Raw genomic sequence first — 121,896 nt, 5'->3', positions numbered from 1 at the left:
AGGGTGACTTCTATGTGAGAAGGTGGGGACAGGAGCTTCAGCTAAGGCAGCTGCAGTCCTCTCCAGCAAGCTGAACCCTGTCCTAAAATCTTCCGGTGCCATCTCTCACCAGCCTCTGCCACCAGGTCCCAGGTGCCACCTGCCAAAACCATGAAGGGAAAGGGTGTAGAGGTAGCCTGAACCATTTGGTCCACTGAAAAGGACAAGAACACCAGGCCTGCTAGAGAGGTCTTCTGAGGGAAAGAAGAATACAGATAAATTTATTAGTTAAATACTGATTTTACAGCCATTTCACCTTAAGACAATGTTAACAGGTTGTGGAGGAGGGACAGGCATGGGAAGGCGGCCTTGGGGGAGAAACAGCATAAATGATTACAACAGAATCTTGGTTCAAAGCTATTCTCTGCTACGGCCAGTAAGGTTTAGGGGTGGGGCTGGGAATTTGGGGTAAAATAAGGTAATGCCACAGTTGGCTACAGCTCTGTGGGTGATGAGGACAAGGAAGAATCTTTGGGAGCCCCAGTAATGGTGGGGGGTGGGGAGAAGGCCAATCCTAGGATGGCTGCAAGCATGGCTATCCCATCAGCCCTGGGGACTTCTCCCACCCATCACCTTTGTCCTTTCACAAATTTCCTTTAGTTGTTTCTGCTTTGACTTTATTTTGCAAACAGTCTGTATTTTCTAGACCAAGGATCTGTGCTGGAGAAAGTCCCAGAGCCAGGTAACTATCTGACTTACGAAGGCTGGCAGGCTCAGCAGGCAAGCTAGAGTCCTGGGAACAGGATTGTGCTGCAGTCACAACCTCCAGAGGGACCCAAGGTACAGATGAACGCAGTCACCAAGGCTGCTTTGGTAGCAGGTTTTGTTCCTCCTTGGAACCCCTGTGTGTGAAGGGGTGAAAAGGATGCTGGGAAACAGCACCTAGTGGTATTAGCCTGCTGCACAACTGGGCTCTAGTTTTTCAGAGGGTAGGAGATGTTCAGGCTGGAGAGCAGGGGGTTTGAAGTTCCTGGGACAGGAAGGGAAGGCACCACTGCTGGGCTGCAATTTGATGAAGCTATTTTGCGCAATGGGTCACGTGCCTTCTCCTACCTGATCTCCCCGGGAAGCACTCAGTAACACCCGCGTTGCACCCAGCACTTTGGAGTCAGATCTGGTATGGGACATGCAGAGATGTGCCATGCCTCAAGGGGAGTGTTGGACAAGGGCAGGGCTGCTATGTCTAGTCCACGACAAGTAGACACCCTGCTCAGGCTGTAGACAGTGTCTTGAAGCCTCGGGCCTACAGCCACTCTAGGATCACAAAGAAAAACCTACCACCACCACCATCACTACCACCACCACAGCTGCTGGGGTGGGGAGCTGGGGTGAAGGAGATTATGTGTCTGTCCTGGACAGGCAGGTGGAGAATGAGGAAGAAGTCTCCTGCTACACTGAAGAGCCTCACTGTGCTGGGCTTGCAGCCAAGGGGGGGCTTGTCTGTAAGAAGGCAGGCTTTTTCCAGTGCTCCACCTGGAAGGGTGTTTGAAGCAACTCAGCACCCATTTCCCTAAGTGATTGTCAACAACTTCAAGTTCTACCCAGTTGTTCTTCAGGAGTTGTTTCCAGACAAAGGGGCTGGCCAAGGATGCCCCAGCCTTTAACTTTGCTGGCCCCCAGGTCCCAAGTCCGAGCAGGAATTTGAAGAAGGATAGGGGGAGCGCTGATTACGCGGTGATTATGTCCCCGTGACTGTCAGTCAGGACCAGGCTGTTCCAAGAGTCCTGCTTGGAGCTGGCCTGCGATGTCTGAGTGACAGGAGATGCATAGCCTTGTGGGGAGAGCTTCAGAGCCGACAGCACTGGATGGATGGAGGGCCCGTGGCTGGACACGGTACTGAATGTCTGGAAGGCAGAAGAGTACAGTAGTTAGTAGGATACTCCTGGGAGCCCAAGGACCAGGGTTGGGGAGGGAATACGGAGTAAGACTAGTTGCTTCCCTAGGCCCTAGGGTCCAGCTGCATTGGGGAAGCTTCCCCTCTGGCTTCTGAGCACTGTAATCAAAACCACAGCCCAGGAGTTTTGTGCTGCTGTGCTTTCTCAGAAAGCTCTGGCAGCTACGGGAGATACTCTTATCACCACTTCCTGGTCAGAGGTCTTCTGGGTCAGACTGAGGTCATCCTCTCCATCCTGAAACGGTCCTTGCACTCTTGCTTCTGTGGAACCAGGGTCTCTCTAGTTTACTCTGATGGTAGAACACTCTACTATTGTCTCACCACTAAGGGTAGTGGGGCTAGGGAAGGGAACTTGTAACTTCCTCATCCCTCAAAAAAGCAGAGGAACACGGGTGCCATCAGACCTGCAAGAGGGCACGGTCCCTTGGCGGGCCATCCTGAGGCTCTCAGGAAGCTAGAGCTCATGAAAACAGCTTCCTGCCCCCTGTGGTTCCCAAGCCCATGGCATGCTCACAGGATCTTCCTGCCCCCTCCTCTGAAAATCCTTCAAGGCTGAGCTCAAAGCTCTGCCAGCTCTAGAGTCCAAATCTGCTTCTAGCTCCAACGCTCAAGACTGACTCAGGGAGCATTTGTGCTGTCTGCCACATGCACCCCGGGTGCAGTCCCTGGGTCCCTCACCTTGTTCCCAAAGGCCACAGCACAGGAAGGTGCTAAACCTGTGATATTCTTTGTATACAAGAGGTACCAGGGGCTCAGAGACTGGTGAGCTCAGGGCCAGGCTACAGCTCTCCTTCCCAAGGCAGGTCTGGCTACTAGGGTCTAGAATGGACTGGCCTATCATCTCTGTCACCCCACCCACCTGGGACATGGAGCTGCTGTGCCCATAGTGAGATGACAGCCCTGGCTCTGTCTTGATGGGGCGCATCTCTTCACTGCTGCTGTTGCTGCTAGTGGCATTGCTGGAGTTGCTGGAGGCACCGCTGGAGGGAGGGAGGCTCTCGCCAGAAGGACCTGCAAGGAGGCAGAGTCAGGAAACCCAGTCCAGCCACAGGGACAGAGGCCTTATTTACACTTGCTGGATTGGAGCTGGAGCAGTTCTCAAAACAGGACAGAATCATCATCAAATTTCCAAGGAGACCAATTTACCTTCTTTTAAAACTGCTGCAGCCCAGGCTGGTCGCAGACTCACTATGTAGGTACGGATAGGTAAGGATGCCGTTGAACTGATACTCCTGCCCCCACCTCCTGAGGGCTGGGTTTACAAGCCTGTGCTGCCATGCCTGCTTTATGGAATGCTGGGGACTGAAAGCAGGGCATTGTGTGCAGTAAGTAAGCACACTACCCACTGAGCTACACGTCCAGCCTCAAGGGAACCTTTTCAAAAGTCTCAGTGATTCCTTCGTGACCCTAAATCCATGAGAGACCATCCTGGAGACCACATGGTGTTTTGGGATTCTACACTCTTTTTGGAGACAGGGTTTCTCTGTGTAACCCTGGCTGTCCTGGAACTCACTCTGTAGACCAGGCTGGCCTTGAACTCAGAAATCTGCCTGCCTCTGCCTCCCAGAGTGCTGGGATTACAAGCATGTGCCACCACCACCCGGCTGGGATTCTACACTCTTATATTGCAGAATACTGCCAGAGGGTTCTGGGACACTAACTTATAATTAACTGTATTTATTCCTCTGTAGCAAAGTGTGGATAGCAACACTGCTTGGGTTAAGTAGAGATTACAAATGCCCTGTGCGCTCCAGTACAGATTGTGCTATGGAATTTACTTTTCTGGATTTTGACTTATGGGTTGAGGGCTACTCCACTGAACCTGCTCTTCCTGTGCCTGGCACACAGGATGGGGGAGGCTCCTGAGGGGTTCTGCTGCAGTCTAGGAGGCAGAAAGAGGCAGGACCCTGGGGAGTAGCAGGAGGCTCAGGTATGCAATGCTTCTCTAATAGCAGCCCCAGCCGAATTTAGGAAAACAAAATGCTAGTCGTGCCTTTGGTGGTGAAAATGGGCAACTGGGTAAATCTGTGGTGAGAAGTGAACTGTCCATCACATTAGCCAGTTCATTTCCTTTGCAGCTGAAGCTGGGCAAACCATAAATTAGCAATGTACAGCCGTAAGGCTGTGGGAAGGGTACATTAGTGACTTACTTAATCTAGAAATTAAGAAGGCACTGCCAGGTGTGGTGGCTCATGCCTATAAACCTAGTACTTTAGGAGGCTGAGGCCGAAGGGTCATGAGTTCAAGGCTATCCTGAGCTACACAGAGTCTGTGAAGACTGAACAGTATATGAATAGACTATCAATTCCAGAGTGAACATTCCAGATGCCAGTCAATAGCAATGTGATTTTAAGCCATGATACTCAGTTTGCTTGTCAGGAAGATGGGGTGGCACTGCTTCTGCGGGATGTTGAGAGGATCTCTGAAGGTACTTGTACAAGTTCCTTGACACAAATGTACCCCCCAATTATAGATCAGCCTGTCAGAATCACGGCTAATAGGAACTTGTCTGCTTTGATCAAAGCATCATAAACGGGGGCCACCAAGCCAAATTCCTGTCTCCGGCCCCACACTGATCCTGCCAGCCTATTGCAAGAGCAGTCATCACACAGCTGCCTGGTGCTGACTTCTTTACTGGGCTATCGGTCTGCTCTGAGAGGACTGAGGAGGACATGAGCATCAAACCTTGGCTGCCGAGGCTGGCCACCTACCAGAGCAGACATGGTTCTCAGATGCTCTGGGAGTTTCTGACCTGTTCTATACTTACACCGAGATCTGTTCCTCACCTGCTGGTGTCTTAGATTTATTCAGGTTCTTGGGCTTCCGTTTCCTGGTTTGAATCCCCTCCTTCCGCATTGCAAGAGGCCTGGGAACCTGAAGGGTTGGAGTTAAACATGGATTCCCAGTTGTAGAGTCTGTTACAGTGCTGACACAGACACACACACAAATGAAGGAACAAGTGGATTCTATTCTGGAGGGAAGACCAGTGAGGCCTGCAGGAAGGGAGTGGAGGAAGCTTCTCTCAGGCAGAGCCCTCTGAGAGCATGAGAGGGGTGGGGCGTAGACATAGCAGGGCAGGGCATCGCATCCACTCACCCCATGGAGTTTCATGTAGAGGCCACAGGCATTGCACACGGGCTCGCCCTCAGCGTTACGACGCCACAGCGTGGTGGTGGTAGTCTGGCAGTTGGCACACGAGAGGCCTACCCGGCGGGAAGCAGACTACAACATAAGAAAGGAAGTATGTCGTGTTTAGCAGGGCTAGGCCAGAATAGTCCCGCAGTAACCCCTGGGCTAGCCTTAGCACCCTCTCTGGGTATCTAGACCAGTCATAGAAACAGATGGGAGCCACTGTCAACAGAAAAATTCTTCCTCAAGGTAGAAATCATGAATTCTAGTGGCCGATGTTTGGCGTGTTTAGGGTGAGGAAGCTTCAGACTATATCTTTCTATTTCCCTTCCCTGCCATACACCAAGGTTGGTATTAGTCAGTCAGATGGCATTTAAAAAAGAGAGCATAAATCCAAATGGAAAATACTTGGTCCCACTTCCAGCCTTCCCAGCCAGGACCCACACCTACTGCTTTGCCTTCTTGGACTTTGGGTGGTACTAGGGGTTCAACTGAAAATAAGACAGATCCTGGTTTACGTTGGCTTTCAAGACAAAGCGCCTGGGGACCAGGAGACCTGGATCTGGCTCCTCATGGCCACTGGCTGTTGCCGGTCACCTTTCTGAGCTTCCCTGTCCACTATTACATTGTGGTAGGGATGGATTGGCTGAGCCAGAATCTTTGGAGTGAATGCAAGCTCACCCTAAAGGTGTGGGAAGCTCCCTCTTTACTCCCGCCTACCTGACCCCTCAGCTTGTATCCTTTAATTCCAAAGTTTAAACTGGGAAGAGCCTCAAAGCCAAGTGCAGAGAGGAGGGAGAAGCTGACTGGTCCAGGCTGGTAGGCCTAAGCCATGGAGCTGCACTTACCAGTCGGCGCTGAGGCTTAATGAGGGGCCGGTTGATGCCATTCATCTTGTGGTAGAGGCCACAGGCATTGCACAGGTAGTGTCCTGTCCCATCTCGCCTCCAGAGTGGGGTGGACATGGCCCCGCAATTGACGCACTCTCTGCCTTCTGAGAAGTCATCAAACATATCTACTGGGGAGGACACAGGAGAGAAGACACAAATGATTACTTCTTTGTCTTGCTCAGAGACCTTTCACCTAGAAAGCAGGGCAGGATGTCTCCCCAGGAGACTGATTCTTCCTCACTTAGGACTGAATGGCCAATGGGTTCCATTCTCTGTCATCCAGATACAGCAGGGCTGCCTGAGATAGAGTCCTCAGCTGCCCAGGTTCTAGGGGACCCTTTGAGTCCATATCTTGCCTCCAGAGACTTTATAGCCACCACCTAACCTACTCAGACCCTTTTCTTCATTTTCCTTTTCAAAATTATGACCATGTGATGATTTGAACGTGAAATGTCCTCACAGACGTATGTTTTGAACACCTGGTACCCAGATGGTGGTTCTACTTTGGGACGCTGTGAAACCCAGATCGCTCAAGGCTATGCTGGGACCCTTGTTCCTCCCCTGCTCTCCCTGTGGTCTGTGGTATTCTGAAACCTCTGCAGCAGCAGGCTGACAGCCCGAGCCACTCTTCCATGCTTCCTTTGCCACAGGGGGGTCAAATCCCTATGAAATCATAAGCTAAAATAACTCTGTTATTTGTTAGGTAATTTTTTTTCTAGCTCTTGTGGTCCTAATAATTGCAAAAGCAACTCACGCTGGTTATCGTTCCTTTGGAGTACATGTGATGGAATGTAGAGGTATTTACACTGCAGGAGAGTTAGTTCTGAAACATGTAAAGAAAGTGCGGGTCACTGGGAAGAGTTGTGGGCGTGCCATTTTATTCTGTCCTTTGTAGGACTTCAGTGTTGACACTTGCTTTGCCTAGTTGAGGTCAAGCTGATATGGCCAGGCCTATCTTGCTCTGCTGTGTTTGCTTAATGCCCTAATGTGTTACCACACTGGAAATGTATTATAAACTCCTCCCATCATGCTGTAATAGTCCATCATTGAAATGTTCCCCCACCTTTCGCTTCTGCTCTTCAATTGCTGCTTAATCCCTGCCTAGTTTCTGATATTAGCTTTGTAAATACGGGTCTCTTTGTATGTAAATCTGTGAGTTTCTGCTTATTACTCTGAGCACTGTCCTAGAAGGAGAGTGTCTAGGTCACGGAGACTAGAGTTTTGTTTACATTCTTAAATGAATAGTTCTTAGTTTCCCCACACATGACAGTCAGCTTTAACTGTCCACTTGACACTGAACTATTGCCAACTGAATTAGCTCAGAAGAGAGTCTCAATGAGGGATGGTCTCCATGGGGTTGGCTGTGAGTGTGTGTATGGAAGATTGTCTTCATTAAGTTAATTGATGTGGAGAGACCCAGCCCAGTGTGGGCGGCACCATTCCCTAGGCAAGGAGTCCTGAACTGTGCAAGTGTGGAGAAAAGGAGCACACGCACGCATGGACCCACACAGTCATTTTTCTCTGCCCTTGACTGTGGATGTGATGTGAGCTGTTAACTCAAGCTCCTGCTACTGTGACTCCCTACAGTGATGGACTGACTTGGAACTGTAAAGTAAACCCCTTTCTCTCCTGTTTCTTTTTGTCAGGGTTTTTGTTGTTGTTGTTGTTGTTGTTGTTGTTGTTGTTGTTGTTTTTGTTTTAATATCACAGCAACAGAAATGAAACTAGGATACTATTTTTAACCATATGCATGATCTGATATTATTGCTTTCCCTTTTCTTGGCATATGGAGCATATAATAAGGACACTGACCATAATCCTTAGTGCCTTAGAGTCAGTCGAATGTGTCAGCCCTCCACCAGAAGGCTGTCATCCTCTGCCACCCTTTAGTTCACTAACGTTCCCCTTTCTCTTCCATGTCTGCAGAATTCTACAACTGGTGAATCCCACATGTCCCTTCTCACTGCTCAAGTGAGAGAGGTAGGGTTGGTTTTCTCCTTCCCTTTGACCTATATTAAGCCTAGTTGAAGACTTCCAGAAGTTTCTCTGACTTATGCCATCTAAGTTTTCTGTCCCTAAGCACAACCACCTTTGTCTGCAGATTGCCCCTTTCCTGATACCAAAGGCAATGTTGAGTTCTTCTCTGGGGAAGACAGTGGTACCCTTTAGAAGGCAGGGTTAAAGGTCCATCCCTCCTTTAGGCCCTAGGCCTGGGGTTTGTGAGCTCCAGTGTTCAGTAATCAGCAGCAACAGAGTGTTGGCTGGAAAAGGATAGAGCACCTCCCCATGACTCTGGGTACGTAAACAGTCATTTACACCTGCAAACAGGTAGCCAGTGTGTCCTCACCAAGCAAACAATATACAGGTGTGAGGGGCTGTTTGCTCGGGTCAGGGAGTTAAGTAAAGCCAGCACAGAGGCTATTTTTACACCTGTGTCACACTGAAGGCCCTTCATCAAGGTCACCTGCCATGGCCTGCTCTCTACTGGGCAATCCACCAGCAACTTGCCTGTGGCCTGTCAGTCTTGCTCTTTCCTCTCAAGCCCTCTCCTGAGAACAGTAAAAAGGCCAGGAGTTCCCAGAGCCAGTAACCAGCAGAGCCGAGAAGGTAGCAATGGCAGTCTTTTGCTGCCAGAACACTAGATGGCACTACAGTCTCAAAATGTAACGAAGGCCAGAGATGGCGCTTGCTTAACCTGCACCTTGGCATAGAAGACTATGTTCACTCTTCTGGGCCAAACCTATGCAACTCTTTGATTCTGTTTTTCTTTATCTTGGAAAAAGACTTGTATCCCAAAGATGGTGGAGCATAAAATAAACTTCTATGCAGCCACCATCCAACGATCTGTGGACAGTCCCATCTCACCTGTCCCTCTACCTGTTTAACCCATCCTGCACTACAGAGGAAAACCCAAGGCCCTGTCATTTAACCTCACCAATGTTTCTCCAATAGGTTCAGCTCCAGACTCTCCCTTTAAAGATGCTCACACTGCTTTCTTTCCCTCTCTGGTTCATTTAAACTCTCGGGTAAAAACCCCTTGGGATCCGCGGCTGTTTGTGAGAGGGGAGATCTTGCTTTCCTGGCCCCCCCCCCCCCCCGCACACTTTGTACATTGTGTATCATTTGTACTGTGTGTATCATTAAAGGGAAGTAGCAGAGTCCATGCATGTGGCCTCTCTGATGCCCACACACCCATCCTTTCTCTGAGAACTCAACACAGAAGGCTAACTTGGGGAAGCCCTGCCAGCTCACCTCAGAGAACAGGTGATACCATTCTAACAATGCTTCTCCTACCCAGGTGAAGTCACTGGACATTGGCAAATATGTGTTTGTCACCCACAAATATTTAGCAAACATCTGTGATTTAAACAAGCTGACAGATGCCACAGGACCTAAGAGGTGCCTTGGTCTCGGTTAACAGACTGGCCCTAGAATCAATAGTGAGTGACAAGATGATTCCATCGTCAGAACTCTCAACTGGGTGTGGGCTTCGTGGCAGACACCATTGGCCTAGGATAGGAAATGTGGAAGTCCAACCCAGATAGACCTGTTAGTGTCACTCAGCAGCCAAAGGAGGAGCAGGGCAGGAAGCAAAGACCATGTTTCCTCAAGACATCCTGCCAGACATGCCTGTGTATGGACTCCACCACAGAATCTCACTACCCAACCACTTCAATGAAAAGTTACGTGGCAATTTTATTTAAAAAAAAAATATTTGTTTTGTGTGTCTAAGCATTTTTTTTGTTTTTGTTTTTGGTTTTTTGGTTTTTCGAGACAGGGTTTCTCTGTGTGGTCCTGGCTGTCCTGGAACTCACTTTGTAGACCAGGCTGGCCTCGAACTCAGAAATCCATCTGCCTCTGCCTCCCAAGTGCTGGGATTACAGGCATGCGCCACCATGCCTGGTGTGTATAAGCATTTTACCTACATGAATGGATATGTACCATGTCGTGCCTGGTACCTGCGAAGATGAAAAGGCGTCAAACCCCCTGGAACTAGAGTTTCTGATGGTAGTGAGCTACCATGTGGGTTCTGGGCACCGAACCCTGTTACTCTGCAAGAGCGACAAAATGCTCTTACTCACTGTGAAAATCTCTCCAGCCCTACAGGGAAACGTCACATGATTAATACAAAGGTGATGTAATGGAGGCACAAGATACTGACTCTGGCTTGCAAACTGAAACAAACAAACAAACAGAACATGCAGGGTGTCCTACAGTGTAGTGGTAACAAGGCTGCCGGGAAACAGCTCTGCCTGGACTAATTGTGGGGGCTTCTGTTTTCAGGAAAGCACTGCTCTATGATGTCATAACTACTCCGTTTTAAAATTCTAATTTTGAAAAAGAAGAAATGATTCCCAAGTAACTTTCAGCTCCACCTGGGGGGGCACTTTATGCTCTTAAATATGACACAGAAATGAACTCCCCTTCCCCCTGGCTGAGGAATGAAAAGGATGCAGCCCATCTCTGGGGGGAGAATGGCTGCCCAGCTATGATCCCCAAGTCAGCACTTCTTATTCTCACCTGAAGAATGCAGGGTGTACCTTCCCAGAGGGTAAGTTGGGGGCCCAGCCAGGGCTCCAGCCTATGACAGCCTGCCTCCCACGTCTCTCCACTACAGGTCCTGGTCCTCGCACTGGGGAACAGTGGGACTTGACCCTGGAGAGTGGGTCAGCATCTCCCCACTCTGAGAGGACACAGTCTTGTAATAATAGCTGCAAAGCACTTTGCAAATAAGAGAGAAAATGTCCAACAATGGCTGTGGAGTGCTCTGTAAACACCCAGTGGGATACTGATGATGGATTATCCTGAGGGTGGGAAGAGGGGCAGAGGGAGGGGAAGGCCAGGGACAAAGGAACTAGTGAGAAGTTGAGGACACACATGAAAGAGAAGACTTAGAAAGCTGATGCTTTCTCTAGGTATAGATGAGGAGGCCACACTTGAATCCATAGGGTTGTCAACTCCTTTGAAGCTGCAAGCTATGAACATTGAAAGCAAAAGTTAACAGTATATATGTAGGAGTTCTCAAAATTGCTGTTTGTAGGAAATGGGCAACTCTTTCCTAATCCCAAAGATGGGCACCTAACTCCTCCCTACCACCCTATGCCCTACTTTAAACATTTTTCTTTCAAATGGCAATGCATTGCTGTTGGATGGATATTCCTAGAAACTACGGCGAGCTACAGCCACCCCAGTGCCTGGAAGGAAAATGGGGCCATGACTTTTTGAGGTTAATACAATCAAAGGGAGGGACTCAACCTACTCCTACCTGTCCATTTGTCCTGTAGAACTCACCCATAAGGCTCTACAAATCGCCGGAAGCAAATGTGGACTAGGAGAAGGGCAGGAGGAAAAAAGGAGAGAAAAAGAAAAGAAAACCAGGTGGTGCCAGCAGCATCCTTCTGGGCATTGCTGAGAACAGGGTTTGACCCTTGACCTTTGAGAAACAAACAAATTAGCTGATGTCGCTTTGCCAGTTTGCACTTTGAGGGTCACACAGGCCCTAACCTGCTGTGGATGGGTCCTTCCGTCTTTCATCTGCTGGAGAGCAGAGTCTGAGCCCAAGCCCATGCGGGAGGAGCATTGCTCCACGCTTAGGGGTCTACTTGATGTGTTCTCTTCTGGGTGTCTGCAGCTCAAACTCTCACCTCTGTCTATTATATACTGACCCCGGGGCAAGTGCTGAACACACAGGCTTGGCAGAAAAGGTGGAGCAAAATTTCCCTTTTTTAAAAAAAGATTTATTTTATTATTATAAATAATTACACCGTAGCTGGCTTCAGACACACCAGGAAAGGGTGTCAGATCTCATTACTGATGGTTGTGAGCCACCATGTGGTTGCTGGGATTTGAACTCAGGACCTTTGGAAGAATAGTCAGTGCTATTAATGGCTGAGCCATCTCTCCAGCCTCCCCCCGCCCCTAATCTCTTTTAAAAAGGTTCATTGGCCCAGCTGAGAACACATAGCTCAAAACAAAGAATTCTATTAAATATGGCAGACTGCAGTGAATCTGGCCTTCAGTACCTTCTCTCCACTTCCGCTGACCTAGATCACTGTGTCTTGTATTCAGAGGTGTGGCATGCTACATAGAGATCATATCCATGCCCAGGGTAGCTAGCTATCAGGGTTAGGGAAAGAACCAGAAGGGGAAAAAAAAAAGAGAGAGACCAATCAAGAGAATCTTCAGGGGCTGGGGGTGGGGGCAGATGTAGCCTGCACTGAATGCAAGGGCCCTTTCTCTGGGCTGGGGGGTGGGGGGCTTCAGGAGTGAATCCTCAGCCCCACCCAAACATCCCATGCTGCATGCTGAACTCCAGCCTCACATACAAAGTTCAGTACATTGGGCCTGGATTTCCTGACAGGCCTCGTCTATCCCTGAGGCTGGCGCCTGGGTCTGGGGAACAAGAAACAAACAAACCCTGGGGTTTTTCTGGCAGCAGCTGAGCAAGCTTTGGCCCTCTGGGCTTCATCAGGCTGCAGCAGAAGCCTGTGACAGGAGGCTGGCCGGCCGGCCGGAGGGCCACTGTGCCTATGGTGCTCAAATAGGATTAAAGCACCTATTTTAGAAACTCAGAGTGTGGAACATAAGTAGTTACACAGCGAGGCCTTGGGCGTATACCCTGTGAAGGCGTCCTTAACCTCTACTTCTGTGCTGGGAGGCTAAACGTCAGTGTCCATGTGGGACAAGCCTCAGGACTATGGGGACTCTAAAATGTGACTCAGGTCCCAAAACATCATATATGGTCAAGGACATTCTAGACTGAAGGGAGGGAAGGAGGGATAAAACATCACCAAACTGAAAAGGACATGTGGTGGTTTGAGTAAGCTTGGCCCAGGGAGTGGTGCTCATAGGAGGTGTGGCCTTGTTGGAGGAAGTGTGTCACTGTGGGGGGTGGGCTTAGGGAACTTCTTCCTAGTTGCCTAAGGATGCCAGTCTCCTCCTAGTGGCCTTTATCTAAGGATGTAGAACTTAGGCTGGAGAGATGGCTCAGTGGGTAAGAGCACTGAGTGCTCTTCTGAAGGTCATGAGTTGAAATCCCAGCACCCACATGGTGGCTCACAACCATCCGTAATGAGATCTGATGCCCTCTTCTGGTGTCTGAAGGGAGTCTACAGTGTACTTACATATAACAAATAATAAATCTTAAGAGAAAAAAAGAAAATTCCTTTTGAAAAAAAAAGATATAGCACTCTCTGCTTTTCCTCCAGCATTGTGTCGGCCTGGACGCTGCCATGCTAGATAACGGACTGACACTCTGAAGGTGTAAGCCTTGGTCATGGTGTCTCTTCACAGCGATGGAAATCCTGACTAAGACAGGAAGGAAAGAAAAGAGGGGAGGGGAGAGGGAGAATTAGACAGGATAGCTGAAGAACAAATGACTAAAGAGAATATCTTCAGCTTTTTGCTAAGAGCTAATACCCGGAGGCCTCACATGTTACTGGTCCTGCCACTCCAGCAATGAAGGCGGGAGCAAGCACCAGTCTTTCCACTGAGGACCAGAAACTCTTCTCTCAGAAAGTCCCACAATCTCAACTACCTGGCCTGTCACTGTTGGATCAGGGTTCGAGGTCAGCCCAGAGCAGAGAGCAACTGAGGAATGGTTTATAGCTGTGGCTTGAAAAATAGACATCATCTGCTAACTACTGACCCAACACTTTCTGCCCAGGGTCTATAGTTGGCTGTTTGAAACTTATTCTCAACAGGATGTGTTAGCAGCAGAGCCAAGGAAAGTCCAAACATGTTGTCTTCCCAACATGTCTGGTCTCCAAAGCTTTAGAGACAGCTTCGTGTCATTGCCCTGAAGTGTAGCCGCTAGAAGAATGCTTCCCGGCCCCCATCACTGCTGTGAGCAGACCTTCCAGAATCTGAGGAGAACAGGCTTCCCTGCAGGGTGCAGGCTCCCCCACGAAGCTCCTGAAGAATAGTCAGCACGCCTCAGCAGCGATTCTGTCCTAGACACCTGTGCTCTGCAGTGCTGGGCCCATGCAGGACCATGGTATCAAACCCCACAACTTCCTTGTCCCAGCCATACCCCTCCCAGATAAGCTGTTCAAAGGATGCTCAAAATAGGGTTCACTAAATTCTGCCATCACTGCGTCTCCCGTGAGTGGTGACACCCCAGAGCCCTCTGGGCTTCAGGCTAGAAGCCATCAGCCCGGCTGCACCCAGAGCCCTGATGAATGAACAAGCAAGAGACTTTCTGGGTTCTGCCCAACGGTGTCCTCTCTTCCCTCCACCTGGCCGTCTGACAGCTGGGCAGCTCCCCACTCCTTCCCACGTGTAGGCTCATGGGTGGTGGGACTCCTGGGGAGTACTACAGCGAAGGTCGAAGGTCAGCCTAAAAGCAGGCAGTGAAAGGCAAGCATCTTCATGAATCTTCAGAGGACATCAAGGTCCAGAGAAGACACATGACCTGAGGGTGAGCACCACTCCCCAAGAGGTCAGTGGCCTAACTCTGCCCTCCCACACAGCACACTGCTGCCCTCTGGGTCACTCCACCTGCAGCACACCGAACACATGAACTCAATCTGCACTGACCCATGAGTCCACAAAGATCTGAACCTTCTCCATGTATCTCATGGGGCAGAAGAGTCCCCAGGAGGGTGATACAGATTTGAGCGACCTCTGTCCTTGGCCACATTGATACTTGTCTAGGAGAGTTCTCTCTGCAGCATGAGAGGTTTCCCAGCACACACCTGTACACATGTGTACAAAAATGTGCTTGTACATGTAAGTGTATGGTGGATGTATTTCTGTGGGAAAGAGCACCACATCATATAACCACTACTCCAATAATTCACTGGAAAATTCTCCCAAGGGAGAAATGTTTATTTTAAATATCTTCATGGCAAACATACTGAAAATGACCTAACTGCTCAGTGATCAGAGCAAGGAAGAAAAACAAGTTTCAGTCAAAAAATTAAAAAAAAAATGGGGTAGTGTTAAAAAATAAGTTATATTAGAAATATTAAGATTTCCTTCCTCAAACATGATTTAAAGTAATTAAATGGGCAAGCAAGTAAAAAAGTCTTCGTAGTATGGAAGATGTCTACTCCTCCCCCACCCACATTTCATTCCTTGGATAGTCACATCCCAAAATAGATGGAAAGAGCCAGTTGCGATGCTACACACCTGTAATCCTAGCACTTGGGAGGTGGAAATAGGTGGACTAGGTGTCCAAAGCCTCCCAAAGCTATATCTCAATCGAAACATCCTAGCATACGTGAGACTCTGTCTCAAAAGACAAGCAATGGGGGCGAGGGATGTGGCTCAGCTGGTAAAGTCACTTTCTGACAAGCCTGACGACCTGAATTTGATTCTTGGACCCCACATGATAGGAGAGACCCAGATCCTGAAAGCTGTCCTCTGACTACCTCAGGAGTGCCATGGCGCACTCACGAAAGGACAAGAGACCAAAACAAATAAACAAATAAAAGGGTAAGTAAACGTCTCCCACAAAGTCCCTTCTCCTCAGGACCAGGATTCTCCCGTCGTGAGCAGTCACCTCACCTGGCTCAAGTATCCCTCTCTCTCCAGGGCACAGTCCCAGCAAGCCTGAGAATGACAAATAGCGTCCAAGGACGCTGCCAACCACACTGTGGACAAAGTCCAGGCCTGGTGGTGCCTCCTCCAATCACTGGTTTGTGTGCCAGTGCTCCTTCCCAGCATCCTCCCAGCCTACCTCCATCTTTTCAGGGTGCCCTGGGGAGAGGATGAGAAAAGCACCCAGGGCACAATGAAGCATGTGACAGGAAATGTGGCGCAGCCCAGGGGGATGGTGGCTTGGTAATACCACATCCAGGTATAAATGTGTGTTGCAATTCGATCCAACTATGCCACTTCTAGACATGTGTGCTGTGAGTGTGTAGACCCTTGTGTAAGTGACTTCTGAGGATAAGATTTGTCTTCTGCAATAGAAGAGACTAGGAAGACAAATATCCTTCCCTAGGGAACTGGTTGCTTCAGTGAGAACACATAATACAGCCAGAGAGCCTGAAGAACTCTGTATTGATTTGAAAGTCTTACTAGTTCGTATGGTAAAACATCAGAAGCAAAGTACAGGGCAACACACACAATTCGTCTCACCAAAGGGAGAGAGAGGCAGGAAAGAGCCTAGAGATGGATCTGTTTGTAGTCACAGTACAGATTCTGGGAGGATGGGGCAGGAATGGTAATACCAGTCACTTCCAGAGAGGCATCTTAGTGGCTCAGGGAGACCTCTCACTTAATACAACCTTTTTTTTTTTTTTTTTTTTTTTGAGAGAGAGAGAGAAAGAGAGAGTGTGCTCACAACCATTTGTAATGGTATCAGATGCCCTCTTGTATGTCTGAAGACAGCTACAGTGTACATACATATATATACATATATACATACATATTTATCTATTTGATGTATGTACCTTCCTCTGCCCCCTCATTCCACACCAGAGTCCCATGCTAGCTCCACAGGCAGACACGGGTCCCAGTGTGTCACGTTTCCCTCGCCTGTGTGGGCGCAGTTAGGTGAGTGCACGCGGGCCCCAGTGTGGCTGGCTCTGCTTGGCATCCCAAGCTAAGCTACACGTTTGCTCCTTGACTTTCCTAGGAAGCCTGAGGCAGAACTTTCCCAGGAGAGGCTTGGGCCAGGCCACTTCACTATTCGCCTCTGAGCCCATCCAGAGTATTGCAGGCTGGCAGTCTAGACGGAAACGCTGAACAAATTACCAGGGTCGCTCCCTTGGGGGTGAGACAATGGGTCTTTGGGGAAAGCCTTTTCCTTCCAGGCTTGCAGCCACTGTCAGAAGGAAAACAACTTCCTTTCTCCGACAGAATGGCAGCAGCCAGCCAGCCAGAGGGGAGATTTATGGAGATATAATGTGACCTCTTTATTGCCCTGAACACTAGGGAGGTGTTTCAGGGGAGATTTACGCCTTTTCGAAGGGGAGGGGAGCCAGAGTGCTGAAATTTATCCACCAAGTCTGTTTTCCCCTCTCAGGGTTTCTCAGGGATTACTTAATCAAACCAAGGTTAAGCCCCAATCGCCTGCACTTAACATCTTCTCCTGCTAATCCACCCAGTTACCCTGAACTGCTGCAAGCTCTCTGTATGGAATACCAAGTCTGATGGGAGTGGGAGCGGGCAAGGTTCTGTCCAGCTCTGCCTTGGTAAACAGAAAACAAATCAAAAAATAAATAGAGACAGTTCAACTACATTCTTCTGTAGGGTCAGGAGAGTAGATCCTCTCTGGCAATTGCCCCCGGGCGGGTGACAGTTTGCTTGCCTAGGCACGGACTCTGTTTTTATAAGAGGGTGTTATGTGGAGGACTGAGTTTGGGGCTGGGGAGATGGTCCAGCTGCTAAGAGCACCAGATGGATTCCCAACTCCACAAGATGCAGTGCCTGTAACTACAGTTCTAAGACTCTTCTGGCCTCCAAGGGTACCCTTCACAGACACACATGCAAGCAAAGCATTCATAATATAAAATAAATAATGCATAGCTAAGGTTCTTCCTCTGTAATTAAAAAATTATTCAGGCTAATAGATCAAGTGCTGTTTACACATTATTCTTTTGGGAGTAATTGTTTTCCCTTCTTTCTTTATTGACATTTGTTTTCAAGCTGTAGTGAGCCTTTCTTTAAAGAAAATTAAAATTAGCCGGGTGGTGGTGGCACACGCCTTTAATCCCAGCACTTGGGAGACAGAGGCAGGCAGATTTCTGAGTTCAAGGCCAGCCTGGTCTACAGAGTGAGTTCCAGGACAGCCAGGGCTACACAGAGAAACCCTGTCTCGAAAAACCAAAACAAATACAATAAAATAAATCAAAATAAATTAAAATTACCCAGACTGTGGTAGTGTACACCTTTAATCCCAGTGCTTGGTAGGCAGAGACAGGTGGATCTCTGAATTTAAGGCCAGCCTGATCTACAGAGCGAGGTCCAGGACAGTCAGGACTAGACAGAGAAAGTCTGTCTCAAAACAAAACAAAACAAACAAACAAACAAAAACAAAAACGAAGGAAGAGAAGAGAAGAAAATCTAAATTAAAAATTAAAATATCTCCAAAAGCCAGAGTCACACAGCAGGTTGGTAAAAGTGTTGTCGTCTCTTACTGGACACTTTCTAACATCCACATGACATGGCCCTGAGGATGCCCTCCCCCCTTGGACGGTGTGTGAGCAGGTGAGTGTCAGTGCTCTTTCCTACTAAGATGAGATTAATGCTACCCAGTTTCAAAATCAGAAACATCACTTGCCAGACTTAACAGTGAGGACCGTGGGAACCAGGTGCAGAAGCAACCAGAGATGGGAACGCTTGCCACAGACATTTCATTTCTCTGTATCTGGTCTCCACAACTTGAAAATAAAGTCTATAGTAAAGACGGTTTCTAACTTTCTGCTTGCCAAACTACCCGACCTGAGACTCCATTATAATGTTCCTCATTAATATATTTTTAGGTTTTCTTCTCCAGATTTGTACCTAAAAGTTTGTACTACATAAATCAAAATTGCTATAAAAATCCAAACCATACTTTACGAGAGTGTCACATTTTTAAAGGTCTCTACTGTCACTACTATCTATTCCTAGGAATGGTGGCTGACAAGTTCCTATTTTTCAATATGTGTATTTTCTTAATTACAATTTTTATTTTTAGGAAAATTTTTAAATAATAGGAAGCTACAAAAAATTTGGTTTTATTCTTTACCAATCTTTTGAACTCAGCACATAAATTCTCTGACTTACTTTTATACTTTCACATACATGTAAAGAGATCTCTGAACAATGTAAACATTACTTTGTGCTTTCTAAAAATGTTAAAGGAGTGCTTCATGCTATACAGTGAATTTTTATTTACCTTTAAAAAGCATGAACTATTTCAATCGCTAAATAAATGGGAATGTGACAAATGATGTGACCCCCCCTGCCTGGCCTTGTCAAATCTTAATTATTTTGCCATATTTGTGTTTCCCTCAGTTTTTTATTTTCCAGCCTTGAGGATTGAACTCAGGCCTCCTGCATGCCGAACACGTGCTGACCTACCTGATTTTAAACAAACAACGCAGTGTGGATGTATCTCCTTTCCTTTCATAAGCCATAATTCCTATCTTAGATCCATTTTCACAGTACGGACCTGTTGTATGTACTGTCCCCATGTTTTCATTACATCAAGCCACCACGGTTTCCTTATCCATTGTTTAACTATGACAGTTTGTGTACCTTTAGCCTGAACATGATAACGTGGGGATCTTGAGAGATGATTGTGTCATGAGATTAGATTAAAGCACTCATGTATGGAATTAATGCCATTTTAGAAAACAAAATATACCTCTCCTTTACCTCATTTGAGGGTGCAGAGCATCACAGTTCACAAGCCATGGAGAGTGCCCTCACTAAATATACCAACCAGAACTCTGATCTTGGACATTTCTGATTCCAGAAAAAATGTATCCTCTTCAGCTACCCAATCTCCGGTATTCTTCTACAGCAGCCTCATTAAGACACGTTGGCTATGTTTTGGTTGTTTCCAAGTTATGTTTTAGTAGCAATGCCTCAAGCAAGCATCTTTGAACATAGCTTTTTATAGGAGAAAATCTTTTAAATCATATAATGGATCTGTTACAGCCATGCTCAGAAATATTTGAATAAATGACTTATGCTTAGTTTTGGTGCTGTTCAGAAATGCACCAATCAGCTATTATTAGCTTATGCGGTACCAAGCATTCCCCAAATATCAATAGAACTTACAATAAGCTTATAATATTAAAGGCTTTTTTTTCTGTTCACATTACATATCACCTGCAAGCTAGTCACAGTTATATGACTGTGCTTCCTTCCTTCTGGAATTTTAATTTTTAATTATATCCTTATTTATTGTGAGCCATGCATGTGCTGTGAGGCATGTTTGGAAATCAGAGAACAATTTTCTTTTTCTTTCTTTCTTTCTTTTTTTTTTTCCTTTTTTTGGTTTTTTTTTTTTTTTTTTGTTTTTTTTGTTTTTTTTGTTTTTTTTTTTGAGATGGGGTTTCTCTGTATAGCCCTGGCTGTCCTGGAACTCACTCTGTAGAAAAGGCTGGCCTAAAACTCAGAAATCTGCCTGCCTCTGCCCCCCAGAGTGCTGGGATTACAGGCGTGTGCCACCATTACCCGGCCTTCTTTCTTTCTTTTTTTTTTTTTTAAGATTTATTTTATTTTATGTATATGACTACATTGTAGCTATCTTCAGACACACCAGAAGAGGGCATCAGACCTCATTACAAATGGTTGTGAGCCACCATGTGGTTGCTGGGAATTGAACTCAGGACCTCTGGAAGAACAGTCAGTGCTCTTAACCACTGAACCATCTCACCAGCCCTCTAGAGAACAATTTTCAAGAGTTGGTTCTCTCTCCCACCAGGTGGGATTTGGGGATCCAACTCAGTGTCAGGCTTGGTGGCACGTGCCTCTACCTACTGAGCTGGCTATCTTGCTGACACACCTGCTGGCATTAGAATGAAGTTGAATCATACCTTCCAATGCAAAGCAACATAAAAGCCTTCTCCTAGATGGCTGTGTGGTGACACAGGTAAGTCCCCTTCCCAAGCCCATATCTCCAGGGTGCAGAAGAGAGAAATGCATACTAATCTTAGGAGAATGCATACATACACATTCTTCTGTAGCTAAGTTTCTTCGTGAAAGCATGTGACATTTCCCACAACTGCAGAGAGAAGCTTTACTCTTTTAAAGATATTATTTTAGATTTCTTTTATGTGTATGAATGCATGTGGGTCTATAGAGCACGTGCATGCAATGCCTGTGAAGGTCAGAAGAGGGCATCATATCCCCAGGAACGAGAGTTACTGCTGGGTGTGAGCCACCATGTAGGTGCTGGGAACAGAACCCTGCTTCTCTGGCAAAGCAGCCAGTGTCCTTAACCACTGAGCCGGCTCTCTAGCTTCCCCCAACTTCACTTTTTTTTTTTAAGAGGTATTATTAGTTTTACGCTCTAAAGATTCATAACATTTACACTTGGTTTCTCAGTCCCTACAGCTGGTCAGCTGTCCCCAGGCTCAAAAGGAAGCCGTGCTAACACCAGTCAGTCCCTACAGCTGCTCAGCTGTCCCTGATGCACGAAAGGAAGGCGTGCTAACACCAGCCTTTCTGTGCTTACCTCCCTGGACCTAACACCTTGGCCGGCTTCCAACAAGTAATTTTTCACTTCTGCTCACAACAGGACTGTAATGAACATCACTGCGTGCGTTTCTGTGCCAGGACCTCTTTAGTTTGTTTTGATTTCTGATAAGGAAAGTTCCCCTTTCTGAAAAGTCTTTGTTTTAAAAATTATCTTGGCTATTCTCATACAATAACTCTTCCCCAGAAATCCTATAATCAACTTGACAAGTTGCATTTAAGAAATCCTATTGGTCTGTTTCCTGGGACTGCATTAAATTTATAGACTTGATTGAGGGAGGTGGAATAGACGATATTTTGTGCTTCTTTCTTCAAGATGTCTTTCCTACTCCCATGTCGTCTTTTAATGCCTTCTCACAAGTTTTATGGGCATTCTCCAGGCAGACCCTGCTTGTTTACCAAGTTAACACTCCTTCAACTAAGAAACTAAAGCTTCCACATTTCATTTCCAAACGTAATTGTTTCATTAACAGGGAAACTGACTCACAGTAGGAGGTCTGAGACAGGCTCCCAGCTTTCCCCTCAGTGAGGCATAGGGGGCATGAGTTGCCCTCTAACTTCATTGGTGAGGAGACTTTTATACTGTTTTGTTTTGTTTTACTTGGAGGAGTGGTCTTGAGAGAGGAAGGGAAGAAGGCACACCTTTACCCTGTCTTCTTCTGGGAAGTCTGTGTGTGCCTCACATTTTGAATACCACTCACTCCAATTCTGTCACCTGTTCTTCCTCTACAGGCCACTACAGGTCCCCATGGGCTCAAATGGCAGCTGATCAAGTTTATCTTAAATCACCTGTTGTATCCTCACATTAGAATATCATTTAAATCCCCATCATTGGGATAAAATGTCCCAAATAAACAAGGAGAAAACATTTATTTTGGCTTGCTGTTTGAGAAGATAGTGTCCATCGCAGGTCGGGGCATGGAGGTTGGGGCTCCATCTGTGGTGGTAGGAGTTTGTGGCAGCTGTTTCTTACGTGGTGCAGTACACAAAGATAGATGTCACGCTCACCTTGCCTTTGCCTGTTTTCCTGTATTTGTTCCAAGACCCTGGATCATGGGATGGCACTGTCCACACTATTAATTCAATCTTTTCTAAAGAAACATTCACATGGGCTGGAGAGATGGCTCAGTGGTTAAGAGCACTGGCTGCTCTTCCAGAGGTCCTGAGTTTAATTGCCAGCAACCACATGGTGGCTCACAACCATCTGTAATAGGATCTGATGCCCTCTTCTGGTGTGTCTGAAGACAGTGACAGTGTGCTCACATATATTAAATAAATAAATAAATAAATAAATAAATAAATAAATCTTTTTAAAAAAGAGTCTGAGAAAGAAACATTCACAAACATATTCACAGGTATGTCTCTAATGCCCTGTGGTTTTCTTTTTTTTAAATAATGTTACTTTAATTTTCAAACATTGTTTAATTATGTCTCTGTCTTGTCTTTATCTCTGACTCTCTCTGTTTCTCTCTCTCTCTCTCTCTGTCTCTCTCTCTCTCTCTCTCTCTGTGTGTGTGTGTGTGTCCATGTGCATGTGAGTACAGGTGCCCTTGGAAGTCAGAAGCATCAGATGTCCTGGAGCTGGAGTCACAGGTGGTTGAGAGCCAGCTTATATGAATAACAAGAATTAAACTTTGGTTCTCTGGAAAAGCAGTATATACTCTGAGCCATCTCTCTCTGGCCTCCTCTGGGCATATATCTTAATCCAATCCAATTGGCAATCAAAATTAACAGTTGCTCTCTTCTCCCAAACTATATTTTGGTGCTGAACTAAAGCTATTAAATATACTTCATATTTTCATTGGATTTATTTACTGTTTTCTCCTTTACTTGTCTTTAGGCTCAGAACCCTTCAGCCCGGCAAACATCTAAAATCAAATACAAGCTAGATGTTGAAGCCTCTCCACAATGCTATGGGAGAGCACACAGAACCTGTCCAGCTCTGCTCTCTGCAGTTTCTGAGGTGAGGCACCTGAATGTCCTACCCGGGGAGCTTGGTGATAAAAGACCCCTGAGCTCAGTCCATCTTTTATATCCTAGGAAAACTGTGGAACAGTTACAGCTACAGAAGAGCAATCGCAATCTTTCAGGGCTAGCATGCGGCTCCGTTGACAGAGGGCTTCCCTAGTGCACTTAGGTTCAACCCCCAGTATTGTATTTGTATTTAAAAAAGGGAGGGGGCATGGTATCTTACTGATATAATACCAACACTTGAAAGGTAGAGAGTCAAGAGGATCAGAAAGTCATGGTCATCCCTGGAATATCCAAGACCTTGCCTCCAGAAAAAATAACCATGTAGACAAATTCAGATCTGGACTAGAGTTCTACTACATCTTCATTCTCCACCTTTAGGGAAGGAAAGAGAACTAGATGGTGACAACCTAACTTCCATTGGCCCATTGGTAGACACTAGGTTGCTACCACCTAGGGCAATTGTGTTTCTAGGTATTTAGTCAATAGTGTATTCTTTTTATTTTATCTATTTCATGTATATGAGTGCTCTCTCTGCACACCTGCATGCCAGAAGAGGGCATCAGATCCCATTGCAGATGGTTGTAAGCCACCATGAGGTTGCCACGGGGAGGTAAGGAACACTGAGTACTGGGGGGAGAGGGGGTAATGCCACTACTGGCCCCAGCCTCCCCAGACTGCTCAGACTGCCCCAGGCCTGGGGAAGTGAGCAGTACTTATCTCTGTTGATCTTGCTGCAAGCTCACTTCACTGCACCCCCCACACACACACAGATGGCTGGACAAAGACTCCTGAGAGGAAACCCGCACACAGCTGTCATCCACCTCTCCTCATTTTCTATGTTCTACATTTTTTCCTTTGTTAAGATAGGATCTCTATCCCAGGCTATTCCCAGACTCCCTATGGTAGCTGAGAGTGACCTTGAACTTCTGACCCTCCGGCCTCCATATCTCGAGTTGGATTATGGGTATGTGTTCCCATGCTCAGTTTATGTGGTGATGGTGTTCAAACCCAGGGCTTTTATACATGCTAGAGCTCTAGAACCTCTGTAGTCATGGTAACATCCTAAGACTACCCTCAAAACTTTGTGACTCCAGGCCAAGAAAGACCCACATACCTAGCAGGCACCATCCAGTTCGTTTCCACCAAGAGCCAGCAGCAGAGGTCGCCTATCTACTCCTGTAGTTGGGATGGAGCCCAGGGCCTCATGCATGCTACGCAGGTGCTTTTCAACTGAGTCACACCCCTAGTCCTCAAGTCCATGTTATAGATAGGAAAAGTAGAGGACATTACATAGAGTAAAACCAGGGCCTTAAATCAGGTGTCATTCTCCATACCAGCTCCCTACTCCCGAGACGCTGCCTCTCATCTTTCAGCTGCCAGGTAATAGAAAAGCTGGAAGTCCCGGTGAGGAATATGAGCAGAAGTTCTGCAGACCAAGACAGAAAGTTTGACAACAGGGCCCCTTGCCCCCTTCACGCACACAGCGAGTTACACTGTCCATGTGGCCAGCTCTCCTTCTTCCTCCCCTCACCACTATTTGTCTGTCCTGTCCAGGGAAAAGGTCTCCATTATTAGTGCCATTTCTGGAGGTGTGTTTACATAGGGCAGGAAACTTAATATCAACATTCTCCGAAAGGAAAGTGTCTTGTCACTTCTGTGAAGCACTTGAAGGCAGGCAGAGCTCTCCTCCAGAATCAACAGGCACTTACACGATTTAAACAGAGTCTGACTGGGGGAGTTTGTGTCTACTGAGGATCTCAGAGCTCCTTGGCTCTTTGTTAAGATGAGGCTGAGAGGCAGGCACTGTTAGACACAGCTCCCTCCCCTCTGTGGAACCTGGATTCACTCAGTGTGAGGAGGATGAGAGAGAGAGGACGCGGGCCTCAGCAATGGAAAATGACAAACTGTGCATCCAAACCCCATGCCTTGATACACACAGTCCAGGAAAGATGGCAGCCTGTTGGAGCCCTGGAGCATCATGGGACCAAGGTTTGCACCCAGGTATGTTTTTCAAGGCATAATTTGGAGAGCACTTGAGTTTGGGGCTTTGTCTTGCACCTTCTACCCCAGCCACCCTGTCCAAGGGATGGCTCCTCTTTCCTCTTCATTCCTACTTGCTGCCCTGGGAGTCCCCTTTGGTCAAGAAGGTCTCAAATGGAGTCGAGTGTAGCAATGGCCAGTGCATGACCGACTGTCTCCTGGACACCACCTGGATGCCCTAGTGCCCTGGCCTCAAATTCACCTCTTCCAAAATTTTGCTCACAGCTCCAGTGCCCATTTCACCTTGAGATGTGTCACGGCAGTCCTGTGACCTCTCCAACCTCTTAGGCACACGTTAGCTGCTTTCATAAGACCTCAACCCTCTCCCTCTCTTTCTTTCTTCCTGGAAAACTGGTCGTGAATAGGAACAGGCTTATCTATCTCACGACCTCTGTAAAGGGCCCTTTGACAAGGATGGCCCTCGATTTGAGCAGCCTCAGAAAGACTGTTCATGTGGCATAAATGTGGAACGGAGGGAGTTTGCTGACTTCAGGCTGAATTTTCTACTTTGTTTCATGAATGAAAGTCAGAGATAAAATGCAGTGTTAATTCTTGCCTCGAGATACTTTTGGTCCAATGAAACACCAAATAAAATAGCAGCAGCAAGATGGAGATGTGGCTTAGGTGTCAGTGTTTGCTTAGGAAGCACAAACACCTAGCTTCAACTGCCCCCCCCCCACACACACAGCAGTAACTGGGCGTGCCTCCCCCCACCCCCCAGCAGTAACTGGGCGTGGTAGTACTCTCCCATAATCCCAAGAGGAAGCAGGAGGATCAGAAATTCAAGGCCAAGGCCATCCTTCATTACATAGCATGTTTGTTCAAGGCTATCCGGCTACATGAGACCCTGTCTCTAGGACGAGGATGACGACAACAACAACAACAACAAACAAACAAACTAATAATAATAACCAAATAAACCAAGAAGCCAAATTCAATAGCATGAGGTACAGAGTAGCCGAGCACAGGCCACGTACTAATTCTTGAAGATTCTGTCTGAACACCTCTCCCCCCGCCCCCACTCGTACCCATTTTCCAGTTTGCCGCTTTTGTCACACCTGCCCTGTAGTCACTCTGTCTGATTTTTAAGGCCCTCTTTATCCAGAGCCACCATGGCTACCCTGGTACTTACAGAGGAGAGAGAGAGGATACCCAAGGTATGTGTGATGCCATCCATAATGCCCAGGTAGGGTGAGAGGTGGGTGTGGCTACATGTGAGCAGCTAGGTTACGAAAGACCTCAAAGCCAAGAGCTAGAAACACTGGGGACAAACCCAAAGTGGGAAGCAACCCACATATGGAGCTCTCGCCTGGCACACACGGGCCCTGGACCCTGTCTCTTGCACAGCAAAAGAAAACTAAAAAAGTGAAAGCAAGGGGCTGGAGAGATGGCTCAGTGGTTAAGAGCATTGACTGCTCTTCCAAAGGTTCTGAGTTCAAATCCCAGCCACCACATGGTGGCTCACAACCATCAGTAATGAGATCTGACCCCTCTTCTGGTGTATCTGAAGACAGCGACAGTGCATGTACATATAATAATTTTTTTTGGAAGTGAAAGCAAAGGCAAGAATTAGCTGAGATAGGCATACAGCAGTGGGCTACCCCAGTGGGAGTGTTGGTAACATTATTATGAGCTATGTGGGTGTTAATGAACACTTAAGGTCTCACTTGTCAAGAATGGGATTTTGGAACCCTTAAAAGGTACTTCCTTAATGATCTGAGCTCAGTTTCCAGAACTTACATGGTTAAAGGAAAGACCCAACTCCTGCAGTTGTCCTAATGTCCACAGGCACTCCTCCACACACAAGAAATAAGTACAAAAGGACTTTAAAATGAGACTCTGTCTAAATAGGAGAATTCATGAAAGATGCGACATGGTGCTGATGCACTGGGAAATGGGTTGGTCCTCAGAGCCACATGGAAGTGCCACAGGAGTCAGCAATACAATTTCTGCTGTGTGTGCCAAAGAAAGAGCAGAAGCAGGGTCTCTAATAGACTACATATCTGTATAGGAGGAGCATTGTTTATGATATCCAGAAGGCAGAAGCATTTCAAGAGCCCTTCAAGGGATGGCTAGAGATCCAAAATTCAGACTCAACATTCAAAGGCGTAGTATGAAGCTGTGAGAAGGAGGAAATGCTGACTTGTGCTGCAGTCAAGGACAGAGAACTATGCTGGTGACACATGTGGCCCGAGATACCCGGAGCCATTCATTCAGACAGAAAGCAGACTAGGGGTTCACATAGGACAATTTACTTTTGAGTTGGGACTTTGGGGGAAGATAAAAATGCAGGATGGGGGTGATAGAAAGATGGCTCGTGGTTGAAAGCACTGGCTGCTCTCACAGAGGACCCAGGTTCAATTCTCAGCCCCCACTGGCAAAAATGCTACAATCTGAGCAACAATCAGGACACATAACCAAAACACACATCCATGTTTAAGACCTTGCTTAGGCTGTGTAATACATTCAAGGCCAGCCTGGGTAATTTAATGAGAATTGAAATCAAAATTATAAAATTATAGTGATGTGCAGGGTAGTGTTGGCCTACACCTTTAATTCCAATAGTCAGGAATCAGGAGGATCTCTGTGAGTTTGAAGCCAGCCTGGTCTACAGAGCAAGTTTCAGGACAGCCAGGGAAACACAGAGAAAGCCTATCTCAAGCAAACAAACAAAAATTACAGTGATGTGTTTTAAAAAGACCTTCAGAATAAGTCAGGAAGGCAGGCTAACCAGAGTCCTTCAGCTTCACCTCTAAGTCGTCTTCTAGATGCAGGGATGTTAGTAAATGCACCCCAGGGTTCACTGATAACTTGTATAAATACATGTCAAGGCTTTTGGTACAGATCTGCTATATCCCAGCTGAGGCAGGAGGACTATAATTCCCAGGCCTGTCTGAGCTACCAAAGAACTTCAAGGCCAGCCTGGACAACTTGTTGGGACTCTACATCAAAATTAATAAAATAAAATAATAAAATGGGGGTGTTGGAGGTGTGGTCTAGTGTTTGCGTGCTTCCCTAGCTTATGCAAACCCTGAGCTCTATGTTTGCACTGCAAACCAAACCAGTATTTTCCCCATGCAAATATTGCTATTCCTGTTTAAAGCCGCTCCTGCTGTCTACCACATTATAGAAAACACAGGCGGGTGGTGGTACACAAAGTGCAAGGAGGTAGGGCTAGGACAGACTGGGGCCTAGGGTCAAATACCCCAGAGTTGGGTGGAGGATTGGAGATGAAACCGACCTGGGGTTTGGTTCCCTCTTGCACCTCCCCTCTTAGCCCTAACATGAGGCCACTGTGAGTACACCCCAGTGTTTAAACCACACAGCCGCCTTTGCTCGATAGCTTAAGAATACCTATGTGCCAAGTATGGCGGCAGACATCTTTAATCCCAGCATTCAAGAGGCAGAGGCAGGCAGACCTCTGTGAATTTGAGACCAGCTTCATAAACAGGGTGAGTTCCAGAACAGTTAGGGTTACACAGAGAAACCCTGCCTCAGGGGATAAAAAAAAAACAAAAACAAAAACAAAAAACCTACTACTACTAATAATAATAAAGACTACTTATGAGACTTCCCAATATGTATGACCGTGAGGCTCCATTGAATCAGAGGCTTTTTAGAATTCTCTCATGGGTGCAGAATGGAGAGAAGCAGCTATTGTTCTGCAGGACTGAGGTACACACAAAAGCAAGACTCACTATTCTAACCCTTTCCTCATCAAAACCAAAGTGCTAAGACCCAAGAGTTAGTTACTCAAACCCTGCTCTAGTTCCAAGTCTACTAACTCCCCCAGGCCCTCCGTGTCTTGACTCTTTCAGTGCCTCTCTGCTTGTGATCTAGCCCTAGCTTGTAACTGGAGAGCCCAGCTGCAGCCTCAGCCAGTATGGGTCTTCCCCACACCAATACCCACTTGGCCTGTCGGAGTCCACAGACCCCCTTTTCCAGGAAGCCTGTCTCTACTTCCTGCACCAACACAGCTAGAGGCATCACTCGAGGGTTCCCTTCTATGGCTCTTAGACTGCACACTTGCTGTTTAGTGACCACACACACTGTGCGTTACTGGCACACCAACCAGAGTGCACTAACTTAGGGACTGTCTTGCTTATGTTTTTATCTCCAGAGCCCAGCTGTGAGGCTCACAGAGTCTGCAGAGATGCTTCTTGGCTTGGTGATCTAGGAAAAAAGGATGTGTCTGGTACCCATTCTACCTTCTATGAATCTCTGGAGCTTCCTAGGACCTCTACCAGTGAATGGGTTTTTGTTTGTTTGTTTGTTTGTTTTTGTTTTTTAAAGAGTTATTTATTTATTATGAGTACACTATAGGTGCCAGACACACCAGGAGAGGACATCAGAACCCATTACAGATGGTTGTGAGCCGCCATGTAGTTGCTGGTAATTGAACTCAGGACCTCTGTAAGAGCAATCAGTGCTCTTAACCTCTGAGCCATCTCTCCAGCCCGTGGATGGGTATATTAATAAATCAAAACCAACAATGAACCTACACTGACTTTGCCACCCATGTCTCCCCCAAGCTGATTTTATATATTTTAATGGGTTGTGTGGCTTATTATGTAGGAAAAAAACCTCCTAAATCATGGTATGTAATGTGTCACTTCAAATATACTGTTATTTAATGGACAGGAAGCCATGGAAACCTTCTTGTCTCTGCCAGTATAATGCACATCTGCTGCTAGGGAAGTCAATGTTCTGGTACCTATGGTCTACACGACATGGGTCCATCTGAGTTACCCGCAGGAGGCATGTTGATTTTTTCAAAAGTCCCCCTTGGAGCTGGAGAGACGGCTCAGTGGTTAAGAGCTCTTAACTGCTCTCACAGAGGACCCATATCAGAGGGCTCACAAACTCCTGGAACTTCACCTCCAGGTGATCAACATGCTTTCCTGGACACTGCAAGCACCATACAGACATGCACACCCTCACATATGTATATATAATTTAAAAGTGAATTAAATATTTAAAAAGTCCTCCAAGGGCTTTAAGGCAGCTCCTGGAACCATTGCACCGTTCCTTTGCCTGGTTTCCTCATCTACAATGCAGGAAGACACAAGCAGACAGAAGCCTTGTAAGCTGTTCCAAGTCACCTGGCAGGAAAACAATCTGCAGACTCACAGATCTGGGATACCAGACCCACGAACTGTCTCCTCCCTGTAGCTGCTGGGCTCCTGGAATCCTTTTTAGCTGCAAGCTGACAGCTCTAGCTCACATTTTCCAGCCTCATAAATCAACACAGCTTGCAAGAAGGACTTCATTTCAAAGGGTGCAATTAAGAACTTATAAATAAGCCGAGAAGATAGCTGTGTTAGAATATGTGCTTAGCAGGTTCAAGGCACCACGTCCAGTCACAGCACAAAAATAAGTAATAAAATATGAAGTAAATCTGCATTCGCTTTGCATTGGCTAGTTCCTGCATCTGATGGCTCTCAATGCCTGTTCTTGGGACTAATCTCCTAACTTTGCTTTATCGAGGGGCCAGTGTTAGGGAGCTAGTCTGGTTCACTAATTGTAAAGAAACTGTCTCCAGGAATGAGTGACTTTAAACAGTAACTTTTATGATAATTTTAAAATCTAGGTATATACATGCATATATGTGTGTGTGTGTGTGTGTGTATGTAATGTATGTATGTGTATATGTATATATATAAAATCTAAAAAGCTTGGGATTGCTGCTTGGCACGGGCTAGTTTGGTGTGCTAAGACTTCTGACAAGTTGCATCCTGGGAGTTTTCATTTTGACATGTTCTTACACATTAAGTTTTACAGAAGAAAAATAAAGTTTTCCTGAGACGGAAAAATAAATATGTGTCTTTCTGAAGTTATCTTTACCTGGAAAACATCCTTTTCTTTTTCTTGTTCTTTCCCATCAGCAGTTTATTTCTGCTAACTGTGCAATCATGGGAACCACATTCTTCACGCAGGGTCAAGTTAAGTTCTTACAAGCTAGAGAAAGGTCATATTTGTTGTTCGCTTTTCTGCCTACTCAATTTTGAGGGACAACTTGTATTATTACCTCTCTTCACCCGGTTTGATTTATGAGCTCGGATGTCAGGTCATTCTTTCCTAGGTCGAAGAAAGAAAGAGGGGAGGGTGGGTCGTCTCCTTGAGCTAATACCTGATAAAATATCTGAATAGGTCCCCGTAGACCTTGACGGAGACACATAACTATTTTAACCTAATCTGATAAAACAACCAGAAAACTTTATCAGAGGAGAATGTAGCCAGCCTTGTCGCAGCTCAATGGATGAGCCTTTTTATCTGAAATGACAGACTTCATTCAACAGGGAAAGCTGCAGATAAGAAACAATTGAATTGTCCCAAATCAGATCCGATTGTCTGCCCCTGCTCCACACTGCCACACCTGCTCCGATGGGTCAAGGAGCACCTCTTGGCATGGTCCCCGAGGGGTCTGAAAACATTGCAATGTGCTGAACTTTGAGACTTCTGCGTTTATTCTGCGATTATAATTAACCTGCTCACCAGTTGCTATCGATCAGTTCTGAGCGAAGGTGATAAACTTTGACTGGATTTCTGGAAGTAGAACTGGACATTTAAATGGGAAGGAAGAAGGAAGCTAAGTTCATCCACAGTTGGGGGACCCCACAGAGCAGAGCTTATAACCTATAAACATCCCCACCCTTCCTAGATGTGTGAGCTCTTCATTTCTCATAAAAAAAAAAGTGTGTCTGCGGCTGTTCAGCACAGGGTAAAAGACAGCAACAGACACCACTCACAGAGGCACTTTTATGATTGTAAATATAGACTGTTACCTGCCTAGATTAGACTTGTTAGTAAGGATATTTTAACTACAGGAAGTCGTGTATCGAGTCCAGAGAATGACTTACTGTAAAAATGCCAAAAGCCAGAAAACCAAATTCTCTTCACTGAGATAAGAAGTTTGAATATCCTGGCCCAATTCTGATTAGAGAGCAGCAATAGATAAAACCACAGGCCACCTGCCAACCCTGGGAAAGTCATCACTGGGAACTGGGTTCCACGCAGAACAACCTTTCACAGCCTGGGGATTCCTTCCTGGTCTGCATACATATCCTGTGCTTGTCTTTATCACAAACATAGCTGGTCTGTTGTTCTCCTCTCCTTCTCTACCTACCATAGTTACATCTAAGAGAGTCATTAAAGATGGCAAAGAGGGAACAGATCCCTCTAGAAGTTTTTAAGAGAATCATGAGGTTTTGGTTTTCCTAAACAGCCAACAGTCCATCTAAATTTAGGGGAACACCTAGCTCTGAATTTGGCAGATTTCTGTCATTTTCTGTAGATCAACTTCAGGAGAGTGAGAAGGGTGTACAAGGCTGAGGTTCCTATTGATGTGATCACCCCTTGCCAGCTCCATAAATGGGAAGGGATGGGTAGGATGAGGACTGCAGAGACATTAACTAGCCCACAAGAAGCAAGGAGGCCTAGGGTAAAGCTACCTTGCACAAGGGAGCCTTTCGGCTGCATTGAGCCGAGTAGTTCTGCAAGGCTCAGTGTAGCGGGGTAGATGGAAGGAGGAAGCTGGCAACCTAAAGGTTTCTCTTTGTGCTAAGTGGAGCTCCCGCTTGCTGGTGGAGCTGGACAGGGAGCACGAGACTTTCTGAGCATTAGTTTCTTTCCAGCAAACAGAGACCAGCCCCTCCCCACCCCCACCCCAGAGACGATTTAGCAGTCCCAGTCAGCGGCAGCCTTCCAACTTCCTTCTCACAGTGGGCTGTTGTGTAGTGTAAGGCTGCCATCTCTAAAAGGTTACTCGTATATGCATGTCCACAGACCAAGACTATAAATTTACTTTACACAGATTAAAATGGATTCAAGGTTAATTCCTGTTATCCCTGCTTATACTGTTTCCCTGGTTTCTTTTTTCAGAAGGCGACAAGAGAGCAGCTGTATAGAGAGTCAATAAAATGTGTGTAATCCATTCAGAGAATGCTGCACATGGCCTCATCATGAGCTACCAAAGGTCAACCAGTTCCCTGGAACGTCTTTTGGGCAGCAGGCCATCATAAAAGAATCCGGCTTCTAGCAAACCAAGAAGACCCCCCCCTATAGTCCCCCTCCCTTCTCCCCCTTCTCCCCACCACCCCCCCAACTCAGCAGAAGCAACAGCTTTTGCAATGGCTTCTGTTCTAAATTCAGCACAATTATTTAACTGTGGAGTGCGTTCATGTGCATGTATGAGACAGACAGACAGACAGACAGACAGACAGACAGACAGACAGAGACAGAAAGGCCAGAGGGTGACTTCAAGTGTCTTCTTCAGTCACTCTTCACCTGTTCTTGCCCCCTCCACCAAGATTCTGTGTCTCCCTGGCTGTTCTGGAACTCACTCTGTAGACCAGGCTAGCCTCAAACTCAGAGATCCACCTTCCTCCTTCTCCTGAGTGATAGGATTAAAGGCCTGTGCCGCCACCGCCTGGCCACCTAATTTTTAAACATTTTATATTTATTTTGGGGAGGGGATGCACATGCCATGACGCATGTGTGCAAGCCAAAGGACAACATAGGGGAGTAGGCTCACTCCTCCACCATGCGGGGTCTGGGGATTTAGCTCAGGTTGTCAGGCTTAGTGTCAAATGCTGGCCCTCATCTTTGAGATGGGGTCTCCTGCTAACCCTGGAGCTCACTGGCTTGACTAGACTGGCCAGTAGATTACAGGGATCGACTTATCTTTGCCCCTCCTCCTACTCCAGCACTAGAGTTACAACTTGCAATGCCATCTTATAGGGATGTTGGAGATTTGAACTCAGGTCCTCATGCTAGCACAGCAGACACCTTACCATCTGAGCTCTCTCTCCAGCCCCAACTCCATTATTTTTAAAGGCAGTTTAGGTGACCAGTTTAAAACGTTAGTGATTTTCCAGCATGTTCTGATCTTAACATTACCTGAAGAACTGTCCACCAAAAGTGGTCACTATCAGCTCTAAGTGTTTGTGCCCAGGAGGGGACTTGGGGATAGGGGTGCCCCACAGCTGCAGAGTGACTTGCCACACCTTGAGATCTGCCCTCAGTAAAGGAGCAAAGTCAAAAGACGGACTTGGGGTACAGGTAAGGGTGGATAAGATGCTTGCCAGGATCTTGAAACAGGGCATGGGGGAAATTCCAGGAGTTCGTAAAGGAATAAATCAAATAAAAAATCAAATTTTAATGGGCTTTTACTGCCTGTCTATAAACACCATTAAAATTTTTCGTGAATGATGTGTCAGTTTTCAAAAACCTCATTAGCTTTTCTTCTCATCATTATTATCAAGTGGGGTCCATGTGTGGAAGTCAGGGGACAACCTTGGAGTCAGTTCTCTGTGTTCAACTTCACACATGTTCTGGGGATCAAACTCAGGTTTGTCAGGATTGCACCAAGCAGCGGCGAAGACATTTATAGTGGATAAATGGACATTTATAGTGGATGGCCCCAGTGTGGCCATCTTGGCCAACCAGTTTAATAGTATTTAAACATGGATAACCATCGTTCTGTTTTAAAATTCAAAAGGTTCCATTGCACATTCACAGCAGCAGAACCCACAGTGGCAGGTAGAAGCCAGCTTGGTGTCCACCCGCCTAGGAAGGGGCAAAGGAAATGTAGTCACACAGTGGTCTACTCATCAGCTTAAAGAAGGAAACTGCTCCATGGTACAGCTTGGGTATCCTTGGAGACAATATACTGAATGAAATACACCCGGCACCACAGGCAAAAGCATTGCGTAATTTTGCTCATCGGATGTAAGGGGAGCAATCAATGTCACAGCCATGGAAAGCAGAGTAAGTGGTTGGAGAGAGCGGGGACTGAGGAACTGTTGCTGTTCTGCAGGATGAAAAACATTCTCAAGATCCATCATCCAGCGATGCTGAGACCAAACACTGAACTGCATCATCTTCCTATGATGATGAAGAACATATTATCAGGGCAGAAAGATGGCTCAGTGGGTAAAAGTTACATTTTATGTGTTTCTTTTGTGTGTGTGTGTGTGTGTGTGTGTGTGTGTGTGTGTGCATTCGTGGGCCACAGTGCATATGTGGAGGTCAGGAACAACCTTCAGGAGTTAGCTTTCTCCTTTTACCGTGCCAGTCCAGGGGGATCAAACTCAAGTTGACAGCGTTGGCAGCAAGCTCCTTTACCCACTGAGCCATCTTGCCAGACACGAGTGTGTTTATTATCTGGTAGAATTATGAAGCACAACAATGACTACAAAGAGGACTAAGCCAACCAAAGCATGTTTTCAGTTTTACAATCTGCATGGCTGCAGCAAGCTTCTTCTCCAACTCCATCTCCTTTCTACCCCCTGTGCTCCCTATAAATAATCAATGTTACAAATTCTTTACCTAGGGCCCAAGGAAGGCTTTCAGAGATAATTGCGTATTTTTAAATAAATACAATGTATTTCCCCATGTCTGACACCAAGAATATAATGCCCCTGTACCTTCAGCACTTCCAAGTCCCTCAGAAAGCCATCACATCTGCCTAGGTGTGTGTGCAGCACATGAATGTACACCCTGGTGGTATACATTTGTATTACTTCTGGGTTTTGTTATTGTGGGTGACAAAGTGGTGAGTGTGTACCTCGGACTTCATTATTTGGAGTCAAAAGTTCAGTGTCAAGAGCTATCTACTCTGTAATTTGACTGGTTTACCAATGCCTATCCACAAGGCTTGTACCAACGAACATTCCCACCCACAGGTATCAGAGTTCCTGTCCCCCACACCTCACAGTATGTTTGTCTTCTTAGTGCATTTAAAGAGGGGGGAAAACAAATAACAGGGAAGGGAACAGAAGAAGCTGTTATCTACAACTGTCCCCTGAGCATATTCCACCAGCAAATGTGGCCTGACCTTTTCATGGGACACAAACGAGCAAGTGACAGGTGTCACTAGAGGCAGAGACACACCCCAGGCTACCCCAACACACCTTCCTTATTTAATTGGTTCTCCGAGTAGCACCACAAACTAGTCCCCACTTTGATTGGCCTGTTCAGGGCGGTAACCGGAAAATTAAACAACTTTGATTTTCTTAAGACTAACAAATTGTTCTTGAGCCTAACAGGCTACCTTGGGGATCGCTGAGTTGCCTGTCTAAGGGAACTAGCTCTGAAAGCAACTGGCCCTAATTGATAAAGCAGTCGCCAAAGGGCCCAACAAACACTACAGCATTTTCCGCTGACCTCAGTCTTTGGCTCTCTGAACACCTTGAGAGCCCCACCCGACCTGAGATGAAGCAACACTTTTTGCTTTTTTGGGTTGTTTCCATAGCGCTGAGCAATGCACACATTTGTTTCCTTCTGTTATTCTCACTGAGCCCTCAAACAACCCCCAAATCCTCTAAGAATAGTAGGGCTACTTATTTCTTTAAGACACAAAAGGATTACTCTTCTTTACTAAGCCACATTTCTTAGGCATCCCAGTAACAGCTACAAGCAACGCCACATTTCAAGGTCTATTATTTATATCTAATCTCTTTCAGTCTCCTCTTTCTTTCTTTTGTTTTCTTTTTTGGCTTTAGGTCTATACAAGCCTTAATGGGCACAAAATTGACTAGACTGTGATGTGTCTTACACACAGTAAAAGTCTACTTTAAGAATATATCTCAGGATAGAGAGATGGCTCCTCAGTTTAGAGCACATGTTGCCCTTGCAGAGAGTTGAGTCCCAACCCCCACATGACGGTTCACAACCACACTTAACATTCCAGACCATCTCCTTCCCTCTTCTAGATTCTGTCCCGCACTTCTGTCACCAGGCGCTTATGGTACACATATGCAGGAAGAATGCTCAAACATATGAAATAAATAATTCTAAAAGCAATTTTTAAAGAGTACATCTCTATGGATTTAGCCAAATAACAGGGTCCTCATGATATTTTGATTTTTAAAAAGAGATGGCCATTTTCCTCTGCGCAGGAATGTTACAGCTCACACATGCGCCCTGAAAAATGCCAGGACTGCTTGGCCAGCTGTCTGGGCAGGGCTGCATACAGCCTGTGTGGAAGCTGGACCGCTAGAGCCCATTCAAACATGATGACAAACCATGATCTGTGCTGTACTTTGAGACAGCCACAGCCACACACTCCAGTATTTTTTTTTTTTTTTTTTTTTTTTGAGACAGGGTTTCTCTGTGTAGACCTGGCTGTCCTGGAACTCACTCTGTAGACCAGGCTGGCCTCGAACTCAGAAATTCGCCTGCCTCTGCCTCCCAAGTGCTGGGATGAAAGGCGTGTGCCACCATCGCCCGGCTTCACTCTAGTATTCTTAACCCTAGCATCTGTTCGCCGAGAGCTGCACAGAGTCAGAGCCCAGCCTTCTACACTGGTCTCAGGTTTCCAGAGCCCTCGCCATTTCTGCTCACCCTTCTCTGAGACTCTCTGATTCTATCTTTGCTTTTTATTTTATTTTATTTTTAAGCAGGGGACTGCTACGGAGCTCAGGCTAGCTTTGAGTGCTCCATTCTCCTGCCTCAGCATCCAGAGTGCCCAGTTGCAGGTGTATGCCACCACACCCAGCTCTAATTTGCTTCTTAAAGGACACAGGCAGTCATTCTGTGTGGTTTGACCAGGGCAGGGCAGAGTCCTGGGGCAATTACCTCCCAGATCTCTACTCAAATATTTGCTACTTGCCCAGCATGTGCCAGGCACCTATGTGTGAGTAAGACTCTGTACCTGCCTCAGTAAGGTCACAGAATTCCATTATTGTGCCCAATTAATGCATCTAACAATTGCTTCAGGGTCCTAGGTTTGTTGAACTTGGAATGAACTAAACTTCACATATATTACAGTCAGGGAAGAATAATTTATTTCTTGCCAAGTTCAGGTAATTTTCACATGACCCTGTTGGTCTTTATCACTTTTATTTTTATTTATTTTGCCTTATTCCAATAACGAGTCCAAGAACTTGCTAGATGTTAGCTATTAATACCAAAACAGTCCAACCTCATAAAAAGGAATAATGACATTTGCTTATTTCTCCTCAACACAAACTAGAAACATTTCAGACTTAGGAATCAGTCTCTGAGATTCACCTTTGGAGATGACTCTGTTATTAAGGCAAAGCACAAGCTATATTGTACCATTCCACAGTTCTACACATGAGATGGGAAAGTGAGCCTGTGTTTCTCTCTTTCTTGTTGTAACAGTGGGTCCAGGTTCTTTCCTGTGGTACCTTATGTGGAGACTTCCGGGCTTTCAGAGGGAAGTTCCTCTCCTGCTTTCTCAGCTTGGCTCTCAGCTCATCTCCCCTTACCTTACCACAGGTCATTCATAAATTTTCATATCTAATTAGGGTAACTATTTATACATTTTCATATCTAACTAGGGAAACCAACTATCTCTGCTCAATAGGCAGTCCCAGGTTTAATACTAAACTTTCCAAGTCCTAGGAAGCCCTTGAGTCCCAGAAAAAGTAGAAAAATTAATAAAACAGCTATCATTTATGAAAGAGCAATTACTAGACATTGGATAGATTACCAAAGTCAGGATACTCTAAGAGAAGTTGAGTGGAACTGAAACTCCCTTACAGAATTTGACATGAGACAGACAGAGGTAGGCAGCTTGCCCAAGGTCAGTTGAGGTTTGATGGCTCCAAAATGCTTGTGGTCACATCAGTGTGCTATGTGCTGTTTTAGAGCTCAGTGGTCCTAAGCATCTATCCAAAGGGGAGCTCTCAATAAGCCCCAGGGAATCTGTTCTTTATCCTTCAGTCACTTGGCACCATCAGCGAGTAAGATGGCCGATTCTCACTAAAGCTACCAAGCAGTACTAAGTCCAAGGAGAGGCAGGCGGCACAGAAAGCATGTAGGAGGGGAGCAGCCGGGACTGCCTCTCACTGGTGGAGCCTTTATCCAGCCTATGTCAGAGACAGATCTTCTGTCCTAGGGTAGGGCTGGAGAAGAAATCACCTTCACAGAGAGCACACTTTTAACTGGGGCAATGGCACCAGATCGCCAGATCCTCATGAGGGCTACGTGATTAAAAACGAAACAAACAAAAACTCCCAAGTGTATGTCACACACACATGGAAGTGTGACAACAGATTCTCAACATGCCTGGTGCTCCCTCATGACAGGCCCAGATCACGTCTTTAAACACATGGCGGGCGGCTTCATGGGCTGACTCTTAGGACAGACCTGAAAGCCCACATGCAGGCTCTCAAGGAGAGAGGAGACACGTACCCTATTGTTTTTTGTGCTGTGTGTGGATCCTAGAATTTGGGGAACCTCTTCAGCTCCCACGCTCCTATGTACAGTCATACAGTGTCGCTTTGTTTTGCTTTTATACTGAACACAGGAATGTCTTCCTCGGGTTTGGATGGGGAGTTCACTCTTTGCTGTATCCAAACACTGAATTCTGACTCTAGGACTTTTTTTTTTTTTTTTTTTTTTTAATTAGACTGGGTCTTCTATGTACCTCAGGCTCTTCCTCCCCATCTCTGGAATTACAGTCATACATCACATCTACTTATTCCTTCTTATTTTGAGCTAGGAGTTGGGTTGAGTTGGACAGAACTCAGCTACTGAGGATGCAGGCCAACGCCCTGCAGGCTCACGTCCAGCCTCCACCACATGGAAATGAAAACCCTGCTCTTCACTTCTTCCTCTGGGTGCGTGTCGACTTGGCCCTGCAGGGGAGGAGGACATTGGCAGCCACAGACCCAGCCCTGGCGCCACTTCCACTGTTAATCAGTTTACCTGGGATGTATGTTTGACTAGACCCTTCTCTTGAGGGACCTTCCATGGCCACCCAGGGAGTGGCAAGGGATAGACTTTACTCTTCAAAGTGACAGCAAATGCACAAGGATTTAGCACTTAGTAGGTAGTCAATAAACATTAACTTCGTTTCTGAAGTCTGAGCTTCCTCACCTCCCCTAGAGACAGCTCCATCCAAACCGCACCTTCAATCCATTCCAGAAATTCTACACAAATACGGTCTTCAGCATTTTGTACGAGTGGACAGCCACTTTCCTTTCTTTCCCCTGGCCCACGTGGCTAGGAGCCCTCTAAAAGTTAGTTCAGCCTGTAGATCCCGTAAGTGGGCAATTTGCAGTCCCTCGAGTCTGACACTGGATGAGAATACTGACCACTGTTAAGGTTAATCTGGCCTTCCTGAGAAGAGGCAGCCCTATAAAATCTCCATTTAATCCAGACATTATAAGAAAGCCCCTCTGCACTGTCCTCAAACACGGACCTGGAGTATCTGATCAGGGAGTGGCACCATGAGACCACACAATGTGCCTGAGACCTCGCAGGGCGAGGCTCCAGTTTAACCCTCCCTGGTGCTCTCCTCAGCTGCCCTCCTCATTATTTCCGGCGTGAAAACCCCCTACCGGAAAGTCATCTACACCCAGAGAGATCCTCTAACCCGGCTGCCAAATGGCGCAGGTCTCAAGTTTGTTGAGGTCTCAAAGGAAGGGATGGAGGAAGTAGGGGCTGAATCCCAGATATTAAATCCCAGACTGCTCCAGCTGACCCTAGAGAACCCAACATCCCCCACTGTCACCAGTGGGCTGCGGGGGCCGGGCCACTCATTTACAGAAGGGCGTTGCTGAATCCTGGAAGCCAGGCCACACATCACCCTGACCCACCACCTGGAGTCTCCGACTTCCAGGCTGCCTTCCTGGAAGGCTCCTTGCATCAAGGATGTTCCCCAACCCCAACAGAGTTGGGAAAATTGAATGCCTCAGAGTGGGCTCAAGGCCCTTCGGTACTCACCGAGATTGGGGTGTCTTGCAGGGTTGGCCCGTCCGGGCAGGCTGTGCAGGACTGGACTGTCGAAGGGGCCAGCTGCAGCGGCGGCGGCCCAGGATGCGCCCACGTCGGCCATGTAGGCTGGGTAGGGGCTGGAGTAGGAGCCGGCGAAGCCCGGACGCCCGTACTGCTCTCGGCCGGCCAGGCCAGCGCCCGCCGCCCCGCCGCCACTGCTGTAAGCTGCAGCTTCCCGGGCTGCGGCAGCAGCGGCGGCGGCCGCCAGGGACCCAGTAGTCCCCGGGAAGGAGAAACGCGGGGACACGGGCGGCGGGGTGTAGGCGGCTCCCTCGGCTCCAGCCTGGCTCCAGCCAGGGCTGCCCTGCTGGGTCCCCGGCCCAGCCCCCGACGGGCCGGCCCCGGAGCTGCCACCCGAGGTGGCTCCAGATGCAGCAGCACTGCCTCCGCCCTGCAAGTAGGACAGGCCCAGCACAGAGGATGGCACCCGCGGAGTGGGCACGTAGACAGGCGAGGACGCGGCGCCCGCGCTGTGCATGAAGGCGCCGGGTCCACCCGCTTCGTAGGCGCCGGGCGGGGGGCCGTGGTTGGCGGCCATGGCCAGGCTTTGATACATCGCCCCGAGCTCTGAGCTTCGGTGTGCTCCCTTTACTTGCAAGTCAAGGAGCCCACGAGGGCGCCGCAGACCAAAGCGACAAGAATTAGAATGCAGGTGTGCGGAACTGTCACAAAAAAACGGAGATCAAAAAATAACGAGGAGAGCCCCAACTCGCTCAAAATATATACAAATTAAATCCAGCATCAGAGCAGCAATCTCTAAGCTCTGGTTTGCTCAGGAAAAAAAAAAGCCCAAATTGGATTTGTGGTTGCTCCAGAAACTGTGCGGGAGGGCTGACTCTACTCCAGGGGCCAGAGGCTGGAGGTGCCTAGGCGCAGTTGAGGCTGGGCTCGAACACCCTAAGCAGGCCTTCGGATCACCCACTGGCTAGAGGCGCCTAGTCCTTGCTTTCTGCCTGCTGCACACCCAGGCGCAGCTGCTGCCTCCAGTGCGGCTCCAGTGAAGAGGGACAAAGAGGGCCCGGTCCCTTCGGTCCCTTCGAAGCGGCAGTCCTGAAAGAAAAAAGGCAACAAGTAAGTGAGAGAGACGTTAACCACACAACGTGGGTTTTCAGAACCTCAGAACCCTGTTCAGGTTTTCTAAGGCTTCTCCCGCACAGCAGGTGAAACCACTCCTCTCTTGCCTGAGTTAGGCACAGTTCAACCGAAAGTGGCGGCCTTTGTTTGGTCCGGGTCAGGCTGCCGGTGGCAAGTATCTGGGAGGGAGACCGAAGTCTCTCGGGCATGAAGTTCCTGGTCGAGATCTGGGCCAATTATTTTGATAGTGCTTGTCAGAAAGGACTTTAATTTTATTTTTTAATTCTTTACCAAGCACCTTTCCCCCTTTCTCTCTCTCTCTCTCTCTCTCTCTCTCTCTCTCTCTCTCTCTCTCTCTCTCTCTCTCTCTCTCTCTCTCTCTCTCTCTCTCTGCCAGAGTATTCTGTAAATACAAGGTTTGAGCTCTGAAGAATTTTAGGGGCTCAAAAGATCTCTATGTTTTTTTTTTTTAAAGTTTTAATTGTTTCCCCACTTCTCCTCAAACATTTTCTTGACCAAACAAGAACTGTAGTTTGGGCGGGGGCGATGACAAACTTTATAAAAACCAGCAACCTGCGAAAGTTTTGTTTGTAATCTTTGAAAAAACGAATACCTAGAGGTAGAATCTAAATGTTTATAAATGAGCAAGTGTCGGCGGCGAAACCATAAAAAGGATTGTGAAACTCCTTAATCGTACTGTGCACCATGTGGGTGTCAAATCGGACAAGCCACACGTTTCTGCAAATAGTTACATTTCAAACACTTTGTGGAGTGTATATGGGGACCATAGAAGCAGGCGGGTTGAGCAAGGTCACTTTACAGAACTCGGGAAGCACTCCAGCTCCTCAGCTTTTTTCCTGCAGAATTGAAGACCCACCCAAACCAGAATTGATTCTTAGAGCCTGACGGCATCCTTCCTAGCCTAATTCCTTTCGGCATTACCAGAGACTATGGTGTGTGTGTGTGGGGGGGGGTCCCTCTATTTCCCTAACGCACCTGTTATGTTTCAAATCCTACAGCTCTATTAAGTAAAGGTGTCTACATTTGTTACTTTGCTGAAGACAGACCTGCAGTATAGGTGAAACTTGTTCAAGATCAAAGAAGACTTGAAGTGGGGCACCGGAGGGCCTTGAGTATTTGAAATTCCCCTTAAAGAAGAGGCAACTACTTTTAATTGGTTTCTATTTTAGTGAATGATGCGTCCACAATAATATTAAACGAACTAGACATAAACCCAGAGTCCGTCCACTTCTTGAATAAATAACTTTAGACACTTCAGTCCCTCATCTGTAAAGTGCAAATATTATAGGTGTCGTACAGTCATTGGGGGATTATGGCTGTATTATAATGTAATACACACAAAACATTCATAACTAGATCTTAGAAGCCTCGTACAACAGGTACACAGAAGATTCAGCAGAACAGCTATTACTGCAGATCTCCAGTTTATATCCCAAGAAGTACCTGGGATGTAATTTATACTTACAATAAATCATCTTTATTACTGTAAAATTCTGGAATTGGGCATTTAATATATACACTAATGTTTTTCATTATCTTCGCATCATCTCTAGCAACAATGGACTCATGACAAAGTGTGCAGTCACATGGTGACTGATAAATTGTTTTATATTCACTTTTTCAAAATATGCAATAAGCTATTGGCTTGGCGGTTAAACATTTCCTTCTAGCAAATTTGGGTGGAAGATGGATACAAGAAACTTGACCTGAGATCACATACTCTTCCCTTTAAAAAGAAAAGCACAAAGCATAAAACTTCCTGGAAACATCTGGACTCTGATAAGGAATTATGCAGATTTACACTGATTAAAAAAATCCATCATTCAATTTTTAAATCAAGTAGTTGGCCTAATTAATTGTACTTTCTGTAATGTCAACTCAGGAAATTATTTTTTAAGTAAGATACGTTTTCTTTTCTCGACTAGCAGCAGTTAAAGAAGAGATTTAGAATTCTGTAATCTAACTTAAGTGTGGTGTTAATGTGCAAGCTTGAAAAAAGATGCGAGCAGTACATCAGTTTGGGATCTCAGGCTTGTGAGCAGAAGCTCTCTGAAGTTTCAGATGGGTGATGCTTTAACCTGATGTTGGATTTCTAGAACAATGGAAGGTGGAGAAGATATCCCTCTTTTCTGGGAAGGCCAGAAACCATTCTCTTGCTGGATTCTTGCCTATCTGTGATCTGGGGCCCAATAACCTCCATATTTTCACATAAGTCTAGTACACGGCTTGGCCTAGACTTTCTCTCTCTTTCAAATCACTCTACCACATTCACCCCAAGTTCCCAAACAGAGAGAAAATTTTCTTTTCATGATTTAGTCCACGGCTCTTTGGGAACCTGCTTTTGATAGTCGGAAAAAGCATCGCGCTGGAATGTGTCTTTTTACAGGTCTTTCCTCTAAGCTCGCTCCCGTGGGTCTCTCTGGTCCCATCACACGGAGAATGGTCAGTAAGCAGCGTATACAGGAGCCCCCCTGGCCAGTCTCCCCAGGCAACTTTTCTTTCTTCGAATGGGAATGGCCCAAGCGTCCTTCCTGGCTGCCTTCCTTTTCCAAAGGTACAGGAAACAAATTCCCGAGGTGCTTCCCAGCCGCGCGGCCTTGTTTCCCTAGATCCTCTACTGCCTCGATCCCGCACTATCCTCTTCCTTTCAAGCCAAAAGCCCCTCTTTCTTTCCACCTGGTAAAAATTCACCACATAGACATCTCTCTCTGAAGAGTAACAACTGCCTACTTTCTCCTAGGCCACATCCAAGGGATAGAATAGTGAGTGGATCAGGGAACCTAGAGGCAACTACCGGGGTAGTCCGCGGGGTTTCGGCGCTAGGTCGCTTTCTCCCTGAAAGCAGTGTTTGTGGGGAGTATCTCCCCCGAAAACAGCTTCATGGGTAGTATTCAGCAGCACGTAGCACACACAATTCCTGAGCCCTAGAGGAGTTTGAAGAAGTTGACTAGAAAGCAGAAGAGATCCGCAAGCCTCCAAGCCTATCTCCGAGCGCCTCCAGGCCTCCCTCGAGGTTCCAGGGCTGCCTGCCACCGCCACTCTGCATTCCCTGCGTCTCAGGCTGGAGACACTATCCTGTCTGCACCCCGAAGTGTGGGCTATGCGGCCCGTCCCGGGTCAGTCGCTTAGAGAGATTACACGGGCCCTGGCCAGTGAGCCGCAAGACAGAACTAGAGAATCTGCATCAGGGCGGATTAAAAGGATTCAAGTTCCCTCCCAAACAATCCAAAAGCACCTCTCCAGCACCCATCGGCTTTTGCTCCTAATCAGTCTCACTCGATTTAAAGTTCTCGCTAGGCCAAAATCAAAAGCGGAGCAGTTTTTAGCCAATCTGGGGCACTAGAGTAACCAGCGTCTTTCCCAGCTACCTACCTCCTTATTCAGGCAAACTAGGTCGGCGGACCTGTGAGTTTCTCCTGCCCGGGGAAAGAGCAGGGAGTAGGGGAACCCTACCTGGCCAGCCCCAGTTTCCCAGAGAGCCGGCGCGATCTCCGTGAGCCCGCGGAGCTGCAGTGGCGGCGGAGCCTCGGGCGGCCACTCTGCGGGCCTCCGACTTGTCCCTTGCTCCCGGCTGGGTTCCCCCGGGCCCGTGCGTTGTGATCGCCTGCGCTGACTGGCCTAAGGGAGTCACGTGCAAGGGCGGGGGCGGGGGAGCGCGGACTCGGCAGCACCTCTGCCCGGTGCCCGCCCGCGGGACTCTTCCCAAAGCTCCCCCAGCAGGCAAAGTCCATGCGCGCAGGATCTCTCGGGGAACGAAAGCGCTCAGTGCCCGTGCTCCACTCCGCCCTCGGTGCAGCCCGATGTCCTTGCGGTTTGCTGCTCTGGCAAGGATCGTGTTTATTCTCGAATTTCTCTCTTTCTTCCCCACTCTCAGTGGTCCACGTCCAGCCGCCGTGTTCAAGGGGCGGGGCTGGTGGAGGAGAAGGTGACCTCGCACGTTGGGCTCATGGTCGCCGGTGGGGCACTGGGTCACCCGGGGTGCCTTGCTAGCCTCAGATCTACAGGGCCCTTGAAATGAGCTCCGGAGAGGGTCAAGAGGTACTAAAACCTGAAATGGCCCTTAAGGTCGGTGCCTAGAAGCGCAAGCTCCTTTCTCTGCTTCCCACGAGACTGCAAGGCGCCAAGAACCGGCCACCAGCCCAGGAGTTTATGTATTTATACAAACGCGCACCCCTTGCCAACGTAGCTTCCAACTCCTGCGGCCTCCGGTCCCGGCTCATTTGTCCCTGTTCTCCCAGTAGCCCTCACTGACTGGGGTCCAATCAAAAGGACGAAGTGGGGGTTGGGAGCCTGGTCTCCAACCTTAGAGCCCCTCCAAGGGCCGTAGTTCCTTCCCTGGAGTGGGGGTAGGGAGGGTGTCAGACCTTAGTTTGGAGTCGGCGTCAGTGCCTGTAGGCCCTGGCGCAGTGGGGTTGTGAGGGGAGAGTCCCTCAGACAGGTCTAAAGGTTAATAGAGCAATCACAGGGCCCTATTACCGCGTAAAAATAACCCATCGATTACCACAGCCTTCAGCTGCAGATAACAGCTCTCTGGCGGCTCTCGCGCTTTAGGCTAAACTTTTTTTTTTCTTTTAAGGCCGCATTTCTCCCCCCAGCATCGGTTTCCCATACAAGATTAGAGGGGTCAGGAGGTGGCTGGAATACCACCCGGTAAGAACTCTGCGCTGCCTCAGAAGGCTCAGGATGGCACCCGCTCCCGCAGTTCGAGGATTGACAGCAGATTGCCAGTGCCCCGCCGGTGCAAAAGCAACCCAGGCCCTAGGAACAGGCTGGGACGCGGAGCGGATTGAAAGGGAAAACCCGTGGGACTTTGGCCAACCTGTGGGGATCTCAGGAAAATCCCAGAGGAAGGACTGAGCGCGGCTGCGCGGGAGTGGGGGTGGGTGAGGGAATTCTCTTTTCCAAACCAAAGGTCCAGAGCGACTCTAGAGGAGGAGAAAAAACTGAGGCCGTCAGGGGTGCTGAGCTGCGCAAGGCCCGCACTTTGGTTTGGTTTACCGACGTAGCCCCGGGTGCCACCAGTTTGAGTCCGTTGGCGCCCCGGAAGCTGGGGAGCTGAGGCCCCATGACTAGGGTCCCTTCTCCAGCCCCCCACCCATCCTAAACAATGCCTGGTCAGAACCAGGGGCTGCAGATTCGAGATCTGGTAAAGTTTTAGGCATGGTATTCTGGGGATTTCAGAGGCCATCGCTGGGCATCAACGAACCCTCCCCTCACATCTCCTCCAGCAAACTCGTATCTGAGACTCTCGGATGAATGCAGAGAATGGCGTGGCCCTTGCTTTATTTTACAAGAAACCCTCAGCTACCTGGTGAGCAGGAGAGAAACGAAGCCAAAGGCCCACGGGCCACGGCCAAAGAGGTTCTCTCGTTCTCTCTCTCTCTCTCTCTCTCTCTCTCTCTCTCTCTCTGTCTGTCTCTGTCTGTCTCTCTGTCTCTCTGTCTCTCTGTCTCTCTGTGTCTCTCTCTCTCTCTCGTGTTCTCTCTCTCTTTCTCTCTCTCTCTCTCTCTCTCTCTCTCTCTCTCTCTCTCTCTCGTGTTCTCGCTCTCTCATTCTCTCTCTCTCTCTCTCTCTCTCTCTCTCTCGTTCTCTCTCTCTCTCTCTCTCTCTCTCTCTCTGTCTCTCTCTCTCTCTGACTTGTGTGCCTTAGATCTCAGATCTGCCTCACTGTAGTGACCCTCATAGATCAAAATGCGTTAACCTTGGGGGCCAAACCTAATGTTCCTGGTTTTGTTTGTCACCCATGAAGTCTGAGGCTTGAGGCTTAGTGTCTGGGGCACAGCGGCGTGTGATTCGCCTCTGTGTCGCCAGGGTATCCAGCAACCAGGCGGCATTCTACTGGTGTTGGATGAGTCTTAGTAAGGTTGTGTCCTGCAGCTAGCTATCCCCACCCCTACGCACCCATCAGCCTTCCTGAAACCCAGGTTCTAAGGATTTAAAAGGAGATGCTCTAGGTAGTCTGGGGATACTTTGCTCCCTGTGGTTAAGAGACTAGAATCGCGTGATCCTTCGGCTCTTGCTTAGATCAGCCAACGATCTCCCAGTCCGCTTTTCCTTTCCCGGCGGCTCCAGGCATCTCCCGCTGAGCTGACTGCTGCGAGCCGGAGGCCGAGACTCTGAAGGCGCCTGGGACTGAGACATTTGTTTCGGCTTCCTGTGACTTAACTCCCACACTCTGGGTCCCACACAACAAATTTTTCCCGGTGTGTGGGCTGAGAGTCAAACCAGACGCGTTTCTTGGGTGCTTTGGGTTGTTTCTTCATTCCCTCCCTCCCCTTGCCTCCGGTCCTTCAGTTGCTACCTTCTTCGGCTGGAACCAGAGGAACCAAGGCGACCTCTGTGCGTTGCCAGGAGCGGGGAGCATTTCAAGGCCTTGCTGGTTGGAGATGGGGGGGGGGTTATCGGCTGCCTCTAGAGGTTCCCAGGCTCCTCTCAGACTAGGGAGGCCAAAGAGAGAAGGGGGGCTGGGCACGCTGAGGTTCAGACTTGGCTATTTTTAAGGACTATGTCATTGGGATGGCCGGGGGAGGGTGGCTCAAGCCCGCTCACGTCTCTCCTTTCTGCTTTCCTTTCCCATGGTCTATGGGCAGAAACATGAGGCTCACCTTCAACCTTTTTAGATCTTTTTGCTCAGGATGGAGGTGGAGCATCTAACGACCCAGCCTTAAGTCTGTAGCTTTCCATAATAAGACTGATTTAGGTGAGCTGTATTCCTAAATAATCCTTGCAACACAAAAGAGTAAATTTTATTTCTTGTTCCACAAAGGATCCTGAGACTTAAGCCTGTCTCCTAGCTGGCAGAAACGAAACTGTAGGTTGAACACGACATACGTAGGAATTGGGACTTGATTTTCCTCGAAGGAGAAAAAGACAAACAGCCGATGTTGGATTTCACACAGATACCAAGAAAAATGCCACCCCCAAGGAATTGGGCACCAGTGAGTGCCCTCTGGGACCCGTGTGATTTGGTTTAAACGGTGCTCAGCGTTGGCTGCCGCAGGGTCAGCATTCTGGAGGCGGATGCCCCTCTGAAATCAACTCACATGCCACACAGGGAGAGAAAAACACATTCGGGAAAGAAACTGGATCGTGGACAGTTTTCAGTGTTCGTCGGTAAGGGAGTCAGAGGAAAGACTACCGAAGCCCACCTTGGTCCGGTAGAACGGACACCTCAGGTGCTGCCGTGCCTCCTTCTGCAAACGATCTGGGCTGGATATGCAAAGCAACCCGCACTGAACGAATTCGGTCCCCTGTCCTAACAATGGAGCCCGACACCACAGATATCACGTCCCTTTCCTCTGTGACTGTCAGCCTGCAACTCGAGATCTCTCTACTCAAAGCAGAAAATTCGAAGAGAGCAACTGGATGCACCTCGTCTTGTTCAAGAACAACTAAAGAACCAAAGACCCTGCAAGGCCAAGTCGGTGTGCTCCGCCCCCACGCACTCTTCCCCCAGCCCTGGACCTTCAGCGCGGGATCTTCAGGGATTCCAGGCTGAGGAGGGATGGTTGTGAATTCTCTGTTTGCACACACCCCAGAACTAACCCCACGCCTAGAGTCAGATCTTGAAGGTTCACTATAAAAGGAAGTAACCCTTTCTAATAGTTTGGCTTTTAAAGAATTGTTCAGTGTTGCAAAAATTGTGCGACATTGTAAACTGTTTGTGTCTTCCTTACAGATCTGGGAAAATGTGTCCCAGGGTTTCTGGTCTGGAAACCAAGTTGGTGGCATATTTCACAGTCACTTCTGAATTACAGGTCACTCTCCTATTTTATTTTTTTGATAAAACTTGCCTTCAAAGTTCTGCCAAATTCCTAGAAGCGGCCCCAAAAGCTCTCCACAGTTTTTCTTTGGGGAAACATTGCAAAGCAAGAATGAAGAAGATAAAACTACCATCTTCATCTTTAAAACAATGACACAGAAAGGTCCACTCAGAGTCTAGGTGGTGAAGTGTGTGGGGAGGCAGTGTGTCTCCAATCCAAATTCTCATTTTACTTCTTAATTTTCAAATAGCAGCCATAAAATACTCTTTGTGACGATCATTTTATTTTTTTAGTCTCTAAATGTTCTTTGTCGCCCGTGTCTGATATTTAAAAATTCGAATTCAATTTAGAACAAGACTGCACCTCATAATCTAAGAAAATCCGAAAAGCTTTTTGTAATTTTTTTTTTTTTTGCTAAGTTTATGAATGATGCCAGAGGCTTTGTGAATGGGGAAGGTCTTCAGTCCAGTGTCCCAGTCTTGACAAGGTCGTCACGTGGTCCGGGAGCCCAGAGTCCTGAAATAGTCTGACTCGCTGACACCCCCTTTTCCTGCAGACCCTCTTCTTTCTGCTTCCCAAAGGACTTCTTTACTCTTCTTTAGAGAAGGCTACTCATCCAGAAAACAGATAAAGGGAGCTGCAGAGAGAGGGAGTTGCCCTCTTCGGGAGGTCCCACACAAAAATTGGTCTTCTGCTCTGAGACTACAGGATCACACTGTTGTCTGTAGGCGCTGGTCTCTTGGAGATCTAAAGTGCCACACCTGCGATCATTCTTGGTGAACTGGCACTGGATTTGTTCACATGTAGGACCTCCTTCCTCATTTTTTTAAAGTTGTCCAGAGATGGAGTGTCATTAATTAATTCCCTGTTAAACATCCATTCAATTTATCCTTAGGTCTTTTCTCCCTGACATCAGAAATTCGCTTGTTTGTGGTTGCTGGCATAAATTTTCACATTACTACACCCTCCAGAAAGTAAGCTCTGTGAGGTGAAAACTGAGGCTGCTGCATAGGAGGTGTTCCATGAGTGTTTGCTGAATGGTTGAATTTGCAAGAAAGGTTTGTTCCTTTGTTTTGTTTGAGGCAGAGTCCTGCTTTATAGACCAGGTTGATCTTAAATTCACAGAGCTGTACCTGCCTCTGGCTCTGCATTTTCCTTCCTTAAAACCACATACCACTAGACAAGAGGGACTGTTAATAGTATTTCTGGTGTTGCCAGCGCAAAGCTCTTTTTAAAAAAGGTTTTGGTCTATGAGAACCTTTCCATCTAGTCGCAGAGGAAGGCACTCAGGCCAAGGACAGATCTGCAGAGTGCTAATCCAGTCCTGGTTGCACATATCCCTAACTACAAATTGCCCATTAAAATCTAGGTTATATCTCAGGTAATGCTAGAAGCCATGAAATGGGCAAGAAGAATGGATGCCCGGATGTAGACCAGATCTGGAAGTTTAGCTGGAGAAGCTAGCTCAGTACCATTGAGGCTGTGGCTGCCAGGAAATGTGGTGGGGATCTTAGAGAGGCAGCTCACCAAGGGACGCTGCTGGATGGCTCTGGCATCTCAGAAGGCCCAGAACCATAAATCCTGGAAGGACAGGAGACTATCAGACATCAGGACCCAGGAGCGGAGAGTGGGGAGCATGAGCACAGGAAGAAAGAGAGAAAGGAAGAGAGAAAGAGAGAGAGAGAGAGAGAGAGAGAGAGAGAGAGAGAGAGAGAGAGAGAGAGAGAGAAATAAAGCAGAGACCAGGAGTGGGGGAGGGCGGAAAGGTGCCCAGAACTTCCAGGGGTGAACACTTGGTGCTGTCCTAGCCAGCTTCTTTCCATGAAATGAAGATGGATGAAGAACACATCACACAGGTAGAAGGTCAAATGGCAGATGGGGTGGGGTGGGGCTTGAGAGTGGAGGCTCCAGACACATAAAGACACAAAACTGATTAGAAGGATTAGGGTTGGGTGCCAGAGGAGGAGACCATCCCTGGACAGAACCTTACAGAGCTGGGCCTTCTGAGAGGCCAGAGCCACCCAGTAGCATCCCTTGGTGGGTTGCCTCGCTAGGATCCCCACCACCCTCCCTGCCAGTCACTGGGCTATATAGAACTGCTGGGCTTCCCTCTTCCGACTCTACAACTAGACCCCAGCGCTTTGCCCTCCAACATGCTCACACCAGGGGTGACCTGGAGAGACCCCAGAGACCTACTGTTCTAAGCGCCAGCTTGGACCTGCTTCCACAGCAGGCAGCCTGCTCGCTCAGGACGAGGTGGCCGGAAAGAACGCCTGCCGACCTCAGCACCCTTCGCGTCACCCGCGCGGAGCCAGAGGTGACCCCGAGCCAGAGACGCCCAAGCAGGCGCCGCGACGTGGCGGAGGCCAGAGAGACAGGAAAATGTCAAGGAAGCCCGAAGACCAAGTGCAAAAACAGCGTCTGAACTAGCTTTGACTCGGGCCCAGTCCTAAGCTTCGGGAGGGGCATGGGGGTGATGGGGTGGACGACGGCGAGCGGGAATGGAGGTAACACTGTTCCTGAAGTGACCAACACCCCCCAGTCTAGCCCTGCCTTCCAATCAAGGACTAGCAGCAGAGCCTTCGCTTACCCACTTCCCAACACAGGTGCCTTTAGAGCGGCCGTTCCTTCCCCTCCCTACGATTCCAGCACCTCGCTTCCCCAGAAGGCGGAAGGGGAGCGTGGAGCCGGGAGGACTAGGGCTCCGGTTGTCAGCACAGAACGCTTAATAGTTTTAGGAACTGAGTCAGCTCCGACAGACAAACCTCACACTTGGTTACTACAAGAGGGACAGGATGCACTCCCTTTAAAGCCCGAGTTCTTCCCCAGAGATGCTAATGAATAACAAATTGCTAAGACCCCAGGATTTGAAGGTAAAACAGCCAAGGAGCAAAGAAACCCCGAGTGAAGTGGATTGACGGGTACCGGGGTACCGGGAGCCGACGGCGCCCCTAGAAAGGTGCCCCGCTGCAGGCAGCAGTTTCTCCTTCCACTTCACTCAACCAGACAGTAGGGCTGTTCCTTGGGGAGAGGGCCAGAACCCAGAGCTGCGCCCCCTCTGCCCCCCCCAAGTCTCCAGAGATACTTATTCCCGATTTCCACCTTGCTTTCCAGTGAGTGGGGCGGAGCAGCGCAAAGCAGGTAACGACTTTCTTAAGCCACAATCAAGAGAGATCGATTTCTCAAAAAAAAAAAAAAAAAAAAAAAAAAAAAAAAAAAAAAAAGCAGATTTACTCCCTGCTGATTCCTGGACCCTTCTCTATAGGATACTTTTGTTAGGGCAAGTGGTTTTCTTGCTCTTTCTTTTTGAAGGTTGTCCCACAGGTCCTACCTTTGCAACGTAAGGTAGAGTAGCTTTGTTTGTTTGTTTGTTTGTTTGTTTGTGTGTATGTGTGTGTGTGTGTTTCCTAGACAGAGTTTCCCTGTGTAACCCTGGCCATCCTGGAACTCATTCGGTAGACCCCAGCTGGTCTCGAACTCTGCATGAATCTGCATGCTTCTGCTTTCCAAGAGTGTTGGTATTAAAGTGACGTACCACCGCAGCCTGGCAATTTTAATTAAAAAAAAAAAAGTAAACAAGATCATAATGACCCAAGGAGGCCTTTTATTTACCATGTAGTTGAGGATGAAGGATGAACTTGAACTTCTGATTCTCTTACCTCCACCTTTAGAGTCGTAGAATTATCACCTCCACATCCAGTTTTATTCTGAGCTGGGTTTGAACCCAGGGTTTTCATGCATGCTAGGACAGTATTCTAATACTGTCTGAGCCACATGCCTAGATTCTCCAAGTTTTGTCTTATGCACTAAAAGGTATCATAGGCATCTTAAAAGTGAAACAAACCAAACAAACCCTACAGGTGCTTTCATAATTAATCCAAACTAGGAAGCTCAGGTGGGAGACAGATAAACTATGTCCAACCACACTATGGGATAGTTGTCAGTTGTCAGCAACAAAAATAAATGAATTTAAACAACACCCAGGGACATGAATAATCTGATATGTGTTCAGAGCCATGGGAGAAGATTAAGATTCAAAAGACTGTATTTAAAAACCATCTATACACATAGCGTTTTGAAAAAGACATAACCATAGTGCTGAAGTTGAATCAGAAGGAGCCAGGACCACAGGGTGAGTTACTTGGGGGTGTAGGGGAAAGAGCAGACATTTAGGAGCAGTGTTAGGACTATTTGGGACTATTCAATTGGTGTCTTGACTGTGTTGGTGTTTGCCAACACACATAGGATTGTATAATAAAGGGAGTCCGTTTACAATATGGAAAGTACATGTCAATAAATCTAACACTAAGAAGATGTTGGGAAGGCAAGATAAAATTCTTCAGTCCCCCCACCCTCTTCTCTGCCTGGTTCTCAGTCTCCAGGGAGCTTCACACCCCTGGCACATGTTTGACTCCCACTCAGGAGAGTGATTTAGTTACCCAGGAAGCTCTGGGCTTCTTTTTAAGGGATGCAGACTCCAGCCTTACTCCTCTGCTATTGATCAGCCTAGCTTCACAGAGCTGGCTACAGGGTTCTATCCTGGGTGTGCTACTAACATCTAACACACACACACACACACACACACACACACACACACACACACTCACAGGAAACTGTACAGAGGTTGACACAGGAGCAAATGTGATCCTACCTTAGCCTCCTGAGAAGCCTGTAATTTTTGGTCTCACTTATTTTGAAGTCTTCAGGCATCAACGCTGGGTTACCTGGCAACTGGGAGAAGGATACTTGGGCTGGGAAGCCTGGACAGTTGGCATGATTATTTATTTGTTTGTTTGTTTGTTTGTTTTGGTGCAGTCAAGTTCTGGGTAAGCCAGATTCAAAGCTTGGGGGAAATAACAGGTTTGGTGCTAGCCCTGCTGAATGGGCCAAGGAAAACTACTGGAAACTCAGCCTTTTCAGCATAAGATCCTGCTCCTAAGACCAAAGTTCTCCTTGAACTCCCATGCCCTGACACTGTCATTACACTCAGGTGATGTTTATGAGAAGTTGTACCCAAGACAACCCCAACCCTCACCACACATCGTGCTGCCTGTTAGAAATGAAGCGGTCTGGCTTGGTCAATTTCTGGGCTAGGGTACTTTGTCCAAGGGTACTTTGTGAGGGTGGGGGTGGGGATGGGGGTGGGGATGGGGGCTTGCTAATGAAGCAGAAGAAAAATAAAAAGTGAGGTGGGAAAGAAAGACCCAAGTAGTGAGATACTGGGGTCTGCAGCTGGAACACCCTGGCCCAGCCCCATTTGGGGGCAAAAGGAAGGGCTCTCTGCTCTCTGAGGGGCCACAGCAGCTTCCTCCTGCGGAGAAAGGCCTGAGTCAAAAGATCAGGGCTGTGCTGTGAACCGCCAGTGGTGGGGTGAGGCTGACTACAAGGTTTGTACAGATTTTGAGTCATTGTCCCTGCCTGCCCCCCACCCCCACCCATTCTCTCCCCTCCATTCTCCCCCCACCCCCAGCAAAGATGCTTGGTAGCAATTCCCTTATGAGAACTTCAATGCGTGTGGATGCTTGTGCTAGGCGGGAAGCAAACTTTGTTGGGGTGAGGACAAGCTTAAGTTTCTCTGGTTGGCCTTTTCTCCTCAGTTAGGAAATGAGTTCTATGAACAGCGTAAGGAACAGATAAACGCATGAGAGGCTAGCATGTTCCATTCCCGGGAGAAAAGGAGAGTGAAACTGGAAATGCTACATCAATTCAAGGAACCCCCATTCTCCTTGAGATTGAGTCTCTCACGTAGCCCAAGCTAGCTTAGAACAGTGCAGCTGAGAATGGAGAATGACTTTGAAATTCTGATCCCCCTGCCTCCACTGCCTAAGTGCAGGGATTACAGGCCATCATGATTAGTGAGTGTACTGGGTGCTGCGGCTAGAACCCAGTGCTTCTGACACGCCAGCAAGAGCAAGCTCTCTACCAGCTATTACACCTTGAGTTCCTAGAGTTTGTTATTCTTACTGTGTAGATAGGTTCGACTTAGACCGCCCCACTTGTCATACGTGGCTCAGGACTGTACTGGGTGCCAGCATGGATGGCATGGGCTGAGTGTCTTGGTGAGGAGCCGAACGAAGGCTCAGCTCAAGTTTCAGTCTCCATATAGTTGGTTGTGAGGCTCCAGGTATGCCAACACCCAGTCTGGCCTCTGTTTTCCCCACCTACACAATGTGTGGGTTGCACTGACCATTTCTAAGCAATCTGACTTATCTTTAAGACCTGGGGAGCTGGGGAGTGGAGTGAGGTGTAGTGCTCTGCTGGAGAGCCGAGCGCTGCCCGCCACCCAGCGGTGCGAGCATCGCGAGCCTCCCAGAGGCTGCGGCTCCCGCCCCGCGTGCCCGCCGCCCTCGCCGCCCGGCGTGATGGATGGCTGCGGAGCCGGCGGCCTGTCAGGTCTTATTGATGAGGTGCGCACTGACCGCCGCCGCCTCACCCGAGGCGGCGGGAGGCGAGCGCGGGCCGGTGGGAGGGCGCAGACTCGCCGGCGCTCGAGGTCAGCCCCCGGCCGCCGCCAGCGCCCTACTGGCGCGTCCCGGCCCGGCTCGGGGGCGCTGGAGGCCGAGCCTGGCGCCCAGTTCGCCGGCCGCGCTTCCTTCCCGGCCCCGTGCGCCCTGGCCTCGGCTCTTACCGCTCCGCAGCGCCGCCCCCGGCCAAGGCTGACTCCGCGGCGTGGAGTGCTTAGCCCTGGGACTATCGTTATCCCGGGTCTTGCGTGTATATACAGTCACAGATGACAGATAAAGACAGACCTGTAACTAAAGCCAAGCTGGGCAGATGAGTACCCGGCTCGGTTTCCAGCAGAGCAAACCCACTTGGGTTACTAGGCTAGAAAAGGTGCGCTGGGCCTCACCTCAGTCCCAACCTCCAATTTCCCCAGGCTGAGCCTTTCTCCATCTTGGCTGGACCCAAAGTTTTCTTCCCTTAGTCTTTTGGATGAACAAGAAACCTACCTGGCAGATTGTCATCCGAGGACCAACCCACGGGAAAAACAGTTACCCCAGCTCCTGCGGGCCTCACCTGTCCATCGTTTACTATGGAAAATCTCTAACTCCCACCCTAGGTGCCCCTTCTCTGTGTGGACGGGGATGGGGGGGTGGGGGGTGGGGAGGGGAGACTCGAATACATAGCTTTTCCTGTGCACCTTCAATTGAGGCAAACTAATGGAGAAACTCAGCACTGGAACCTCCCCACCTTGTGTGTGCGTGGGGGGAGGGAGCTAAGGGCTTCTGCCCCACCCCAGCAGCCCTGACACTGAATTCCCAGATAGTTGTGGGAAGGAAAGTGCCACTCAAGAACTAGAAAACAGGCTTTTCTCTGGGACCAGAGAAAAAGAAGGAGGAAGAACACCTTCCTCGTAACTCTACTGTTGTGGCTCAAGGCTCTGGAAGAATTCAGCCTAGATGAAGGGCAGTAGGGGTGAGGCAGCTGGCAGTCTGAGAGTCCAGATTCCTGGGTCTGCTTCAGGTCACCAGGTGAGTGTGAAGGTCACAGAAAGTCATTTCCTTCACACATTTTGTGTGTGACTTTGAACTCCATAAACTGGTTTTGCCAAGTTTTACCATTCTGCCAAGCAGTCAAGTGACTGTACCAGGAACACAGTCTTGGTCCCACTGCAACTGCATAGTGGGAAGCCCCTCCCCCCCAGCCATTAGGGCTCAGCTCTGTCTTAACCATAGGTAATAAATGTGTTCTACGAAGAACTCAAAATGGGAAGTCCAGCCCAGAGTAGTCGTACATGCCTTTAATCCCGGGATTCAGCAGGCAGAGGCATGGGGGGGATCTCTGTGAGTTTCAGGACAGTCAGGGCTATATAGAAACAAACAAACAGACAGACAGACAGACAGACACATAGGAAAGGGGGCTGAAAAGCTGCCTCAGTGGTTAAGAGCACTGGCTACTTGCAGAGGAGCTAGGTTCAATTCCCAGCACACACATGAAATGCTACAACCAACTCCAGTCTCAGGGGATCCAACATCCTCTTTTGGGCCTCTACAGACACTGCACATATGTTGTGCATGTGTACATGCAGGTAAAACATCCATACATATATAATAAAAATAAAGAACAAAAATGTGCATTGGAGGACTATTTGAGTGTGCAATGAAAGGCTTGGACTGCAGGTGAGAACTTTCAACCATTCATTCCCTGGGCAAACATCCATTGAGTACTACGAGTGTTGTATAGTCCCCGCATGTCACCAAGCAAACACACCTCACTCTGCATAGCCTGCTTTTGCATTCTACAGGCAAAGAAGGGGACAGAGGAAGATATCTGGTACCTTGTCCAGCTTAGTAGGAGCATAAGGAAGATAAAGATCGAAACGCAAATGCTTGGAACCTAGTGTCTAGACACTTCCTCTGAGCAATGTGTTGGTATTGTGAGGGACACACAGGGGAAGCTGCAAGTGTGATCCTGTTATCCGTCGTTCCTCTTTCAAAATCCCCACCCCGGTCCAGAGTCAATTTCTCTTCTGCCTCTGCTTCCATGGCCTTTAGCATATTCTATTTCTTTATTTTCTCCACACCTAATTGCATGTATACATCTCTCCCCTAAATTTTAGTCTCCTCATGAGAAAAAAAATCCTATGTATTTTCCATAGTTTCTAAGATTATAGTAGTCTTTGTTCATGTTGTTTTTCTGTTTTATTAAGGGGCTGGAGAGATGACTCAGTGGTTAAGACCACTGGCTGGTTTTTCTGAAGACCCAGGTTACATTCCTGAAACCTAGATGGTTCACTATCATCTGTCATTCAAATCCCAGGGACTTTGACATCCTTTTCTAGCCTCCCAGGGCACCAGGCATCTACATGGTACACATATATATGTGCAAACAAAACACTCACACACATGAAATAAAAAAATAAATAAGTCCTCAAAAGCATTAGACTAAAATTTGAAAATTGGGTCTGTTTACCTAGTACGCATGAAGCCCTGATTTTTATTCCTAGCACCACACCAACTGTATGTGGGGATGAAGGTCTGTAATCCTCCTTTTAGGAGGTAGAAGCAGGAGGATCAGAAGTTCAAAATATCATTCTCAGCTACATAGTGAATTTGAAGCCAACCTCCTTTGGATACAAGCAACCCTGAATTAATTAATTCAGAAAATTGGAGGTTTCAACCCATCCCTATGCTATGTAAATCTTCCTTTTACACACTGTCAGGGGTATAGCAGAAACATCTGCCTAAAGGTCCTTTTCACTGTATGCCTGCTCAGAGAGGCTCACTTAGGGACAATGCCGAGTGGTGAGTGGTGCTTCACCAGTGCCATAGGCAGAGTCCCTGTTAGTGGTGACCATGGCCTTAGCCACCTCCTTTGACTCACATATCAGTTCTGGGCCAGCCTCGTCTGACATTGCTGGGGCAACCCAAATGATGTAACCAAAGGGTTACAGACTTTCCTGAGCCATTCTTTTGAATCATACAGTACTGAGTCACTAGTACTCTAGCTGGCCAGGTTAGGGGTCTTGAGTGGTCATCAACCTGCCTTCCATCTCAGCATCACAGGGGTGAATATTTTTTGCTTTAATATGATCTCCAGGGGAGGAGGTCTGGCAATCTGAGATGGGCCTCTGAGAGGGTGATCTGAAGGCCAGGGAACCTGGTTTAGCTTTCACCCCTTATAGAGAGCTGGCTCAGTGATCTGCCCAGCCAGTCAGGGGGGTAAGAAGGTAGAGAGCTGATGATTTGATAAAGACTCATGGGCATCCTATGGCTACCTTAGACCAAGGACAAGCCATGCCAAAATTGGGCCAGTATTGTATTTCCAGGTTACCTTCCTAACAGTCCTGTGGATTAGTATATATTCCAGTGCTCGCCATGAATAAAATGGGTATTGGGAGGTCACTAGTACCCAGGCATCTGGACCTTTGTTCTACTTCTCCTTCTTGATCCATAGGTGTCACAGTGGCCTGTGGTACCTGAGACAGGTCCAGTGGATAACTGCTGTCCTGTGTAGCACCACCAGCACACACTCGGATTTTCACCCTCTGCATAAGTTGCTTGAATTTGCTGAGCTGAATGAGTCTGGAGTTTTGAGTAAATATCTTCCCAGTTCTCTTTCCAGTAGAGTCAGTGGTCATGTGTCTGAAGACATAGGCCAGACACTGGACAGTGAACAGAGCTATGTGCGGTGCCTCAGGTGGGGTCTTAGGGCTGCTGGGAGCAAAGTCACTTACTAGATTTGTGGGTTGCTCTGCTATTGATGTTGAACTTTGTGCCTGAGCTCTACCATTGGTGAACGGGGACTGATAAAACGTTAATAAATAAAAAAGTTAGCCAGCTCTCTGAATAGCACGTGCAAATTCATTAACAATTACACTCCCCCTCCAAACAAGTGCATTGTCTGTTGATTTATTCATTTTTCAACATATGCCCCAAATGTGATAATAATGAATGGACAGATCCTGTCAGCTATCTACCAGGCTGTTGCTGTTTCATGGCCTTTGGGGTTAGGGTCTTGGCTGAGGCTATCAATTCATTGTGTCATTTCTAGCTATGATGTCACTCAGCCCTCTCATACTGTTGGGGGACAGAGGGCTTGTAACAAGGTTGTATCTCTCCTAGACTTGACAGGCAGCCTTCTCTTTCTTCCTATTCATCTCTAGGCACACCTTCCTCTGACTCCAGTTAAGCCTGCTCATGATGTAAGCTGCTCGTCCCAAAGACTCATGGGATTGAGACATAGGTGTGTGTGTGTGTATGCTTTCTGCCTCATTAAACTTGAACAGTGGCAGAAATAGTTGGTGTTTAATAATGTAATTCCCCACAGTGCTCCGAGTGCAGTAGGTGCTTAATAACACTTAGAAGAATGAATTAGTGACTGAATTTATATGAAGACCAAATAGGAGCGCTATATAAACCATATGCCTGGTATGGAAAGATGGTTTAGTTAGTAAAGGCACTTGCTCGTCTGGGTTGCGTACCTAGAACTGGCATAGCAGAAAGCAAGAGCTGACGAGTCGCCTTCAAGGTGACCTCTAACCTCCCCACGTGTGGCACGGCACATGTGCTCCAAAAGTCTAATTTTTGCAGCCTATTTGTGAAATGCATATACGTTCCCTAAGTATTTTCCTTTTTCTCATCTCGGAAGACCCGGGGCTCAGACACTATACATGCCTAAGCTCTGTAGACCATGCAGTTTTTGCTGTTCTGACCACTCCACACATGTGGGATCTAAAACTGCTTTTTGCTTCACTTTATAACTTGCACTTGCAGTAGGCTGGATGATAAATGAGCGATGAATAATTCCTTATTGCCACTTATCTGCTCAATCTATAAACTAGTGTCAGCATTTGCTCTGTTGGGAGTAAAGCTGTGCCTAGTATACTCATTAACCTGCTTAAAATAAGTCATAAAAATGGGCTTGGTAGGCAGTTCTTTTAACTAATTTTTAAAAATGGCATTGGTCATTCTCCACTTATACATGACTGACCTTTGGCAGATCACTTTAACCCCTCCGAGCCACACCTGTGAAAGGGGTGGGGTGGGGCAGTGCTCCACCAACCCTAAGAATCTAGAGCTGTGCTGTTCTTTAACTCCATGATTTTGGGATAGGCAAAATGAGGGATCCTGATAACCCCTATTAGAGCAATTACAGAGCAGTTGATAAGGGCCATCTGATCTCAGGCATCATGGAGGGTGGGGAGGCAGCTTGGGGTAGTTAAAGCAAGCATTAGAGTTTAATTCTGTTACTTATTAGTGATGTGACCTTCGGCAGGACAACTCAGTTTCCTCGACCATCACCACAGCAATACTGATTACTCCAGAGGGCTCCTGGGAGGGGCAAATATAACACATTCCTGAAAGCACTTGGATACACCAGAAGGCCAACTCATTCTCAATAAGGAGACAAGAGGGTTAGCATCTTGTGATCTAGCACTTGAAGCAGAACCAGGAGAAGGACTGTTTGATGTCCTCTGCTCCTTTTGGATTACAAGTGAAATTATTTTTATATCACATAAATCAATACTGAGTGCCTAAAGAAGTTTCTCTAAGACCTATCTTTGGTTGATTAAAAAATCTATGTGAGGAGACACTTCTGGAAATGCCGAAGTGAAGTATCTTAGTGAGAAAAGCAGCCAGGGTCACAGGACTCACAGGCCCAGCAACTCTCATCTGTAGGAATGAGGTTTGGTTTTGTCTTTCCTCAAGTGCCAGGGAGATACAACCCAGCTCTGCTCTTTTTGCTTCTTGGTTTCCTTTGCCTGCCTTGCAGCTCTGCCACAGCAGGGTCAGATCAGTGGCCTACCCTTTGCTGCAGCTTTGGTTCTTTTCATAAATACAGGATAGGGTTGTCAACAAGAGCATGTGGGGCTGCCCCCTGTGAGACTCTTTCTCCAGGACAGCACCTGCCACCATCCCAGTGCTGTGGAGTGGAGAAGCTTGACCTGTGACTACAGTGTCTGGCTGGGTCCTGCTTACCTTAGCAGAGATTCTGAAGTTAAAAAAAAAATCCTTAAGAACCTGGAGAAAGCGCTTGATCGCTTGATCGGATCTGATCTGGATGGTCGTTCCTTCTGGGCAGCAACTGTGTTACAATTGGTCAATAAGGAAGCAGGGAAGGGCCAGCACCTGTTGCCTGACCAACATCTGCAAGCCAAGCATGGCTTTGACTTGAGCAGCACCTCAAGCTTATCTGAAGCTTTCCCTGGTCTTGCAGGATCTGCATTGCAGTTTGTTTGTGCGCGGTTTGCATTGCCCACTGCTCCTCATTCTCTGTTAGCACCTTTCCCTTCCCTCCTATGCTTTGCCTACAGAGCGAGGACATCTGCCTCTGGAAATTGCTAAGAGATGTTTTCAGTGTCAGAAGAGAAAGGCACCTGGCATTTAGTTATCCTGAACTGCTTTTGTTCTCTGAAGGTCTGGCTAGAATTCTCTGGGTTTCTTTTTTACCAAGGTCTTTCTTTCTAAACACCCCTGGTCTATTGACCATGACTGAAAGACTGACTTCCTTTAACTCCCAATGCACCCTCCTCCTCCTCCCAGGCTGGAATAACCAAGTTGGCTTCCCAGCTAGCCCTGCACCAGGCTCCCAACCCCAAATCTTTCTGCCAGGGAAGGGAGTGTGAGTCGGAGGGAGAGTTACAAGAACAGAGAGCTTTCAGTTTCAGAAACTCAAGGCTGCAACAGAGATTTTAGACTGTCTGGAGGGCAGTGGAGCCTCCCTACAGGGGGAGGGGAAGCACTCTGTAGAAATCATTGCCTTAGGCAGGAACCTCCCCAGGCAGGAAGTATCCCCGGGGTTTTGGGCAGTTCTACAGTCTGACCATACACGTTGAGTTAGGAGCCTGCCTGTATAGCCTTTGCCCTGAAAACAGCTATAAAGATCTTGGGGAACCTGACCCACTCAAGATCTGGTCAGCCTTCCCCATTCTTTTCAAAAAACTGTTTTTTGTTTTTTTTTTTTAAATTTGAAATAAACACATTCACATTATAGCTCATTTGAAAAGACAGTACATATAACAACAAAAAGAACTCCCCCCCACACTCTTAGCTATGCCCATGAGAATAATCATTTAGAACATACTGCTTCATTATGCCTTCTCAAGGGAGTTTTATATCCTAAAGAGTGGCTCTCAAGCCATGTTAATTTAAAAGTTGGGACTTAGTGCTAAGCACATTGTTAGCACAAAGGAGGCTCTGAATATCATAGCTAACAATCAGAAAAACCTAAAAAAAATAATAAAAAGCTACTATGACACTATAGTGTCATATATCATTAAATTTGCTGTATCATTAAATAGGTCAAGAAAATAGCAATAATAAGTCCTAGCTGTTTACAATATAGGTTGCTATTAATTTTTGTTACCCCCAACTACACTTCTGAAGTGTGATTGTCAAGTCCTAGGCTTGGTTATGTGCCTTGGTTATGACGCACTTTCTTGTAGGACTCTCAGCAGTTCTTTGGGGCACATTTCTTTCAGTGAAAAATGCAATGCAGAGAGTCACAGGGACTTTCATAGAGACTGGCCTGATGTGGGAGGGGGCAGTGGTGGTGGTGGTGGTGGTGGTGATGGTGCTGCTGCTGCTGCTGAGCCTTTAATCTCAGCACTTGGGAGGCAGAGGCAGGCGGGTTTCTGAGTTCTCTGAGTTCGAGGCCAGCCTGGTCTACAGAGTGAGTTCCAGAACAGCCGAGAGAGAGAGAGAGAGAGAGAGAGAGAGAGAGAGAGAGAGAGAGAGAGAGAGAGAGAGAGAGAGAGAGAGACTGGCCTGATCAAAAGGCCACAGCCATAGCTCCTGTAAAGCCCCCCACAGCGCTCAATCTTGGATAAGACAGTTAAAGATGTGTTCATGTTTGTTGACTGAGGAAATTGCTTCTTATTGAACATATTTGATATCTGAAGAATTTGTAAGTCATAAGTTTAGAGAGGAAAAAAACAGAAAGACAAAATTAACGAGGCTATTAATGCCTAGCTGAATACTTTTTACCGTGTCACACTGTCACCTCTTGACTATTTGGGGGACCCATAGGAGGACTTTAAAACACAAGAAACTGAAACACAGACTTTTTTTTTTTTAGGTAATTTGCTTAAGATAACCAGCCAGTTAAGTGGTGGGAAAGCTTCCAGAATGTTCTTTGCTGTCTATAAATTGCCTTTTGTAACCTCAGACTACTTACAGAGATCAATTTTATCTTTGCAAAAGGTGGCAGGCTCAGCTACTGAGCACATTCATGCATCTTATTCCTAGAATAGGCTACAAAAATAACCTCTCCAAGGTCACCTAGCTTGTCCCTGAGCTATACTGGATCTAGAATTCAGGCTCTGGACATTTTGTGGCTGCTGCCTGGTGTTTTCTCTGACCTGGCTGCAAGCATTCCCTGTGGGCAAGTGAAGAAAATCCGCTTGGAGCAGGCCCATGGCACTTTCCGGTTTCAAGCCGGGAGTGTCACCAAGTCTGGAATCTCCATTTCCAGGCCTGGAGGGAAGTAGTGACGCTTGGGTGGGAGAATTAGAAGCCTCTGGCCCCTGGTGGAGGAGCCAGGCACCCAGATCCACTGGAGTAGACTAGGGCTGGCACTCTGAACTCAGGCAAGAGCAAGCCTAGATCGAGGCACAGCTGAGGACCTTGGAGTGCCCGTGCTGCTTTCAAAGGGGAATCTCAGGAAGCTGCTCTTCCCTCTCCTGGCTGGTGGAGGGCAGAGTGGGGGTGGGGGCGCTCACTAGCATTCTGGGGAGGGGATTCTTGAATTGAATGGAAGGCTGGACCAGATAACCTCCGGAGCCCTTCCCACTCCCCACATCTCTGATTTGTGTGCCTTAAGGGAGAGAAGTGGTCAGTCAGAGGACTGCCATAGTTGATTTAGGGTCCCGCCCCAGTTGTCAGCATAGCCCTCCTCTTGGGCAAATAATTTAACCTGTCAGTACAAGGCACAAGGCTTGGCTTGGCGAGGAGTGAAGCTTTGCAAATGTTTGCTGAATGAATGGAACGAATGAATGAATGAATGAATGAATGGCTGACTGGATTCACACTTCTCTGCAGCCCCAAGGGACATTAGTGAAAATGGAAACTTACAGTGTCTTTAGGTGTGAAACTCACAGCAAAGTAAGAGCATACAGACCCCTTTAAAAGAAAAACTATCCCTCCAACTCAGAGAGGTAAGGCAACGGGTGAAAATATAATTTCTTGGCACCAGGAAACACAGTTTTCCCAGTGAGTTTTGAGTTTCATTTATTCCACTCTCCTTAGTGGCGGCGTCTCAGGCAGCAGTAGGATGAGGCAGCATAATCTTTTCCTCCTCCCCCACCCCGGATAAATGCTAAATACTGAGGGCTAATGGATTGTTCTTGGGGCCGACCAGATTAGATAGCAGACCTTCCGTTATCAACAGTGGAAGTAAGCCCCAGCAGTGGTGGTGATGGTAACGGTGGTGGTCGAACACTAGGGAAACAGGAAGGCACAAAAAACCAGAGAGTTTGCTAAGAAAGTGCAGAATGCTAAGGCCCTTTCAGGTGGCCTCTCAGAACTGCTCCTAAACCCCAGGTCTACCCCCACCCCGTCCCCAGTAGTTCCCGGTCAGGTGGGTCGATGCTGTCTGTGGGAATTGGGGAGTAAGTCCAAATACAAGAGCTCTTCCATTTTACTTGTCAACGTTAAGGGTCCAGAAACACTTTGAGACACCCCTTCCTCCAATAACCCTTCATGTTTTGCGGGAACAGCGGTTAAGAATTCCAACTTTCTTCCTTTTTGCTGTTTCGGATCCTGAGAGAAGAGACAATTCAGTGCCAGCTTGTTCTCCACTCCCCCCACTCCGATTTCCCCATGTCAAATTTCTACCCGCCAGCGGCCTTCCTGCCTTCCTTTCTTTGGGGTTTTTGTTTGTTTTGGAGATGGGGTGGTCCTTAATCTGTAACCCAGGCTGGCCTCAAAATCCTGGTGCCCCTGTGGCCTCAGACTCCGCAGTGCTGGGATTAAAGGGGGAAGGCGCCGCGCTTGGCTAATGAGCTTGGTTTTTAAAAGTTTGTGATAGATTTCTCTTAAGAATTAATGATTCTTTTTTTTTTTTAATTCTTAAGAGCAAATGTTTCCCGTTTCTTGGCTTAGAAGCTAATTTTTCTGCCTCCAGTCACTTTCTGGGAGCGCAACTCATCTACCATCAAGACTATTCTATGAAAATGCTCATGTGTGATCTAACAACAAACCCCACATAAATCAAATAATAAGCACTCAAAATCATTAGGTATCTACAAGGAACAGCTAATTGTTCTATCATTATTATGATAGAGCCACAGAGATCTAACAGAAAGCAAATGCAATCTTAGCTGGTGAACAAGGGCAGTTTACCCACTTGCACCCTATCATTCTCCTGTAAATCTCTGGAGCTAGTGAGAATCCAGCAGAAATACCTCCGCAGGATAAAGCATCTGGCCTCATTTTTATACATTACTACCCAATTTTGGGGGGGGGGGAACACTACTGAGGAGCCATGGGAAAGTTGTTATAGTGTCATCGTTATTTGGACAGGAGAAACCTCAGAAACTCCTTAAGAGAAAACGAATTAGCTTCGATGTAGTTTGATATTTAGAAATTGAAATGGAAATGATAATTCACCGTAGGGAAGCTTTTGATTCATCCAGTGCAAGGAGAGTAACACATGAAAACGAACGAAACAAATTGATCATAAAGAGCGGGGAAAGACCCAGTCGGTTCCGAGAGAAGTGTAAAGGCAGACAGGACGTATGTGGAGGGAACTGGTGGGGAGTAAACGGGTTATGGAGGAAAACTGGAGGAAAAGGGATCAGATGAAGGAGACAATTTCGATTCAGCCAGAGAAGGAGAATTCTGGAACTGAGTTGGGAGAGAGGATGCGGAAGAATGGAGGGACAGATAGAGAGTTAGAGAGAGGAGGAGAGGGAGAGGAAAGAGGAGAAGTGGGGAGGGGGCACTCGGGAGAGAGAAAGGAGAAAACCAGGCTAAGTAGATTGTGCAGAATGAATAAAGACGCCCCTAAGAACGACAAGTGGGGCGCAGAGGGCAGAAGCACCCTTCTTGGGTATGCAACGAAACCACGGCATTGGGTCCAGAGACGAGCGCGCTGGGGCCACTCAGGGGGAAACATCAGTGTGCATGTGTGCGTGTGTGTGCGTGTGTACGTGTGTGTGTGTGTGTGTGTGTGTGTGTGTGTACATACGCGCACGCGTTTGCAGCCACCAAACGCGCGCGCTTTTTACTATACTTTTTACTATACTTAGCACTCGGGCTCTGCCAGAAATTTTATTAAGATCGAAATTTTACTAAGATCGAAGTTTTGTAAGAATCGGAGGGACGGTGGTTCGACAGTGTCCTTCCCTGAATGTCAGCACGCCGATGCCAAGTCACTCTGTTCTTCTGACAAGCCAGAATTCACCAAGTTCAAGAAATATACACCTTCAAAGATATTTCTGATTTGTGGAAGCCCGGAACGGAGAACCCAGAGGAAGGAAGGAGTTTCCCTAGGCCCAGTTTCTCTGGCCACTCATCAGCCGGCTCCTTAACCTAGTATTAACCGTGACTCCCTCAATTTTGCATCAAATTCGGCTAGAGAAAGACCTGAATATATGTCTTGTAGTCTGGGGTGGCTAAGATCCTTCCACCGGATGTTTTTCCCATAGGGATATTTAGAACAGTCAAGTTGGGGGGTACATTTGAGGGGAAACTTGGAAATCTACTACACTGATCTAAATCACCGCTAAACCTAGGGTTCTCTCTCTCTCCTTTCTGTGGGATCGGGATACCACCTCACATCGGTGGAACCAAACTAGGAAGAAAACCAGTTTTCCTATGAGGTCCAGGCAGGGAGCAGGGCAGGGAGGTGGAGCAGAGGGCCGTGTGGAGAGACGTAGTGGGAGAAGTCGGGTTGAGTCTGGTGGGCTAACTGTCCCAGCAAACAGGCCAACAGCATTATACTACACAGATGTCTCCTCCGTGTCTCTATTATTAAACCCCAAGCGGAAAAAGCCCCACAATATCAGGCGCCCAGGAGAGGGTTCCTGGGTACCACCTAGGCCACCTGGAGAGGGTTCATAGGCAGCAGGTACAATGCCTGCTCTTCTGGCGGTCCCAGATCGTCCGACCCATGGGCTTCGTTCTGCTAAGGAGTTTCAGGCGCAAAATACAATGGTCTAGGTAGGTCACAAGAGTGGTCTTGGCTGGAACTTTCTTGCCTGTAGACCTAGTTACCTAGCTTATCGATCCTGCGAGTGAGGAAGCGGACTTGCTAGTATTCTTCAGCCAGGATCCATCCATTCGCCATCCCCGCCCCCTCCCCAAAGAGACTTGAACCACCAGGGGCCTGACTGGTTGAAAAGCACGCGGAGCAATCTGGCATCGGATTTTCTACCCAGAGCTAAGCGGTAAGCCAGGCACTGGAAAGTGGTAGCGAACCCCACTTGCGGGGACCTTCCCAGCCTTGAGAAAGGGGCCTGCTCAGCCTTTCCGCTCCACCTGGCCGCCCGGCTTTGCCTCCACCTCTCAGGTTCACTGTGGGAAGGTCCAGCGAACCCCAGGCTCCGCGGGCAAGGCACACAATTCGCAGGCTTATGGCCACGATCCCCGCAGGGTGCGTGCCTGGATCGCCGTGCCTCGAGGAGAGACTTAATCTGAAGAGGAGTCATTTAGTGACTAGAGTAAACTTGGGCTTGACTTTGGGCATATTTCTCCCATCTTTCTCCTCCTTGTTCCAGGAGTGAGGGAAACAAGCCAAACCAGGACGCGAGAGGAGTTTGTGAGCTACCTATCAAGGATTTAATTAGACAACATTAAGAATATTGTCTTCCGTTGTAATTTCTCTCACTTGGGGATAATTCTGTCTCGCTGGGCAGTGCAGAGGCTTTTTTTGCTGTCGCATTATTTGAGACACCCCATCTTCTGACCCACATCGCATCCACCCCTTTAAAGAATGCCACTTTCCCCTGAGAAGCCTAACTTGTGGCGGGTGCCCCCCCCCACACACACACACTTGGAGGCCCTCTGTCTACAAGCAAGACTCTCGGCCGCGCGCCCAGTATTCCTTCCCCAAGTTGCACGGGACCCCGAGCTAGATGCCCCCACCTCTTTTTCTTTTAGCCGACCGATTGGATTGTGGTTCTCCCTGGCGCCCATCTCTGAACTTTCTTACCCTCCGCCCAAGCCTGACGCCGCTAGGTTTGTTGACCTTAGATCTGCCCCTTGTCTTTATCACCCAAGATCCGGGAGTCCCGCGGCGTCCCCAGCCGCCCCCTGCACTCCCCTGCAGGATAGCCTTTCAAACCTTTCTAGAAATCTCCCTTAATTTCCTTTGCAGAACCTACAGAAAAGTCGTCCAAATTCCCAAGATCGCTGAGAACCTCCAGGGCCTAAAAAGCCCCCCCCCCGCCCCGTTTGTCCCTACACCGCATTTAGATCCGAATAATGCAGGTGAAAGTGCCCCTCCCCCATTATTCGAATAATTGTCTCGAATCTCACTTAGCGTTCTGTTTAAACTACTGGAGATTGATGTCTGTAGCCCCCGAACCCCTTCCTCTGGGCAGTTCCCAGCTCGGAATCCCCCAGACTTTACGGATGCAAACCGTGACTTCCCTTCCTGTGAAAACAGAACTAGGCATTAGAAAGCCGTTGGAAATGGGTATTTGATTTGCCCCGAGAGAGACACAACGGGAACCAGCTCATGAAGATTTCTTTCGTGCCAACCACAGAAAACTGTTTTCAGGATCCCACTAAATGTGATCCATAAACAACAACAACAACAACAAAAAAAAAACAAAAAAAAACCCAAAACAAAACAAAAAGCAAAAACATGTTCAGAACATGTTCCTAGAAGACCGAGACCGGTGGCAATGAGCCCATAAAAATAAGCTCATGAAGGGGACTTTCAAATGCCATCTGCCCTAGACTGATTTATCAAAATAAAGAGAGTAGAAACGAACCATTTGCAGCTACTAAACAGTGATACCAACAATGTGGACGACAAAGGCAAGTGAGCATAATTCATACAAGTCTCGCAGCCTTGTACGGCTTTCCTTTAATCAATATAAGTATTTTTTATTCCTTTCTTCAATTTTTTAAAAATTTTTTTGGAGAGCACTGGGGGTTGAGAATAGGAGGAAATGAGGTGCTGGGGGTATAAGGCAGAGGGGAGGGGAAGTTGCCAGGTTGCTTTTGAATTTACTGCTGGAAGCCCATGCTAGCTAACTGACTAGCAGGGGATGTAATCTCACCCTCTGCTTCACACCAGTCCTGCACCAGGGAATCTAAATTCTACCCAGGCCCGGAAGATACACCAGTGTCAAAAACACCCAGATGTCTGTTGTCAACCTTTGAGCAAGTGGAGGAGGTTTGGACAACAGAGCTGCCAGCCTGGCAGGACCTGGGTTGTTTGCCGTTTTTTTCCAAGGCTTCCTTGTTCCAAGTCCTGTCCTCAAAGAGACTACTGCCTTTGCTGTCTTGACTCCCCTTATTTTGGATTCAGCCCTTTCCTCGGATAATAGGATTCAAAGTTCAGCACCTACTTCCCCAGTCTTGAGAAGAAGGGGAAAAAGGTAGGTTTGACTCAGCTGCAAAAGTCCACACAGCCCAAGGCTTCTCCCTGCGTAGGGAGAACAGGACGCTTGTCCTCTGCTTGCTTCCATATCCCTGCAGGACCCAGCTCCACCCAGCTAGATGCTGACCCTAGGATCAAATGAAAATCAAACCCACACAGCAGCTGGCTGAACCTTAGCTGCTCTAGCAAAGAGAAGGAGGCACAAATCCCATTCACAACTAACCAGCCAGTGGGGACACAATACAGTCACCCATTCACAACTAAACAATACAGCCAGTGGGGATACAATATAGCTACCCATTCACGACTAACCAATACAGCCAGTGAGGACACAATACAGTCACACATTCATAACTAAACAATACAGCCAGTGGGGACAGAGTACAGTCTGCGGCTGCACACTTTCTGGCTCAAAGCTTCCAAGGTGAACTGTGGCCTGACTGGGAAGGGCTTGCCTGAATCCTCCAGGGTGGTCCCTAAGAGGACACAGGTGGCCACAGGGGACCCCAGGAAAAGCAAACCGATTTGGGTTTGCTGCAGGGAGCAAAGGCCCAGTGACACCTGCTTCAATCTGCTCGGCCTCTGCGGCCAGCCTGTGTCCACTCCCCTGGGATTTTCCAGGGGGGAAACCAACCATTGCCATTAGTTTCCAACCACAGGAGTCAGGTAGTGAACCAGGAAATAGAGAAACTCAAATGCCAGCCAATTGTAAGAAAGGATAACAGAGATGGGGAGAGAGAGAGAGAGAACCTCAGCAGATTGTCCTAGAAACAATCCATTCTTTCTCTTTCCTCTAGGCAAAGGCTGGAGAACTCCCACCAACCTCCCCACCAAGCCTGGGTGAGGGTGGGTGCCCTGGACTGAAGCCTGTCTGTTCCCTCTTTCCTAGGTTCCTTTCCACCATGCACAGTGTTCCCTGTGGCTTAGATCCTTCAGCTGTTCCTTCTGGCCTCCTGGTAGGAGGGCCATTTGGGGGTGACTCACCCTAGGTAGAAGCTCTTCAAGGCTTGTTGGAGGGTAGCTTTCAGGGACAGATCAGCCTCTAGACCCAGAGATTCCAGCCTGTTTCAGCCGGGTGGGAGGGAGACGTTGTGAGCTATGTCTCCCGACTCCCTCTGCTCCCAGCTTCCCTCTCAGAATTAGATAACAGCAAAAATAGATAAGAGAAGTGATTCATTAATTCAGCGAGTCCCGTGGCTGGTGGCTGGCTTTTTCTCCTTGGTATGTGTGGAAGTGGAAGGAAGCCCCGGCGGGGCATAAAGCACTGGGTGGACTTTTTTTTTTTTTTTTTTTAAACAAGTCTACATTCAGGAGGTTCTGCTGAGGCTGCTCAAGGTCACTCGGAAGGACTGCACACAGATGGAAGGAACACCAGGGTATCACCACTTACTGGGAGATGCCCCTCCCCCAACCTGCTGCTGCACTCTGGGCTTGCCCTTAGAAAAGTGGTCCTACAGGCCTGAGGGGAGGAGACCCTAGCCAACCAGGCAGTGGAAAGCAGTGGATGTTTTAGAGCATTGCTGGTTAGAACCAGGGGCAGCAGCTCCTCCAGAGTGTAGATTAAGACCTTGAATGAGGTACCCCAAACTGAGAGGTACCCCAAGTCCTGGAGCAAGGAAACTAAGAAACCCACTTTGGTTTCCCCATCAGTTGAGTCCTTAGCGGTGATAACAAGTGGCCTCTTGTTATGGGGATTCTTTCTTCGCTGAAAAGGAGTCTTCTTCCAGGTGACTGTCAGCTCTGTTGAATACTCCTAGAGATGTGGAGCTCCGCTTCTACTGGCCCCCAGATGACCCAGGAATGCAGGGTTAGACACAGAGAGAAAGGTTCACAGAGTGAGCCGTGGGAATCAGGCAAACAGATCCCTCTGGTTTTACTCAGGGTAGATGGCCCCTGTGGAGTTGGTGTCTCCAGAGGAACGTCTTAATAATAACAAGAAGAGCAAACACAATGCCGGTATACTTTAATGCATTTCCCAGTTCATCGTTTCCCGGGGCCCTTGAAACAGTCCCTAAATGGCGGAGAGAATGCAGACAAGTTATTACTGATCTCCAAATGTAGACCGAGAACTAGAACGGAAAAGCCCGGGGGTGTCTACCAGGAGAAAACAGGCGCTGAAGGGAAAGAGAGGTGAAGGAAGGCCTGGAAGAAAAGGGGAAGACAGGAAAAAAGACAGGACTGCATTTCCCTTCCAAGAAGTTTGTTATGAATATTTTCAGAGTGATGAATAAGGTGTCCGCCATGGCTCTTCTGCTCTAATGTGTTGCCCTTACCAGATGACTTGCAGAAACTATTCAACAGGAAGATGTTCATGCAAAACTCCCTGAAGCGTCAGGTCATTAAAATTCCTGGAGAGTGAGCTGAACTCGATGAGACACAGGCCTCCTCTACTCAGCCCAGTGCTTTGGTCACGTGGGTTCTACTGTTGTTATTATAAAATAAACACAACACAAATGTTACTACTTCAGTTGCTTTAATTTGCAGGGTTCAGTGGCATTAAGGACATTTCTATAGAACCATATCCCCCCCTCCAGACACATTCTCCATCTCTCTCTCTCTCTTTCTGTCTTCTTCTCTCCCTCCTTCCTTTCTTTCTTCCCTCTCTCTCTCTTCCTTCCTCCTTCTGTCTCTCTCTGTCTCTCAGCCTCTCTGTCTCTCTGTGTCTCTGTCTGTCTGTGTCATTTCTGTCTCTCTGTCTCTGTCTGTCTGTCTGTCGTCTGTCTTTTCCTCTTTCTTTCATTACTGGAGTTGAACCCAAGCCCTGAACATACCAAGAAAGAGCCCTACTATTAAACTCCACCACAGACCCTATTTTACCCTTTTAAAAATAGTTTTTTTTGGCCTTTTGTTATGTGTCTGTGTATGGATATTTGTTTGAGGCCAGAGTTACAGGTGGTTGTGAACCACCAATATGGATGCTCAGTTCCTCCGGGAGAGCATCAAATGCTCGTAATCACCGAACCATCTCTCTAGTCACCCAGTTTTGATTTGAGACAGGATTTTACTATGCAGCTCAGGCTGGACTTGAACATCTAATCCTCCTGCCTCACATCCCGAGTGCTAGAATTACAGGCATGCACCTCTTTGGCCCCATTCCTTCCTTCCTTCCTTCCCTTTTCCTTCCTGAGATCAGGTCTCTTGTAGCCTGGGCTGGCGTTAAAGTTGTCAAATAGCTTGAGCTGGAACGCTTGATTCTGCCACAAGCTGTGATTATAGGCATATATCACCATGTCAAGTTGACAGCTCTGGGGATCAAACTCAGCCTCAGACAAGAAACACAGAGCTCTTATGTGTTTTAAGGGGATCTAAGCTCCACCATTCTTTAGTCCAGCCTGTGGTTCTACAGTAAGCACTCACACAACACATCCCCAGCCCCCTGCTTTCTGCTGGTATGAGTTTCATGACCACAGACACCTATAACTGACTCGTCCCATTTCACACTTCATCCCTATCCTTCAGCCACATTGTAGTACTCACTAGCATTTCCATCCTCTCTAAGGCCCAAGGATGCTAGCCCATGTGTACAGACCACATTTTATTTCTCTATCCATCTGTTGACAGATATTTGAGCTGTCGCCAACTTTAAAAAATGGTTTCCTTACTTTTTGAGATTATAATATAATTACATCATTTCCCCTTCCCCTTCTTCCTTCAAAATTCTCCCATATAACCCTACTTGCTCTCTTTCACAATCATAACCTCTTTTTCATTAATTGTTGTTAGATGCAAGCAAACATGTGTGTTTGTGTGTGTGTGTGTATGTGTGTGTAGGAGTATGTTTATATCTACATCTATCTACCTATGTATATTCCTAAATAGTAACTACAACCCGTATAGTGTTAAGTGCAGTATGTTTTCAGGGCTGACTATCTGCTATTGAGTAAGTACTTGATGTTCTCTTTCCTGGGGAAGATCTTGCTACTTGTAACTATTGAGAGTGATACTCTCCTAACACTGCACAAACATCTTCCCTTTGCTGCTTTCCTTTCTTTTGTAATTATCCCCAGAAGCAGAGTTGCTCTTCCAGATGGTAATTCTGTATCTCCTTTTGTAAATAGCTGCTACAATACTTCCTGACTTTATAGTTTTGGTCTAAAACTGGAGAGGGTCTCTCCTTTCCTTACTGGGAGCAGCAGTGAGCACTCACTTCAGCTGGTGTCCCACTGAGGGGCAGACTGCAGACCTTCTGAGGACTTCTGTGACAGAGAAGTTTTGTAGCCAAGGAGATTGTCAGATGTGAAGTTCTTTCCAGAACTTTGTCAGAGCTGAGAGAACACCCACAGGAAACTAGCCAGAGACCCGAGGCTCAACTGTTAGCCTGCCATCCTGTGAGATTACAGGAATTTGGGCTTTACATAGCCTTGCAGGCCTTCCAATATTCGGGAAAAATATACATTTTTTTGTGCTCCAAAAATATTATTATTTTCAACGCAACCATGGAGTCTGGGTCTGGTGGCTTGTTCTGTAATTCCAGCACTTGGGAGGTAGAGGCAGGAGGTCAGGAGTTCAAGGCTATCCTCAGCTACTTAGACCACCCTGAACTAAATGAGATTCTATCTAAAGAAGAAGGGTCAGGAAACCCGAGGCAGATAACGACATGGATTTTGGGAGGACCTGACATTCCATTATCTTTTGGGTAAGCTTGTGGTTTTATGGCCACAGCTAGACTCCTGATTTTGAGGAGAAAGGGAAAGTCCTTGCCTAGTGAAGTCTAGGTGAGGTTGTGATAGGACTCCCCTTGCCTGACTCCAGGGAAGACAGCTTGAATCTGTGCTTGTCCCCTTAGGACAGAGGGACAAGCCAGTAATGAGGAGCATGAGGTTGGCAGAACTGTAGATATTAAAAACACTAGCCAGAGCATCAGTCATATGGACCCACATCTAAGTCTGCAGGATGGTGCTCTCTTACAATGCCAGCACTTGGGAGGCAGAGGCAGGAGGATAGCTGTGATTGAAGGCCAGCCTGGTCTACATAATGAATTCTAGGCAGGTTAAACTTTATAGTGAGACCCCCATCAAAGGACAAAGATCCTCACGAGAGGCCAGAGGGACTTAGAGAGAAAGCCCCAGTTAGAAGTTCCTCCTTCTGGTTGTTTCAACACACACAAGTACACATAAACAAACACATCTATATACACATGTACACATACACCTGCATACACACACACCTTCATGTACACACATACACACACATACACACACACCTACATACACGCACCTTCATGCAATACACACACCTTCATGCACACACACACCTTCATGCACACACACATCTGTGTACACACAAAAATACACATTCACACACACAAACACACCTTTGTACATACATGAACACATCTGGATCCACACACACACACCTACATACACACACCTTCATGTACATACATACATACATACCTTCATGCATATATACATACACCTTCATGCACACACATACCTGCATACACACACAAACACACCAACACACACACACACACAAATACACCTTCATACATAGGAACACATCTGCATGCACACCTACATACATATACCTTCATATATATGAATCCATACACACACACAAACACACTTGCATACCCACACACATTTTTTATTTTGGTTTCTCTTGTCAACATGTTGCATGTTCATTGCTTCAGAGTAGTCTAGGAAGGAAATGAGACTTATTCTTACCTTCTGTCATTTTGCCTCTCCCCCTCACTAGACAGCTCTTACGTTTTAATGTCCCTAACAGGACATTGCCCTTACCCTCGAAGGTCTCACATTGGTCCCATACTTAAGAGATAGCCTCTAGAAATTACATTTCTCTCTCTGTGTAAACTCATTAGTAGATATCTTTTTGTTAGCTTGCTTTGTTTTGTTTTGTTTGCTTGCCTTTCTAGACAAGATCTTTCTACAGAACCTTTACTGTCCTGGATCACTATGTAGACCAGGCTGGCCTCAAACTCACAGAGATCTACTTGTCTCTTTCTCCCAAGTTCTGAGACTAAAGGCACGAACCATCATGCTTGGCATTAATGTATATCTTTAAGCCTCAGTTTTTAAGTTTATAAAATAGGTATGTAGTAATTCTTACTGTTCATAGTCTGTGGTTCTTGACATTACAAAAAGGTCCTGAGTTCAATTCTCCACAACCCATGGTGGCTCACAACTATCTGTAATGGGATCTGATGCCCTTTTCTGGTGTGTCTGAAGACAGCGACAGTGTAATCATATGCATAGAATAAATAAATAAATCTTTAAAAATTGACAGTTGGGCTACTATCATGAATATTATTGATGGGTGAGATGGGTTTTATGGTTTGAATATGAAGTCCTCTTGTAGCCTCGTGCATTTGAACACTTGTCCTCAGCTGGTGGCTCTGTTTCAGAAGTTTGCTGGAGGAAAAGGGTCACTGAAGAATGACCCTAAAATTTCCTGGCCTGATCCTCCTGCCTGTTCTCTCTCTGCTTCTTGGCTGTGGGCACAACATGACCAGCTACCTCATGCTCCGGTAGCCATGCCTTCCCTACCGTGGTAGCTGAACTGCATCCCTTCTTAGGCTCTGTGCTGAAATAAACCCTCCCTTCCCCCAAATTGCTTCCTGTGGGGTACTGTCATAGCAACAGGAACAGAAACAAGTGCAGGAGACTTGCACTGCTGGGGGATCCTGCTATACCGACACCAACTTGTGTCCAAGGCAGGAAACCCATGCACAGCTGCTGGGCAAGTGTCAGTGGTCATGACTTCTGTGGGCCTGGGATCAGGCCGTCCTGCGCGTAGTTGGCAGTCATCTCTGGAGTGCTGACATGACTGCAGCATGACCAGGGTGCCCCGAGTTGGCTAAACTGGGTGCATGGCACTTTATTGGCTCCTGTGCTTCTGGAAGAAATCAGTGACTCCAGAACTTTCTAAAGTCCCTGAAGTACGCAGAAGGACAGGGTCAGGGTCTTACTCCACTCTACATCTGCCTTGCACAGAATGATGTTAGCGTTCTGCTATAGCCTACCATGCACTAGTGTCTTGGTTTGTTTTGTGTTTTGTTTTAGAACTGAGATAACAATGCATACTTTTAACATTTGTAGGTCAGAGGTGTTAGTATGCCCAAGACCATGCAGCCAGTACCAATATCTAAATCCAAGTATATTCACCCCTTGGGTGGCAATTCAGTAGATGCTTATGGTTACTTTCTTATGTAAGGAAGGCATCTAGTTAGAGCAGTTCGTAGCATTGTGTTAGTCTGACCCCATACTGACTTGGCTTTTTGAGTCAGCTTGGAGATTGAGTCCCAGCTGCTTTTTCTTGCTTCTGTTCATTGACACTGGAGAGCCTTGGACTGGTGCTATGGAAGCATTTTACGGCTGTGACAAACTCCTAAGGACATTATCTAAAAGAAGGAATGATTTACTTTGGATCTCGGTTGCCGTGCACGGCCACTTGACCTGACCATTGTGGGCCTGTGTTGTAGCACAGCATGGAGAGATCATAGAAGCATGGTGGCCCACCTCATAGAGCCAGGAAGCAGAGGGAGAGAGGGGGCCAGAAGAACAGAAGGTATTTCTTTCAAGGGTTCAGTGGACTACTTCCTCCGAGGGTGGCCCCAATTTCTATTTTCCAATCATTTCCCAGTAACATCATCGAATGTGCAAATCATCCCTCAATGATAAGATTCATTGATAGGAACCAACCCCAACCCAAAACGAGCTTTTTGAGACACTTCATAACTGAACTTACTAAATGTCCCCCTCCTGTGTGTGTGTGTGTGTGTGTGTGTGTGTGTGTTAGGGATGAACCCAGGGTCCTGTTCATACCAGGCGAGGGCTGTATTGTTGACATCACTTAGCTCCATGTGTGCTCTCTGACCTTTGTACCTAGCTTTGAAGGAAGGTCTTACATTCAGATCTTTTGGCACCACTCTTGCCTTCTTGCTGTGCAAGGCTGACTCTGATCTGCCCATCGTGTTCTCCACTGTGCTTGGGATACTCTAGTCACACTTTCAGCTGAGTAATAGGAACAGCTGTTAGTGCAGCAGCAGACAGTGTTCCCATCTCTTATTCTGTTTGATCCTCTATGAGGCCCATGTATTTGAGCAGCAAATGTTTTTTTATACATTCCTCCCTTTGAACTTGCTCCCGAGAATCTCCCCATATAAGTCATTCTATAGGCACTTATAGTCATTTCAGGCACTTGGGGTACCAGACCAACATCTCAGTGATCCTGCTCTACTGGCATCCTAGGCAGGCCAATGTCTTTCCAAGGTAAAGCCTCAGCCATGAGAGCTTGCAGCCTCCTGTCTCATGTGTTTATGAACAATTGTTTTATTAGGGTTCAACTTGTTACTTCTCCTGGAACACAAGGTCTTTGAGGGCAAAGACCATCTGGAAATTTGCATGTTAATAACCAAGAAACCTTCTTTGGGGGTGGCACTGCTTTCTACACATGTTTTTTTCTGCTATTTTCAAATAGTGAGATCTTCTCCATCATTCTCTGGGACTTAGGGACAAGTGTCCTACATTTGGAGAATTTCAAGATCAATGCAGAGTTTTCTTTGGAGTCTAACCAAAGATAAGGACTGGAGAGACACCTCACTTTTTAAGAGCACAAGATGCTCTTCCAAAGGACGTGGTTCAATTCCCAGAACCCATATCATGGCTCACAACAATCTGTAACTTCAGTTCCAGGAGATCAATACTCTCTCTGGGCTCTAACAACACAAGGCACAAAAAAATGGCAATGCAGATACAAAATACAGTTAAAACATTCACATACATAAAATAAAAACAAGCAAGTCTTTAAAAAAATCACTCTGTATACTGGGATTGCAAAGTTGGTAGAGTGCACATCTTTAGGGGGATCAATGGCATATTTGGAACCCTTAAAATCAACAGTGCTGGTATTAGCTCAAATACACACATGCGCACATACACACACACACACACACACACACACACACACACACACACACGCTGGGGGATCAAACCATGACCTTGTGCATCTAAGGCACGTGTTCCACCAATGGACAACATCCTTATTCCCTCTTAGATTAATCTGAAAATCAGTTCTGATACTTAAAGCAGAAAGAGTACTGACTAACATGGAACTACACACAAAAATGGTCCGAGGCTGATAACTGTACAAATGAGCACATCCTGGCTGTGCTGAATCTTCCTACTGCTTAGATCGTCTGTTTGGTGGTTCAACATTCCTTTAAGAGTTTATACATTAAAAGGGAAAAGGCACACTATTCTATTCGCTGTCTTCTATACGTCACTAAAAAGAGATGCGCTCTTAAACTATGAGTAGACTTATGAGTGGCCTAATATTAGGGAAAAATAGAAAGACATTTAATAAAATGTAGTATCTTTCATTATTGAAATTAACCTCTTGGTGGACATTAGAATGTAGTTTTATACTGTGATAAGAGGGTCTGTCCTGAATCAACAGTAGCATTCAGTATGTGGTTTAATGCTGAAAAGTGGAAGAAGGTTCATTCTCAGTTTTGGTGAGGATAAAGAAAGATGGCACCATGGCTTTCTCTAGGTGCAAGCCTGTGTGCTACTGTAGGGAAACCGGAAGTGAAATAGCCTTACTAATCTGCATTGGTGATGCAAATTGAAGCTCTGGCCTATGAGCTTCAAACCCACCTTTCTCTTGTCTGCCTTGGGATGCTTTGGATCAGACTGTGAAGGATACCTATGACTGGGGCTATAGAGGGGGCTCAGCACTAGTGGGGATTAGGGGAGCCCCTCTTTCTTGCTTCCTGTCTCTGTCAGTGTCTTCCCTAGCTTCTAAGTCCTGGCAGCACACCTGCTAAATCTTAATGTTCCTCTGCTTGCAGGCACTATCTGTCAATTATGTCCCAGCAGTGTGGCATCAGCTCCCCGCCTCCCCTCTAGGCATCTAAATGCTAACAATCTCAGCCTTTCTGTAGAGAGTGCCCAACCCCAGCAGTGATGTCTGCCTTTGGGTTTCTGCCTTGATAATACCTTAGGGTTATTACGTTGCCTTTTTACTTGTTCAAACTTAGTTGTCTTAGTTAGCATCAGCTGTCAAGCTGACACAGCCCAGAGATATTTGAAGGAGTCTCCACTGGGGGATTGCCAGGTCAGATTGCCCTGTGGCCATGTCTATGAGGAAATGTCTTAATTGTTGGTTGATAGGGGAGGGCCATCCCTGTGTTCCCCCGAAGTTGCTTTGGTCATGAGGTCTAACACAGTGATACTAGAACAGTAGTTAACTAGAATGCTAGTTAACAGTTTCTTCACTAAGTCATTTCTGTTAAAGCAACTCACACAGTTTTCTTCTCAGCACTGGTCCTTGGCATAGGCGCACAAGAAAAGTTAGCCTCCATACAACATCAGTTAAGACACATGACTCACTGGTTGCTGAAATTGCAATCCTACACGTGGAGGTTTATTTGGGGGTCGAGAGATGGAATGACCTGCTAATGAGGTTAGCGAGGAGCCGTGTGGGGTCCTGCAGAGGTTTACTTGCCTCATATAATCGCATCCAAAGTTAAGGTCAGGATGTTATAAATACCCAGAGGTGAAACTGTCAAGATTTTACAAATACAGGTTTTTGGTGGGGTCATGCAGAGCAGGGGATTTCTGCATAGCAGAAATAATGTTTATGAATCAGAAGGGTAGACACAATGCCCACTCCACCCATTGTCCTGTTTTATCAGGTCCTTCACATGCATTGACTCAATGGCGTCTCAGAGCCTCCCTCTATTACACAGATCTATGACTAAGCCAGAGGTGGCTGGCTGTGTCCACGAGGCCAGTGGCCTGGGAGGCTGCGCATAAGGAGCCATGTTGAGTTAGTGACCTCTTTGCAGTCATTTTCCTATAGATAGATGTTCATGCACGTCTCCTGGTGGCTCAGTGGGAAGTGTATCCTCCCTACTTCAGTGGCAGTTGAAGAGTGGTACCCAAGACTTCCATTGGCCCTCTCAAGTGAGCAGACTGTTAAGTACAAAGTCATGGGTTCGGGTTTGTGCTTAGAAGGCCTGGAAAGACTACGTTTAAGGCTTGTTCCTCTGTTGCTAAATCTCCTTTCCAAACGATGCTTTAAAAAGCCTTTTATTTATGCTGATGATTGATGAAGATGATGTTTTTAAAGTATGTGTATATGAGTTAGAGTATGCACGCTTGTGCCACAGTGTGTGTGTGTGTGTGTGTGTGTGTGTGTGTGTGTGTGTGTATGAGCACACACACGTGTATGTGGGCAACTTTTCAGTCACTTCTATCCTACCACTCTGGGTTTGGGGGATTGAATTCAGGTCTCCATGTTTTCTTAGCAAGTACTTGTACCTGGAAAGCCATCTCCATGCCCTCAAATGTCACTCTTTAGGCTGGAGAGCCAGTTTGATGGCACCAATGATTTATCAGATATGTACTTCCCAAGCCCTGAGGAGGAAGGGAGGAGGCTCCCTCCCTCTCCCTCTCCCTTTCCCTCTCTTTTTCCCTCCCTCCTTCTCCCTCTCCCTCTTCCTCTCCCCTCCCTCTATTTCTGGAAAAGAAGTTGCAGGAAGTATGTTCTCCCTGGGGACCCTTGCAGTTGTCATCTGTTACCTTCATGAAACACTTCATAAATAAGCCTCATTTGGACATGATTCTTTATAAATCTTTATTTAATCCACCAGCCTTCCTGCCTTAGGATCACTTGGCGGAATGTGGATCATTCATCCTCATGATGGATGTGCGCGTGGTGGATATAATTTTCTCCTTCATAGATGGAGAAACTGAGTCCAGAGGTGTAGGATGATTGACCACAGTTTTCGCCTCTTATCAGGTCAGCCCTGGGGTTCGCCCTCCCGGAGTTAGGGCTGATGGATAGCAGACCAGAGTTTGTTGGAGTAGACAACAGTTGGCGGCGTTAAGCTGATTATGAAACACATTCATCATGTGTTGCTACCTCCCTCTCTTCCTCTTTGGTGTCCAAGTCACCATTTTCCTGTGCCATTTGTTTATGATGTAGTCATACACAGGCCTTTAGAACACACACACACACACACACACACACACACACACACACGTGTGCATGTACACATGCACTCGAGCATGCACATGCACACACACATGAGCACTCTCGTACACACACTCACGCACACACATAGGCACACATGCATGCACACAGGCACATACACATATACGCATGCAAGACAGTTTGGTCACACCTAAGTTGCAGATAAAGCTGAAGGAAGCCTGTGAATGAATCTGTAGATAAAAACTCCAGTATCTGGGCAGGTAACACCCAATGACAACAGAGCTGTGTTGACTTACACTTTTCCTTATCAGAGGGAATCAGGTATTCGTGTAAATCAGAAAAGGATTTGACGGATGCCAGCTCATTGGTGTCTCTAGCCAATAGACAGGTTTGGTTAAACAAAATATATATTCTTCTTATCTCCAGTGGCGACTATCACTACAACTCCCCACTCCCCTCTCCTCCAAGCTCTCTAAAGACAAGGGCCTTATCTGGAGTTTGTAAGAGTTTCATGGCTCGCAGGCTCTGCTGAAATCACTCTGACAATGTGCAACCAAGGCCCAGCCCGAGTCATTGTGGCAGACAGATGAGCCCTGCTTATCTCTACTGTCTTGGCAATAAACCCCCTTTTCTGAAGATGCTTGTTTAGACTACCCCAGGGGAAGGCCAGGTACCAGCTCCCTCAGTGGGAGGGGTCCTTTAGGGGCTGAGCTTCTACAGATGTCTGCTGAGCTATTCTGTTTGGGAGGTGTAATACAGAAAGCACAGATTCTCAGGGGGGGAGCTGGCTCCCTGCGACATAGACTGCAAACGTGTACAGGAAGGAAAATTCCAGAAATAATCCCTGCAGACAGGGGACCTGGGAGAAAGCAGGAAGTGTTGGGCTGGGAATAAGGGACCGAGGATGGGGAGAGCGAGGGGAAGGAGAGAACAGCTGGAGGAGGGTGGGAAGCTTAAGCAGGACACAAGGAACTGAGGGGGCTTTGTTCTGCTTGTTGGAAAAGATGCTGGCCTCAGAAGAGGCTTGTTGGTGACAGACATGTGGCAACTGGGGGACACAGGGAAGTGCAGTCAGAAACTGGGCTGCAGTAGGAACTCTGCAGAGGGGGTCAACCTTGACTATATCCCTGCTTCACAAGCTCCAAAGCTGTCCTTCTAGAACAGTCCTTAGCACACTGTTCCAAGTTGCAGGAGGTACCAACTCCTCCTCTGCCCCACAGGGGCTGGGGGAATGTGATTTTGCTATTTCTCTTCCTTAGCCCTCTCAGTTTGTTAGACTCAAGTCAGTAGTTGGCCAGAATGAGGGTCCTGGGGGGCTCCAGTCAGTGTATGATCTTGTGAAGGCTTGCATGTCACCTCTGCCTGTCTCTTCACCCCAGAAAAGTGTCTATCCCACAGACCAACAGCCCAGTGGCAGGGATGCTTCGCTGTCCCCCCTCCCCCAGAGATCCGAGGTCCCCAGATCCCCGTGGTTGTCTTGCCCTGGCTCCTGCAGACGAAGCAATCCGACCACTGCCTCCCCTTGTTTCCACTTGCACTTTCCTAACAGTTGTGCGAAGCGTCTCTTCACATGCTCAGGGGCTACTTACATATCTTCTCTGGAAATCTAGGTTCCAATCTTTCGGCCATTCTGATTTGTGCCGAGCTGCAGGGGTTCTTTGTGTATCATTGACACTGACCCCGCCTTAGACAATTAGTTGGCTCCCATTCTCCTGCATGGGCTTTCACACAACTGTTATCAAGTGTAAAATATAAGATAATTCATCTATTTTTCCTGCTGTTGCTTGTGCTTTTGAGGTTACTCACTCTTTAGTTTTAATATAGGAAATCTGCCCAGGTTGAGGGTACAAATGTCCTTCCATGTCTGGGTGACTGGATGCTGCCAGCCTTCACAGGAGGGCCCCCTTCAGCAGCCGTGGGCCATCTTTGAGGGTTCTTGTTGACTTCATTCTCTCTATGCTGGGTCAGCCTCATCTTACATCAGAAATATAAACTTTTTTTTTCCTCTCAAGGTTTCAATTTTTCTAGATTGTTCAGCCGGTTGCCTTCTGAGGAAGTGTACTTGAGGATGACTTTAAGTTACTGTGGTGTTGACTGACCATCGTAAGACATAGACTACCTTGGAGAGAATACCGAGGACGGAAGAATCCTATGAACACAGATCGTGGAAGAGCAGCATGTCTTAGCCTCGTGTTCTCCTGAGGGTGTGAGAAAGGCAGGGAGGATCAAGGTGGGCGGAAGAAGAAGATTGAATCTCTCCATCTGCCCCTACCCACCAGGAGCAGGCCTTTCTGGTAACGTTTGAATCCAAATTCACCTTTTCTCTTCAGGGCTCGCTCCCTTTGTGTGGCTCTCAGCCTATCTGTCAGTCACTTCTGTCTTAGTTTCCTGGGGTCCTGTCTGTCTCCAGTTCATGTCATTGTTGTCGTGAAAATGTCTGTTTTAACTGGGAAGGGAATCTGCCCTCCCACCCACCATTTAGAAAAATCTGAAAAAACTGGGACCCAGACACAGCTCTGCGTCTATCTGTACCCTCATACTGTGCCGTGTCCTATTGGGATCCTCTCCAGATGTAGTATAGTGAGAGGGAGTTAGAGACAGACAGACAGACGGGCAGGCAGACAGATGGGTAGACAGACATACTGACAGACAGACGGGCAGGCAGAAAGAGGCAGAGCTGTATACACATTCAGGTTTATATTTTCATTACTGCCAGCAGTGCTGTATTTAGCTATGTGCTTTCAGGGGTGATATTCTGTGTTTTATATTCTCTCTCCCCTCCTTTCCCCTCCCCCACCCTGTCTCTATCATTTTTTTCCACCATTAAGAAAGCACAATTCTCTCTTACTTAATTCACATTCTCCCTAAGAGAGAAAGAGAGCATGAGGATTCTATGAAGGGTCAGAACTGTACTTATACAGTATGTGAAATCTGACATCAAGGCCCCCGGGGTTGGGCAGCTGGGCTCCCCATGCCTTCTTCTCTGGACAACAGGGAAGCATTTACTGTTTCTAGGTTTGGGGGAGGAGGAAGGGATGGGTCCGTGTGCCTTGCTAAGGGCTGTCAGACTTGGAGACAGCACCTTTACCCACTGACCCTCCTCCCTTTTTAATGGGCCAGAGGATGGAAACCAAGGTGGCTTCTGAAATGTGGGGGAGAGCAGCTTTCTCTGAAATAGAAGGCCCCACAGTGCGAGAGCTGCAGGGCTCTGGTGACTGTGTGTATCAGGTGGGGTGCTGGTGAGCCGTGCAAGGCAGATTCTCATCTCTGTAAAGGAATACCTGGGACAGTGCTTCTTATTAAGAAAAGACATTTATTAGGCATTATGGTTCTAGGCATGCAGGGAGAAGGTTGTATCTGACAATGACCTTCTCGCTAGCAATATCACATGTTGAGAGACAGGGAGCCCATGTTTGTTTCTGTGTCTATTCTCACACAGTTGCCATATTCCCAGAAAGCCAGGCTGTGGAAAGAGGGGCAAATAGTCCGAGAGACAGACACTTGGCAAAGAGCATGGTGCATACGGAGGGGTCTGGGGCGTTTCTAGGTAGTTTCAAGAGTCAAGGTGGCCAGGTGGCCAGAAGTCAGTCAGGAGGTGGGATGAGGTGGGACTATAGACTCTGGGACATGGCTTCTCCCACCAGGAAGTCCTTGAGGACTGGCCCTGCAGCAGCACCTTGCAAACTTTGCAGGGCACCTTGGGCGTCTCTTCATATATAGGTGAAAGGTGACCTTTTCACTTCTGAACTAGGAAGCAGGACCTCTCCCAACGTCTACTTTGAAAATCGAACACCAAAGGCCAGTGGGTGATCCTTCTGTTTCTAATTCTATCCTTTTATGGGGCCCTAAACAAGGACAGAAGGGAATTAATAAAAAAGGTGGAGCCAAGACAAACAGCAGAGTCCTTGCCCATGTGGCACTTACAGTCTAAAGGTGTGAGTGTTGCAATCCAGGGCTGCTGTGCTCAGGCAGGTGGGAGGGGCTACCTCAGGCAGGCTCCGAAGGTGATGAAGGGCACAGAAGGGACTGATGAGCTCCACCCTCAGGAATGATGAACAGATGGGGGGTCTCTGGGACAGTGCAGGGAGATGGAGTGGTGTCAGATGATGTAGATGATGTTGGCTGTTGGGCAAACCTGAGGGAAGTAGAGTTGGAGTCACCAGCAGGAGAGGGCAGGATGGAGGAAGCATAGAGCATTGTAAAGCAAAGGTGGCAGTGGCCAGCCCTGTGCTGCAGCTGACACCTGCATCCAGGAAGTGGCTATAGGTTCCGGAGTTCTCAGGGAACCGCCCTGATAGGTAGGGATGAGCTCCTCCGTGGAGGCGGAGACACCAAAGAAGTTAGTCTACCTTAGCAAAGCTTGGACAGGTAGAATGAGACTAGGCTCATGTGGCAAGATCTGGGAAGAGGCATTGTGTGGGACAAAGAAGGGCTGTTCTTTGGAGGAGACGGGAGGATGGACTTAGGCATACCTGGGGAAGGCAGCCAGCACTAGGATCCTTCACAGAGATGATTCACCAGGTCACCATATTTTGTCCAAGAAGCTTCCTTAGCTCTAGAAATTCAGACTTGAAGACATGAGATAACCTGCCCACAATAAGATAAATGAAGCCACTGCGGTGACACACACTTGTAATCTCAGTGCTCAGGAGGCTGACTGAGTACAGTGGTCTGAATAAGAATGGGCCCCGTGGACTCACATATTTGAATGCTTGGTTCACAGCTGGTGAAACTGATTGGAAGGAGTAGCAGGTTGTGGCTTTGCAAAGGAGATTTCCAGTTAGCTCTCTTTGTCTTGTGTTTGTACCTTAAGATGTAAGCTTAAGGAACATCTCTGGTGCTGTGACTGCTTGTCTGTTTCCAAGATGCACCCTAACCATCTGAAACTGTAGGCTCCCAAGACACTCTTTCTTCTAAAGTTGCCTTGTTCATGGTGTCTTATCACAGTAATAGAAAAGTAACTAATTAGATAGGAGACGTTGCAGTTTGAGGCCAGTCTGAGTTACATAATGAAACTGTACCTTACAGAGAGAGGGAGGGAGGGAATTATAGATCACTAGACTCATAGAAATCAAATAGAATAGTGGGTGCCCAAACCAGAAAATGTATAGTTGGTATTTTCTCTTTGTTTTTAATTAAAATATTATATCATTTAGCCTTCCTCCCTCCGACCATTCCTAAACCCTTTCAAATTCATGGCCTCTTTCCTTTAATTACTATTGTTACACACACACACACACACACACACACACACGAATTATATAAATACAAGCTTCAGAGTCTGTTTTCTGTTTTTAGGGCTGACCACTTGGTATTGGATAACTGATTAGTGTGCTCATTCCTGGGGAAGACTAATTCTGCCTCTCTCAGCAGTAATTAATTGCTTAGTTAGGTGGGAGAGGTCTCATGAAATTTCCAGCACCCATGTTGGCAGGTCATCGGATGCTGTTATTTTTCAGGTCTTGGTTAAGCAGCTGTGTTGATGAGGTTTTATGTGTGTAGCTTCCCTGCTACAACTAGACCTTCAATCCCGCAGCAGACTTCCTGGCCCTGGTGCCTGCCCTTTGTCCTCCCCTTCTCTGTGATGTTTCCTGAGCTGTAGGTGTAGCAGTTGTGTTGTATCAGCTAGGGATGGGTGCTCCACAGTCAGGTATTCCAGAATTTTGACCTTTTATTTTTTTTTCACTTAGATAGGGTTTTTCTATGTAACCCTGCTGTTCTGGAATTTATTCTGTAGACCAGGTCGGCCTCAGACTTAGAGGTCCTCTCATCTCTGCCTCCCAAATGCTGGGATTAAAGGTGTGTGCTGCTATGCCAGGCCAAAAAAAAAAGAAAAAAAAAGCTTCTTTAATGAGGGTCGGTGCTATACTTATCTGTGGGTATAAGGAGAAGTATTTTAAAGGAGGGAGGCAATTAGAAATTATCCTTGTTTAAGGAAGTGGTACTGGTAGGATCTCCTCTAAGATCCACAACCTTACTAGCTACAGGCATTTGGCTAGGTTTCCATGACATGACGTGGTTTTCCTCTTATTTAGAGGGCATTAAGTCCAATCAGGCAGCTGATGGTTGCTGCCAAGATGTAAGCACCACTATTGCACCTTTTGGGATATCTTGCCGTAGCAGCCACTGTGGTGGTTCACACTCATCACAGTGACGGAGGACTACTGATTACTTTCCTCCCTTGGCAGCTTGCATAGAATTTTCTGGCACTGTGAAAGCCAGTCTTCAGGGATGAGGTTTTTGGGTCAGATCCAGTTTGAATCCTCCAAGTCCTGTGTCCAAAGTGTGTGGTATTTAGCAATAGGCCATAGAGACTTATCTTCAACTTCTGGGAAGCAATAGCAACAGCCTATATTATTTTGAACGTTTCTTGGGCTACCCTGACCAATACCTCAAAGGGAGGTTTTTAATGCCTGGTGTTGGTTTGTTTGTTTGTATGACTTTTTAGATAACCTATGGAGGGATAATCTTGGAGGGAGCATTATCTCTCCAAGTGGCATAATTTTATTTAAATTATATAATATCTATATGTAGTGAGATTCTAGAATTTTGGTTTCTTTAAGAACACAGACATTTTATAAGAATATGTTTTTGTCTGAGTCCCAGGTTTGGGCTATGGGGCTGCTTCAGCTATCTGCAGCAGCTGACTATGATTTGCTTTGTGCGCAACAGAAGCATGGTTTTGCCAGCTGCAGATAGTTTCTGTGATTGTGTGACATTTGAAAGTCTGGGAAATTTTCAGAGGGTATAAATATCAGGGCTTTAACAGGCAGGGTTGGTGGTTGGTGGTCATTTAGGAAGGTGGGTTGTGGTTTGTTAGTAGTTGTGCTTAAAGAAATATCAAGATGAAAAAATTAGATTCTTGGATTTTTCTATTTTTTCTCTCCCTTTATCATTCTTTCTCTACTATCTAGATATAGGGGTGAAACCAGGGGGGATACAGGTGAGAACAAGAACAATCTACAACATAGCAAAGACAAGCTAAAAGTGGTACCTCAATGTGGGCTCAAAAGTTAAGAATAAAAGTGGGAAATCTGATTTCAAATGCCATAGAGAAAATGGTAAATGATCAAGGAATGGATTTTTCCTTTTCAAAAGGCCAGCAAAAAAATTGTTTCAGCTGCTATCATTGGACTATGTCACACTTTGCTCTCAGAGAGGATCTTTTTTTCTTTTCCTTCTTCATATATTCTGTTTCAAAAAAGGTTGAAAGAATGGCTGAGCAGTTGGAAAAATTGCAGGTAGAAATATGGAGGGCCTGAGAAATGAAAAATGGCTGAAGTGGGAGAGGCCCATTTCAAAAGAGGCCACCATACTCTCTCTTTTCTGAAAGGGTTGCAGAGTTGACGGTGCCACTGGAGATGTTGCAGGTAGAGGTGGGAGCTCTTGGGAATCAAGAGCATCAGAAAAGAGAGAACATAAAGGCTCAGTTACAGTGACTGAGCAAGAGAGCAGGTGTTTTCTGCAGGAGGAAAGAGGGAAAGAAACTGTGCTGGAGGGTAGTTGGGTTAGAGAAAAGCTGAAAAAATGGAAGGAAAACCTGATAGAACAGCCTGCTTCAAGAGAGAGGGTTAATCTCAAACAATCCTGCCACCAGTGTGGAAGGAGGGGTGGCCCTGGGTTATGAGATCACCACCAGTTTTTCCAGCAGTCAGTATATGCCCACTAATCGCATGGAACGAAGTTATGATGAGATAGGATGGTGTCCTGTAGAGATCAGAGATGTAAAGATTTTTAAGGAGGTTATGATTTCATATGGGATACACTTGCCTTGTGTGAAACAAATTCTTAATAACCGGGTACTCAAAATAAAATTATTCCCCATGACTGAAAGGGATTGGTAACAGCTGTATTAGGGGCCAGTCCCCAATTGCAGTAGTTAACATGATGGAGGGAAGTAGCCTCAAATATTGAACAGTGAAATAGGCCAAGGGGAATGAATATAGTAAAAGATCAATCGCTGGATAAAGGGCAGTACTCTGATATACAAGAAAAGATTCAATTTGATGACATTATTATAGAACAATGTTGCTTAATGGCTTTAAGAGTCTGGGACAAAGTTGATGAACCTAGGAAAAAGTCTTTATTTACAAAGATTATACAAAGTTCTGGAGAAACCTTCACTGATTTTTTTTTTTTACAAAAATTAATCTCAGAAATGAATGAAGTTATATCAGACCCTGACATTTATAGAGATCTTGGTGTGTAAAAATGCAAATATCGAATATAAAAAGTTATTAGACCATAAAAAGGACAAACAGCACCTATGGACAAATGGATAAGGGATAAAACTGATATTAGTTCTAATGTGTACCATGCTAATATAATAGGTCAAGCAATGGGTAGAAGTCTCTAATATCAAAATGCCCAGTGCTTCAATTGTGGGAAATACAATCTTTTGCAAAGAAACTGTGACCAAACCAAAAGCCTCAGATCTCAAAATGTCTAATGTGTTAACTGCAAAAGCCTCAGATCTCAAAATGTCTAATGTGTTAACTGCAATAAATACAGTACTTTGTAGCTAAAAAGTGAACAAGCTATTTCTAAGAGCAATGGTTTTCCTAAATTTCAAACAAAGAATGCCTAAGCTTCCTGGGGTGTGTATAGGATGTAGCAAAGGCTGTCACTGGATTTAGGAATGCAGATCCAAACGAGATATTCAAACTAATTTCTTACTATCAGGAAATGGCCTTTTCTGAATGTTCAGGAGAAAGGAACAATAGTAGTTGAGAGACAACTATTATAGAAAAAAATTGTGGAATTATACCATCCTATATACATACTATAAGGATGTGTTAACATCAGAATGGAAGCCGGCTAAAAGCTTTGCATTGGGAACACAGATTTGCTTATATAGCCATAGGAAATTAAAACCTGTAGATACCATCAAAATTGATAAATTTTAGAATTACAAAATTAGAATTGACCAGGAGAAGCCTCCTGAAAACCATGGTCACTGACCTGAAAAGTGCTTATTTTATTGAAAATGTCTCTATAATTTCCCAATGTACTCAGAACATTTGATGCCTTAAAACAGAAGTAGGGGAAATGTAGTGACAGTTCTTGAATTCTGGTTTCTTTAAAACCACAGAACTATTATAAAAATATGTATTCATTTTTAATCCCAGGTGTAGGGATATGAGGCTACCTTGGATTACCCACTGCAGCTGACTATGATTTGCCTGTGTTTTAGCATTGCCATGGTTTTCCAGCTGAGATGGTTCATGCAATTGTGTGACATTTGGAATTCTGGGAACTTTTCAGAGGGTATTCAAATGCTAGTGTCCTGAGAGGTGGGTTCTGATGGTTGTTGGTCATTTAGAGAGGTTAGTTGTGGCTTGTTAGTAGTTGTGCTCAAAGAAGAAAGAAATTAGATTCAGTGATCTCTCTCTCTCTCTCTCTCTCTCTCTCTCTCTCTCTCTATCCTTCTTTCTCTCCTATTTAGTGATATGGGGTGAAACAGAGAAGGGGATATAGGGTGGGAAAAAGAAGAACCCATAAAGTAGCAAAGAGCAGCTACATGTATCCACATACCCTCATATGTAATTTTAAGTAAACACAAAATATTAGGACTCCATTTGTATTGTTCAAACATCCTTAATGTTGTTGGTGCCAAATGGGGACAGATGGAAAGTTCTGGAGCTAGATGGTGGCAATAGTTGTACAATAATGCCAGGGTACTTACTGTCATAGAATCACATGCTCTAAAGGTGTTTAAAGAGTAGACCATTGTCTACAGAGGTGGGTTATTAGTTAAAGAGCACTGACTGTTCTTCAAGAAGACCTAGGTTTGATTCCCAGCACCCACATGGCAGCTCACAACTGCTTGCAACTCCAGGGGAATCTGGTGCTCTCTTTGGCCTCGATAGACATAGCACACAGACATATACACAGGCAAAACACCTATACACATAAGTTACAATAAAATAATTAAAAGTGGTTAAAATGACCGTTTTAAAATTACATTTATTTATTTAATCATTTGCATAGGGTATGTGTACACACATGCATGTGTGTATGTGTGTGTGTGTGTGTGTGTGTATGTGTGTGTGTGTATGACAACATATGTGGTGTGGAGGTCAGAGTACGGCTTGGAGAATGCCCTCTTCTTCCACCTGTGGGTTCTAAGGATTGAACTCAGGTTTTCAAACTTGGCAGTAAGTACTTTTATCTACTGAACCCTCATTCTGGCCCATGCCTGTTAATTTTTTTTGTCATTTTATCATAAAACAAAATTATTAACAGAATCATAGATCTTGCTAGGGATGTAGTTCAGTTGGTAGAGTGCTTGGCCAGAATGTATAAAGCGCTAGGCCTGCTCTCCCCAGTACTTCATAAACTGGGCATGGTGGCACATATCTACAGTCCCAGCCCTTGTGAGGTATAGTCAACTTTGCTATATAAGTACCTTGTGATCAGCCTGGGGCTACCTAAGACCTTCCCTCAGAAGAAGACAATATGAAACAGAACAGCTCTAAGTCCATTTCCCAAGGATTTTCTGTGTATTAAGTTTTCTTTGAAATTGGTATGGCTTCCTGGATGGATGGATTGATGGATGAATGGATAGATGGGTCGATGGGTGGATAGATAGGTGGATGGTGGATGGGTGGGTAGATGGATGATGGTTGACTGGAAGCCAGACATCCTGTTACCATGGATGATAAAGCTAGATAATCAATCCCTTGTTTCTACATTTATCTCCTTGGAGTAATAGTGTACTCCCTAGAGCCTGCTTACCTCTGAGTAAAAGGTAAAAATGGAAAAAGCCGCCATAAGACCCAGACTTCCCTGGACCTTCCCCATCACAGCAAAGAGGCCAGGAAACAACAGCAGATCCCATTCTCAACCATCCAGGTGTGATGCAGAGCCCAACACACATGTAGCCACATGCTTCAAAGATGGTAGACTGCTGTTGAACTCCTCAGCATCCTGATCTGCACAATGACATCAGTACATTATAGGCATACCTCGGGGTCTCAAGAGTTTGGAATATAAAATACCACCATGAGGGCTTGGGGATGTAATCCAGCTGGTGACATGCTTGCCTAGCATGTACAAATGCCTCAATCTCCCCTCCCACATAGACTATGTGTGGAGGTATGCATCTATAATCCAAGGAGACAGGGGAAAGCTCAATGTCATCTCAGCTATGTAGCAACTCAACTTAAACATCCAATGTATGGACTGGGCGGTGGTGGCACATGCCTGTAATCCCAGAACTCTGGGAGGCAGAGGCAGGTGGATTTCTGAGTTCGAGGCCAGCCTGGTTTACAGAGTGAGTTCCAGGACAGCCAGGGCTATACAGAGAAATCCTGTCTCAAAAAAAACAAAAACCAAAAACAAACAACCCCCCCCCCCAAAAAAAATCCAATGTATGAGACTCTGCCTCAAACCAAAGAAAACACTCCAAAACACGACACATATATTAAAGGTAGAGGTGTGGTCTGAGGATGACTTAATCAAATGTTATGGATACATGAAGATCATGGAGTAGTTCCTGGATGGCACGGATCAGTTGCTTGATGTGGCATCTTGAGTTACACAAGCAGTAGGAGTATTCATACCAGCTTCATCCCAGGCAAAAGAGGAAGGTATTGCATTGAGCTGCTATGACCATTAAACTATCACTAAGCCATTGTAATACGGCGCATCCTCTGTCATGTGAATTGTGTATGAGTCATGATGTTTGACACCCAGAGGTGTAACAGACACTGCTGCCCTCCTATCTCCCTTATACCCAGCCAGTGCCTCTTGTTGGTAAAATTTAGATAATGCACACAGAATTCCTTTCTTTCCCTCAGGATTTTAAGAAGAGGGCGGATGTCCTTCAGCCTTGGAATCTTGGCACAGACAAGACATCTTCCGGGGGCCTCTTAGACCTAAATCCCTGTTCTCTTCAGGATGGCCTTCATGTGTGGAGAGCTTCTTTGGAACAGGTTTATAAATAATCCTGCGAACCCCTGGTCTACTGATGAGCAGAGCTATTTTAGCAAATCACCCGTGGGTGTGGAGGTCTCTGACAGCCCTGGCTATGCCTCTCTTGCAGAGTGGCGGCCAAGATCAGTGGTCATCAGTGGACATACTGGGGCAGGACAGGTGCCCTGGCCCAGGCTTAAGGGGCAGGGTGACCTCCAGCCAGCTCTGTTCAAGAAGCCAAATGAGACGTAGCAGGAAGAATTAAATCATCTAGATGTTTATTTTCTATGACATAAAACATCTGGTCTCTAGGAGTCATGTGGGAATTGGGAGTGCTGGAGGGGTAATACCTCTCAAGGTTGGGCTTGGCCCTGTGTTGCTGGATGCTGTCAAGAGACACTGGGAGCTGGAGAAAGGTTAGAGGATCTGGGATCTGGGTCCAGAAAGAACCTTCTCAGGTGGTTGGTAGAGACTCCCTCCAGAGTGACACTCTTCTCCCAAGAGTGAAGGCTCTCCTCCCAGGGTGAGGAGGACACAAGTGGGAGGCTGATTGGTGGAGGGGCCAGTGGAGCAGACCAGGAAGAACCCAGAGTTCATGTCCTTCCGGGAAAAGCAGATAAGAAGGCTTTGCAGCAGGGTGGGTAGAGGCTGAAGCTCCCATTGCCTCTCCTGTGAGATGGAAAGGCTCTTGGTCCCTCTAGTTTCTTGAACACGTGGCTGAATCCCTTGGCTCAAAGCCTGGATGGGGCTCTGTGGCACCTCCCACCCCCTATCTTCTGTGCAGATGTCACCAGGCCCTGGGTCCAGGGGCTTAGACTCCTGTCAATCCATCTAGGGTTGTTTGTTTGTTTGTTTGTTTGGTTGGTTGGTTGTTTTTGGCTCCAGGAAGCTGCTGCTTCCTCTGCAGCCTGTCAACAGCACCATCTCCCTCTGTATCTCACAGCATCAAGACAAGGCTTATAGAAGTCCAGGATGGGGAGCAAAGAAAAGGGATGCCCACCTCTCAGAGCAATGGTGACTGCTCAGTGAGCACACTTGTTTGCTTGTGTGTGCTTATTTAGTTATTTAGAGATAGGCTCTCATGTATTTTAGTATAACCTTGAAGTTGAGATTCTTCTGCCTGCACCTCCTCAGTGCTGGGATTGCAGGCATGTGCTACCATGGGACTTTATGTAGTACTGGGGATGGAACTCTTCATGCATATAGGCCAGCTCTCTACCAACTGAGAGCTACATCCCCAGCACAGAGTGTGTATTTACAGGGCGTACTGGCCACACTCATCCTGCGATTCCTTGGCCACTTACAGGGAGTTTTGCAGAGAGTTCCTCCAGCTGTGAGCTGTCTTTTCTTTCTTTAGCACTCTGGCTGTCCTTACTCCTCCCAGCTCTTTATCTCCTCCTGGCTAGGTTGCCTAGAAACTCCAAATTCCTTCCACTTTATTATATACTCTGCTCTGCACTTGGCTGCTGCAGCCTTAAAAAGCCAAGGCTGGGAAGGGAGGGGGGAAGACCCAGAAGGTGATTTGGAGAAGAAAAAGAGATAACAGAGGTGGTATTGGAGACTGGGAAGAGCTACTTAGACCAGGAGCTGTTTCTCATGTGCCAGGACATAGGCTTGTTGCTAGGACAAATGTGGACTGGAGCACTTGGTAGGGACCTTGGGAACAGGAACACTAGGAATAACTCAGAACAGGCTTGCATCTGCTCTGGGGTCTGCAGCAAGACGGCACTGAGGTGGTACTCGGAGTTTGTTTGGAGTTGAGTGTGAAGGCTAAGGCCCTGAATGGGTTGAGGGTAACACCTGGTATGTGGACAGAGGTTGGTTTCACAATAGTCACGTTCTGGGTCTGGGACTGGAGGTAAGGATGCCTCATGGCTCTCGAGTGAGGGGCCTCGGCTTGAGGTCGAGCTGTCCCTCCCAGATCCTGGTGCTGCCTATTTTAGTTTTGTCTCTTTAAAGAGGGGTGACAATGATGGTCTGCTTTAGTGGGTTACTACAAGCATTCAATGAGACACTGCAAATGAGTTGCATATATACTCAGTGCTGGATAGAACTTAGTTGTTATTTTACAGACATTCTGACTGGGAGGGTGCACAGCTGGTAGGGAGGCTATGCATATAATGTCCCTAAGGAAGGGAATCTGGCTGCTTTTCATTGCTTCACTTCTGTTCTCTTCCCAAGGACATTCCAGATCCATTTGTCTCACCCTCTCCCAGCACAGGGCTAAGAGGAGCACCTGTGGCAGTTCTGGTGGCCTGGTTCCAGCTACATTCTGTCCAGGGACTGTGGGGATAGGGTCAGCAAGGAAGAACTTGTCTGAGGATTTTGGGGTGGCTCGGCAAGGCAGGATCCTGGGCTCTCCTATCTCAGGAGCCTTCTGTGCTTCAGTAGTAGTTGTGAGTTTTCATTGGAAGATTTTGGGAAGGAGAGAATTCCAACGTGGACAGTTTAGTAATCACAGTTTCCTGTGACCTGGATGAGGTGTTATCTTCAACTGGTTTTAAAAAAGATTTATTTCATTTTATGTGTATGAGTGTCTACATGATTGTATGTGTGCCACATGTATGCAGTGTCTTTGGAGGACAGAAAATGGCAAAGGATTCCCTGGAACTAAAAGTACAGGTGATTGTGGGCTGCCACGTGGGTGCTGGGAACTGAGCTCAGGTCCTCTGCAAGAGTAGCAAGTGCTCTTAACCACTGAGCCATCTCTCTAACCCCCTTTAATTACTTTTTAAAAAAGATTTATGTTATTATTGATGTATGTGTGCGATGGTTTATATATGCTCTGCCCAGGGAGTGGCACTATTAGAAGGTGTGGCCCTGTTGGATTAGGTGTGCCACTGTGGGTGTGGGCTATAAGACCCTTATCCTAGCTGCCTGGAACCCAGTATTCTGCTAGCAGCCTTCAGATGTAGACCTGAACTCTCAGCTCCTCCTGCAGCATGCCTGCCTGGATGCCACCCTGCTCCTACCTTGATGATAATGAATTGAACCTCTGAACCTGTAAATCCAGCTCCAATTAAATGTTGTCCTTATAAGAATTGCCTTGGTCATGGTGTCTGTTCACAGTAGTAAAACCCTAAGACAATGTGTATATTTCTTATATATTTCTGCGTGTGTATGCGCCCCCCTCTCTGTGTGTGTGTGTGTATGTGTATGTGTGTGTGTATGTGTGTGTGTGTGTGCATGTGTGCCTGTGTGTACATGCATGACAGAAAGTCAGACGAGGGAATCAGATCCCTTGGTGCCAGAATTACAGGTGGTGGTGAGCTGCCTGATGTGTTGCTTGATCTTTTCTTCTTCTTCTAAGAATGTGTTCAATGCCAGAGTTCATAGTGGTGAGCCTGCTGTCTGCTGAGAGAAAGCTGGCTGACTCCCACCTTAGGAAGGCTTGTAGTAACAGCTAAAGCTACTGCAATAATGTAAGCAGTAGTAACAGTAGCAGTAAAAGCATGGTAATAGCAGCAGTGTTGTCAGTGGAGGCAACAGCAGTGTTGTCAATGGAGGCAACAGCAGCAGTGTTGTCAATGGAGGTAATAGCAGCAGTGTTGTCAATGGAGGTAATAGCAGCAGTGTTGTCAATGGAGGTAATAGCAGCAGTGTTGTCAATGGAGGTAACAGCAGCAGTGTTGTCAATGGAGGTAATAGTAGCAGTGTTGTCAACGGAGGCAATAGCAGCAGTGTTGTCAATGGAGGCAATAGCAGCAGTGTTGTCAATGGAGGTAATAGCAGCAGTGTTGTCAATGGAGGTAATAGCAGCAGTGTTGTCAATGGAGGTAACAGCAGCAGTGTTGTCAATAGAGGTAACAGCAGCAGTGTTGTCAATGGAGGTAATAGTAGCAGTGTTGTCAATGGAGGCAATAGCAGCAGTGTTGTCAATGGAGGCAATAGCAGCAGTGTTGTCAATGGAGGCAATAGCAGCAGTGTTGTCAATAGAGGTAACAGCAGCAGTGTTGTCAATGGAGGTAACAGCAGCAGTGTTGTCAATGGAGGCAATAGCAGCAGTGTTATCAATGGAGGTAATAGCAGCAGTGTTGTCAATGGAAGTAATAGCAGCAGTGTTGTCAATGGAGGTAATAGCAGCAGTGTTGTCAATGGAGGTAACAGCAGCAGTGTTGTCAATGGAGGTAATAGCAGCAGTGTTGTCAATGGAGGTAATAGCAGCAGTGTTGTCAATGGAGGTAATAGCAGCAGTGTTGTCAATGGAGGCAATAGCAGCAGTGTTGTCAGTGGAGGTAATAGCAGCAGTGTTGTCAATGGAGGTAATAGCAGCAGTGTTGTCAATGGAAGCAATAGCAGCAGTGTCAAACAAGGTAATAGTGGCAGTAACGTCGATGGAGGTAGTCTAGTTGGCATTAGTGTTGAATGACACTGATTAGGTCCATGGTTGTAAAATATCCATAATGAAGGTAGTTTAGCTGACACTGAACATGTACTGTTTTTGAGGCATTGTTTGAAAACCTCCACAAGTGTTATCTCAGTGCTAGTGGTTGAGAGCAAGTCTATACAAACACGGGTTTGAACTTAGTTTTGTCAGTTAGCTAGCTCTTATAGCAGTGGTCAAGTTGCTTAAAGCACATACACCCGCATGTACACATGTGGTCCCTTACATGCACAACCAGATACACAAATACAAAAGAAATTAAACCTAGAACTGTCATTTGACCAATCAGTCATGTTGCTGGGTATATATCCAAAAGAATTGAAAGCAGAGTCTCTAAGAGGCATTTGATGCCATTTTCATAGCAGCATTGTTCCCAGTAGCTAACCCAAGTCCCCAAGAATGGTTGACTGGGTAAGCAACCAAAGCATCTTATAGCATGGACTGTCTTCAGCTTTATAGGAAGGAAGGAAACTCAGGCACACACTCCACCATGGATGAATCTTGATACTGTGCTAAGTGATGTAAGCCGATCACAAGGGGATAAATACTGTAGTCCATGTATGGGACGTCCTTAGAGCAATCGGCTCAGAGAGGCAAAGTAGGGTGGGGGTTGGCAGGACCCCGGGGAGTTAGTTTTGAATGGGGAAGCTGGTAGCATTGGGGCAGCATAGTGGGCGTGGCTATACAACATTGGCTACACCCGTAGTGCTCATGAACTTTCTATGGGAATGGCTTACATGGTATGACATAGACAGATGCCTTACCATAGTTTTTAAAAGGGGGATAGAAAGTTCTCGTTTTTTGTTTCCTTGAATCTAAAATTGGGGGGAGAGCCCCATTGTCCCCCTGAATGGGGTTTACTTTGTGAACACATTTATCATCAGAGTCATGCCAGATGTGACACTCGTTGGAGGCCATATGGATCATACTGGATTTCTGCCACCAGTGCCTTGGATGATCATCCTGAGCCCTTTCTTGGCCCATCTGGGCCCTTCGTTTCCTCATTCAGGAAAGAGGGAGAAGGAGAAGCGCCAGCTCCTTCCCCCCTCCTGGCTGGTGTGCACAGGTGTCACTCTTCCCAGAGGGTTGCTGATGTGGTAGGTGATATGGGGAAACTGTAGCAGTCGGCCTTGGCTCCCCAGCCACAGAGGCTTGCCCAGGCCAGGAGCCTTCCTCTGAGGCTTGTGAGGAACATGTTTGCTCATGAGCACACATGTATATATCCCAGTAGCAACCTGTCGCGGGGGCTGTGTCCATCTTCATGGGGTTAGTGAAGGTAAGAGCCTGTAGCTGTGCCTGCAGAGGGAGAGGAACCCTGGCTGAACGCCATAACCTTCATCTGGTTCTTGGGTTGAGGAATAATGGAGTGCTTACCTCATCACCTGACAGTAGATTTAGCTCAACCATGACTGTGTGTGAAGACCTCTGTAGAATGTTAGTGCCTGAGACCCACTTCAGTTGCTCTGGAGGTGTCTGGGGTCCTGGACACTCAAGGTTTCCTTGGGAGTTTAAGGTACAACCAGGACAGTTACCACTGCTCCATGGGTCTAGAATCTCTAGATTAGGCTTACCTGGCCTGGGCCCAGTTCTCTGGTTGAGGAAGCTTGTGTGGTACTAGGGAGGCTACCTGTAAGCTGTTTATTACCTGCCTGAATTACTAGGCAAATATTGACTGGAGGCTCCAGTGTCCTGCAGGCTACTTGTTGCTCCACGGGCATGTCCCTGGAGAGATGGAGGCAGACTTATTTAGTTTGAGCTATGGCAATATCAAGTCAAATCTCTCCCAGGAGATACAATGCCAGATCCTTCCAGGGAGCACTGGGATTTCCTAGTTAGCATGTTCAGGTACAGGAGAGGCTCTGGTAGTGGGCTTGGGCTAAATTTGACATCTCTGACCTTCAGTGTCTGAGTCTGTATGACAAGGACAGCAGTAACTAGTGCAGTGTCACTGTGAGGCAATGGCTTGCCATGTGTGAAGCAACCGCTGAATAGTCGTCAATTCTCAACAGATGGGTGTTTCTTCTTTTCTGGCCAAGAGGAGCAGCTGGCCGCCTGGTCTGTAGGAAGTAGCTACTGTCTTCTTGCCTATGAAGTCAGGGTCTATTAATCAGTAAAATTTGATAGCTCCTGGGTGTGTCTAGAAGATGCTCAACTTACTCCTCCCTGTTATGGTTCCAATAAATTCTACCCTCATAGTTTTTTGTTTTTGTTTGTTTGTTGTTGTTGTTGTTTTGGTTTGAGACAGAGTGTAGCTCTGGCCATCCTAGAACTCACTCTGTAAACCAGGCTGGCCTCAAACTTAGAGTCACCTGCACTGCCTTGTAAGTGCTGGGATTAAAGATGTGCACCATCACCCCTCCCTGCTACTGTTATCCATTTTGATACTGAAGATCGGTGGTCGTGTTTGTTATAGCAGCTGTAGATGACATATACATCTTATCCCAACCTGCTTGGGCTCTTCCTCTGCATCAAGCACATAAGCATTCATCGTTCTTTGGTCATTTTCCAGATTCTTGCCCTTGCCTTCCACTTGTCTCTGTCATTGAGTCTTAGAACTCCCTAGCTTTGCCTTTCACTGTCCCCCTCCTTTCGCACCAAGGGCTATGGAATTTACCTTCTTGGCTTCTCTTCCACTCTAGGTACGTTTATCAGGATTTTACAGGATCGGATTTTACAGGGCTGTGCTCTGATCCTCGGCAACTGCAAGAGGGCTCTGAATGCGAACAGCCTTCAGCTTTCCATGTTGGAATCCCCACCCCCCTTCACTGTTGCCCAGAACTCCCATGGGTTCTAGAACAGGCCATGCTACTTTGGCATTTCTGCATCATCTGTGTCTGACTTGTTATCTTCCTGTTTCTACCTACCAAACACCTATTCATTGTAACTCTTTTCCAGCATATCTCTCTAGAAGCCCTCCCCAGATCTTCCCAGGGCACAGCGGGTCTTCCTTCCAATATAGAGCAAGAGGATACCCCCAGGGTCTGTGCCCTGTTCGCACCAAGGCCTATCCTCTGGTCCAGTTTCTAGCTTAGTAGATTCAATTGGATGAAAACTAGAAGAAAGAAGGCAGGCTTCTCTCTAGGCAGGGGATCCCTGACTTTCAGGAGTATATTTCCCATGAAGTCCTACTTGTTCCTTTTCTGACAGACTCTCCTCTGGTCCTTTGACGGTTTTTCCTTCGGGGATATTTGATCCCAAAGCTTCCTGAACCCTTGGGCCTGCCACTAACAGTCAAGGTTCCCAGAGCACTGTTTATAAAACTCTTTTCTTTGTGGCTACTGACTGTTTCTGATTCTCGTGTTCCTCTGCAACCATACTGCCCATTCCTGCCTTTCTGCTGCCAAACAAGGCTTATAGAGGCACTGTGAGTTCCCTCCTGGGCTCCTCAAGAGCCATTCTGGTAGTCTATCTTGGATGAGATACACATTGAATGGAGTAGGAGAATAAGCAACAGGCCCCAGGCTTCCCAGGAGTCAGGGCACAGCCTCCTCATGGGGCTAGATGGCTGGATTAGCACCTTTTCAGCAAATTCCTCTCAAGTCCGAAATGCACCAGGCCCCAGAGCTCCTGCCTACGCTCCCAACACTGACAGTGCAACTGTCCTCTGGTCTCCACATGTCTTCTGTGGCATCCACGTGACCCTCCACAAATGCAATAAAAAATGTAAAACAAGAAACAGACGAAAACCACACGTGCAAATACAAATATAAAATAAAGCAAAGTTACTCAAGTTTCTCTGAAAGTTAAACGTAGGTGATCCTCTTGCATTTGTGTAGGTTCAATGAGATGAGCCTACTGAGTGACCACGCTTACCCTCAAGTTGGTGTTCACGGGGAGCAGACATATGTGACGCCAAGGAGCCGCCTGTCAAAGGTGGCCAGCATGGTGGCTCCCGTGGGTCCTCCCCACGGGTTGGTTCGCCAGCTGAGCTCCATCAGTCATGAAACAGCTTACAGAAGAAGAGGCCGGCTTTCCACTGAGCCTGAGGCCTCCACTGCAAGCTTGCGTGTGAGGCTCCTGTGCTGGCCCCTTCTCCCAGAATTTTTGGCAAAGAAGGCCAAAAAAAAAAATCACTTCAGTGGAAATTATTTATTTAGTTTTAATGGGGCAAAGCTAGATCTTGGAGAGACGTCTCAAGTAAACAGGATCACTCCACACAGTCCTGTTGGAAGCAGACTTCCGGTGACCCCGAGAGTTTTAACAAGCACCAGAGAAGTTATATTTATAGAAACCTTGTTAATTTTATCCTCTATCCCTACATTTAATCCCAATTACAACAAATCCCAGGACATCTGACAATCCTCCAGATAGATGAAGCAGTGAGCATGCGCAGACGCAGGGGCTGAGACTCCTGTGGTGGAGCGCGGTTGGTCCCCATCGTGAAGAAGCGGCAAACACAGGCAGTTAAGAAAGCCCTTAGCCACCATTAGTGTCTTTTGGTCAAGTTTCCTGGAAAGCTTTGAAGTGATTTCTGCCCACAGCATCTGTGGAGAGGTCCTGGGAGAGCTAGAGGGCCTAGGCTTGCACATCTCCTCTTGTGCAAGCTGCTGCCCTGTATAAACAGTTGCACGTTGGCCCACCGCGTCATGGAAGCAGGCTGTGACTGAGACCCCTCCTTGTAGTAAAGTGACTATTGGAAATCCTCCTCCTTTCTGGTCCCCCCCTTCTAGGGCCTTTCTGGTCCAGGCAGAGTCGGGGGACTAAAGGAGACTTCTAAGGGGGGTAGAGCAGGGATGCAGATGTCCAGGAACGGAGAGTACACAAATGCGGGGAGGGGAGGGCAGCGGGGGGGGGGGGCACACAGCAGGAGTTCCTGGTGGGAAGAACATCAGAAGGCCAAGTCTAGCAATAGAGGGAAAATAGTCTGATTGTCCCTCCCCCTCCCTCCCCTTCCTCCCCTCTCCTCCCTTTCCTCCCTCCCTCCCCTCCCTCTTCTCCCTCCCTTCCCCTCCCATCCCTTCCTTTTCCTTCCCCTTCCCTCCCTCCTTCTTTTCCCTCCCTTCCCCTCCCCTCCCCTCCCCTCCCTTCCTTTTCCTTCCCCTCCTTTCCCTCCCCTCCCTTCCCTCCACTCCCCTCCACTCCCTTCCCCTCCCCTCCCTTTCCTTCCCCTCCCTTTCCTTTCCTTTCCCTCCCCTCCCTCCCCTCCTCTCCCTTCCCCTCCCCTTCCTTCCCTTCCCCTCCCCTTCCTCCTCTCCCTTCCTTTCCCCTCCCTTCCCCTTCTTTTCCTCCCCTCCCCTCCCTTCTACTCCCCTCTCCTCCCTTCCCCTCCCCTCCTCTCCCCTCCTTTTCCTTCCCCTCCATTTCCCTCCCCTCCCCTCCCTTTCCCTTCCCTCCCCTCCTTCCCTTTTCTTCCCTTCCCTTCTCTTCTCTCTCCTCCCCTTCCCTCCCCTCCTTTTCCTCCCCTTCCCCTTCCTCTCTCCTCCCTCTCCTCTCCCCTTTCCTCCCTTCCTTCTCTCCTTTCCCCCTCCCCTTCCCTCTTCTCTCCTCCCTCCCCTTTCCCTTCCCTTCTCCCCTCTTCTCCCTCCCCTCTTCTCCCTCCTCTCCCTCTTCTTTCTCCCCTCTCCTTCCCTTCTCCCCTTTCACTTTTCTCCTCCCTCCCCTCCCCATCCCTTTCACTTCTCTTTTCTCCTCCAGCCCCTCCCTCTCTTCCCTTCTCCCCTCCCCTCCCCCCTTCCCTTTCACATCTCTTCTTTCCCGTGTGTCTCCTCTCTGCCTGAGTGTACAGAGCCCAGAGGTCAGTGTGCAGGATCCTCTTCAACCGCTTCTCTACTTTTTATGACAGAGTCTCTTAATGACCCTGGGCCCCATTGGTTTGGTAAGATAAATTAGCCAGCAAGACCCTCGGCATCCCCGTACCTCCCCCACCCTAGCACTGGGATTCCTGGCACACACCACTTTGTCTGGCTTCTGTGTGAATACTGGGGATCTGAATTTAGGTCCCCATGCTGTGTGTTAAGCACCTTGCTGACTGAGCCTTCTTACCTGGACTCGCTTTTCCCTTCAGGTGGCAAAGGATACCTTTTCTATTTTTGCCTGGGGGTTCTGAGGGGTATCAGTGATGTAATACATGTACGTTACTGTTAACTGAAGTTGGTACTGGGGGCATCAGAGTTGAGCATGTCCACTGGGCCTGGAATCTGGATATTGGAATACAGTAGAGTGATCCATGGCGGTAAGGAGACTGCCTGGGGTCACGTCCCAGAAAGGCCAGATGGTGAGTAAGCATAATTCATTAGTAGTGTGCTATCTCTTCTAAGGTCCCCTAGGACATCAGCACTCCTTGACGTCAGGAGTCCTGTACTCAGGACCCCTCTTGGAGGCAGCCCTACCCTCCCACCATTACCCTTCTCTGGGGTTTCACATCTCTGGCATCCTTGGGGTGGTGGTAGAGATAGGACGCTTCTCTCTATTCTCCTTATATTTCAGGATCAAACGCCTCACATCTAGCTTGGCTTGGAGCGTCTTGGGAAAGGCTCTTTCAGAACAACCTCTTCCAAAGCTCCTTGGATGAGTCCGATTCCCCAAAGAGCCCAGGTCAGATGGGATAACATATGCCTGCTGTCTATGTACACTTGAGAAATATACACAGTGCTTGTTCAATGACAAAGGCAGATTTTTCTTTTCAACAATGACAGCGAAAGGTAGGGAAGAGACGGGCAGAGAACTGGAACACGTTGCATGTTCCAGTTCATGTCAGGATGAGCCTCCTTGAGAGAATTTTGCTTTCTGTGTCTTTTTTTTTTTTTTTTTTTTTTTTTTTTTTTTTTTTTTGGTTTTTTGGATTTGCTTTTTTCAAGACAGGGTTTTTCTGTGTAGCCCTGGCTGTCCTGGAACTCACTCTGTAGACCAGGCTGGAACTCAGAAATCTGCCTGCCTCTGCCTCCCAGAGTGCTGGGATTACAGGCGTGTGCCACCACCGCCCGGCTGCTTTCTGTATCTTAAGCACCCAGGTGCGTGTATACTGGCTATGGTTAAATATTACTTCTTACTCTGAGTCTTTTTTTGGGGGGTGGGGTTGAGACAGGGTTTCTCTGTGTAGCCCTGGCTGTCCTGGAACTCTGTAGACCAGGCTGGCCTCGAAATCAGAAATCCACCTGCCTCTGCCTCCTAAGTGCTGGGATTAAAGGTGTGTGCCACCACCGCCCGACTCTTACTCTGAGTCTTACTGAAAATGTGAAAACAGTTATTTTTTGCAAGATAATCTGATTTCCACATTCGAGAGCTTGAAAACAAATGCCTTCTGACAGCAGCCCTGAGCCCGGGAGCCCAGGATACCTCCTTGATTAGATGAGTCATGGGACTGTGTCCAGCTCACAGTCATGCTGATGCCAGACATATTCTGATACCAGCTCTTAGCTGGCTAGCTCCAAACTTCTGAATCCCATTTCCTAACCCCTGACACAGTGGGATGCCTTCCAGAGCGCCAAACTTCTCTTTCATGCTAACCTGGCTTTTGCTGTCTTTGACAGTTCTTACAGAATCACTGGGCATCTTCTCTGTGGGGAAAGGGAATGGGCCCCATACCTGGTAGCTGTGCTTAGGACCCCTCTTGGAGACAGCCCCACCCTCCCACTATTAACCTTCTCTGGGGCTCAATATCCCCAGCATCCTTGGGGTGGTAGTAGAGATAGGGCGCTTCTCTCTATTCTCCTTATATTTCAGAATCAAACACCTTAGAACTAGCGTGGTTTGGAGCGTCTTGGGAAAGGCAGTGAATCAGAGCAGCCTCTTCCAAAGCTCCTTGGATGAGTGCAACTCTCCAAAGAGCCCAGGTCAGATGGGATAATATATGCCTGTTTTACTATGTACATTTGAGAAATATACAATTCGAATCTTTCCTGAGTAAGAGAAAATGGGGGTGGGTGGAGATTAGGTTGTCAAGCATGAAGCAAGTTTGAACTGAGTGAAGGAAAGGCAGAGATGTTGGGTGGGTTCTAGTCAGGTGCTAAAGGCAAGTTTGGTCATGCAGAAGCAGAGACTGCGCTAACCTTGGCTGCACATCAGTCCAGGTCCTGTCATACTCCACGCTGGTCGGGGAGTGACTAGATGTAGCAAGGTTGGATGATACTTAGTAGTGTTCTGTAAAAGTTGCAGTGGGATTGGGATAGCTCACTCATCATGTTTGCATCTCTTAGACATGACAGTCTGAGTTTCATATCCCAGAATCCTTGTAGAAAAAGCTGTGTTTGTAATTCTAGTGCTGGGGAGGCTGGGCAGCCTGTGGGGCTAACTGACTAGTCAGCCTAGCCTTCTAGGAGTTCTAGGCCAGTGTAATGACTGTCAAAAAAAAAACAACAATAAAAAACCCCAAAATGATGGACAACCCCCCCCCCCAGGAACAGCATCCAAGGTTGTCATCTGTCTTGCACAACTGTGTGCACACAAGAGTGAACAGGCCCCCCCCTCTCTCACACACATACACACACACACACACACACACACACCAGTTCTAAAGTCTGCAATTTCCTATTTTCAGAATTATAATCCTTATAATGATTATAAGGGAAGGCAGTAAAGTCCTCACTCTAAAACAGTAACAGAACAAATACCCATGGGAAGGAGGCAGGGAGGCCTTCCCCTTAGTGTGGCTATGGGTGGCCCAGGTCAGTAAGCCTCTGGAACTTACTGGGTCTGTGGAGTTTTTACAGTCACATTATCTGACTGGTTTGTTGTCCACCCACATTGTCTTTTGCTTGGAGACATTTCTGCCATGGGCAAGACCTTCCTGGTGGTCTTTGGTTACTAAATATAGTGATTTGAATAAGAATGGTCCCCTTATGTTCATATATTTGAATGCTTGGTTCCCAGTTAGTGGAACTGTTTGGGAAAGATTACTAGGCTTGACCCTGTTGGTGTAGGTGTGGTCTTGTTGGAGGAGGATGTCACTGGATAAACCCTTTCCCTTTCTCCCCCTCTTTCTATATATCTCTGTCTCTGTCTTCATCTCTACCTCTATCTCTATGCTTGCTGACTGATATAAAGCTCTCAGCTTACTGCTCCAGTACCATGCCTGTCTGTTCACCATCATGATGATCACAGACTAATCCTCTAAAACCGTAAGCCAGTCCACCAATTAAAGGCTTTTTTTTTTTTTAAGAGTTGACTTGGTCATAGTGTCTCTTCACAGCTATAGTAACTGTAACAGATAAACTAAGAAAAGTAACCAGCCTGTGGATGATGTTACTGAAAACACAGCCAGTGCGCCTTCCTGGGATCTGGTTTGCATGCCCTGTGGCTGGAGAAAGCCAACAGTGCAGAGCTGTGACTGGACATTATTGAGTTCTGGTGGGCGGTTCTCTCTAGTGTTAGTGTGGGAGGCATGTTCCTCTGGGCATAGATAGAGTCACCTCCCCTGCAAGGAAGCAATGCACACCTCAAGTCCCACACTGCCCGTGGGACACTGTCCACTTCCAGGGCCTGTTCTGCCCCAGGGAAGTTTAGAGACTCCATGACATAGTTTGGGTCAGCCAGAGTCTTCTGAGGTTCCTTCAAAGAACCAGTCTTGTTGCTGCTCCTGAGTTTGTGTGGGCCAATTCCATGAAGCCTCCTGACATCTGGTGTGGCTCAAACAGGGAACTGTTTAACTACATCTGTATTTCATAAAGATAGAAAGTTCACTGGACCCTTAGGCTTTATGGGTAAAGATTCTTGTGAGCTGTCTTTTGCCATTGGTCTCCCCATCTGCCTTTGCACTCCATACCCCTGACAAAAATCTGAGCTCGCAGGTACTGTCTGATGCCTGCTTCACCTTCGGGTTCCCTTGGAAGTTAACTTTATATACCCCAAGTCTTCTGCCATGCTCCCCCCCAACACACACTAGCATGTATCTTAGACTTCTGCATACATTGCAAAGTGGTTGCAGGTTTCCAAGAAGGTTACAAAGGTTGTCCAAGGAGTTCTTGCGTTCTCAGGCTCCCCAGTGAGTGGCTTCCTTGCAGCTGCCCAGTGCAGTGACGGAAGTCAGGACACAGAGGTGTGGAGCTGTTTTCCCGGAAGGCTTTTTCATGTTGTACCATCAGTGATGTGGCTGACATGTGTCTTCTGGGCCAGGCTGTAACTATGGCAGGCTCGTGCATTGTCTTCAGAGCTTCTCTGCCTTGGTCCCTTCTAAATTCAAATTCCAGTGTTGGAGTCAGCAACCTTTGCCTGTCAAAGACCAGGTGAAATGATGATAGGTATTTCGAGCTGAAATATCTTATCATAAGTGTTCTGTCTTGTGTGGGTACGTAGTGCATTTTGGGGGTGGCGACAGGGCACACATGCTATACAGAGTGTGCCAGATTTAAACACTGGGTTCTCTCACTATCTGTTCCCTTGGGACAGGGTCTCTCACTGAATCTGGACCTAGGCTGGCAGCCAGCAATACCTAGACATGCTGCTGTCTCCACACTCCACAGTGTGCCTTATAGGCACATGGCCCAGCCTGGCGTTTCACGGGACTTGGCTGTTCTTACCCAGGTGAGCATTCCTAGCTGTGGAACCATCTCCCGTTATTCAATTAGTTTTATTTGTCCTAGTGAACACCAGGCAAAATCTAGGCCAGTAGGTTGTGGGGATGGCAAAGGGTCCCTGGGCCAGTGTTTCCTCAGCTGCACATCAGCCATTTAAATTGATTGTGTTATGCACTGACTGCCTGGATGAGAGAGGGGAGAGGCTAGGTCCAGGTGCTGGGGGTGAGGGTGTGTCATCCTCATTTGGGGGAGATGTGGGAGGGGGTGTCAAGATTGAGTACCACCTAGGCAGTGTGACAGATGGCCTTGCCAAACAGCTGTATCCACTTTGATCCTGTTTGCTTGAGACAGAATCTCACCATGTAGCATGGTCTGACCTTGAACTGTTGGTGATCCTCCTGCCTCAGTCTACTGAGCACTGAGATGGCAGGCCTGTACCATGCCGGATTTCTAGGCTAAAGCTTTCAGATACCAATTAAAGACAAGACTTCACTCTCTCTAGCTGCCCCTGTCCCCATTGTCCCATCAGAGCGACAAGACCAGGCCTAGTGGGGCGTGACTACACCACCAACACTCAGGAGGTTGGGGCTAGAAGATCACGATTTCAAGGCTAACCTTGATCTTAAGCTCCATAGCCAATCTGAGGCCAGCCTGGGCTACATGAGTCCCAGTCTTTAAAACTGAAAAACAAAACAAGACCAAAAACAAACAAACAAACAAAAAACTCAACACGCGCGCACACACACATACACTTCAGATTTTCAGATTTCTTCCCATCCCATAGCTGAGTTTACAAGTGAGACCCTCAGAATCCCAGCCAGGCAGAGTCAGCTGGGGACAGTGGAAGTGGCATGGGCATGGGGGTTGGGGGTAGGAGTAATAAGGTGGGAGAGGGGTACACCTTTCCAGCAATCAAAGCTGCCATTGTTTCCAAAGAGCTAACCAGAATACCAAGCTTGCAATTAGCAGGGAATAATGGGGTGTGATGGGCGGAGAAGGAGGAAGGGCTGGAACTGATTTCAGCCTTCCAGTGAGAAGCTGCCTGCCCGCCGACTCCATCCCTCCTCTCTCTAGTGTGCTGCTAGCAGACTCAGTAGAGCAGAAATCCTTTGGGGGCGGGGCTGTGCAGGAGGGAGCAATCTGTCTTTGAATAATTTAAACACTGCAGTGCCGCCAAACTAAATGGAGCTTATCAAATGTTACACCTCTGCGAGCTGCGCCCGCGGGTGGAGGAGGGATATTAGCTGTAAAGCTGACTCGCTCAGAGAGCCCCAGAACCAGCGCTGTGAGCTCCTGAAAGGAAGGTGGGGATGGGTGGGGGAGGGGAGGCTGTGTGTGGCTGGCTCTGAAGCCCCAGACCAAGAAGCAAGCATCTGAGTGTATCCACTGAACACCTACTGTGTGCAGACCTGATGGCCCCTTTCCACAGACTTCTCCCAGCAACCTTTACCACAGTTCTACAACACATTGGTTTAGCATGGAATTCTCTACCTTCTTGCCTCAGTCTCCTAGGTGCTGTGATTACATGCATACACCATTATACCTAGCTTTGTATGCAGTTTTCTTTTATTTTCTTTTTGATTTATTTGTATTTACTGGTACGTTCATGTCTGTATGAATGTGTGTCCTACCTGCGTGGGTGCCCACAGAGGTCAGAGGACGGGGTAGGATGACCTGGAGCTGGAGTGGCAGGCAGACATGAGTGCTGGGAACTGAATTTGGGTCTTTGGGACTCGTGGGACACATTTTTAATTGTTGAGCTGGCTCTCCAGCTCTGTGTTCAGTTTTATTTATTTTTATTTATTTTTATTCTATTTATTTATTTATTTATTTATTTATTTATTTATTTATTTATTTATTTATTTTGTTTTTTGAAAAAGGGTTTCTCTGTATAACCCTGGCTGTCCTGGAACTCATTCTGTAGACCAGGCTGGCCTCAAACTTAGAAATCTGCCTGCCTCTGCCTCCCAAGTGCTGCGATTAAAGATGTGCACCACCACTGCCTGGCTCTGTGTTCAGTTTTAACAGGTAAAGACACTCTTCTTATTCTTGTCACTGCTGGACACCCACTGTCCTGAGTGGAGAGATTTGGTTCCTCAATTCCTAAAATATCTATCTATCTATCTATCTATCTATCTATCTATCTATCTATCTATCGCTCTAGTGTGTGTGTGTGTGTGTGTGTGTGTGTGTACTCAACTTGCCAGAATTGTTTTTCTCCTTTTACCATGTGAATCCTAAGGATTGAACTCAGGTCCTCAGACTTTGCACCAATCCTTTTTTCCCCACTGAGCCATTTTGTTAGCCCTGGTTCCTCTATTGTGTAGTGAAGAAGTCTAATGGGTTAGCTCCACACACAGTTAAATACTGTCGCTCAGATCAGTCCCCAAACCCATATCTGCACTACTTTCTGCTGAGGTGACTTTGGGTCCAGATTCTTTGAAACAGTTAAGTGATGGCAGCTACCTGATCCTCTTAGGCCCAAGCACAGCCAGCACAAACAGCTTTGCTCTAAAGCCTGAGCAGGACCAATCTTTATCACCAGACACAATGGACCGGCAAGGACTAAGTTTACTCTCACATTAAGCAAACGAAAACCAGCACAGGCACATTAACAGGCTTTTAGACAAGAAACAGCAGGCAGCATAGGACAGGGGCTTTGAGAGAAGAGTTGCTCTGCCCTGTCTGAGTGGGAGTCCTTGGGCTTCTGTAGTGGGGCAGCCCATGGGGAGCCTGGTGGAGAGGTGCATGGAGGAGGTGACTTGGGAATTTCACAGGGTCAAGGTAGCCGCCAGAGTGCTGTGAGGGGAGCTACCCAGAGCGCTCTGCAGAGCGGTCAGGCTCTCCCCTGTTATCTAACAGAGAACAGAAGAGAACATTTGTGCAAGGAGCTGCCTGGTTCTTAGGGAAGGAGCCCCTTGACAGAATGGGCATTGTCAGAGGCCTCACCGACCAAGAGTAGTTCCTCTGATGCACGACACCTCAGAAGTGATGGATTTGGTTGTGGGAATTAGTTCATTCTGCCCTGCACTTGAGGCTGCTCTGGCTCCAGTGGGTCTCATTCAAGTCTTAAAAAGAATAGATTGCTTTTCTGTTACTTACCTGGTCGCTCCCCAGAATAAAAGTTCCAGAACAATAAAAGATAGGGAATCCCAAAAGGCAAAATTCACACAGCCAATTAACAATCAGAGTACATACAAAGCTGGGGTGGGGCACACCTCCAATTGCAGGACTTAAGAGGCTGAGATGAGAGGATTATGAGTTCAAAACCAACCCGAGGAGTATAGCAAGCCCTGTACCACAAACAAACAATCAGCCAACCAATGAACCAATCAAAAAGCAAACAAAGCAAAACCAAAACCCCACATCAAAAAGGGTCTGGGAAGATAGCTTTTTAGAATCCAACTTCACACTCTCAACTCCTATGTAATATCAGGTGTGGTGTTGTGTGCCTGTGCTGAGGAGGTGGAGACAGGAGCTTGCTGGCCAAGTCTAGCCTCACTGAGCCCCAAATTCAGTGACAGACCTTATCTCAAAAATAAGGTGGAAGGGCTGGAGGGATGGCCCAGCAGCTAAGAGCACTGGCCACTCTTCCAGAGGATCTGGGTTCAGTTCCCAGCACCCACATGGCAGCTCACCACTGTCTGTAACTCCAGTTCCAGTGATCCAGTGCCCTCTTTTGAATTCTACAGGCATCAGTCATGCATGTGAAACATAGACACACGTGCAGAAAAACACTAATACCCATAAAAGAATTAAATAAAAATAAACAAAGTAGAAAGGTGATTGAAAAAGATGCCGGATGTCAACCTCTGGCCTCTATGCGCGTGCTGTACTTTCCACATGCTAAGAGGGTAAAGAAAAAGCAGGAGCACTGGATAAATACAGGGAAGATTTAAATGGACCTCAAATCCCTTATGAGATGGAGGAACGAGCTAACAGATTTGTCACATGAAAGACTGGGCGGGGTAAATCACAGCTTAGACACTGCAGGAAAAAAGGAGTGAACCTGAAGAAGTCATAATGGAAACTGTCCAAACTGAAATGGAGAGGAGCTGATGAGAAAGCAGAGGTAGGACACCGCCAACATCATCAAGGATGATGGCTGAACACACACCGGAGCTAGTCTCGCTGTTTCCCTTGGAGAGGTCTGACTGAAAAGATCATTTACTGGATGCTGCTATTGCATTATGGCCTTGAATTTCTTCTGCCTATGGCATTGCTGTATTGGTAGCAGTCATAGCAATGAGATGCTACTGATGCTCAGGACTAAGTCATGGCTCTGTAAGTGCAGACATCCCTACAAGCCTTCCTTTCATGATTATGAACTTAATCACTACCCTCACATAGCAGAAGACACAGGCATACAAAGTCATTCTGTCTCATAAGGCAGAGCAGGGCCAAGTGTCTCGGGTGATTCTGTGTAAGTGTGTAAATTTGATGGTTTTGTGAGCAGTCAGGATACTGTACAGACCCAGGAGTGTGGATAGGAACCCAGCTCTGGTTCAATGCCATAGTTAACCTGTGTGAGTGGCCAAACTTTTCTGCTTCTGGGCTCACATTTCTGTCCTATGAAGTAAGAGTGTTAGAGCCAATGGTCACTTATACTGGTTTCCATCACGAGTGCATTCCTTTCCCCAGGGGCTTATCTCTCCTGGTGGTGTGAGCGCTCTCCTGGTGGTGTAGCTATCTAGGGACCAATTCGCTATTCCTAGCTGAGGCCACAGGGAACCAGTCTTCATGTTGGAAAAAAAATGCAGTTTTGGAGTATCCATAAAACCTCCATTACCAATATCAAGGTACCCGGTAGTTACGGTGGTTTGAGCAAGAATGTTGCCCCCATAGGCTTAGATGTTTGAACAGTTGGTCCCTAGTTGGTGGTGGTGACATTGGGTAGGCTGAGGAGGTGTGGGCTTGCTGGAGGAAGTATGTTACTGAGGTAAGGCTTCTCTCTGCTTCCAGCTTGTGGTTCAGGATGTGAGTCCTCATCTTTCTGCTTTGGCTGCCAAACCTTCTGCTTGCTGCCGTGCTTCCCAGCCATGATGGATTTAGCGTCCTAGAACAGTAAGCCAAAACAAAGTTTTTCATTGAGAAGTTGCCTTGGTCATGCTGTTGTATCACAACAATAGAAAAAAAATAACTAAGGCAGTAGTATGTGTGTTGGATGACTCCCTGGGACACATAGCCAGGTTAGGTGACAAAGGCTGAAGTTTTGTTTGTTTCTTTGTTTGTTTTTAGGAGATTCAAAGAAGTTGACCCTGAACTTGGAGTATTTAAAGGGATGGTTAGTGTTGCCAGGGGTCTCTTTTTGCCATTCAAACTGTCGTGACTTGGCATGCAGCCTCTACTAAGCCAGAAATAACCAATCATGTGACAAAGTCATGAAGGACTTGACCATGGGCCATAGACACCTCGATGTGACTCTCCACTTTTCCATCAGCAAGAGCTCGGCAGCTGCTGTCACTCTCAGAAGAGAACTGCTGTTGCCTCAGTGCCCCTAACTTGCAGGTTCTCACAATAGCATATGTCCTCCACCACGCTGTATTTTACACTAAAGCACTTTGAAGAGAAGTGCAGAACTCACCACATAGCATTGCTGCTTCCAAAGGTACCTCTGACAATTATTTTCCCACTCAGTCAGAATTGCATCACAATATCTACACAGGACTGATCATTTCACAGAACCACCACCACCACTCTGAATTCCTGTTTCTACAAATGGGTCAACTCCAGGGTTCAGTCTGTGCATGTATATTATCTGGTAATATGGATTTGCTCAAGATTAGAATCAATGGTCCTAGGCAATTTCCGGGTCTCTGTCTGGGTTTTTCTGACTTTTCCCCCCAGGGTGCCTTTCAGCTTATTGCTGTGTTCCCTGTTTGTTCTTCCTTTTAACCTCTGAACTGGGCATTCCTCCTAGTTGCAGAAGCCTTCCTCAGAGAAAGAATTATTTCCACACCCTGGCTCCAACATTAGGCTGTCCTTTGTCCTCCCTTGCCCTTGACCAGTTCTCTTCTAAACAACCCTACAGTCTAGTTTGGTTCCATTTGACAAAAAGGTATTGAGTTCCCACTTGTGCCAGGCAGAAATAGGGGACCAGGTCTCCAAGTTAGATAAGACCCAACCCTTGAAATCAACTAGTGGCTGCAATCAGATGCCACCAACACACACAGATTTTTTTTTTATGGAGGATGTGGAGCACTGGGGTGCAGGGAAGCAGGGGCCCCTTATTTTAGTCTGAAGTCAGAGTTTCTAGGACATGTCTCCTGAGATAGTCTTGAAGAATGGATGGGCATTATACTAGCCGAAGAAGGCGAGATGCACATCCCAGGCAGAGAGAAGACCCAGGTAGAGGCATGAGTACAGGACACAGCAGGATGGTCTCAGCAGGGTAAGCATACCCTGCTGAGTAGGATACAAACGTGGGAGGGTATGAATATGAAGGCTAGAGATGAAAGAGTGGCCTTGGGGAAACAGTGTTCTCTGAATGAACTTGGAGAGTGGTAGGGACTTACTGAGAGATGTCAAGAATAATGAAGCCAGGTCAAGTACGTGTTAAGGAGCTTGTGTTGGTGTACTGGGCCAAAGAGGGTAGTAGGATGTAGGGAGGTGAATCACCCAGGTAGGAGGCTAGTTCCGAAGTGAGGAAGCTGGGGTCTGGGCAGTACAAAGGAATGGGTGGACCTGAAGTAGGGAGGGCCTATTGCTTTTTTTGGGGGGGGGATGGCAAGGGAGGACGTAAAGACCATCGGTAGATGTCTGACACAGATCACTAGATGGGTGCTTGTGCCCATTATAAAAGGGAGGGGACAGAATGTGAGAAAGAGACCAGGGTGGCTTAGGAATCATTCTTAGAAATGTCTTATGTGTGGTGTCTGAAGAGCCTTCATTACAGCTTCCTCACTGAGGTTGAGTTGGTTAGGTTAAGTGTACTGCTTGGGTGCTCAGGTATGTATGCCTGAGCTCTGGGGCACATGGGAAAAGCACATGTGTTGCCAGAAGGTAAATAGCAACTGTCATTCTGAGAATCACTGGTGTCGCCAAGTCACGGATAGAAAAGAGCTATGGGCCAACGCTGCTGGGAAGAGTTTTAAGAACAGTACAGAGATTCGTTGCATTCAGTTCTAAAGATTCAAGAAGTCAGAGCCCCCAAACAGCACCATAAATTGGAGAATAGGCAGGAGGTCACAGGTGTCATTTGCCAATGTCATTTGGCTTAGAAGGAAAAGAATGGTGCCCTTGGGTCAGCCTTCCAGCCTGGGCGCTTTGTCCCAGGAGATGGAAAGGGGCAGAGAGGCTAAAGCAATGGGGTAAAAGATATCTTGAGTTAAAATATTGGAGCTAAGCAGTTGACACATCAAAACAGTTGACCCAGCCACATGTTTGGCCTGGAAGTTGAGCCTCTCATGTGCTCCTCGAGAGTCATGGGGACCCACTAAACCTGTGTCCTTCCTTCCAGAAAATCCCACAGATTGGCTTGGAGCATAGTGGCTCCCCCACCTTGAGCACCTGCTGTTCCTCAGCCTGTCTCCCTCTCCAGCATCTGAGCACCTCTGGGTCTTCCCCCTCCTTCAAGCTCAGCCTTTGGAAGATCTCTCTCTATATCAGAGAAAAACATGGCATCCCAATAATCCTGATCCAGATCACTATGCTTTTTCCCATCCAATTTTCTCTCTCACCCAACTGAGGTTTTTCCAAGTCAAAGTAGACATTGTGGGGTTGGATACCTTCTCATACTGTTGTAGTTGTTTTTATTAGTTGACCCAGAATCCTACTGTAAAGCCTTAAACTCACCCTCTTTCTACCTCATCCTCCTCAGCGCTAGGATGACAAGCATGTGCCATTATACTTAGAAAACCACAACAAAGAGCTGGGTGTGGCAATGTGTGTCTTTAGTCCCAGCAAAGGCAGGTAGATCTCTGAGTTTGAGGCCAGCCTGACCTACGGAGTGAGTCCAGGACAGCCAGAGAAATCCTGTCTCAAAATATTTAAAAAGTAAATAAATAAAAATTGTCAAATAAAAGAGAAAGAAAACCACAATGGAGCCTAGTCCCAAGGATACAGTCACACCTAAGGTTCAGGAAACATTGGATAAAACGAGATGGGAAGTTTGTTAAGGGACAGGAGATCAGTGAGTTTGCAGAGACTGGGTCTCCTAGTGTACTGGCTGGTTTTGTGTGTCAACTTGACACAGGCTGGAGTTATCACAGAGAAAGGAGTTTCAGTTGGGCAAGTGCCTCCATGAGATCCAGCTGTGGGGCATTTTCTCAATTAGAGGGCCCCTTGTGGGTGGTACCATCTCTGGGCTGGTATTCTTGGGTTCTATATGAAAGCAGGCTGAGCAAGCCAGGGGAAACAAGCCAGAAAGAAACATCCCTTCATGGCCTCTGCATCAGCTCCTGCATCCTGACCTGCTTGAGTTCCAGTCCTGACTTGCTTTGGTGATGAACAGCAGTGTGGAAATATAAACTGAATAAAACCTTTCCTCCCCAACTTGCTTCTTGGTCATGATGTTTGTGCAGGAATAGAAACCCTGACTAAGATATCTAGTAATATCAAAATCTACACCCATAAAGTCTCAGCAACTTGATTACCTAAACAGTAACTGAATAAGGACAACAACGGACAGGCCAAGGTGGTTTAAGGAAAACCTGCAGGGCCTCCACCCTACACACAGAACCACAGGCAACTAAGGAACACAGAGTAAGAGAAATAGTCTTCTCCAGGGAAGAGAACACCAATTGGGTATCCAATACCAAATGGTCAGCCCTGTGCACACCACAGACGAGCTAATGTTATACAGACTGAGCAGGTTACATTTAGAAATATATATGTGTATACATATATGCGTCTAACAACTATTAATAAAAAAAAAAAAAAGAGGCCATGGATTTGAAAGAGAGGAAGGAGGGTTTGGAGCGAGGAAAGGGAAGGGGGGAAATGATGTAATTATAATCTAAAAAAGAGCAAAACAAAACCAAAAACCACCCACTCCAGATTTTGGCTAAGATGGAGGTCCAATGGAAAGACGTCTTCAAGTGAGACTTGAAGCCTCTGGGCTGGTTCCAGATGCAGGCTATTGGATCCTCCTGCTTCTGTCCCCTGAGTGCTGGGAGTACAGGTGTGTGCCACTCTGCCAGGCTTTAAAATTGGTAGTTCAATTAAACGGACAGTGTCCTGTATCCCAGGCTGACCTTGAGCTTGCTATGTAACTGAATGTCCTTGAATGCCTGATCCTCCTCCCTTCTCCTCCCTAGTACAGCAATCATAGGCACATGTCCTCATTCTCACAACTAGGAGCTTAGCCTCACAAAGTGGATGACTCTCTATGTCCTTCCCGACACATGGACATAGATACACACATACACAGACTGACCCACTGGCACACAGACCGACAGATGTATGTAATGACACATGCATACATTGTCACATGTTCATAGACACATTGATGCACACATATACACACACATGTATGGTACATGCACATGCTGACTCACTTAGTCACTGTCACACACACATTGACATGCATGTGCACACGCTCAGAGGTCACAGCCGCCATGGTGGCTATAGAAGTATCTCCAAAGCGCCTTTATTTTCCTTGTCCTTGCTTAGCATCTATAGCATTTGGAAAATGTTAGGCGTAGGAGGCCTTTTAGTTTTCAGTTAGGCTAAAACTCCCTGCACATATTTGGAGGGTGTCCAGGTCCTGTGAGCATGCTCGTGGAGCAGATAACAGCGACCTTGTTGTCAGGGAGGATGGCCCACCGGGGCCAGGGAGCTGTGCTGGCTGCTGAGGTCACCTCTCCTCCCTGCTGCACCTGGGCTGGCTCGGATGCCAAGACCCCATCCCTGCACTCAGCTCTCAGCCTTCTGGGCCTGGGTCCTTTGGTGGGAAGCAGGGCTCAGATCCCGAGGCGTAGGCAGAGTGCTGACCTTGCAGAATCAAGGTAGAGAAGAGCCCAGCTCTCCCCAAGGACCTGCTGGATGCTGGCCAAACTCCCCCCATCCGCCATTTTGCCTGTCAAGAAAAGCAAAGCAGGTCTTTATAAAATGGTGATTGGTTTCTTAGGGCTTAATGTAGCTCAACCCAGCTCAGTAATATGAGGTCCAAGGCTAGTAGTGGCTCTGACTAAAACGCACATGCTGTGTTTGTGTGTGCGAACTAATTCTCAAAGTCCGGAGCTAGAAATCCAGAGGTCAGATCATCAAACAATTCCTCTGTACTCCCCTTTGGGTATCCAGTTCAGAGAGAAAGGTGATGGGGGTATTTACACTCTTCTGGTTCCTGTCTCTGTTGCTTCCCTGACTATTGAACCACCTAGGTCAGGACTGAAGAACTTTTCCCACATGACAGTGTTTATTCTTCAAAAATATGTATGTATGTATGTATGTATATATGTATGTATGTATGTATATATGTATGTATGTATTTATGTACACACTTGTGTGTGAGTGTGTGAATGAGTGTGTGCGTGTGTGCGTGTGTGTGTGTGTGTGTGTGTGTGTGTGTATGTATGTATGTATGTCTGCACTCCAGAAGATAATGTCAGGTGTTCCCTTCTATCTCTGCCTATTCCTTTGAGGCTGGGACTCTCTTTGAATCTGGGGCTTACATTTTCTTGCTTAGGCTGAAAGCCTGTAAGCCCCAGAGATCTTCCTGCTTCAACTCCAATCAAAGATGGAGTTATAGGCATCTGTGGGACACTCACCTTGCTGCATGGTTGCCGGGAGATCTAAACTCTGTTTCTCAAGATGGTGAAGCAAGTACCCTTAACTGACAAGGTGTTTCTCCAGCGCTGTCTTTAAAAGCAGGCACCCTACATTTGTTAAATACACATGGAGAGACTGACCGAGAGCTGAGGACTGCTGCGTGGCTGGCCACAGTAGTTGATGAGGTAGTGAAGGAAGATAATGGGAAGGCATTAGTGGGCCGTAGGTAGGGTGCTGGGCTTGGGGAAGAGATACATCTGGTGGAAAAGGTTACTCAGATGGGGGGTCAGGTCCTCTAAGCACTTCAGACTGAGGGGAAAGGAGAGCCGTGTGACTCCTAGACTTGAGCAAGGGTAGGCGTCACCATACAGGTGGAGAGAGGGTTCAGGGACATCCAAAGTCTTGGCGAGGCTTCCGAAGGCTTTGCTGCGGTGACTTGTGTGGGAGGAGGCAGGGGGTAGAATTGAGATCTGGCCAGGCTTCCCTCTGCACGCAGCTCCTGGCTCCACTCTGACAGCTCACCAATAGTTGGAAGTCCCTCCCAGGCAGCCGGTACCTCTGCTGAGTGAGACTTTCCTTTTCGTGGAACATTCAGCTGCTGTGCACAGGGCGGGACGCAGCATTTTAGAAGAGGGAGATTTAACATTCGACCTTCCTCCTGATCTCCATCCTGTTACCAGTTGACATTAGCCTTGTGGTAGCCATAATCACGGCCAGCTCACACCACATGGCCTCTGGAAACCAGAACCTCCCCCTCTTGGGCTCTCACGGCTGTGCTCCTGGCCGGGAGTATGGAGTTCTGTGTCACACACTCTTAAGAAGGCACATTTACTGTTAGGTACAGCAGTCGCTCTGGGATTCAGGCATATCACATCTACTCTCCCGTGTAAAGCCGGGAAGCCTGGAGCTTTGGCCTCTGTGTTGACGGTGACTTTCGGTTTTGTTCCACAAATGGGTAGAGGAAAACAAACACTGCCTTTTCATTCCATGGGGCTGCAAAGAAACTTGAATATATGTATAGTATTGGCATATACTATTAATTGTATATGATAATGGGCTCATTATATTCATTGTGGCACTTTCATACAGATATATGATGTATTGCAATTATATTCTCCCCTCATTACCTTCTCTGCTTTTAAATTAAGAGCTCTATTTTATACATATGAGTGTTTTGCCTGCCCTTGTCTGCAATACATATGTGCAGTGCCTACAGAGGTTGAAAGAAGGTGTCAGATCATCTGAAACTAGAGGTACAGAAGAAGGTCCTGAGCCACCATGTGGGTGCTGGGAACTGAACCTGGGTCCTTTGGAAGAGCAGCCAGGGCACTTAAGCCCTGAACTATCTCTCCAGCCTCCACCTTTTCTTGGCCCCTCCCATTCCCATTAATCTTCCTCTTCTCAATTCATTCCCTTATCATTCCACATCCTTTTGTGTGTATGACCCAATGAGTTTTGGCCAGGAGGCTTACAGGAGCATGACCTTACAATGGCCACATCGCTGGAGAAAGTCTCCCTTCTACCCCTAAAGGACACTGGTTGCCAATAGCACTTCAGGGAAAGGCATGAGTTTCTACTTGAAGAAATATTTCCTAAAAGTTACTATGGAGAACTTTTTTTTTTTCATTTTATTTTGAGGAGACAGTATGCTACTTGGGATGTAGACCAGGTAGGGAAACCCGTTGGCTCTGCCCACCTTCTGGAAGCCCCAGCTGGTCTTCAAGCTGCCATGTGACCCACCAAATCAACTCTAGAA

The 121,896-nt window shown here is 47.2% G+C and overlaps 1 protein-coding gene across 3 annotated transcripts; it reads right to left on the bottom strand.

Annotated features, from left to right (window-relative positions):
- Positions 1–216: 216 nt before the first annotated feature.
- Gata4 (GATA binding protein 4) lies at positions 217–71,873 on the bottom strand. Of its 3 annotated transcripts, none has more exons than XM_052191224.1 (7): positions 71,700–71,873; positions 40,810–41,910; positions 5,911–6,080; positions 5,030–5,155; positions 4,720–4,807; positions 2,793–2,944; positions 217–1,883 (listed from the first exon to the last, which is right to left on the bottom strand). In XM_052191224.1, the coding sequence occupies exons 2-7, from the start codon at positions 41,414–41,416 to the stop codon at positions 1,707–1,709; spliced, it is 1,320 nt and encodes a 439-aa protein (XP_052047184.1). In that variant the 5' UTR covers positions 41,417–41,910; positions 71,700–71,873; the 3' UTR covers positions 217–1,706. The 3 variants fall into 3 exon arrangements, with proteins under 3 accessions (XP_052047184.1, XP_052047183.1, XP_052047185.1); XM_052191223.1 differs by lacking the exon at positions 71,700–71,873 and adding an exon at positions 45,409–45,532; XM_052191225.1 differs by lacking the exon at positions 71,700–71,873 and adding an exon at positions 45,409–45,532 and having other exon boundaries at positions 5,911–6,077.
- Positions 71,874–121,896: the final 50,023 nt, after the last annotated feature.

Source organism: Apodemus sylvaticus, chromosome 8 (assembly GCF_947179515.1).
Source record: "Apodemus sylvaticus chromosome 8, mApoSyl1.1, whole genome shotgun sequence".
Lineage (NCBI taxonomy): Eukaryota > Metazoa > Chordata > Mammalia > Rodentia > Muridae > Apodemus > Apodemus sylvaticus.
This window is presented reverse-complemented; position numbering and strand designations above follow the sequence as displayed.

Excerpts from the sequence above, each read along its gene's own strand:
- Gata4 (XM_052191224.1), bottom strand. The coding sequence starts at position 41,416 with ATGTATCAAAGCCTGGCCATGGCCGCCAACCACGGCCCCCCGCCCGGC. Across the intron at positions 5,156-5,910 it reads TTAAGCCTCAGCGCCGACTG|TCTGCTTCCCGCCGGGTAGG; the intron begins GTAAGTGCAGCT and ends CTTATGTTGTAG. Across the intron at positions 2,945-4,719 it reads TAAATCTAAGACACCAGCAG|GTCCTTCTGGCGAGAGCCTC; the intron begins GTGAGGAACAGA and ends GCCTCCTTGCAG.